General features: G+C 45.3%; 3 protein-coding genes across 3 annotated transcripts; 1 reads left to right on the forward strand and 2 right to left on the reverse strand.

Annotated features, from left to right (window-relative positions):
- Positions 1-8,937: 8,937 nt before the first annotated feature.
- On the forward strand, positions 8,938-9,510 carry LOC119432618 (uncharacterized). The gene has a single exon (XM_037699778.2). The coding sequence runs from the start codon at positions 9,022-9,024 to the stop codon at positions 9,361-9,363; it is 342 nt and encodes a 113-aa protein (XP_037555706.1). The 5' UTR covers positions 8,938-9,021; the 3' UTR covers positions 9,364-9,510.
- A 5,010-nt stretch (positions 9,511-14,520) lies between these two features.
- On the reverse strand, positions 14,521-72,248 carry LOC119433282 (protein zyg-11 homolog B-like). The gene is made up of 18 exons (XM_037700430.2): positions 71,184-72,248; positions 65,798-65,999; positions 60,244-60,414; positions 59,211-59,513; positions 58,286-58,552; positions 55,264-55,372; positions 52,598-52,738; positions 48,907-49,083; positions 47,707-47,760; positions 46,532-46,642; positions 44,366-44,507; positions 41,927-41,997; positions 39,806-39,853; positions 35,001-35,068; positions 32,903-33,032; positions 31,569-31,621; positions 27,466-27,563; positions 14,521-24,997 (listed from the first exon to the last, which is right to left on the reverse strand). The coding sequence occupies exons 2-18, from the start codon at positions 65,902-65,904 to the stop codon at positions 24,819-24,821; spliced, it is 2,229 nt and encodes a 742-aa protein (XP_037556358.1). The 5' UTR covers positions 65,905-65,999; positions 71,184-72,248; the 3' UTR covers positions 14,521-24,818.
- A 117-nt stretch (positions 72,249-72,365) lies between these two features.
- Positions 72,366-98,381, reverse strand: LOC119433306 (hippocampus abundant transcript 1 protein). The gene is made up of 10 exons (XM_037700451.2): positions 97,783-98,381; positions 96,121-96,216; positions 91,117-91,179; positions 89,491-89,955; positions 88,720-88,833; positions 85,333-85,404; positions 84,294-84,406; positions 84,067-84,164; positions 80,263-80,426; positions 72,366-75,399 (listed from the first exon to the last, which is right to left on the reverse strand). The coding sequence occupies exons 1-10, from the start codon at positions 97,876-97,878 to the stop codon at positions 75,130-75,132; spliced, it is 1,551 nt and encodes a 516-aa protein (XP_037556379.1). The 5' UTR covers positions 97,879-98,381; the 3' UTR covers positions 72,366-75,129.
- Between the last annotated feature and the right edge of the window lie 45,798 nt (positions 98,382-144,179).

Raw genomic sequence — 144,179 nt, forward strand, 5'->3', positions numbered from 1 at the left:
AACCAGCAAAAAGCACATGTATTATGCACACTAATAGAAAGCACACTAATAGAAAAGCAAGTTTTCACAGCTGATTTCAATTGTTTTACAGACTGAAAATACACTTCATCGCAACTGCTTTATAAAGGGTACGTAAAAACCCCGGCATCTTCTTCCATAGTGTATATATATATATATATATATATATATATATATATATATATATATATATAGTCTTGGTGCGCTCATGGTCGTTTCGTGAACTTGGTTTGTACCAAACTTAGCACAGTATGACAAGAGTGTATGACGAACGTAAGTGATAGGTCATGACATGAATGTCACGACAAGCGCGTGTCATGTAGGTCAAGAAACAGCCGCCTACGTCGTGATGCTCTCATTGTCATTTTGTCAACTCGGTAGGTACCAAAACTGACATAGTATGACATGAGTTAAAGGGGAAATGAGACATCCACCTAATCGTCGCAGTTGCTACAAAGGAAACCAATACGGCTTCCTCTAAAGAAAAGTATCGCAGTTGAAGAAAAATTCGTCCTGGTCTGGGACTCGAACCCAGGACCACCCCCTTTCCGAGGCAGCTCTTATACCATCTGAGCTAACCAGGCGGCTAGCAGATGGCAAGGCGAAGTCGAACTTGTCAACAACTCGAAGCAAAGGCGAGTGTTTGACGTAATAGTTCAGCGGAAAGCCGCTAGGTGGAGAGAAGTAAAAAGGGAAAATGAGGCATCCACACAATCGTAGCAATTGCTACGATTAGGTGGATGTCTCATTTTCCATTTAATTACTTATCTCCACCTAGCGGCTTTCCGCTGAACTATTACGTCAGCATGACAAGAGTGTATGACGAACAAATGATAGGTCATGACGCGAATGTCATGACAAGTGTGTGACGTAGGTCATGAAACAGCCGCGTACGTCTTGGTGCCCTCAAGGTCGTTTCGTGAACTTGGTAGGCTCCCCGCATACTGCTTCGCATAACATATCGATTCCCACAGGGCATGGGATCTGCCGGCTTTCTGGTTTTTTTTTTTTCTTTTGGCTCTTAAACTTCCAGAATTCACTGTTTACCACGCAGACAAATACAGCTGTATCATTGCGCCTGATGGTGCACGCTTTCAAAGCAATTCAAAGCAGCGTAGAACGTTACCTATCCAGCGGATGCAGGCGACGCAGCACCCGCAGACACTGCCTTCGGTACTAAGGCGTCCATGGCAGTCTTCGGCTTTGATCTGCGGACACTTGAGGCTCTCGCAGTAGTTGGGTGGACAGACGAAGGCGCAAGCAGCTGACACGAGTAGTATAGCCCCGAACAGTTTCAGCATCATGTTGCTGACTTGGGGTCTGAGTCGGTGATGCTGCAACGACGCAAAATGAGTTCCAATAAGATAAGTGCGCGGTGGGCCTGCGGCTTGACCTGCTTGGCGATAAAGTCAACGAAGTGGAGGCGGCACTGCGTATGCAAGCGCGCCGTAATGAATCCCACGTGACCGCACATACATTAGACAGTTTTAGTTACACGTACGTGGAGACTTCACGTACGCAAACGTGAACAGTCTACGTCCCTTACGTGCACGCCATCTGAAACGCTTTTAGCTACACGTACGCGACGCACCACGTAGCTACATCTATCGGGAAATATGAAGACTGCGGTAGCCAATTCAATTCAAGATGAGTATTTCAGCCAAGCCAGCGATGTGCATTGATGCGTGCCGGTCATCGTCTCCGCAATGCCCGGAAGTGTGTTGTGCAAGCGTTATCTGCTGTCATCGTTGACATGGAATGAAATAGATGACCAGTCATCCTGTCGCCGTGTTTCCATGCAAGCCATCTGAGCGTGCTCAGCACGCTATCGCTTGTTCGTGGTTTCGCGAAACCCCCGCGCGAATCTGTCTACGTGCGCAAGAAACGCACGCAAAAAAATCGAATCTCACGTACGTCCGTGAGACCAGCACGCGGCCGCTACGTTCTGCGCATGCGCACTGCTTACACGTAGAAGCTCTACGTACGCAAAGCCTCTACGTGCGTGTAACTAAAACTGTCTATTGACTCTCCTTCTTTGGCACACAAATGGTTCTTCGTGCTATTGATGCAAACGCAGAGGTTTCTTTCTTGAACTTGAATTTATTGAACTTTATAAGTTCAATAAATTCAAGTATTGTATATGAAATAAGACACACCCGCCGTGGCATAGCTTTGTGGCTATGGCGCGTTGCTCTGCTAAGCTCGAGGTAGCGGTCTCTGCCGCGCGACGGCCGTATTTCCATGAGAGCTAAATGCAAAAAAGAAAAAAAAAAGGCCCATGTACAGATGCACGTAACAAACCCCAGGAGGTCAAAATCAATCCAAAGTCCCCTACTACAGCGTCCCTCAGTGGTGTTGGCATATAAAGCACCAACATTAACGTTTTCAAGTAATACACACAACCACTCACCTAAGTTTGTTGTGACACTGCTCTTTCTGACAAAGCGGTCGTTTGCCAACTGGCCGATGTAGCTTCACAGACCACTCTTATATGTGTTATGCCGTCGAGAGAGATACGAGCAGCCCGCGAACGCTGACGAACCCGTCAACACAGTCCAAGATAAACCGCTAAATAGAACAGTATCTTTGGCACCTGGCCACTTAAAGTTAGCAGTTAGTGGCAATTAATGCGGCATTCAATTCCTCTGAGTGACACATGGATGTCGAAACATACTGCTGCGGTCAATTGTATCGTCCGTGAGGCGGCCATTATCCAGGCTATAGGGTGCTTATCGCGATGCCTTTTTTTTTTTTTTTTTATGCGAAACGTGTCCGGCTGTTCCGCGTTATCGGGTGCATGGTATGCAGCGTCACACTATATATATGCACACGTGTTCCCAGCCGTGAGCGCGTGCGCGATTTTTTTGGCGACGTTCAGCGAAAGCAAACCTCAAGGTTGCTGGCGAAGGTATGTTTCGAAAGGCTCTGAAAAGCCCCTATTTTCAATGACAACTTCTCGGGTTTTATTTACGTGCCGAAACCACTATCTGATTACGAGGCACGCCGTTGTGGGGGGACGCCGGATTAATATTGACCACCAGGGGATATTTAACGTGCCCACAATGCACGGGACACGGGGTGTTTTCTGCATTTCGCCACCATCGAAATGCGGCCGCCGCGGCCGGGATTCGATCCCGCGACGTCGTGCTTAGCAGCGAAACACAACAGCCGCTAAGCCAGCGCGGCAGGTCACCGTAACAATCGGTTCTTCCGTAACCTGCAGGGCAGCGTTTTCACAGCGAACCAGTTAGCCTCTAGTTGGTCGGGATTTTTCGCGCCGGCGTGCTCACACAAAAACGTGGGCCCATCCCGGAGACAGTGCAAAGAAGCGGGAAGCGCACGGCTCCTCCAAGACACGTCACATGACGTCATCGTGTGACGTAACGTCTGACGTGACGACGTCATTAGGCGGTATCCTCACGTGACGATGCTGTTATCACGTAACGTTTGACGTGATGCTGTCATCACGCGACCTTTGTTGTGATGACGTTACCCCTTGATCAGGTGGGTTTCGGTACCATCGGTTGTTAACGGTGGATTTTTCGCTTCATGGGCCATATGATGCTTTCATATTTATAGAGAATACCTCCCTCAGCAGTTGTAGCGGTGGTTTTCCATAGCTTCGCTCGACATCCACTTTCCCTAGGCAGGGATGGCGAGTCAATTTTTTTTTCTTTACCAAAGTCTGAAAAACCGTGGGTTTACGAACTTCCATGTTCGTATGGCTCTAGCCTTATACTCTGAATGTCTGAACGGGGTCCAAACGTTAGCTCTTCTGATATTTTATAGGGTTGTTGAAAACCAGCAAATATACGCACTATACTGTTTCGTTTATGCGGCAATGTTCTTTTGTTGCAAGAATATCGAAAGCATCCGGTCGATAAACCCGACAAGACGTGCGCAATGCAGTAATCTCCGATACCCCGGTACTCCAGCGTAAGTAATGTTATTTTTCTTTCGATTTTGCGCGGGCTTATCTGTCAGCAACAAAGGGCTCCTTTTATTGGGAACACGAGTGCAATGTTGTAAGCGCAGGCTGATAGACAATATTTTCTCTGTGACTGCCTCGAAGCCAATGAACTTGACGCAGAATGTGATAAACAAGGCCGTTTCTCGTGGTAACGTTTCAAGTCCCGAACTTGCATGTGGGCTCTTAGACCCGCCTCCGGCCTAATTACGATGCTCTGAAATCTTGGTACACAATCGTTCTTGCGTTGGTAGCCCGTCGTAATAAGGCTACGGTGTTCGCGAATCGCATCGAAGAGCGATGGTCTCGTAATAAGCCGCATAACAAATAATAAGCCGCGGAAACAAATAATAAGCTTCACTTGATAAAGCCACAGTTAGGTTTCTGGCCCTCTGCATCGAAAACACGGCGAACTGATGTCCTATTCTGTCGTCTCAGAATAGGACATACATATGGTACTCACAACTTTCTATTGAGTGGTAATGATCCTCCAACCTGTGGTAGATGTGGCGAGAGGAACACCGTCCTCCACGTCCTCTTGGAGTGTCGGGAAGCCGAAAGAGAAAGAAAGAAACATTTTCCGCTAGCATATCGCTATTGTATCCCTCTCCATCCTGCTATGTTTCTCGGTAAAGAACCACTTTTTGACACCAACGCAGTCCTCGCATTCTTGAAAGATGTTGTGCTACATGTTATTAGCCCAATAAGTTCATAGCGCATCCTCTCTCGACAGGATGTTGCTGTGATAGTTTTTATAGCACATGCCTCCAGGCCCTTGTGTTTCAAGAGCTCTGTTTAGGCACTTGTGCTTCTGGCTAATTTCGCATCTTTAATATTTTGTAAGTCGTATCATTCCTTCGCAATGCATTGTTCATGTCCATAGTACACATAATTAGTCATTGCCATAATCTTATTACGTATAGATCTTACGCACTTTACAGCGACTGTTTTTAGGCCCATTTACAGCCATGTCACATCTAATGTTCATATAGTCCACTATTCATGCACCACTAACAAGCCATTACCATCGTCTTGGCGCTCTTTGGCCACATCTGGCCCTTGCGCCAATAAACCACAATAATCATCATCATCACTCCAGTGAGGAGTAGCAGGCTAGAGACACCATCTCCTCCCTTCTCTTCATTAAAATCTACTCCTCCAGACAAAGCTTTTCGTGTTTAGGTAGCCCAAGACTGACCGTCCTCTTTAAATGTTCAAAAACACTTAAAAGCGTGGCATACGGTGTCTTCGGACATTCTCATGAAAAGCTTTGACGTTACAAGCATATCTAACGCCGTGAGTGGCACGAAGGATGACGTCATCTACGAGCTGCGCTGGCGAACCAATCACAAGCTGCGGCGACCGTGTTTAGGACTAGACGGACATCAATAACGTGGCGTGCATGCGTGTTACGAAAAATTCAGCAGACTCGACTGGAGTTCATGTGTACGTAATGCGAAGCATTCGCGATTTGTAGTACAGTTGTTTTAATAATGTAAATGTTGTGTAAGCGAGCGGTTATGTGGAGATTATATACTGTAGTGTTTATATTTATAAAAAATGAGACATAATGTTGTTTTTAATGGAAATATGTAAGATTGATAGCAAGCGGCACGCCCAGCGGCACATACCCAATGCACATACCCAGTCGGTCCTGTGGCACATAATTTTAGACTGCGCTACCACCGAGATCGGCCCACAGCGAGATACAATGCCCTCCAAAAAAAATGCACTGGCTCTCCCGCAATCGAGAGTAGTTGTAAGCATGAAATGGCTAACATATGGCGTCTTTTGCAGCCTGTGGTGCCGCCGCCTTCAACCGCTTTTCTTCTTCCAACAGTGCAGCTCGCTCAGCGTCTGTCGCTACCTTTTCTTGTCGCGGACCGCGCTCACGACTCACGGACCACTGGCGTTCAAAAGAGCCCCAGGAAACCCCATCTCAGCGCCAAGAGATGACATGTACGGTGCCCTCTATCTGCCTCTTGAACGCCGCTATTGGAAATGACAAATAAAACTTCAGCATATATACTAGAAGAGACAGCTTGAATGATATTGTGAACAAACAGTAGGAAGAAATAGGAGCAATATTTTTTGTAACATGTTTTGGAAGTAACTAACGTATGTAATGCGGTCCTGCACAAAGGGTTGGGGGACAGAGTCCGCATTTTCGTAACTTTTGACTGGTTGCCCGGATAAATCTCGGTTTGTTCTCGTCTAAGTGCCCACATGATCTCGTTTGATTGCACAGATAACGGCTCTGGCTTTTGGCTCAAGGTGACTTGAAGGTCGCCGACAACGGGAGCTAAAAGAATTTCATGCTGTGGGAAATGCCGGCCGGCCGCGCTCATTCCGGGCGCGCCCAAGGGCGCCCAGCCGCAGCTCGCGCGTCCGTTGTCTTCTTCGTCTACAGTTGGCTCTAATGCCGCTGATCATGTCGGCGTTCCCACACTGCCACTCCCTCTGCGAAGGCGTTGACGGCACTGGCCCACGTTGGCTGGCAGCGACGGCATGACACCCCTACCGGCGGGTGAACCTTATAGACTGCTAATGCACCGAACGAGGATCGGCGGAGCCGGCAACGTCCGAGTCACCAAGGTCTTCCAGGAACCCGCAGGCCCTAAACCTGGCTGGTTTCCAGGACGGACTCCTCACGAAGATTGGGCAGACCAGGTGGTGCAGCCTCGGAGTTAAGTCTTGCAGGAACCTAAAGGCCCTAAACCGTCCCCTGACGCACACTTGGTATGGTTTTCCTCTCACCTCGTTCTGACGAGTGCACGCAGCAGGTCGCCGGAAGAAGCCGCCACCCGCTCAATGCCTTGCCACCACAGAGACCACACCGCACTGCAGCACGCAGGTCACAGGAGGGGAAGATGGCAGATGATTCCGATCGTCGCTCTAACGGTGCCGAGGGCCGCTACCATTGGCAACTGGCCTCGAGCTCCCGAAATCTCATCGGAACGCTGGACACCGCTCACCACGTCCTCTCGAGCAGTCTGTGTAGAACCACGCACTGCAGTGCCGAGGGACAGAGCCGCTCTTGAGGTGGTGTCGGCGCCATCGCGCTCATGACGTCACCTGCGCCGGCGGTGCCCTTCTCGAACGGCCGCGCCGGGAGCTGCAGCAGCGCGTAGGAGACCACGCCGTCATCAGGTCCCTCGCCAGGCTCGATGACGGCGACGGAGGAGGAGCCGGCGGAAGCGCTCGTCATCGAACATCAGAGGTGCACAGCTCGCACCGCGGAAATGGTCACGCACCAGGCCGGGATAGCTAGGAGTCGCTACTGGCCGTGGAACGGGCGCCGTCAGTCTTCCCCACGACCATGGACCATCCCGGAACGCAGCGGCAGCCCCACCTTCCGGACGCCAATGTGGGAAACGGCTCGGTCCCGCAGTCCACGCCCGCAGGCTCCAGTCTCGGGTCGTTCTGCGCCGCGAGTGCCCGCCCGCGCGGCTGCGGCGGGGGCAGAGTCCGCCCTCCCTGTATTTTCGCGGTACAGGTGTAAGATCGCGTTGATGCGAGCGCCGGCACGAAGCTCAATTTGCTAGCTGCTGCTGTCGCGCTGACTCACTCCAGCGTTTTGACACCAAGTTTCCGCGGTCATCGAGTGAATGTTTGATTGTGCGCGCGTGGCACCATGCTTGTTAATTTAGTTAATGGGCCTATGTTTACAAGTTTATACAGCCGATAAAACTAATATCCTTCCTTACTTTGTATAGCTGTCCACTAATTTGCTATCGCAATCGATGCTTCGCCTTTCGGGCGAAAGTGCGAGTTTTTTTTTTTTTACTTTGCAATGCGAGTGACAGCGAAGTGTGCATAAGGTACTTTTGTTGGCAAATTACAATGTTCGCTTGCTCTCTCTCTCTCTTAAAATATTGTATTAGAACACTTTTGGGATAACCAATTCAAACTGCCTTCGTTCATTATGTCTATGTTCCTCACTGTTTGATACGTCATGGCAAGCGTATCTACCATTATTACGTCCATCTTTTATTTAGGCGGGACAGAGAGAGAAATAGAGTATGATTTATTTATATATTCACGTAAGTATGTATATATTACAAAAACTATTGATTTTAATCTAATGGAAGCACACAGTTTCCGCCTGACACGTTCACTGGGAGTGCGTCTTCGTCGGCCTCAGCTTCCGCAGAAACGACAAACCCACTACACAGTCAAGTGTTATAGTCGTGGCAACATGATGGCTAGCTCACCTATTCGGGGCAGTGGGCAAGAGGAAGGAAACTGAGCATCGTTCATGTATGACATGCACGTAATGCGTTTTCTGACGCAAATTAATGTCATTAAAGGAACATACATTTTTACTCTTCATTTTTATTGCGTTAAATTAAGTTTCTAAACCTGTACGCCCTATGGAAAATATACTGGCAAGCCTCAGAACGCCCTGAATAATAAAGCCAGTTTCGGCTTCGTTACCCCGCAGGTCATTGTGTCATAACGTCATGACATAGGAGGTGGTCACGTGAGAACAGTATACATTGCGACGTTTTGATACTCTCTCCGGTTCCCACGGTCCTCTTATTGCTGCTATTTCGTCGTGAGGGCGCCGATGTGGCAGCATAGCCGACGACAGAGCGAGCCGGAGCGTGAAACCATCGCCCTGCTCCCGCGTGACCACATCCTAGATCATGACGTCACGACAAAGTAGAAATGAAACCGAAACTGGCTGCAGATTAAACTATTTAGGGCGCTAAATTTGAGACTCGCAGGTATAGTTTCTTCCGAAGTTCCAAAGAACGCTAAAGAAATAAGGAGCTGAAAGCATTATCTCAGTACGCCTTTAACTTTACTTTTACCTTCGCAAAAAAATTAGACGCCAGGTGACGAACGCTGTTTAGGCGCGTTCGTGCTTCGTGTTAAGCGTGCTGAGAAGAACGAAAACAGCAAGACCCGTGTGATCGAGGAGCAAGCAAACTGTTGTCTTACGTCAAGTTAGGCAGCTTTGCATTCCACCACCGCGGCTGCAGGGGGCAACAGTTGTTGACTGCATCTTCGCAAGGCAAGCGGCGCGCAACATGGCAGCGTCCAGCAGTAGTGGGAACGGTGGTGTCGCAGCGACGGCTCCGTCGCCCAGCGAAATTGAAACGCTGGAGGGTCGTATTGTGGCCATTCGGCGGAAGCTGCGCATCGTTTATCGGCAGATTGTGTTCCTCAGCCACGAAATCCGCGACCTGAAGCGCCTGTACAAGCGTGCCGAGCACAACGACAACTGCGCTTTTCGCCACAACATCCGCATGAGGATGTCCATTGCGAGTGGCATAAAGACGATGTACTGCTACTACGCCAGGACCAGACTGGACGAGCTGGTACGCTTCACGAGTCAGAAGAACGCGCTCGAGAGCCAGCGACAACTCTGATGGCGATAAGTGCATGGATGGCACGGTTTAAATTTATCGCGGACGTTCCGTAAAGTGCTACCACGGACGCTACATGGTGCTACAGTGCTCGGCTCGGAAGCCGTCGTGCCGACTTCCCGGCCTATGTTTGTTCAGGCGTGCTGTTTCTTTTTTACAACGAAGCTGTTAAGGGCTCCTTCGATGGTCGCGTCCGGCAATAGAAAAAAACAAAAAACTGTCAGCACTTCCACTGGGGTGGAGATGGAAGACGAAGCTGGTCTTCCATAATTGGTTATCTGAACTATTAAAGAATGAGAAATATATATGATCCGGTGGTTTTCATTTATTTGGTGACCACAGGGACCATGGCCTTATGGTCGCTACGGTTCACCGCCATAAGGCCGTTTCATGTGGCGCGATTGGGGCGATAAAAATCGTTCTGTCGCGCACGTCGCAGAGCGATTTTCGCTGGCAGCTTTCACGTGCGTCTTTGACCGCGCGATTTCCGCCCAGCGACGTCCAAGGTTGCTCCCTGCTCACGAAGTATCCATGCCTTCATCGTTAAATAAAGACAGCATGGAAACTAGTCAAATATTACAATTTCATATATTTAAAAAAAATAGAATTGTACACAATTTTTCTGCCTTTAAAAGCTTTGATACTCTCCTCCGCTGAGCTTCCAACACGCGGTAAAACAGGAAAGCACCTATTTCGACTGCGCTTGCTGTTACGTCACGTTGCTCCTCCGACATCGCGCTGATCGCTGCGACTCAGCGACGGAATTACCAACATGTTGGAATCCCGTCGCGGAGAGCCCGCGACGTCGCGACGGTCGCTGAGCGACGGAATTAGCTGTCTCTGTGTGGAAATCGTGGTGTAAGGCAAAGGTTGGCACATTCTTCATAAACACGTCACTAACGCCGCGCGCGTTCGGTGCGAACGCGGGCAAAACGCCGCCGCCGTCGACAACACTTCTGCGCCTTGCTGGTGCTGCTCCCCTCCCTCCCATCCCCCCCACGGTCATTCGCGCGACGGAAGTCGCGTTTGCTCTCCGCCGTGCGTTCGCTCCCCGTGAAAGCGCGCGTCCCTCGCCCTCGCGCGCTTTTCACTCGGACGTAAGTCGCGTTTGCTCTCCGCCGTGCGTTCGCTCCCCGTGAAAGCGCGCGTCCTTCGCCCTCGCGCGCTTTAACTCGCACATACAGCATACGGCCAATGAGAGTTTCCTTTCTATTGCCGGACGTGACCATCGAAGAGTGAGCCTTTAACCAGCCTGCACACAGTGCGGGGCAGACGAAACGCTGGAGCACCTCCTATGTTTCTGCCCCGCACTCAACCAACACCGAGCCACCAGCACGGACCTGCTCTTTCCAGCCCGCAGTTCCAGCAGGGTATTCAAGGTCGTACTCTGCTACCTTGCGGATTCGATGCTGGCTGACCGACTGTAAAGGCACCCTGCCCGAGACGATAACGACTACCCTCTCCCTCCCCTTCTTTCACTTTTCCTACTTTCTATCCCGCTTTCCCCACCCCTTAGATGCTGAGCTGTGCTCCCTATAAGGGCTGCAGAAACATGCATCTTTTCTCTTTTCCTCAGCCTCTACTACTACATACTACCTTTAACAGCTTCGCTGTAAAAAACTCTCATTGGCCGTATGCTGTATGTGCGAGTGAAAGCGCGCGAGGGCGAGGGACGCGCGCTTTCACGGGGAGCGAACGCACAGGGGAGAGCAAACGCGACTTCCAAGTGGAAGGGGAACGGTGGACGAGGAGGGCATCGAGGTACCCTAGACTGTACGTGTGTGTGCCCGCTTCTTCTTCTCTTCCCTTCCTTTCAACATCTTTATCTCCTTTTTCCCCTTCCCCTGACGCTGCGCCGTGCTCCCTATTGGGCAGCAGAAATAAGCGTTACTTTCTTCTTCAATAAAATCACTACTACTACTCTCCCACTGCGGCGCATGCGCGCAACCCTGCCGGCCTCTGCCGATCTCTCTGCGCTCTCGCCCGCCTCTCCCCTCAGTGTCGACAACGGCGTTTAGCCGTTCCGTCAGGTAGCCAGCGTTTTGACAGCGGTTGTGTGCGGTCACACAGACAACGCGCACAAGTGCTGTCGACGGCGGCGGCGTTTTGCCCGCGTTCGCACCGAACGCGCGCGGCGTTGGTGACATGTTTATGAAGAACGTGCCAACCCTTGCCTACACCCTATGACGGTGTACCGTAGCGACCATACGGCCATCGTCCCTGTGGTCACTAAATAGATGAAAACCACCGGATCATATATATTTCTCATTCTTCAATAGTTCAAATAACCAATTACACCATCAAATCTTAATAGTCATAATTAGATATACATAATTCCCACCATAGTACACCTTCGCTTGTCTTTTACCTCCACCCCAGTGGAGATAGAACGTACCTGGAGATAGAACGTACCTGACGAAACGTCAGGTACCTGCTAAGCGCAGAGGCAATGCGGCGACTTGGAACTCAAGTGCGCGCCTGGCGATTTTCATGGGAGGCCGCGTCCGTGGGTGATTTTCGGGACCCTTGGCATGTTGGTTAGACGAGCCAGTACGGACCTTTATTACCAACAGCGATGCAGGTGCTGAGCGACCTGCAAGAATGAAGCTTCTGAAGGTGGCGTCTTTTAACACTACAACAGCGCACGTGGGCCTAGCGAAACGATCTTCTAGGAAGCGTGCGGCCCATGTGACTTGATATCACCCTGGCTAGTGCTTATGTTTGTGTGGTAGCTTAAGGTTATGTTTCATGTCTATTTGACCAAGCTTCTTTGTTGATTTGATGAGTAAGTGTTGTTTGCTTCACAGTTTGTTTGTTTTTTTCTTTGTTGCCATGGATTTCACTGTAAAAAAGTGTTCACTGGCCAACTTTCCCTTATTTTGCTTTTGCGGTTTCAACATTCTTTTAGATGAACACTTGTCCTTTTTGTGTTTGATGACTGTTCAACACCAGCGCTGTTGCAAGTTTCGCTTCTCATTTCAACCGTGCCATCAGTTTCTTGCTGTGCATTCCTCTTAAATATGGTGTTGGTTGGCCATTGTTCCCTCATTTTTTCACACTCCCAGATATTTATATTCATTCACTTAAGGTAATTTGCAATCCTGTATTAAGACACTATGATCTGCATTGGCATCAACCCTTACCACTTAGGTAGTGTATCATATACGATACACATTGAACAAGTCCTTCAAATTTCATAAAATAAAGACAAATAAAAATTTCTTATTCATGCAGAATGTGTGTCATGCCTAGCAATGATAGTCCTAGCTACTGCAACATTGAAAATCATTTTTGAGCAACTTTTTTCATGTATAGTGGCGGATCGTCGCACAACACGCAAAACTTCGAAAATAAACAGCTTATTTTCACAAACTCTACACTTGAAATCAGCACACAGAAAAATACTTCTGCCCCTGGATGCTGTTTGTCGGCCTACTGTAATGTTTAGAACGACGAAGATGTTTGGGTTGTTCTGTGACACAGGCATTAATTGCTGTATAATGCATGATACAGCACGCAGTTACGGGGGTTGTCTTGTGGAGGAGAGCAGATATTTGTTTCCTCACAGGAGAACAAATTTGGTGGGGAAATACTTTTTTTTCATGCTATACTGCTTTTTAACACCATTGTCGTGAATATATGAGAAAATGAAAATGCTGGCAGTGTTGCGATAAACACAGCCTGTTCCCTGCCTTGCTCCCAGAGCTAATGACAACTGCGAGAAAGAACTCACCGAGAAAGAGGATGAAAATAGTCTTCTGGTTTGCGTCAGTCTCTTAAAGACTACACAAAGCAAAAATTCACATTAAAGAAAGAGCTCTAGAGGTTCCGGCCTAGATATTGGGGATGCCAATTAATCAAGGATGACATCATCAAATTTTTATAGACCTTTATTTCTTGGAACTGTGAGAAATGCGTTCTATATTTTGCAGAAAATTGTACAAGTTTTTTTCAGTGGCTCAGATATTTTTCAGTTTTCCGCAATTCGAACACCTTCCTTTTTTGTATGATCAGTAAATATACCTGTAACTACACGGTGTTATCGTGATGTGCGACAACTTTCGTTTCTAAAATTGTGACTCTGCGCTTCTAAGAAAATTGGTTTGTTTGGGCATATGTGGCTTAAACAATAGCTTGTCTAATTTTTCACGAGAAAATAAATACTAATGCAGTGGAGGGTTAACAACCATGAGGCAGGCCACACACATAAACATGAATGTGCTGCCTTGGCAATCTGCAACTGTGAACAATGTACATTTAGTAAACTCCACCGAAGCTGTACAGAACCTTGCAGTTTGACCACTTTTATCATCTTACAGTGCGACTGTCAAACACTTGCTGAATTGCCATTTTGCCTTCCTTTCCCGACCTGCCATTACAGCATTGCCAGAGTTACTTTTTCGTTATAATTTTTCAAATTTCCTGTGCTACATTTCATCCCACACGCCCAACACTGAAGATTTTATATCCACTTGCAGAAAAAAAAGAAGGCTCTTTATTCAGACTTTGTTACTAACCATCTGAGTTGTTGCTTCAGGTTTGCTTCCTGCATTTAAATGTTAAATGTAAGTTTTTGCTTCATGCCGATTTGTGCAAAACACCTAACTTCGTTTCACACATACCATACAACATTACGAAAGCTAGAGACTTTTCTCATTGCCGCGGGTGGATCCAGGATAGCCCTTAGGGGGGGAGGGGGGGCTTGTGGCATCAAATAATCTTATCTATGTGAGGAAAGTTTGGATGCGCGCACACTCATAAACACGCATAAGTTTCGCTTCATGCCAATTCGTCCAAAACACTTTAACTCCGTTTCACACATACCATGCAACATTGCGAAAGCTACACACTTTTCCCATTGCCGTGGGTGGATCCAGTATAGCCCTTATAGCCCTTAGGGGGTTTTGGAAGATTTTGACCTAGATATTGGAAAAGGTCATTTTCTGGGTAAATAAATCACGCACGTCTAAATGACACACTCAGCATTGTTGAGGAAAGACTGGGGATTCTAAATCTCTAACAAACAAAAATATACTTTTTGTGAAATTTTGCCCTTCCCTTAAGCATGGAATGCTGCTAACTATATCATCAACATACATACCTTAGTCGCAGTTTGCCGTAGATCAAAATGAAGCACAGTTCAAAACAGACACGTGTAAATATGTATACATATAGATTTATATTATATATATATATATAGAAGTCTCTTCAAACAACAGCAACAGACTCTGCATCACCTGCTATGTCACAAAGCAAAAGAAACAACAAAGGGGAAAAAAGAAACAAACAGTCGCCAACAATCGACTGAGGGTTATCACAATGGTTTTTTTTTTCACAACAGCACAAACTTCACCAATCGCAGTCATTCGATATAACAAACACATCGAGGGTGAGACAGAAGGAAAGAACACCGGCGTTTTCATGCCCACTACTCTGGCACGTTCGTTTCGCCTCCCGGCCATGCGGACCAGTGCAACATTGTTACAACTCGGCCACACGAACGACAAAATATTCGTTTTTTTCACTCGCAGTGAAGGTTTTGTCATTTTGGTAACAGCCACGAACATTGCGGCAATTGTTGATGCAGGAGGAACCTGGCTGCCAGCAAACCACACGTGAGCACTTGACCAAAGCAGTCGCATCCCAAAAGCACGTCAAAAGTGTCATCTGTCGCAACCCAAGTGGCATACACCTGTGGCTGTCTGCCACGTGCAACTGTGCTTACTGTGCTGTCAGGAAGTTCTGCAGTGTGTGCTAACTAAACTGCAAATATCATTGTATTAACCACACAGCAACAACTTTTAAACATACCCAGGGGAATCAGTTAACATTTATATTTAGCACATACAAAAGGTGTTTAGGCGAACCGGTGATCTGTGACGTGATGCAGTGCAAAATATGGAATGCCACCTTTTCCGCACACTCTCTCACCATACTCAAGAAGTGGGGAATTTCAACACTCTTTGCTCGCTACGCTGACCTCTCGCCAGCTTTCTGGCCGTTTCAGCAATGAAATGACTGCACGAGCATTGCACTGTCACCGAAACACTGGGGGCAAGATTTCTGCATGTGAGTAGCACTACTAACAGGTAGCTGAGATGCTTGGAGGATACATATCCTCAACTTCAACTTAGCTTATCTTTTGTTAGAATGACAGAAAGGTGGTTTAACTGCGGAGCATGTCGCAGAACTCTTAGAAATGTACCAGACATTAAAATTAAACCTGTCAACTTAAACAGAGCCTTCAGTGTATCAAATGTGACATCACTGCTTGATAGTCGCCACAAACACGACAGCATCCAATTTCGATACAGCCATTTTCCATTGGTTAGACCTCGGCAAGATATTGAAGATTTGGCTGAATTGTATGAAGTTTCATTTAAAGGAGGTGTGAAAAAACATAGGCATCTCCCAGAATTTAATTAATACGGAGTGATTGAAGAATGGCTGAATTAACAAAAGCTCACTGCAACTGTCATCTTAATATCAACATCTATGTATTTGCCACCCTTCCTCCTGTTGGAAGTGAAATTAATGCAGTTTGCTATTATACTACAATATATAGGGCTGTGTTGCTGAATGGTACGCTAGGATCAGGATTTTTTTTTATAAGCCAGTACCATGCTCAAAAAAGAGATGAAAGGTGGTTAATGTTAACATGTTTCCTATGTAGTGTCCCTAGACAAAGAAACCTGCTTGAGGGAACTTTCCCCTCATATTTAAGGGGATTATCGTCTTTAGCTGTACATGAATAAACACATCAAACCACCCTTTATCAACTCTAAACAATTAATAATGACAGGTAGAACATTCAGCTATGACAAAACTACAAGCAGTTCACATAAAACTGTGAGCAAGTTCAGATCTTGACAGTGATCCGACAATGTAGTTCAGATCTCCGCTGCACACAGTGCTGTTTATTACATTTTTCTGTTTATCAAATCACCTGCCGCTTACGGTGCACGATGACAAATTTGCACCAGCGAGGCACAGACGCTATATGCCGTGGTGAAACTCCTGTACTTCGCGTGGCACGGTATTGGGTCAGCAGCATAATGTCAAACAAATTGACAAGTTTCTAACAATGGCCAGACAGCCCACAGCACATGCAGAAAGTCTCTTAAGCTTACACAGCTCCTGTGATTCCCAAAATTGCACAACACTTTTTAAGGTACATCAAGCCTGTTCAGTGGAAGAGAATGATTAACTTGTCATTCAATAGTCTATCTGAACTTTGTAAGCAGCCAAACCATTAGGAAGCAGCACGGGCCAACAGCCGTTGGCTGATAAATGGCCAATAATAATCCAGCTAAAGTGGCCAGTTATTTTCAATGCAGCAAATTGGGCTAATTGGTTGGGATTCAACTTTACACAGGATAACAGCGCTAAAAACAAGATGTGATAAAGGAGTCAGACACAAGAGCTTATGTGTCTCTCTTCTTTCTCATCCCATCTTTTCAGCACTATCACTTGCATTTAAAAATGAGTCAGTTATATCTCCACTTGGGTTGCAACAATTAGATGACAAGTAAATTAATTGAAACAGGCATCAAATGCTCATGCCCTTTACAAACACTGCTCACGCTAGGGACACATCAGGACGTCAAGCACACTCAAGTCTGCAATGGTTGCCGCACACTCGCTAGGACTAAAAACTGAAGTACTCCTTGGCAAGTGGCAGCTGAAAGGGATACGTCGGCTGCGAAAGAGTCAAACGAGAATCTGCCTGTCCGTTGGAGCTCACCTAACCAGTAACAACAGTCAGCAGCAGAAAATTCGGAGGCAACAACACAACACTCTGAAAGAATCATGATGTAATGACTGCATTACTAAAAGCAGTGAGCGAATAAATACACTTGAACGTGAACCCTAAATGTCACAGGGCAAATAGCATGACAGCCAATAACAACAAGACCAGTCCAAATGGTGCCGTCAACCCAGAGCGAAATTCAGGCTTTTAAAGCCGGTCTTGGCGCATAACACAACAAAAGGACAGTCGAACAAGACCTGCTGTACAAGCGCACAAGCTGAACACTTTTTCATGAACCAGGTTTTGAGCATAATTACAACATGAGGTAAACTCAAAGAACACATTTCAAGCACAACAGGCTACACGCACCAACTGCCAGTCCTCGCTTGTCATGCTGTAAACAGAAGAAGCTACACTGAAACTCCACATTATTGTAACTCTGTCTGGCAACCTGCACCATGACTGGAGCTCGGACATTTATCTGCAATGTGCATCATCGGGCGAGACACCGTGAAACCAGCAAATGTACTACTGTGCTGGCTCGGTGAAGCATCCTAACGTACAGTGTGCCAGCAAAACACACCACGAACAATGGCCATAACTGATCTCACTAACAGCTCGTTTTTAAGAGCGACATAACCAGCAAGTAAGCCATGTAAGGCTACATAAGGAAAGATGTGGCCGCAGGCCGTTTAACCAGCTATCCATACATGAGCAGCACACACACAATGCACAGCATGACCACTGGACTAACAAATTACTCGTGATATTCATAAGAATTTGCAAAGTAACCACTACTAGCATGTGCTGCTGAGGCTTGTGCCACACAGTAGACCTTTGTGGAAAAGGCAATGCCAGCTGTGGTGCCCACAAACACTATGAGGACTGGCTCACTGCAATTTTTTTTGTTCTGATGAGAGTTAGGCAGCAGTTCCAGCATCCCAACAAAGGCTGCTTTCTGAACCAGCGTACCTGCAGCCGCCAACCGTGACACGACGGTGACAATGAAGCCTACAGCACAAGTGATAAGATCAAGCCGTGCTGTGATGGGTGTCACACTTGAAAATCGCAACAAGAATGTGCGAGCACTCTCGGTACTCTTCGGTTTGGATGCCACGTCAAATCAATACCAAGCCTCTTCGTACAGGTCAGGCTTACAGTACATGCAATACTTACTATATGCACTGGTGGGCAAGTCTGGACTTAAGAAAGGGTGGCTCAATTTTTGCAATACAGTTATGCCGCCGAGTGCTGCTCGTACCACGTGGGGCATTAACTTGCTCGCAACTGGCTGTATGCAATGTCAATGTCCAGCCTAATGCAGCCAAAAAGCCACAAGTCAGACTACAGGTGTTGCTCAACCGTGATATTAAACTGTGTCAACGGGCAGCTCTGCACGTGCCCTTGTGTTAAAACGGTATTCAAGCACAGGCAATGTAGTTTCCGTCGTAAAAGGGTACAGCGATAGTACACATGCAAAATATAATTTTGCTTTGACATTATAGTGCCTGCATCGCCACTATGTGCAGTTGTGCTTAACTATCAGTAACCAGGCAAGCTCGAACGAGTCTCATGCTGTACTCACATACAAAGATGCAACTAGTTGTGTGATACAACTTCCTGCCGAGCAGAGCAGACACAAGTGCAGTGCTTGTCCTAGATTACAGCAGTGGCAACACAGCAGCATGTTGGGGCTCAAGCCTGCTTTCATAGTGGTGTAGCAATCGGGCACTGACCTCGAGCAGCACTTATCGCACTTCTTGAATGGCTTTCTTTTTGCAAGGGGAAAACAACAAAGTAACCCGCACAACAGTCAAACTTCTTGTACTCCACGCATGGCGGCTGCAAGGGAAGCAAATGACGAATCACTGTCCCCCAAGATTCCCAGAACGAATTTCGGTGGCGGTTAAAGGCACATGCTACGTTCCAAAGAGGTCTACTAGACACACAAGGTTTATATTCTTACTGCTCTCTCACAAGAGTAACCAGCTACAGGCTGCAATGTAGATACAGAAGTGAACAAAAAGATATGTTGCAGTTTTTCTACAAAAGTTGTTATCTAAGTTCGAAAAGCTATCAGTTGATACTTTTTTCAATAATGACCTATGGAATGCGCATTTTTTGTCTACTACTTTCTTTTGTTGCGATGGCCAGCAACAGCGTTCCAAAACTTTAAATCCTTTAACTATTTCAAAACTCTTTTACAGCTTGTAGGGACAATAGACATGATACAATAAGCGCTCAAATTTTGTATCAAGACACCAGTCAGTCTTTTTATGCCAACAGATGCACTGATTAGTTCACAATTCAATTTGTTATACATAATTTTCTCACAACTCAATGGTATCCTGCACTGTGCACCCCACAGGCAGTGAGCATTAGCTTCTAGGGGATAAATCCACAAAACACAGCCCTATGTACTTTGATCTATTTGCGTACACACGCCATTCGCCATTCAAATACAAACCTGCCACCAAGCTTCCAACAAACTTTCAGTAACAAATCCTTGCTCGAGCTCACTAACTGCATTAGTCAACAAATAGCCAATCACATTGGCCATTAGAACCGTTGTCCTAAGCGCCAAACAGCCACAAATTCCAACTTAACACTGTGTAATTATGGAAACCTAACCTGTCATTAAGCATACCAGTTACCAGTGCCAACAGTGAAGATTCACAATTTCAAAAATACGAGGGTCAAGTGATTGTCTCCAGAGATGTTAGAGGGGACACAAGGACGGCTATACACAAAAAACCTTGTACTAATTAATGATGAAAGCCGCTAAACACTTAACAAGACGCCCAGCAAGCTATCCGCATTACATCATCATGGACTACAGTCAGTCGCAGAGTTTTGCGCATTGCTCCAGTAAATTAAACCAACAATATGAAACCATATTATGAAACCTCATAATTGGCTCCAGACTACACAGCGTACATCTAACTAGTTGACCCCAACATCCCATCCTTTTCAGTAATTATCTATCCCAAATTGGTTTAGACACCAAGCATGGGTGCAATTTAAAATGTGCTTCCCAATCGTTACATCTGTGCCTCTGGAGAAGCCGCAGCTTTCAACAATAAAACAACTGATACGTAAGTCCATTCAGCTTAAAATTAAACTTACTTAAATGTGGGCAACATATGGCCCACCTTAACAGCAGAGTTTCGTTTGAACATAGGCATCACATTAAGACGGGACACCTACAACAACTTGCGGATGTTGGCTACCTTAGAAACGCATCTTGCCTTCCTTCCCTGCCCCTCAAACAAAACTGGTTAACAAAATCATTCGCTTTGCAATCCTGTTAATAGCATTCTTAAATTACCGTAAAACACATTATGGTAACTCTTTTTTTACGACGGTTGTCTTTGAACAGTGATGCCGCAGAGAAGAGCCCAGACACCACGATGTGCACCGCGGAACTCGAAGCGAAAAGTTGGCACGTTTTCAATACAACGCTCGTTTAAACGTCCACACAAGTGTGGATGTAGCAGTTAATTATTAACTAAAACATAGCCATTTCATTCTATCTCGGCTAATTTCAGTCTTGAAGCCCATACATGGCAGCAAGCTGGGAACTCTGCTGAAAAGCATTCTTTTTTCCTTTACACCGCTCAAAAGCATGGACTATACTTCTGAAAAGAGCTCCCCAAGTTTAGCACAGGTAACATTTCTAAAAACGTTTGTTCAGCCGCTCTTTCATAGATAAGCGGCAAACTACTAATGCTGCTTTTGCTCTCCCTATTACATTTTTCCTGGATGTTCTAAGCTCATTATGCAGAACCTAACCAAAGTCATTCAGCCACAGACAATGTCTGCCTTGTTACATGCACTAGGAACCCACAAGGTCGCTACAACGTAACGTAGCCTTGGCTTAAAACATTCAGTGATTTTGTAAGCATGTGTGTTGCCTTGACAGTTCCTTACAAACATTAGATAACAGGAAATTGAGCTAGTTCGTGTCTGCTGATCTTGTAATGTACCAAGTACAACTGACAACTTAGAAGGAGACAATGCAGTCCTTGCCTGATGTGTCCTTTCACGGTTGTCGGTTGTGTTCAGTGCATTGCAAGATGACGATTAGATATTGCGTGCCAGAGCTGACCAGACGCGTACGACCGCAAATTGGTTTACAGCTTGATATGAGAGCCCCGATGATTACTATAACAACTGAAGTGTTGGCCTAACTCGGTCAGAACTTTACATGTGGTTCGAATTTGCAGGTAATGCTGTAGAAGCTACTATCACAGAAATCTGTGGCAAGTAGTAGCCGCAGAAATCGTAGGGTTTCGTACTAAAATTACAAGAGGCAAATCTGCCGCTACTGTACGCACATGGCGATGTTACAGCACTTCATTCAGCGTGGTAATGAGTGGCAGTACGTACAGTGAAACGTCGTTATAATGTAGCTGCATCCAACACAATAAAAAATTCTTTATATCCAATATTCATTATAACCATGTGTTCGTTATATGTCGACACAAGCGCGATAAACTTCAGATTCACCTTGTTACATCTGTGTTTGTTATATCTAGGTTCAACTGTACATGGATTTGTCTAAACCTTTGTCTCTTTGGCTTCCAACAACCTTCTGGTATCTTGTATTGTCAGCTAAAATTTTCTATATGGCAATGATTAGCTTCATTTACCCGCTAACTTCTACCATGGTACTGTTTTCAGAGCTTTACAACTAAACCACTGTCACTGCCCAAAAATCATCCGGACCTACTGACACAATCAGAAGTGTCGAGACCTATTTATGCAGTCAAAACTACACCACAGAATGAAATAGTTGTCAAGGTAAATTACTTCGCTGCTCTAAAGAACTGTTGGGTGACTAACGCCCAAAACAGCTGAACAACAAAGAACAATAAAGGAAATGGCTGCGGCTTGCTCTCTCAACGGAGCTGAGCTGAATCGTAAAACATCCTTCTAGTCCCCATCACTCCCACAGTGGCTAAAGTGACTGCAGCGTGAAATTTTTCTTCAGTAATTTTAGTAGAAAGCTTTATAATAGGAATCAATAATTTCTTGCGCTTCTTAGTGATCCTCTATTAGGTTAACTTTTTCACATTACAACTAAAATGTATAGAGCTGCTGTTACCTTAAATCACGTATTGTTTGTGTATTTTCAGCTTCCGGTACGTTATGCATTATATTTTGGTTGCAAACAAAGGTAGCTTGAGAAGCATCTAGCCTCCAGCACTTTCCACATCATCATCTCGTCAATATGAGCATGTAACGAATGTATGCTTAGCACTTTCACGTCGGATGTGACTTCGTCATAACGAAGTTATCACTGTACCAAATATTTTACAGGCTACCACGAAATACAAGGCCGTTCACCTTGCAAGTCAAAAGAGGCGCAGTGAGAAAATCCTGCTGACATAGAAGCTATCTTTGACAATAGACAACTGTTTCAGTCTTTTTCTAAAAAACCCACAAATCTAACTCTGGCAAAGAAAATAACCAGAGAGACTACTTTTGGGATATTTTGAACCCACACGCAAGTATTTCAAAAAAGAATCATAACATTCATATGACGCGCAGTGCCAGATACAACTTGGTAGTTATTGATTTCCCTGCTACTTTGTAACCTTCACAAACAACTTCTGTCCTCTGATTGTATAATATTTCCTCTCTCTCTTCACCCCCCCCCCCCCTTTTTCGTGAAATGCCCTCTGGGCCTTTAGCGTATTGAAATAAATGAATAGCACTCTCGATAAAAACAAAACGAAAGTCCTCATTTAAAACCTGCACAAGTACCCGCATGTACAATGATATTCAAATCTCCATAAGAATGACTTAGCGCAACGACCTCTCTGTTCTAAGCATGGTGCCACTCCACAGCAATGCGTATCATTGTATGTTACAATAAACCTGCACTACAAGTTAAAATCCATACATAAGCTGGGGCCCCAGTTGACTACATAAAACTTTCACTGACTAAAACTTTGAATTTCTGGAGCATGCTTTGAACTCGCAAATACAGTGCTAAACATGTTTATTCTTGGGCAATGGGTCCGCAGAAAAACTCAAGATGCAAAGGAATACGCGAATGCAAGCAGCACTCTCAACTCAAGCTTAATCAAAAAGGGACAGGATATGTAGCAACATGTGGTTATGCAAAGTGATGTTACCTATTCAAAAACAACTTATTTTCCGTGCAAAGCAAGTGATAGATCACTCATGCAGTTATATTTTATCTTTTTGTGACTGTTTACCAATGTTCCATCAGGCTCAAGTTTTAATCAAGCATCGTGACCAGACGGCACAAGAGATGGCACAGTCGCAAAGAAAACAAAAAATGCATCAGTCATCCATCACTTGCATTGTGTGAAAGGTTTTCTTTTTTCAATGGACAACATCCCTTTGGATGACCACGTGTTGTAAATATACTGTTGGGTTTTGATTAAAGCATGAGTTGCGAGTGGCACTTGTATTCACTGCGCCTTCCTTTCCGTCTCGTGGTTTTCTGCGGACACCATTACACAAGAACAGATCCATACACAAACTAGCCCAACATTCTGTACGGCTGCCAACGTTTCCACTCGTGCCACGTCGGTCCAAGTTCACTTTTCCAGCGTGTCTTTTTTTTTTTCCCCCCTTTCAAATTGCCACATTTCAACTTCCCGACCAAGCTTCTACTTCAGGTGTAAGGGCCATCTCGAAACAATGTCTTCGCGCACACTCGTTTAGGCCAACTCCGACCAGGCTTCAAACACACAGTCAGGCACAACAACACACATGCTGGTTTCTGCGGGTACGTGCCCACCACGAATGCGCACTTTGCGAGGCTACACTAGCAAACTGCAATCACTCTCTCCGTCGCTGACCGCCTCACGCTAAGTGCTCTGAAAAATGAACTAATGACTCACTCATGGGGAATGTAGTAATGGCATGGGACCACTCAGCGGGAGAACACTACGAACACTGTGACGCGGTTACTTATCGCACGGAAAAACAACAACAGAACAAGAACCGAAAACAACTGCGTGAGTTTCAGGACTTCACTTTTTGAATGCGCCGCTCATGGCATAACTCTTTCGTAAGCCAAGCAGTAAAAGACTGGCAGTCAAAAGAGGGCAACGGTCACACGACCCTGAAGTCAAGGGGCTGACGGCCGCCATCTTGATGATCACGGCGGAAGCGGGGCACACCATCGATGGTGCCTAGACTTCCCGATTTGATCACGTGATGCCCAACTCAGCCTACAGAATTACTGTGAGAGTGCCAAGTCAATGACCAACAAATGCATCGACCTACATTGAAAGTACACGAGGACCGAGAGACTCAAAGTTAGCAGGACTGGGCCAGAAGTTGCTGCCCTTTTGGTCTTTAGGGACACGGTCGCACAAAACTGCCAATGACCATACTGGCGGGCATGAGTTATCGGGCGACCGGCAGCCCCCAGACTGGCATTCACCAGATTGCACAATACACACGACCACAGCTACAGAAGCTATGAGACGCCAGACCGACACACACTGGAGAAACCGCAGTGACCGAACGTCTGCCACCAGAAAGTCTAAAAGACAGTCAGTGTTCAAAAGACTGCGACAGTCTCAGGTTGAATAAAACAGGCGCGCCTTGGCGCCACGGGGGCGAAATTAACGAAGTGACCTAGATGTGGGATGACACTCCCAGTGCGGGCGCCGCTGTCATTGAAAGATGTCTGGTAGCGTTGTGGTGGCTCCGGTTGCGGTCATGGCAGCCGCTGCCGCCTGCGCCCTGCAGCTGCCGCAAGCTTCTCTTGGCTCTGCACAACGGCCACTATGTTCTGACAGATGCTAGCAACGGCTGGGTTGGTGTCTGGGTTGTCCAGCATGCCTTGGAGCACGTCGATGCCTCCTTCCTCCCGCAGCATGGTGCAGTAGCGCTTGGCTGTGAAAAGGATCAAGGTGCTCATCAACATGCAGCAGCAGACGGAACTCTTGGTAGGCAAAAACAAAAAAGAAGAAGAAATACGTGCTTCAAACCTGCACAAGTGCTCGCACGTACAATAACAGCCATAAAAACGACCTTGCTCAACTATTGACACAGAGAAAAGTTACGCGCAATTGCGAAGACGTTGGATCGTTCCCCACCTGCGGCCAGTTGTTTTTTCATCCATTTTCATTTCCATTAATTCATCGTTTCTTTGATTAAATTAGTAAGTACAAGTAATTTCCCCTGTGAAGTCCTTGGTGTCATTGTTTGTTGGCTGCTTATGATACAATGTACTGTGTGTATCATGTACATGAGAAATCAAAATATAGTTGAAAGTTCAGTGCTGGTGTGTGTCACCTTCTCATCTAGTCCTTTGTATTTCCAAGCTGCAAGACATTCCCACTACTCAAAACTGCCTAGCTCACAAATATGCCATGACGTGACCATAGGTTTGACAAAACGGAAAACACACAAACACACAAGACAGGTGTGGCTACATCGCATTGAAGTTTCCCAACCAGCTCGCTCTGATGTGATGGATTTTGATGTAGGCTAATTGGGTGTAGTTAAATGGGCCGATAACTGCCAAGAACATGTCGAGAAGATTTTGATGGAAATAAACAGAGCATGACTTATAGAATCGAGTATGCTGTTCACAGTTTAAGTAGGAACTGTAATTTTAAATTACCAGAAAAAGTCACGAAAAATGGTACGTCGCACCAGTTTGCGGTGAAACCTTGGTACTAGAGTTGCATGCTGAACATGTAATAACAGATTATTGCACGTTAAGTCAGCTGTTATTAAGTGCACCACATGTATTGTATGAAATTACAGTCTTTACGCTATATAGGCCTTTGCGCTTTATTCTACACCCATTATGACCTAAAAAAAGTTAATGCTAACAAAAGGTGCAGCCTGCGCAGCACCGAGGGGAACGGCAGATCCGTGGCGAGCCATGGTGTCCCTCATGGCATGGCGGTGCACATGACTGCTTTTGTGTGCATGGGAGTTGCGATTGAGCACCCCGAGTTCTGTGGTCTCCCTGTGAGATGCAAAATGATATTGACTAATTGTGCTGTGAATGGGTGCCATTATTAAATTACTGTAAATTACTGCCAACTGCCATCATGCCAACTACCATCATACTACCATCATGCTATCATACCAACTGTCATCATGCCAGAAGTGACGGAAGCATTACTACCAAGCATAGCTGCCAACCTGTGAACTTATTTAAATTCATGGAAATCACGTGGACGCGACAGCGAGAGGGTGGTGGGGTGGAGGGAGGGTAACAGAAAGGTTTTTAGGCTTGTGGTGAGTGCACATGATTTGTGGGATACATACCCACTTTATTAACGATAATTCAATGTAGGAGCAGCAAACGTGGAACAGCACAAGATTGACAATTCCAACATTGTTTTACAGAGAAGCTGTTAAGGGCTCAAGTCTCCGATGGTCGTGTCCGCGTGTAGAAAAAACTCATCGGCTCGAGCACTTTTTAGATCATAGTGACTTTTTCACAGACTTTGCTGTTGCTGATGTTGCCTGAAACTTCGTATGAATAAACTTGCTTCAAGCAAGTACCCCACTGGCATCGTTTCAGCATCAGAAGGCATTCAAAAGAAGGTCTGGAGAACGGACAAGCAAAGGGTTTTTTTTTTTTTTTTTGCATACAGAACCCGTTTTTAGTAATACTTGATACAAAATTCGCAAGACAAGCCGGGATTCGTAACCTTTACGAAAAACTTGAAGGTGGCAAGTATGGAATAACTATCCTAGGAGCACGGGGAAGGCAATATTGTCCTCTTCTAAGCCATATAACAGACAGTACAAAGCTGAATGAAAATTACGGACACCTCTGAAAAGTGCAAATAAGGCTCTATCTTAGCTTCAAGAAGTGGTGTTTCCAACCCTTTAACCCTTCGACTGCCACACTTTTTCCCCACTGCTCCTCGGCCCTCACCAGGTTTGCTTTCGCGTGTTGGTTCGGTGGAGGTTTCATGCAACATAGAAGCTGGTGCTTCAGTTGTTGCATTTTTCCCAATTCAGAATTTATCAACAGTTCATAAATCTCTTCGTATGTCAAAGTGCGGATGAACCTGCCACACAGGCTAGCCATGGCTGCCCTGTCGAGAAAGAGCGACAGAGCGCCGAGACATTTACTTTACCTGCAGTCAGAAACGTAACTAAAAAAAAAAGTTTTTTTTGCTTTGTTTAGATGGCCTCTCCATAGATGGTACAGCAGGCGCACAGTTTCTTTTTTTTTTGCACAAGTTGCTTCTGAAGAGGCTCAAAGTGTGCTGAAAACACAAAACGAGAGTGGCAGGGTTTGGGCGAGGGTGGGCGCTCTAGTCATTGGAAAAAAGATAGTGAAAGGGTTAAAGTAGGCAGAACAAGAGGAGGCAAAAGCGTGCACGTACGGTTCTTGGAGCAGACATGGTGCATGGCCCAGACCGCCCACAGCTGCACCTCGTACGCAGTGTAGCAGCGCAGCAATGGGAAGAACGGGTTGAACGACCTGCAACCACGAGAGAAAGAGAGCCATCGATGTCACACACATTTGCTTCACTGGTACTATCAGGCAACCCACCACAGGTGCAAGTGCGATGCGCAGCCCGTTTAGAGCAGAAGGCACGTGAGAATGTAGACCATCAGTGCAGCCACAAAAACTCCCCACCAGAAAAAAATATGGAAACAGTGTAAAGAGAGACAGAGACATGTGAAGAAGGTGACCAGACAAATGCCAGTCTCACAACCAGCAACTGGCTTTGCATCATTTTTTACACTGGTTTTCTATATTCAGTAGGACTGGGCGCCAATAAAAAATATTACCCAATTAATCGAAATTGTACAATTTATTAATTAACCAATTAGCCAGACTTTCAAATTTACATATACGAAAGATTAGAAAAGATGAAAACTGGTGGTTTATGCATATAAGTGCCACCAATCTATAGCCGTCTTTGACATGTCAGCAACTCTTTGTGTCAGTGGTCATGTCAATCATATTTCACAAGTTCGGCTGCGGTGGCGTGAGCCGTCTTAGTCTTAATCAGGGATGGAACTGGAGAGGTTCAAAGCAGCATGCTTCTGGTTACTCCATTTCAGATACCAATGAAAAAAAAAAAAAAAAAATATTTTCCAGTGCGAGCACATTGACGGTTCTGGTTTTGTGCGCTGTACTGCACAATTGCTCAGGCGCTGTATTTAAAGGCACTCTTCTTAGTTCGAACTCCATTTCATTCGAAGAAATTTTTGGTCCCCTTGGAGTTCGAATTCTACTGTATTAGTGCATATCCAATCTCATATGCAATACGTACAGAGGAGCATTAAGCCGAATGAGATTAAAATGCGCTATTCAGTGGGACCACAAGCTGACCCGGTAGACACTCACAGAATTGTGGAAAAAGACAGAATCAAACATGATTCCGACTCTCCTGAGCTTGCTCAGACAAGATTCAGGCACCCAAGGCCTATCCAGGCACAAGGATAGAACAGAATTTACAGTGAGTCGACTCATGAGTGAGGTGGATGATCTACGGCCACACACAAAGTACTGTGCAGCAACTGTAATAATGTCTACATAGTTGAAACCAGAAAGAGCCCACTAGTGATTGAAGGAACACCAGCGAAAAGACCAGAATATCCAGACAAATCTGATTGCCAACCACACGAATGCACCTAATCACTGCCTAGAAAGGTTGATTGATTGATTGATTGGTTGACTGACTGATTAGTTGATTTATTCATTGATTGACTGATTGATCGGTCGAGTGTTTGGGTTTAACGCCCAAATGCAACACTGGGCGCCAGAGACGCCATAGAGGAGGGCTACACATGAATGGTTACCACCTGGAGTTCTTTAATGTGCACCCAAATGCAGGAGGTACATAAATGTCCTTGCATTTCATCCCCATCGCAATGCAGCTGCAGTGGCCAGGAATCGATCCCACAACCCTGTGCTTGGTAGAGGAATGCCATGCCCATAACCACTGCAGCAGGTCTGTCAACATTGAGTTACATGTCCGTCATCACAGAAGAAATGTACCGCAGGACTCGCCTTTTCCTGGAATCCTCTTAATTCAATCAGTTCCCTGTAAGCTTAACAGGGTCATGGTAAATACTAAGCCGTTGGTCTACTGGTGCTGACTGTACGTCGCAACGGCTCTTTGAATGTCTCATGTGCTGAAGGTTCGAAAATGTAACCGTCAAGTTTGACTTTGCTGGTGACTGCAGTTTCACTTCTCTGGTACCATGTACTTCTACCAGGGTCACAAAGTTTCCTACAAAAATTACTAGAAAGAACTCTAGACCCAGTGTCCACATGAGCTGAAATTATTGTGGTTCAGTCATCGTGGCAATGATGGCTAGTGCATGGATTTGCCTAAAACTTCATCCTTCCGGTTTCAGACAGCTTAGTGACTTTGCAAATTGATCATTTCTAACAAAATATTGCGTTACAACTGCAACAGTTTATCATTATTATGCATATGCGCAGAAGCTTATTGCCTTTACAGGCCCTTAAAAGTATTTGATTGGAGCTTTAGAAATATAAACCGTAGTAAATGACACAAGAACTTCTACGTACAGCACACACAGCGTACACCGTACATACTGCGTGCCGATCATGCGTGACCCAACTTTTCCAAGACTCCACTTTAGCATCACAAGAACATCTGAAGCCCCAAGCATGAAGATTAGACAAATCCATGTACAGTAGACTTCCATTATTTGGACTACAGTTAATTCGATTCCAACCGAAGGTCCTGGCCGGCGCCCACGCATTTCTATGGGCTGAAATGTTTGTCATTTCGGCCCTAAAATTGGCATTGGCCAGATAATTCGAACCTGACCAGTTCGCACGCACATGACTGACCAATATGGTGACACCGATAATGACCCCTTTAGTGGCAGTGTCTGTCTCAGCGGAGCTCAGGCGCAGTGACTGCGTTGAACACGTCATCTCCCGTCGAAGACGCCCATTTTTGGCCTGCACTAGAAAGGCTTTCAAGCAATAACGGTAGCTCACAATGTCTGATTACAGTATTTCATAATCAGCCTATATTTATGTCCACTGCAGGACGAAGTCCTCTCCCTGCCATCTCCAATTACCCCTGTTATGCGCTAGCTGAATCCAACTTGCGCCTGCAAATTTCCTAACTTCATCACCCCACCTAGTTTTCTGCTGTCCTCGACTGCACTTGCCCTTCTCTTGTTATCCATTCTGACACTCTAATGGTACTCCTGTTATTCATCCTATGCATTACATGGCCTGCCCAGCTCCATTTTTTTTCTCTTAATGTCAATTAGAATATCGGCTATCCCCGTTTGCTCTCTGATCCACACCGCTCTCTGCCCGTCTCTCAACATTAGGCCTAACATTTTTCGTTCCACCGCTCTTTATGCGGTTCTTAACTTGTTCTCGAGCTTCTTTGTTAACCTCAAAGTTTCTGCTCCATATTTTAGCACCGGTAGAACGCAATGATTGTACACTTTTCTTTTCAACGACAGTGGTAAGCTTCCAGTAAGGATTTGCCAATGCCTGCCGTATGCACTCCAACCCAATTTTATTCTTCTATAAATTTCCTCCAGTAAGGATTTGGCAATGCCTGCCGTATGCACTCCAACCCAATTTTATTCTTCTATAAATTTCCTTCTCATGACCAGGGTCCCCTGTGAGTAACTGACCTAGATAAAAGTACTCCTTTACAGACTCTAGAGGCTGACTGGCGATCCTGAATCTTGATTACAGTATTTACCTGATTCTAAAGGGCGCTTTTCATTTTCCAATGAAATTGGGCTGAAAATTGCCAGTGCGGTGCAATCAGATACGAAACCAAAACCACCTTCGCGACCTTTACCGCATAACATGGCTATGTTGCGGCGAAGCTGCCTTTAAAATCGTGCAGCAAAACTGACTTTAGGAAACCGGCCGCCGTTCTAAAAAATCGGGTGCACGGTAGATTTCTACTTTGGTTAGGAGTTTTAAGGTAATTTTTACGCTAGTTTTCTGCTTTCGACACAGACAGTTGATGCACATTTGATTCGGAGGCATGTTGAATGAATCAGCGGTGTGTTTTGCCGTTTTTTTCTGCATCTTGTTTAATTCGACCTGCCAGATAATTTGATTAATTTCATTGGTCCCGCCAGGGTCGGATTAACGGAAGTCGACTGTATTACTAACCATAATTCCCGTAAAAGCTGAACAATCACAGCAACAGAGTTCCCGCTAGAATTTTTTGTAAAAAACCATACTGTTTGCTGTTTCTTAAAATGTTTTGTACACAGGACAGATGCATGCTGCTAATGATAATGTACTTTGCTAAAATGTGAAATGTGCTCAGCTGCTGAACTGCAGAGGGGCTAGGAATCTTTATCAAGCTCTGTAGAAGAGCTTTTTACTTCCTGGCCCTCCACTCTTTAAAGTAGAAAATAAGCTGATCGAAACCAGGCGGAGTTCAATCAAAACACTTGACTATGGGCTCTGTTATCTCAAATCGGGCAGGAGCCATTGGCTGCTCACCTGTAAGCCACCATTTCAGTGTCTGGACTCTTCCAGCTTTGAACCACTTCACCCTGCAAAGAACCGCATCTAGTTGAATCCTGCTCAAAAGCCATGCACTGACAGAATGAACAAATAAACATTGCAGAGAAGGGTTCGTTGCAGCTTTTACAAGGAAAAAGTGATTTCAAGGACTTTCAAGGCTCTGACAAAGGATTTTCAAGGATTAAAGCACTGTGATGATTGACAGTTTGAAAAGAAAACAGTAATGTGCGAATATTTTAATTTCCGAATCGTAGTTTCGAATACCGTGCTATTCGATATTCACTGCTAAAAATTTAATATTCAACTTTTTAGAGTGTAATAATCGTTTCCTATTTTCTGCTTTGCCACGATACAGTTGTGTTATGCGATGAAGCCTATCTGCCGTGCACTGAAGCATACCAATCGCAGAAAGGGGCGCTGTAACGAGACGTAGTGTGCGTTCTTTATACACATGTGTATGCGCCGTCTCTGGTCACAGTACCAACAACAAGCCGTCTAATAAGTGTAACCGAGATGTCTAATCGCGCTTCCGTGCTTTGGTGCTTCATGTGCGCCCTCTTTTTAACTTGACCAGGTTCGAAGCGTTTGTTGTAACCTTACGGCAATTTAAAAAAATAAACATTTCTTATATCTGGAAACAGTTTCAAAAGGCAGGGTCATTATAACCGATAGATCGTTACGTCTGGGATCGTTATAAGTGGGTACGATTGTATACACCAACCTAGAGATGCGGATAGTAAAAAATAAGAAAAATGAAGAAATAAAAATTAAAGAAAAAAAAAATTCCATCCCCCCCGCCTCCTCCTACTTCTTTCTGAGCCCTTAAAAAATTGGCCAGCATTTCCAGCCCCACAAAATTTTCTAAAAAAAAGGGGTATGAAAAGGTGAAACCCGAACTATGGCAGTTGAACTGACCCTTGTTCGAACAAAGGAGTCCAATCATGTCGCTATTTGTTTATATTTAACTTTTTTAAGTGAGTGTTTCGAAACGTTTACACTGCTTTTGCAGAAAATGGCAGGTTGGCTTAAAGTGGCGTTTATCTTCAAGCAAATAAAATATATTGACAGTTTGCTCATAGCATTTGTTTGTCTGCATTGCATACAGAGTCCCCCCCCCTTCTACAAATGATTGTAGACAACAGTGTGAACCTAGTTTATTTTCAATTTCCCAGCAAAAAAAAAATAAAAAGAAAAAACAGTTTTTCTCAGGCCATTCTAAATTTACAGGAATGTTGCATGTTTAGAAAGTACTCTTTTAATCTGCAAAAAGAAATGGTCATGACCGAGCCATACAGTGGAGCCACACTCACTAGTTCCTTGAGCATATCCTTCAGGCTGACGCATTCAACATTCCAGTGCTCAGGCCCGTCGCTTGCCAGGTGGGCCACGATGCCGGCTGCAAAGTAGCTTACGTCTATCTGGCTCGAGTGCAGCAAGTTCCTGCATTGTTGCATGATGATGATGAAAAGGCAATTACGGCCATAAAGTACGAAAAGCAATGGTGATTGGTAAGCTCAAGGTAACAATAATAAACAAGCAGATGATCAGTGTAATTAACATGGAATGAAAACGCTTGTCTATAGTGCCATGTTAAAATGCCCTGTACGTTGAAGAGGACCAGAAAGCAAACCAGGTTAACATCAGTCAGGAACTATTTAAATCAATTATATTCTTGCCTCCAGTTTTCAAAAGAACTGAGCATAATATTAGAGTGCTCTATCATCACGAATGTTGAAAACCTCCCATGAAGTGTGTTTTGAATACCACAAGTTGACATGAAAATCCAGGATGCACCCACAACACAATGTTACAACTTTATCCCTGTGTTTAGGCAAAGAAAAGCAGTTTTTACCTTATCACACACAAAGGAGACAGTTACTTCATCCATGTACATGGACATGCTGTTTTTAGCTTCTGACAGTGGTATTTAAATAAAAAAATAAATCTTTCTCTTTAGTAATGTACCAGACAGCAACAACAACTTGCGTGAAACGTGATCATGTCCCTGAGCTGACCTCAGGTCTCAAGATATTATTCTGAACACACCTGGGAAAGATAGTTGAGAAATACATGTTCCCTTGTTTGAAAGTACATTCCCTTCAGGCAGGCTTTGTTTCCGCCAAGTTTCAATGCCTAGCTTAGTATCTTTGCAGTTTTTGTGTGTGTCTATTATGCAGAACAAGCAAAAAAAAAAAAATTTGAGTACAACAGAGAACTAACTCCCTCCTTCCAAACCGCATTCGCCACATTCTCTAAAAGTTATTAGTACAATCGACTCACACTAATTTGACTTTTCCCTTAATACAAGAGGACTGAAAATTCCTGGAGAGAGACTATACATTGCTATGGAAGAAAAACTTATTTAGTTCGAACTCAAAAGCATTCCACTTCAGTTAATTTGATCCCCACCAACCACAACAGCACCCCTCGAGTGCCCCTTTGTTTTTTGTCTTGTCACACCAAGCTGGTGTATACCGTACTTTCCGGTGTATAAGACGCAGTTTTTTCTCTGAATTTTTCGTCGGTGCGTCTTATAGAACGGTGCGACTTATGTACGTTTTGTTTTCCCGAGAAAACTGCCGTCAAAATCAGATTCGATGTTACGGCCAGGCGAAGCGCGCTGGTTGACGTAATTGCTACGTGTTCTGTGCGCGCTATCGAGGTGCCGGGTTCTCGTGATCGAGTTCCCGAGCGCCGTGCGAGAAGGATGGAGCAGCAATGCAAGTGGCCGACCCCAAATTCGTCGCAACTGCAGATTGCTGTCAAGATACGGGGAGCGCCGCTGCACAAACTATGCAGTTGCTACCGGAGTACAAATCGCCGCCCCCTCCCTCCCCCCCTCCCACGCTGCCTTCCCGCTTTCCTCCCTTGTGCGCGATTCGGCTCACTGTCGGACGCTTTCACTCGCACATACAGCGTATGGTGCGAGGGGACGATGTTATCGCCCTTGGACTTTATACAGAACATTGCGGCAACCACGACAGCAGAAACGCGCCTGGAGCAGAAATATATGGCACCCATACGCTTGCGCGTTACCTGCGTTCACTGAAAGAAACGTCACAATTTTTTTTTTTTTAAGCGCTTACCTAAGGCAGAGGTGCGTCTTATACACCGGTGCGACTTACATACGTTTTTTTCCCAAAAAGCTGCCGTTTTGAGGGGGACTTATAGACCGGAAAATACGGTAAATATGTCAACGCTCTTCGTCTCAACGCTGGTTGAGTTGCGCTTCAAGAGCAAGAAACAGACATTACAGTCTACTTCAAGCGATAAAAAGAAAGATTTGAATTCGGCCATTTGTCAACTCGGCCTTTCGAATATTCCGACCAAACCTTGCGGTACCGCAAGGTTCAAGTAAACGAGAGTCAACTGTAAACGTTAAAACAACAGCAACAAGTAGTCACTCACCGCAAGATGCGCATGAGGTTGTCCTTCATGAGGTCACTCCGCAAGCTGGGCACCTCAGCGATGTTGTTCTGGGGGAATCAATGAGTTCACACACTCAACGGTCGGCCACAGAATTAGCATCCGCGGCCAACAATAAAATATCCCCTTTTCCATACAACTGATGCAGCGTTTCTGCTTGTTCACCATAGCATATGAAGTCGACCGACAGACAGCACAAACAGGCATCAGTGTTGTGTTAAAAGGACCACTGTTGATCAACAAGGGTTGAACAAGGAATGTCACTGGCTACAGCAACATTCCTTGCTCAACCCCTGTTGATCACTTCAAGCATCCATTTTCCTGTCAACTTTTGTGCCCTCTGTGTAGGTACTGCCGCTCAAAGATGTCAAGGTACATAGTCAGAAATCATACAGTGTAATACAACAAATTAGGGCTGCACAACTGATCATATTGCTTTAATTGCGATTGAGACTCTGCATAGAACTTGTTGAAGTATCCGTCCGACAGCATTCGTGGCACTGTGCGCAGATAGCGAGCTTGGCACCAGCGGCAGAAACGCTCGGACTGATTATGCCAACCCATCCGGTGCACCAAAACGTTCTAAATCACACGAAAGTGATAGTACATCTCCGAAAGTTACTGGTTGAAAATACCGCTCGAGATCATAGTCTAGCACAAAATGAACCACCAGCAACCTTCACGATGATGTGCTCCGTCTTCATTTTGTGATAGCAATGACACTGCATCTGGTGGCTCTGACGGTAGGCTATTGCCAATGCTGCGAATGCAGTTTTGGTTTCCTATCCGATTGTAACATGCAGGCAATATTCGGACCCATTTTTTTTCTGACAAAGAGGTGTGCGTTAGATTCGAGTAAAGGTGGTAGGTCGAAGCGTAGTGTATGTAGATAGGTGACCTTTGCGCTGAGAGAACTGCAACATTGTAACTCAACCTGTCTTTCCCTTTCTTGCTATTGAGCACCTCAACTGACAAGTCACTGTTTCAAATAAGTTCATGAGCAAGTGAAACATGGGACTCCAGTGCAGACTTTTACCTCATTTTGTTCATGTGACCACAGCCACTTAATCACAATTAAATAATGAATGAATGAATGAATGAATGAATGAATTACTGAATTAATGAATGAATGAATGAACCTTTATTTGAAACAGTGACTTGTCAGTCGAGGTGCTCAATGGCAAGAAAGGGAAAGACACGTTGAGTTACAATGTTGCAGTCCTCTCAGGGCAAAAGTTACCTATCTGCACTATTGCACCAGATGCCTTGGCATAATTAGCCCCAGCATTTCTGCCGCTGTGCCAAGCTCGCCATCTGCACACATTGCCAGGAACGCTGTCAGACGCATACTTGTTATATGCAGAGTCGCGTGAAACTGATAACATTATCTATAAAAGTGATCGATCGAGAATACCACCCCTGTGGGCTTGGTATCTGTGGCCAATGAAGCACAAATGGCAATGAGGACGCGATGCACCATTTTCATTATGGAAGCTCATATAAAAACAAAATTATTTCTGTGAAGGCAGGTTCTGCACGTCTCATTATTTCCATCACCATCGTGGGGGGCATGCTACATTTTTCATTTACGAATTGGTGGCATGTTGGATTCAGGTTTTATTTTCTTACTTTAGGCCACGAAAGCAGGGTGCACCTTAGAATCAGGCAAATATGGTATTTCAGCTAGCACAGGGGAAATCCGGTCTCTGCAGCCCCTGCTAGTGCGTTGGCATTATGAGTGCCGGCGATGCATTGAGAACACTTGCACTTCTCATGGTGGGAATGTCAGAGAATGTTGACAAGCTTTTTTGTTTTCACAAGTGGACTTGTGATTTATTTATGTATTTTTCTTTTGCCTCAGAGACCCCTAGCTAGGGGGTATTACATGAAGGGTAGCGAGTTTTGATATGCTTGATACTTCCACTTATGCAAAGTGCTGTTGACATAATATTAAAGGCAACCATATAAATTTGTAGCAAGGTTTATTTTTGCTTCAAAGTTCATGTGTGTAACTCACTACTTCTCATTCCTTAGCTTACGTACATAAATTAACAGATTCAATTAATAGATCAATTATTCCCTTCGGAGGTCCCGATCCGTCAGGTTAAAATTCTCAGTCAATGCCCAGCCCTACTAATACCCGTGTCACACGGGCACCCACAAACTCCTTTAGTATAAGGGAGCTCGAAACTTCCTAAGGGAGTTCGACCTCAAGGAAGTTGTGGCCGTGTCACACGGCCAATAACAAGTTTTCATAAGAAGTCGCCAGAGGCGCTATCAGCGGCGTTTGATGTTTGTAGAATTACAAAAATGTAACTTCTAGTTACGCTCGTAGCTATTATGATTAACGCTCCTTCCATAAAAAACACAATTTATTATATTTGATGCGAAAAACATACACCTCGCTAAAAATCAAAGTGCACTCGCTAAACATAGCAGTGCTGACAGCGACGCTAGCCACCATGTGCTTCTCTGTGTTTCCTTTGCGGCATGGCGAGTATGCTGATTTGCACTTGAACGTTTATTTATTTCAACAGAACTGTTTTGAAAAACACTCGACATTATTTTAATGCAAAAATAATTAAATTCTCAGCTTTACAACAACAAGCCTGGGCACGAGAGTACTCCCTTCAGCCGCTGAGGGAGATCGCCGATCTCCCTTGACCAAAAGCTCTGTTAAACTCCCTAAGTGGAAGGGCGACCGTGTGACATCGCATGCATCTCCCTCAACATAAAGACGAGGGAGTTAAAAGGAGTTTGCGGATGCCCGTCTGACAGGGGTATAAGAATACTAGAGAATAATCTTTTACTAGTGTCTGTGTGCACTACTAGAGTGGCTTTTCAGCCGTAACTGCAATGATGGGCCACTTGTGGATTTGCCTAAACTTCACCCTCAATATACAATGATAAAGAAAAAATCACAGTTTCGCCTAACAGGAGAAGCATTGATTGTGATAGCAAATTAGTAGACAGCTATGAGAAGTAAGGTTAGTCATTTTATCAGCTGCATAAATTGCTGTAAACATTCGCTTACTAACTAAATTAGGAAGCACATTGTCACATGTGCACGGGCAAACACGAACACATTTCACTCGATGACCACCGTGGACACTTGCTGCCTAAGAACACTGGGGTGAATTCCCCTTCGGGCTGCCTCTCACTTCAACACGAACTAGTCTCGCGAGAGCACAGAGCAGACGAAGGCATGAGCTATATCCGGCCGGCTAGCTCTCGAACCCAGTGCAGATTGCCTCCACCCAGTGCAGATTGCACTAACCTGTCCCCTCGCCACCCCCCTCCTTGCACAAATTAAAAGACGGCGTGCACCCTCCCCACCTACCTCCCTTGCGAGCGCAAGACACCTGCCGCATCAAGCCACCATACTTCTCGACTTGCCCTCGCAAGCTTTTGCTCGTACATACAGCATACGGCATGCGGCCGTGATGTTATCGTATAAAGAACATCACACCAACGCCGACAATGATGGCGGAAATTCGCCTGGAGTGTCCATATAGCTGCAGTCGCAATAATAATAAGGGGATACGAGAAGTTCAATTTTTTTTTATTTATAACCATGTGAAAAGAATTGGCTTCATAGTTTTTCTTCATATGGCTCCAACTAACAAAAATTCAGTTCCTCGGATACCCTGATTATTCTTGCTAAGTTTTAAGTATACCAAGCATTGTTCGATTGCTCAACACATTGACTGTTTATTAATGAAGATTCACTGACTTTGTCCTGCAAGGATGTTGTGAACAGACACTTCGCTCTACAGAGTCACAGCAAGAATGATCTGTGCCACATACAGAAACGCATATGAAGCTCATTCAAGAAACATTCGTGTAACTCCAGCTGAAATGTTGGTTGCCATTATACGTTGTCCGCAAGCAGGCGTTGCTGCGGCAAAGAAGGTGCAAATAATCAACAGGTCCAAAAAAGGCTGGCAGTTCCGCACAAAGGGCAAAGCATTGACAGCAATAGCGAGGTCTTGCATCACGCTTGAACTCCTCAGACTGTGTCTTAAATATACGGGTGTACGACATGTTGGTGCGACGCAATACGCAGGGCAACTCCTCCTGGGCCAAAGGAACGGAACCCTGGCAACTATCAGGCATCTCACAATGCTGGTGGGGCGAATGCTGGTGGGGCGAGTGCCGCCAGTGGTGTCACAGGTGCAGCCTCAACAGTGCACGAGATGAGAGCAACGAGAAACCATCCGTGTTAGTGGCCGATAAAATATAGGATAACATTTGCTCAACGTTTACTGCTCAGACCCGAGCATAGATGCAGCAGCTCAGCAGGAACTCTAGTACGCCTATAATGTGCATGTGAATACATGCTTATGCCAGCAGCAGAAGGTAGAATGCTGCCCTTGCTCTGCCCCCGAGGCGATTGAGCATAGCGTTGATGGTGCGTCCACTTCGCTTCGTCATTTTTGCAGCCAAACGCACTTTGCGTCTGTGGAGACCATCTAACACTTCGCGTTAAGAGCCACGCCTGCGTCGTCGGCAAACAGCACGAGAACGACAACGCTGACTGCATAAACACACCTTGTGCATCCATACAATTGCTGTCGCAATAACGTAATGCTCTGAAAAATGAGCCACCAACTGTATTCATATTCTTTTAAAATCAGCATTGTCTTTATCTAGACGCAAATGGAATATAGCAAAGTTGTTGGTCTCAATACGAAAATTGTAAACAAGCTCTAAATATCGTCCATCTTAGATAAAATCGGAAAAGTTGTTGGCATTATGCTCAAAACAAGCCATAACATGTGACTTACCACAAGACCAAGGACCTTGGTTTCAACAGCACTTTCCCCAAGGAACAGCTAGAAAAAATAAGACGGGGGGGGGATGCACTTATTGCCAGCCTCTCTCTCATCGAGCACATGTGTATTCACCGTACGGTGATAATGGCTGATCAAGTTTAAAAGAAAATTCTGCCCTTAATGATGTACCAACATGCAGGGTAAAGAATCCAAGTAAATTGAGTAGTTACACGAGGCAGGGTCCCCACTTAATGCAAGCATTAAGCTGGACCTCGTTAGAGAACAAAAGAAACCTGTGATCGCCCCACAAAAAGGGAAGAAAAGAAACCATGTGTAGGTTCTGGAGGTGCTTGAAACAATGCCGGGCAAGAGCAAACAACTAGCAATGTTGAGATGCTAATGCATGCAGCAAACTTGGCAAAAGCGCCACAATGGAGTGCGTGCAATTCACAAGCTTGAAGTTTACTGGATGCATCCTGCTCAATGTTGCCAATTGCTGGCTCCCACGGGCTGCAACCATGAAGGTCAGTGCATATTTGTTGGTTTTATGAGCCAGCCAACAACGTAAAATATGCTGACTAAGGCTTTTGATGCAGAGGCTCCCCTACTAAGTCCTAAAATTGCAACACCCAGATCCAAATCCAATGGTGTGGCCATTGACTCCTTACCAGAAATGCGGCTGCGCGAAGTACAGCTGCCGATGTTTGACTTGGAAAAAAAAAAATTTCTACAGGTCTGCACATACTGCTAGTAGGCGTACTTCATGAACTGCGCCACCTGACAGTAACTTTTCTGAAGAATTTTGAAAGTGCCATCTTAAGCTGACACTGATATCTTCATGGAGGCTGCTCAAGTCTACATAAGATCATGAACGTAAACAGCATTAGAAACTTAACGATGACTCTCTGTTGTTTTCCATGGCACCCATCTGCTCTACCAAGGTTCATTTCAACCTTAAAAAAAAATTTTAAGCTTTAGCGGACACTCTTTAGGGGGCCCTAATCAGTCAGTATGAACAGTTGCTGGCACAAGTTCGGAAACTATGGCATCAGCAAAAATTTAAATTTCTTTTAGCGCAGCTCCCACAATGTGGAATTGCTCCAATATATTGAATTGGTTGAACACACACACGTGCGCTGTGCCACTGATTTTAGCCGGCATGTGCAGGCTGCAATTAATTTTTTTTTTTTTTTTGCAGCCCCACTGGTCTCCGAACTTTTGCTCATGACTGTACATAAAGTCTTGCAAAGCAATGTTCCTGCAATGCCCCACCTCAATTCATTCTCTCGTTGGTCTGTAGCGATTGTTTGGAAATCGCTCACAGGCTGAATGTACAAGCACAGACAAGCTTTGAAGAGCTGGCTTTGCCACATATACATGTAGCATGAGCAAGTGCAAAGTTTGCAAACCCAGATCGGAGTAGGTAAAACAAGACAATACAAGACACATCCAACTTTTGCATGAACTGCGTAAAAAGGCAAATAGGAAGTGTGAATGGTTGTATCATAAGTCCCGTATCTTTTTCCGGAGCCAATAATTTTTCTCTATTAAAAGCCTAACTTCACCAGATTTGTTGCATCCTTAGATTCATTAAAGGTGTACTGCAGCAAAACAGATCAAGAATTTTCAGTCCTTCAGTGACAGGAACGTCAAATATGGGAACATCAAATATTTCATGCTCAGCATACTTTGAAAACACGCATTCAGCCCCTTGAAATCTATGCCCGATGTGAAACACTGTCAGAAACAATGAAAGAAGTGAACCCACTACGTGATGGCATAATTAAAACGACAGCAATCACCCAAACATCTACCTTTAGAAAAACAGCTTGCACATATTAGGTATTCATATTTGCAGGAAAGATCTCAAGATGTATGCAACACAATTTAAGCATTATTGTTTTCGACCAGTGCTATTGCATTTGATTTACAATATGCATAGTGCCTGGAGAGAATATCTCGTCTGTATGCTACAAATAATCGTTACGCCTTCTTCCTACAAAAAAAAAATCAGGTCAAGAGCTGCACAGAAAGTGCTTGCTCAGATTTCATTTTTAGATTCCTACTCACACAGCTTGCAAAGCTGTCAGTACAAATCAAGTGCATGACAGGTACTGATCCAGTACCACTCACCTCGAGAACGTTCAAGAAAAGTTCCATGCCTCCCTTGGACAGAAACACGGAGCATGTCTTGGGCGACTCATCTGCACATTCCAGACCGGCAACACTCGAGACAGGACTTATAATTTACAAATACTGTCTGCCCTGCATAGAGCTTTTGCCAAGAGTAGATAATAATGCATGTATAACAACAATGACAGTAGCACCAAGGAACATAACTCAAAATTAGATGTTGATGACTAGTTGGATAGCAAATGCATGTATCACATAAGCTGATAGCTAAACCAAGAAAATCAATGAAAGCAGCCTTAAGACCACAAGAACAAAAAAAAAAAAAGAAACAATGACAGCAGCACTAAGAAACAATTCATAATGGTTTATCTGATTGTTCCATACAATTTACATTTACAAGCTGTATTTTCCTTTTACAAATCGGGGGCATGTTACATTCAGGTGCACTTATAATTTCTTACTTTAAACCCACGGAAATTGGGTGCGCATTAGACTTGGAGGTGTGTTAGAATCGAGTAAATATGGTAACCACAGTAAACCCTTGAACTATCAGTCGTCCAGCTTCTTTTCTGGCCGTGGTTTCACAGCCCCTGTGTTTTTCACCTCTTAGCCAGAAAAGTTCTTGTGCCCGAACTCCGCATATCTCGAAATCTTGACTACCAGCAAAAAGGCAAAGGGTGAAGCGTGAATGCCACATCACTCATGAGCGTCTGCTAAAGGCTTGACGATTGCGTTCTTCCGTAAAGATTTCCAAAGGTAAACCGTCCGGAATTTATTACTATGCAGAAAGTAGCAGTGTCACCTTTGTTACATGCCTGAAAATGGTTACGCTCGGATGACTTGCTTCAAATATACCATAAGGGTCAATCGTCTTGACTCTGCGCCAAGCACGCTGTCTTGGCACAGGGTCAGTAACGCTGTTGCCCGTAGATGCCGTCTCCAGGGCCGATACACGGAAATGTGTCCAAGAATATTACTAGTTACTTGTTAATGGGGGTTTACTTACAAATAAGCGTAAAACCACCTTAAACACCATGTTTTGAGCTAATGATTAAAGAAGGCTCTCACAGCAACAGCATTGAATGCAGTCCCATTAGAACACAAATTAGAAACAGCATGGCTTAATAGAGCAGAAATTCACGTTTGTCGTAATTTTTGTGGCTGAATGTATATTCTTGATGAGAGCAGTTTGAGCATTTTGGTACATGACCACGGAGTAATGGCGCAAAAATGAGACAAGAACTCCCCTCCTCTGTTCTTGGGCCATTTTTACGCTAATACTCTGTAGTACTTACTAAAAGCCATAACAGTAGCGTTAACACAACAGACACAAGAAAGGCATTGGGACGAACGCCATGACATAGTGTTCACACTTTTCTTGCAGCCGTCACTTTAAGGCTACAATTAGTGCTTTAAGTATGGACCGACTAACCCAGGAACATGTACTACACTGTAACCTCTTGTATAGTAGACTTCAATTCGACTCCTGTTAATCTGACTCTAGTTAATTCGATCCCAACCAAAGGTCCTGGTCAACTCCCCAACTTCCGTTATTTTGGTATCAAAATGGGCGTTCGCTGGATAATTCGAACTTGACTGGTCAGCTTCGATGCAATATAGCCATAATATGCAGTGAAGCATACCAAGGATAAAATGGGGCTACTGTCATGGGACAAAGTACACGTTTCTTAATTATACAGGCGTTCACGCACCATCTCGAGTCACAGTAGGAGAATCTAGAAGCCTAATAAGCATACTGGCAGCCATTCAGGGCTGTTTCTGACGTTGCTGTGGCAATTTGAGCCCTCCTTTCGCCTGCCACTTGTGTCTTGTATATGAGACAATTAACGGGGCCCCCGTATGATTTCCTTCATTATACGTGCGCGCACGCGCCATGCACCGAGAAGCAGAGAAAAACAATCTGTGTTTTGGGAAAGCTAGCGAAAAGGCAGGCGGTAAGATGAAAACACGGCAAAAGTCACGGGGCCGTTTAAATCCATCAAAAGAGCAGGGCTCTTTCTAAAACTCAAGGCTTTCCAGTAAACTTATTAGGCATCTCGGTGCTCGTACAGTGACCGGAGATGGCGCATGTGCATGTGTAAATTAAGGAACATGTGCTATGTCACATAACAGTGGCACCTTTTCCTCCGCTTAGTGTGCTTCACTGCACGACACAATTGTATTGCGACTAAGCTAACTTTTAAGGCAAATGCTGTCAAGTGAATCAATGGCATGTTTCGGCGTTTTTTCAGCCTTTTGTTTAATTCGACCCACCAGATAATTAAACCAGTTTCGTCAGTCCTGTCCGGACCGAGTTAACGAAAGTCGACTGCAATAGCATTTGCGCTCTCAACTGAGACCAGGTGCCATCAATTCAAGCGACAAGTGGCTACAACCTTAGAAATGAAAAATGGGAATGCCTCTCATTGCAATCCTCACCTGTCAGGTTCCAAAGGGCGCTGAGCGTGAACTTCATCATGATGTCCACTTCGCCAGCGTACAGCTTGCTTTTGACAATTCGCAGCAGGCGTTCCATGTACTCCGGCTTGGCACCCAGGGATGATGTCTCCGAGGTTGAGATCTGCAAAAAGGTGGCACAGAGCGTCTCACCTCTGACGTGCATGCTGCTAGCAGCCAACTTTAACCTCCTGCAGACGAGTTGTGGCTCACTAATTTTCATTACAGGCAAGGACGTGTGGTTTAGTCATGCTGGCTAAATCCAAGAATTACCTCCTACAAACGTGGCATCTGTAAGCTGATCTAAGAGCTTATCATTATTAAATACATTTTCCCGTAGTGTCACATGGGTCACAATTTGAGATGAATGTTGCGTGCTAGTTCACGCCAAATATTCCTCACAAGCAAACACGCTTGGTCCTGTATCAGGTGAAATTCTGTTGCACGGCCCCGGCTACAAGCACCAACTTTTGGTCGTCCTTGTTCAAAAACGTTGGTTATTACGAGCAAAACCTTTTCCCGATTGCAACTTTGTTATATAGACGTTTCACTGCATGCACACCGTGATGCTTCAGGCACAATTGCCCAGCATACCACTGCTGCTAGCCGTCCAGCATTTGTTTCGGCAGAGGGATTTGGTACGTCCACAGCATAACTGAGCAGACTCGGTTTAAAAGATTTAAAACGCATGTAATGAATTAAAAGAACATAACTTCGCGAAAGCTTGACAGACCAATAATCCAGTCTCTAACAATACGTGGTCTCCCATCTGCATTTAAAATTGCCTTCCGCCTTTCCTACAGAACAAAACTTTACCGTGAAGATTCGTTACACAAAGCTTTATTTCAATATTCCTTTTAGAGAAAAGCAGTTCCTGTTCGACGTTCTATATAAACATTTTTCTTCACCAATTTTAGGCTTGTCAACTAATTAGCATGTCTATTGCACTACACCAAAAAATTTATTATTGCGATAGCAATTATATGGACACTTCAACAGGATTTCTGCCGTCGGCGTCGCCGTGAGGTTCCGTATAGATAAAATCTTCACCGCGCGCCGTATGCCCCAGCGGAAGCGTGCGGGGACACGCGCTATCACGGAGAGCGAACGCACTCAATCTTCCACGCGCAAGCAAGGAAGCGGAAAGCCAGCGCCAGAGGGAGCAGGGGGTGGGGGGGGCACTTCTCTGCCAACAACCGCGATCGTCGCTCGTCCGCACAGTCTCTTATCTCTCCCACGCGCAAGCAAGGAAGCGGGAAGCCAGCGCCGGAGGGAGCGGGGGGGGCACTTCTACTCTGCCAACAACCGCGCTCGTCGCTCGAACCGCACCGTCTCTTATGTCCACACGGCTCTGACCTTTATGGACTGTGCATTTGCCGCTCAGTTTCTGTTGAAGCGATAGACCGCACGTACCTTCGCCCGCTGCGGCGTTTGCGCTTGCTGCCAGCGTTTTGACAGTCGTTGTCTGCAGTCATTCAGTGTGATCTATCCATGTTTGTTTGTGCGCGCTCACACCACGCTTGTTCATTCAGTTAGTAATAGTCGGGCCACATTTTCCAACGCACGCTACACATGCAATGCTGCCCGGATCGGCAGTGCAGCACTACAGGTGTGTCCCTTCACACGCGCTGCCCACGGGAAGCGCTTCTCATCAACACCACGGTTTCACACGCGCCTTCTCGTGGTCATCGAGTCTCTCTTCATGTCGGTCTACTTACGCCGCAGCACACCTGCTTACTTAATCAGCTCATGTTTACTACAATTCATATTGCTATACCAAAGCCGCTCACCTTACTTCGTATGACATTGCTGTGTTGCTATCGCATTCATTGCTTCGCCCTTAGGGCGAAACTGTGACATTTTTATTCAAATCACGTTTAACGCATATGCAAAGAGAACTTCCTTTTTTATTGCATCATCCACCTTCAACAAACTGATTTAGTGTTTCTGTTCAGTGTCCTTGCAAGTGCAAATGTGCAACGTTATAAGTGGCATTCTTCTGGACCACCTGCCCTAAAAGATGTTTGCAGTAGAAACGAACAAAATTGTCAAAGTTCATTATGTTCAACAGAGTGAACTGCAGCATTCTACAGAGTATGTGTTGGTGACAAAACAAGCTTGTCACTAACATGGATGTACCACACTCACCTTGGCAGCAAGGATAGAGCAGATGGCAACTGACATCCGGTTCATGGATGGGTCGTCAAAGGCCAGCAGCGAGTCCATCACAAGTCGAGCGCAGTGGTACCGATCAAACGTCTACCCTCCCACAGGGACAAAGCAAGAATAAATGCCATTGCATTATTTTATTAGTGTATGGGTGTATATTAGTCACCAAGTTCAAACAGTTGAACCATACAGCTTCTGACAACGCTACATAGAAGGAAATTTGGCACAACCGTCTATGCCAGTTTATTAAAGGAGCTGTGATCCACATTATCGAATTTTTCTTGTGTAGAAAATATACCGCATGCTTTTCATAAATAAAAGAAAATGACACCTAGCAAGCAAGAAGGTTGGGAAATGTTTACAAGACATTTCAATTCGACAACTAAGTTGGTCTAAGAACACTGGACCTTGCTCGAGGGTGCAGGATCAAATCCCGGCTGTGACGACCACAATTCAATGGGGGCAAAATGCAAAAACGCCCACGTACCTGCATTGGGTGCATGTTTAAGAAGCCCAGGTCATCAAAATTTATCTGGACTAGCACACTACAGTGTGCCTCATAATTTGGGGTTATCGCACGTAAAACTCCAGAATTTGATTTCCTTGACTAGGGACCCGGCTTCACTGAGATTTTGTTAACAAAATTTAATTTATCTCTAATCTGTTTATAATTTTTACGCTTAAGGCTTCAGACATTCGTGTAGCTTTCATCATTAAGCCTTACCTTTCTAAATTTCCAAATAGTCATAGTTTTCTCAGCAAGGCAACGGGCAAGTCTCTGAGCACAAGCATAATCATTCTGAATTGTTGCATTTATAACACCAACATTTTATTCAAAATGGCAAACAATGCATACTCACAAAGCCATTATGAAACCATAAGGAAGAAGTTTAGGCAAATCCATGTATACCAACCGCCATTCCCATGGTAGCTGAACCACCATATTAGTAGCTCCATCTAGTAACTTTTGCAGGAAACTCTACAACCTATTGTTCTTGAACAGGCACCTAAATTTAAGTGCACAGGCATTTTTTCATTTTACCCGCACAGGTGTGGCTGCCAGAGTCGGGAATAGAACCCGCAGCCTCGTGATTAGAAGTAGAATGCCGCGGCGGGTGACACCAAAGTTTCGGAACGTGAAAGTGAGTACGCACCACATCCTGAAGGATCCGGTCGCTGCACAAAGTGAGCAGCGTGTTCTTCTGGAGCTGATGAAGCAAGAAGACAAAAGTGTTAGCAACCATCATGATGTTACACAGCTCGCATTGTCATGCATACATTGCCTAACTTTTTTTGCCGGTGATCGTTTTCCAGCGGACTGTCATTCATCATCATCAGCCTATATTTATGTCCACTGCAGGACGAAGGCTGTGATCTCCAATTATCCCTGTCTTGCACTAGGTGATTCCAACTTGTCATTGTCACCAAGTTAATGCTCGGCGCAGAACCCAACATCTGTTATTAGAAATTTCTTGAATGTTGTACGCTCTCGAATGTACACAAGCACCAGCGTTTATTCTGAAACTTACGGTGAGACATCTATAAATGGCAAACCAATTCAAACCATAAGATTTAGGTTCTATGACTGACGACTGTCGTTGCCATTATCATTGTGAATTGAGTGCATGGCTTGCATTTCTGGGCACATGTTCGCCCAATAATGCCAGATAATATTTATAAGTGAAAATTTTATCAGTGTTTGGTGTTTCATCTTAAGTACAATGTGACAATATACACTATGGCTCCGAAGAGGCTGGGTTACCCTCTCCGTTTGCAGTACCAAACACAAAGCGTTGCCTAAATAGGAACCCCAGGTTTAGAAAGCTCATCCAGCTAAACCACTAGCTGATCTCCGCTCAAATTTTGCACAGAGGCAACATTTTGCAGACGGTTCAAATGTTTAATTGTTGCTCAAGCATTGAACCTGCAACCTCATGCTTAGCAGTACAATCACATAGCTAATGAGCTACAGCGACAGGTCTTGCAGTCTGTTCAGTTTAACACAACTAGTTCATTTGTGAGCATTACTTGCTTGTTTTGTTCACAAAAAAGCTGAAATGTGCCACAACATCACAAGAATTATGTCACTTTCGTTTTGATGGAATGGTGGCATTATGTGTCACCACTATGGTGAAACGACGCCACATCACAAAAATTATGTCGCTTTCGTTTTGATGGAATGGTGGCATTATCTGTGACTACTATGGTGAAACGAGGATGGCTCAAGTGAGCGACATAGTCATGTTAGAAGACTGTCGTCAAGCACAGCAGCACCTCCCATAAAAATGGGGCACAGCTGCTACTACAAGAAGCTGCCAGCCATGCACCGGTCCTTATCACATCCTGCCACACACCTGCTGGTTCCGGGGGAAGTTCTCCATGGCGCTGAGGGTGAGATCAACGATCTGCCGGAGCCACCGCGGGTGGACCTTCTGCCCCAGAGTACCCTTGGACAGGTTGTAGAGGCAGGCTGTGGCAGCCATCTGGATGGCCAGGACACGCGGGTGCTCCGCCATGCCTGGCAGGATCAGCTGAAACACAACGATCGCCCCTCATTGATCCACTCATCCATGTGAGAGAACCTCTGACACTCATCAGCATGTAGCTAATACAATGGAGCTCCACTGATACGTTTCTCGCTGCTACATCGCATCCTTGTGGTCCTCACTTAAAGCCCACCGACTCCTATGTATTATGTTCCCATTTGATACATCGCCATTTTGTGATGTTCCCACAGCTTACGTCGTTTTTGAACATGGCCATAAACAAAATTTTGCGGTGCAGAGCCAAATTCACTCGCACGTTGCTACAAAGACGACAAATGTATACTCGCGATTAATGCTGCCAAGCTCCGCCTGTGGCCCCACCCCAATATGGTGGAAGTACGCGATCATCAGTCCCTTATAAGAGTGTCTCGATGCAATTGTGGTTTTTGCCAGTTTCCTAATGTTATAGCTTCACCGTAATACAGCCACGTAATGCAGTGAAGCATATGCAAAATTCAGCACTCGTACTGTGACTGGAGACAGACACAGTATGTGTGTTGAGAAGCTGATAGCTGTACTGAACGCGATTTAGAGCAGTTTCTGGTGTTAATGTAGCGATTTGGGGCCTTCCTCACTCTAAGATTTTCAAGGTTCTTAGTTTTTCTTTTAAGTTTCTTTTTCCCTTTTCTGTTCTTTTTTTTTCGTTGCTTTCTTTCTTTTCTTTTTCTGCTGTCCCTTGAAAAACTTGTCAACAAGGTTCTACTGTATATGGTTATAACAAATATCAGATATAATGAAGGTATGTCTGTGTCGGGTGCGACTTTGTTGTAACAAGATTTAACCGATTTAAAGATTTTCTCCAGATATTAACAGATTTTCAATGCTACTCTAATGGAACCTATGCACGAGACAGTAGCAACACAGTTAATAAAGAGAAAAGATGATACATTTGATTCGGCTGAACAAGGTTACGTAGGAAAGCAAGTGGGGCAGCGGTTCTTCAGACACTGTTCCTCTACTGAGAAATGTTCAAGCCAGATGTACTCCACAGGAATGCTAATTAGCGTGCACGAGCTCACAGAATCAGCGTAGTGACATAGACCAAGGGAGAACTTTAGGTACTAAAGCCCTCCTCAAAAGCAGTTGCCAATGCACGCATACAACCACAGGTTGCCGCAATGGCTACATATACACTAGAACCTCGTTCATACGCTTTAGAAAAAAAGCACAACAAGAACACACTAACCGTGAAACCCTACAGTCCGAAGTCACAATAAAGTTGCAGTTTTGTCCGAAAAGCGAAGCATTGATTGCGATTAGCAAATTATTAAGGCAGCTCCACACAGTAAGGTTAGTTGTTTTAGACCGCACTCAGTCGCGCATTGTGCAACCGCGGCCGGAGTAGAAGCAGAGACGTGCTACCCTAGCGGCGGGCGGCTACTGTTCTCGATCGCACGTCTCGCACGTTTTCTTGTTTACATGGGATCTAGCGTCCTGAAAATGTATCATATTATCACAGTTTGGCGATGTATTAAGCGTTGGTGCCGAAAGATTGTGCTTTCCGAGAATGCATGAACCAGGTAAAAAAGAAGCGTGACTGTATCACGTCATTTCTCGGGTTCTCGATCGTAAACGTTCGCGCAGGGAAATCGTATGTTACACGATCGTATCAACAAGGTTCTACTCTACCTGCCAAGCAGTGAACATTACAATATGTAAAATCCAATGGAGAGGGAGAAAGAATACAACACCCTAGAGGGAGGGTGGAGTAGCCCACATTTTTTTTTTTAAGCTTACACTGAGCACAAGACTTCTTCTTTTTCTTTTGTTTTTGTGGGTTACATTTGCATTTTATGAACAATAACTTATCTTTGGATGTACTACACAAGCGGGAGCAAACTTGGAACAGCACAAACTGAGAAACAACACACTGTTTTTAGAGCGCAGCTCTTAGGCGGCCCGTTCCTGCGGCGAGCATGCGCAGCGAAGGATGAAAGAGCGAATGCAGAGTGCAGCGGGGGATGAAAGATGCTAGGAGGAAAGTCGGGGAGGAGGGTATGGTGAAAGCGTTACAAGAAAAGCGTAGTACGGCGACGATGGCTACAAGATGGCGCCAGAGTAGCACGCGTCGTCTGCGAGGTCTGTCTGCGGCAGCTGCTGTGAACTGCACACACGCGTCACTCGCGCGCTGCCTCTCATGATCTCCAGATTAACCAGGCAGTCGCGCCACGCTTCGCTTCGTTTGCTACGTGCCGCATGAGAAATTGTCCGCGCCAGCCAATATATCGCGAAATGCAAACACATAAAGAGCTGCATTCAAATTTCGCACTAGGGAGTATCGTAATCGTCATTGAATTTTTTAGATCACAGTGGCTCTTTAGCAACTTTGCTGTCGACTTCCCCCGCTTCAGGAACTAGTCTGTGTAATCCTGCTCGAAACAAGTACACCTCTGGCATATTTTCACCATCAGAAGACTTCCAAGAGGAGGATTCGAGACTGACAAGCAAAATGTCCTCGCTAAGAGAATTTATTTTTTGGAAATATTACTACAACATTAGCAAAATTGTAAAACGAGCCCAAATTCATAAACGTCATGCAAAATTTGGGAGGGCTGGCAGGCATGTTTATGGAAGATTGGATTTGCAAAAATGAATTCCCAATAGCCTGGGCACATAGCCTCTAATTTTAAGTTTCAATCTGCAGTTGTTTTTGCGACCTACACAGTGGTCTATTAGGTTAGAAGTGTTAAGCCTTAAGAAATCAGAAATTCACATTTGTTGCGGAACCTATGCCCCTGTAAATATGTGTGTAAATGTGTGTGTTTGTGCAAGCATCTATTTATCGATTCTTCTTTGTGGGGTTTTATGTGCCAAAACCAGTTCTGATTATGAGGCACACCGTAGTGGAGGGCTCCAGATTAATTTTGACCACCTGGGGTTCTTTAACATGCACTACAACGCAAGCACACGAGCATTTTTGCATTTACCCTCAATCGAAATGCGGCTGCCGCGGCCGGGATTCGATCCCACGATCTCGTGCTCAGCAGCGCAACGCCTTAGCTGACTAAGCCACCACGGCGGGTACCTATTTATCGATGTGTGCATTTATGTATGCATGCAACATGATAGACGGAACTCCCTTCTAAGTAGCATCCTCACTACACTGCTAACCAAAAGCCACCAGTGGGGTTCGTACAGAACATTTGACTCAAAATTCAAGGACAATTCAGGGATTGCAAGGATGCTAAAGATCAAAATTCAAGGAGGGGGAAACAAACGTTATCCGTACACATACGCTAGAAAAAAGTGAAACTTGTGCCTGCAAATTTTCTCATTTCATCACACCACCATATGGGGATCATATGGGACATGCCCAATACGATACTGGGAACATATGAATTTTTGTGTGGGCCCTGGGAACATATGAATTTTTGTGTGGGACCCCATATGGGATTATTGGACGTGGAGAGCCTATTGTTCTTTTTCGATAGGGCTGCATTCCACAAAACTATGGGAAAGGGCGAGCACTGCAGGTTCCAATTCAGGAGCGTCGCCTCACCTTGATGACGTCGACCCGTGGCTGTGAGTAAGTTAACGTGTACTGGTAGAGGTAGTAGAGTGACTTCTGTACATAGTACGGCCGATCGGGGTACCTTCGGAGGGCTTCCAGGATCTGCCGCTCATCGGCGCAGCCGGTTATCTGTGTGGGAGAGAAGCAAGGAGCATCTATGGCAGGAGACCCACAGCAAAATTTTGGGGCCAGCAATTCGCCATTGGCACCTTGGTTGCACAATCAAGGCTGACACAAATTTCAAAGCAGTGCGAAAATTCATGAGGCTCTCCACTTGAGTTCACAATGATACAATGTCAGCAATTCCAGTCACGCATTCTAATAGTGCATGGCCCTGTACAACGACAAGCTTGCCAGATTTGCAAACATTTCTCAATTATTCAAGAACTATTGGAAAAGTATTCAATATTTGATTCTATTTGTTCTCAATGCAGTCACAAGAATTACTATTTGCCCACTCCTACTCATCGATAGCAAGTCATGGTCTTCTTAAGCAGGAAATAAATAACAGTGCAGGCAGAGCATAGAACAAAGCTTCGCTGTAAGCTTCAGGTGCCTGCAGCTCAAATGTTAAGGCATCACTTTGAAAAACTACGAAAAACTTCCTTGATGGAGTCTTCTAGCCACTAGATAAGCAGACAAACAGAGCAACAGTCTCAGCCAAACGTGTCTTACAGCAAATTTAACACAGGTCATAGGATGTGCCTATCTTTGTGGAAAGTTAGACAACAAAGGAAAACACACCACCACACTGCAAGCCAACCATCAAAGAGAGCACCATATTTCCCGGTGTATAAGTCCCATCTTTGCGTAAGATGCACCTACTGTAACTTGGTCGGCATGACGAAACGCAATTATACACACTTGTACACTCATCGCGAAATGCCCTCCGAAACCATTTCAGTGCATTGTGGTATAAGATGCACCAACTTAAAATTTTAGGAAAGAACCATGAATTAGACACTAGAAAATACAGTACATGGAGTGAAACACACCCAACAGGTCATCACTGAGCAAACATGATGTAGTGAGGTGACACGACGGATATGCAGTAGACTGCTGGTCAGTGGTGGGCTGCTCTCACATTTCACTTCCTTCTGCGTGCATTATCTACCAGTTCGCCAAGCTGCTCCTGCTCAATAGTCAGACAACATATGAATGTGCTAAGCTCCATGGCACACACTCTAACAGCATTGCACCTCGCTCAGTTCACAACCAGTCAAACCCCTGCGGCACCCACATCATCAACCTGATAGGTCAAGTTGTCACAACACACAACCCATGAGATGTTACAACTATTTACAACCTGCAGAACGACCCAGTAACCCCTTCCATGCCATACTGTTACCTGAATTCTGACCAAATACAGCAGACTTCCCTGAATTCAACTCCGGTTAATATGATCCTGGCTAAAGGTCTCGGCTGGCGCTCTTGCATTTCTATGGGCCCAAACTTTCGTTCTTTCGATCCTAAAATTCACCTTTGCCGGATAATTCAAACTTGACCATTCAGCATGCATGACCAGTCAGCCTGAAGCCTATGGTGACCTCAATAGTGGCCCCTTAAGTGGCAGCGTCTGTCTCGGTGGAGCTTAGGGACAGTACATCCGCTGAACAATCATCACCTTTCGTCGAAAATGCCTATTTTAGGCCTGCCCTAGGAAGATTTTCAAGCAATGAGCGGAGCTCACAATGTCTGATTATTGCACTTACCCAATTCTAATGTGCCCCCCTTTTTTTTTTCTTTTTCAGGAAAGATGAGCCAAAAATTGCCTACGCAGTGCAATCAGACACCAAACTAAAGCCGCCTTAGCAATGTTCGTATGCATTAATGCATAACACAAATGTATTGCAGTGAAGCTGATTTAAAAATTATTGCAGCGAAGCTGACTTTAGGAAACTGGCCACCATTGTGCAACATATATTAGGCCCTTGTCCATCTTTCTTGGTAAAATATTATCACGTTGGATTTCTACTTTGTTTAGAAGCTTTAATGTCATTTCTACATTCGTTTTTCTACTTTAGACACACAGAAAGTAGGCACCCATTTGATTCGGGGGCGTGTTAGAATCGAGCAAATGCTGACAAATGAATCAGTGGTGCTTTGGCGTTTTTCCTGCATCTTGTTTAATTCGACCTACCCATTAATTCAATCAATTTCATCGGTCCCATCAGGGTCAAATTTATTGCTACAGAATCTTTTACGAAAAGCAATGTAAACAATACTTAATAACCGCTTATTTGCACAAAATCTTGAACCTTTATTTTTTATAAAAAACAAAATTTTATTAATGTGCTACGACTCTAAAAGAAGCCACCTCTGGTGGTTGATGCCAGTGGGCATCTTTTAGAGTTGTGGCACATCCAGAAAACATCTGGGAAACATCAACCACTTGTCGGAAACTCTTCCTGCCGTCTACTTCAAAGGACTGCGCAAGGTCTCTGCATGCCTGTCGTTGAACCACCAAAAATGCATATAAGCACTGCTATGCCTTTTGCCAACTCGCCCCTGAAGGAGTTCTGCACTGCTACGCCTTGATTTGGTTCATAAATACAGGTATCACAGTGAGTTATTTAGGGCACTCTGGAGCTTGCCATTATTTTTCTAGGGCTCAGAGTCTCTTGGCCTTCATTCGCGGGCCGGTCCCTACTTACCACAAGGTCAGAACGTGCGGGGAGTTCTCGAGTGAAGAAATCGTCAAAGCAGGCATCCGTCTGCACTAGGCCCAGGAAGGTCATCTTTGGGTGGGCCTCCAGGAAATTCCTGCACACCGTGTAACAGAGGTTTGCAACCAGAAGCACTCCAGGCACCTCCCAGCATGTGGAGCAAGACAGTTTTTTCCAACAAACCTTGACCTACCCTGGCGGCTCAGTGCCTAAGGTGTTCTGCTGAACAAGGTTGCGGGTTTGCTTCCCAGCTGCGGCAGCTGGATTCTGATGGGGCCGGAATGCAAAAATGCTTGTGCACGATATCGGGAAGAGTGCAGCTGTGCAGGACAACTTGATACAGTGTAGACCGCTTATAACGTAAGTCGCCGGAGCCGTGAATATCTGCGCTATAGGCGGTAGCGCACTATAACCAAAACAATGATTTTCAAGCCCTGCACGTACGCGAAACATGTAGACCAAGCAGCCGCGCGTATCCGAGAATTGAAACGTGCGACTGGGAGTTTTGCATCCATCTAAATTTACGAACGTTGAAAAGTTAATGTCCAAGTACCCACGATCTTTGCATGAAGCAGACAAAGTAATAATTTTTTTTTAAATGTCTCAGTTTCACCCGAAAGGTGAAGCATCAATTGCGATAGCAAATTAGTAGAGAGCTATAAGAAGGAGGGATAGTTTTATCGGCTGCATAATCTTGACACATTCGCTTACTAACTGAATTAACAAGTTGGTGTCAATGCACACAAGCAAACATGAATATAACCGCAGACAACCACTGTCAAAACGCGGGCGTGGGAAAACGCAGCCGCCACAGCGAGCAAAGGTTCGTGCGATCTATCGCTTCAACGGAAACTGAGCGGCATACAAAGCACAGCACAGCACGAAGCACAGCGCGAAGCACAGCGCATACAAAGGTCAGAGCCGTGTGGAGATCACTTTCAAGATAAGATGCGTGCGACAACACCGACAGCCGGAACAGGTGTGAACACATTTGTTGGCAGAGTAGAAGCCGCCCCCCCCCCCCCTCCCTCCCTTCTGTGCTGCTTTCTTCTCGCTTTGCTCCTTTGGCGTGGGAGATTGCGTCGCCAGTTCCCCTTGTGCCCGCTTGCAAGATACGCAGCACAGCGTCGCCCCCCCTCCCTCCCTCCCATACCTCCACGGCCTTCGCGATGGAAGTCGCGTTTGCTCTCCGCTGTGCGTTCACTCTCCGCGCGCTTTCATTCGCATATACGGCACACTTCCAGTTTTTTTGTTGGGTCTTCGAGAGTGTTCGGCTGAAGAGTGTAAGTGATAATACAGCACATTGGGGAATTAGCAAACTGCAGACTTGACGTCTCAGAAATCCACAATGAACTCCGTAGCAGAGTGCTCTGGATTAACTTCGACCACGTGGAGTTCTTTGCCGTGCCCCCAAAGCATAGTACTTGAGTATTTTCACATTCTACCCTTGTCAGAATGAAGCCACCATGACTGGAAATTCAAGCCCACAACCTCGTGTACAAAAGCAACCATAGCTACTGGATTGCAATACTACCAGCTTGGAATGTATTTTTGCAAGTAAATATCCCCGCACCTCCAGCCAGCACGTCCACCAAAATGTTACGGGGAAAGAGATTTAAAATATATTTACAGGGATATTTACAATGCGGCCACTGGCATACAAAACATACAAGATGGCAACACCAATCCGTGCGCCATCAGAGAGCGTCGTCGTCTTCCGTACTGTCTTCAGCTTTGTCTCGAGCAGCGCTTGGCAACAATATGCTCCCCTTACTGTGTGGGAAACAGAAACCATCTCCTTAACGCTCGACCAGTCCATAAAAACATTTCCTGTGTTCTGGTAACCATTTTATGAAGTTAGTATTCACCTCTATGGGCTCCTGCAGGCGATCAATGGCTCACTATGGATCCCTACCATCTGAATTGTGATGCCGAAACTATAGCAATGCTGGTAGCAGCAGCTTGTGGCATTGCTGCCTTCATGCTGTGCAGCTTTGTTCTTTGCCACAGCATGCAGAATGAACTGCTCAGGTATGTTTTTCTCTGAGAGAAAGTTGCAGCCTGTCCGTAAACGTATTACCGTTTATGAAGTACTGGGTTACCAGAGCCATGGACATGTTTCTGCCCAGAAACACGTTCCCGTGACCAGTGGCGACAACGCACCACCTGCACTCATCGCCAGAACTTATGCGGCATACTGGAAGGGCAAAGGTGTACAAATAATGTGCGACTTGACGTAGCCTTACATCCACAGGCTTTAGCTGTAATATATGAAGTACAGTCGAACCTTGACAATTCGAATTCAAAGAGGCCCAAAAATTTGTTCGAATTAAACTGAGTGCCACTAAAAGGAAGGTCAGTGAATTCGGAAGAATTCTTTGCAGCGCTGCTGTTAGGTGGCGCGTGACTAAACCAACACAAGTGACAAGTTTCAGAAGTGTGGCTTCACGGAAGTGTGGCACATCCTGCAGTGAAGGCAAAATGTTATAGGCAGAATTTGCATATAACCTGCGCCCGAACTTTACTGCTGGAATTTTAAACATTTTGGTGCAGGCTATACACGCCAAAATACAGTACATGCAATGAGAGACAGGAGCAACAGCCATCGCGTGGTCGCACTGCCACATCGGCAGCCCCACCGCCCAAGTTGGCGCACTGCTGAGATCACGGTCGGTGGCGCAGTATGTTCAAATTAACCATTGCAAACGCTTACACATTCAAATTACAGGGCCTTTTTGCACACTGAAATACACATCATTTTGACAGGACCACAGCATCATTTCGAATAAACTGGAAGTTCGAATTAGGCAGGTTCAGTATAACGAGATTTCACTATAATTATTCCGTAGAGGGAATTGCAGATCAGAAACAACTGCACTGCAAAACGCATGGAGTAAGACTTGTGTGAGTATCTTCCACAGCATTTGCTGCTAAGCGTGAAATGAAGTGTAACAATGACATGTCAAGAGTAGCCTCGCTGCACACTGTGTGCAGGAAGAGGGAACTGCACCTGAGAGCTTCGACGGTGAGTCCGTCCTTGCCGGACAAGTCCAGCGAGACCAGGTGTGGGAAACGGCGGGGGTCACGCAGCAGCCACGAGACGTCGTGCCGCAGCGGGTGCAGCAAGTCGAGCGGGTGGTCACGGTCGTCAGACACATCCAGGTGCTGCAGCCGCTGCAGCTGGCACAGCACCGCCTCCTCACCACCGCAGCTCTTCAGGTTGTACATGCTAAGCGACCGCAGGCGATCACGGCAGCGAAGAAGGGGTGAGATGTCCCTGTCAACGAAGCAAATTTTAAAAATAAGTTGTGGGGCATTAACCCCGCCTATTCTTGGAGGTCCCGCTGAGAAGCCACACTTGTTCTCAACATTCTGGGTTATGCGTCGCTTTCGGCAAGTGGCAATCATGGCATATATAAAATTTTTTTCCCCGATTTAGTATCCAAGAAGCCTTTAATCTGCACCTTTAATTAGCCTTTAATCTGCTACCAACAAAGCACATTACATGCATAGTTTTTAATTCCACCCCCATCAAAATGTGGGCACCACGCTTGGGAGTCGAACCCACAACCTCATGCTGAGCAGCAGAATGCCAAAGACACTGCTGCAGCGGGTCCCTGTTGGCAAAACACGTTTTTCTTTGCGGCCACTTAACCAAAAATCAGGCAATGTCTAAACAAGACGTATATTCACAGGAAGCTGCGGCCAAGCAAGAAACATTGCTGGAGCCGTTGTTTCAACAAGGGGACTTGTCTGACGTTGACTTCTTGATCAGGTGAACTGGCTGTTGTACTTTCCAGTGCAATGCAAAATTCTAGCTTGTCAGTCGACCATGTTATGGACTCTTTTAACACCTTGATATAGGCAGGTCAACAATATCAGCACGAACTAAGTTGTATGAACAAAGTTGCACAATCAAAGGAGGTGGCACCCACTTGATGCGCGTGCCCGAGATGTCGAGCGCCTCGAGGAGGGGCAAGTCCTGGGCCACAATGTCAAGGCCGTGACGGTTGAACTCGGTGCCACTGACGTTGAGGGAGGTGAGTCCGCGCAGCTTGGACAGCGCCACCACGACACAGAACTTGGAGCTGGTGAAGGCCGTGCGCGCCACGTTGAGCAGGCGCAGATGGGCCAGCGACCAGTCGCCCAAGCAGCCGATCAGGTCGTTGACCGTCACACGGCTCAGGCCGGTGGCCTCCAGCTCCGTCAGCTTGTGCGAGCGCAGCACTCGTAGACCCCTGCAGTGTCCACCACAACCAGAAGATAAGTGAGCAACCATGCTGAGTTGACTTTGCCTCCCCAACCCATCAAAATTGGCAAGGCCCGAAATCCCGCCAGAAATTCGGCCAATGGGGGAAGCCCGTTCACCTTCCCATGGGCGGGATGAGAGCCGAGTGACAGTGTTTTATGACCCGCTGCCATCCCGTCCAGGCAGGGAGGCCAGGGAGCTCTCGGAAACGCAATGTAAAGGAACGACGTCTCAAAACTACTGCAAGCACTCGAAACCCCACACTGTGCAATGAAATGTTTCATAATAAGACCGTTCACATAATAAGTTGGTTCACAATGGTTCACATAATAAGAATGTGAACCATTGGTTCACAGAATAAGAGAATGCTCACTAATATTTTCCCAAGCTATGTCTTACTCCCACGGACAGGCACTCAAAACATTGCTGGGCACAGTTTCCTGTGGAAACAAGTCTGCTTCGTCCCATAATTATCCATGACAGACACACATCACAACAGCCTTTCCTTTGAGTTTCACATTGCAGCACCACTCTTACTCTTGCCAGGTGTGTATAGCACTTCATCTATACTATACTGAAACCGATGTCAGAGTCGTCGTTGAAGTTTCCTTGGTAGACTTGGTAGGTACGATCCTCTATTCTGGCAAAATGAGGTTTGCTTTCTAAAAGTGGAACACAGTGCAAAACATGATCAAACAAGAGTGTATAACATGACTCACTTGGTGGTGACGTTGGCAGCATTGTGTATGCGCACCCTCTGTAGACGGGTAGAGCGCGCGTCGAACAGTGTCAGGATGCTGTCGTTGAGCAGGCCGCGCACGCTGAGCGTCTCGAGCACCTGCTGTGACACCTCCCGGTGGAAGAACACGTCCGGGTCGCGGAACGAGTACCTGCAGCCATCAGCAAATCCAAGCACCTGACTCACCAAGCTGTTACTGATATTCAACCTAAAGCCCACAAGCGATGCCTAGTGAATGTGCATGATCCTACTACACAGGGTCGCATTCATTGGAGGCAAAAGTGGATGGAGATTACCCTAGATTCTAGCGACTCAGCCCTTACTCACCCCTAGTGCACACTGTAGTCATGAGAATCTTTCTCCTTCACAGACACATGCCAGGACCCCTGGGGCCTTTTCTTTTCACACCATCTGAGACTGAATGTTCGTTCAGTGTTGGCTGTGGGTGTCATCAGAGTTAAAGGGGCCCTGAACCACTTATCGAAGTTGAGAAATGCCATTTGAAGTTAAAATAGACTATTTCAGAAATATTTTGCAGCAAAAGGTACTTCAATGCATTCAGAAGAAGGGGAGTTATTGGCAATCATTGGCCTATGGTCCCCTTCCCAGTGCTCCCGCTCCTTTTTCAATTCCCTGCACTGCAAGGGCTACGGTGGAGCGGGATATGCCCACAACGCTCTGCTTCCTGAATTACTGCTTACTGCTTACTGCTGAGTACTGCTTACTGAACCGCTAATTCTGGTTTGACACCTCAGACACGCCAAACTTGGCGGCTATCCCTCAACATACGATAGAGTTCATGGTCTCTCATGCCTTTGCTGTGCTACAGTGTACTAGATGGCTATGCACGGATTTCTCGCACCGAGTGGCAAGTAGCACATTTCCTTTCCCGCTTATCTCTATGGCAATCACACAATTTCCAAGGATCAAACGAAGTGTCGTTCTTATGTTTGCTCATAATGAGCTTCAACCATGATGGTGACAAACCTCGAAGGTGTGCAATTCAGGAAGCAGACAACCTGTTTCAGTTGGATGTTGGTGCTCGGGCAGGCTCTCCATGCACCTGGAGCGACATTGCCCAGAGAGACCACTCAGAACCCACGGTTGTCCTCAGCAAGTTGCAGTGAGCTCAGCAAGTGGGCGTGTCGCGGCAGCTGTGTTATTTACATTATGTAGCACACACGGCAACATGGAACTGTAGTGCGTGTGCTATGTGCATGACAGAGCTGCAGTGCACGCTCGCGCTCGTGTGCTCCAGTCTGCCGTGCTAAATGGTGCGGATCAGCTTTGTCCTGCACCAGCTTGAGTGATGAATAGTCATCATCATCACCAGCCTATATAGTCCACTGCAGGACGAAGGCCTCTCCCGGTGATCTCTAATTACCCCTGTCTTGAGTTAGCTGATTCCAACTTGCACCTGCAAATTTCTTAACTTTATCCCCCCACCTAGTTTCTGCGGTCCTCGTGACTGCGCCTCCCTTCTCTTTGTATCCATTGTGTATAACCTGTCTTGAAGTTACACAATGTCAATTATGGTCAACTCTAATGGTCCACCGGTTATCCATCCCACGCATTACATGGCCTGCCCAGCTCCATTTTTTCTCTTAATGTCAACTAGAATATCGGCTATCCCCGTTTGCTCTCTGATCCACACCGCTCTCTTCCTCTCTCTTAACGCTAGGCCTAACATTTTTCGTTCCATGGCTCTTTGTGTGGTGGTTAACTTGTTCTCGAGATTTTGTTAACCTCCAAGTTTCTGCGCCATATGTTAGCACCGGTAGAATGCAATAATTGTACACTTTTCTTTTCAATGACAGTGGTAAGCTCCCAGCCAGAATTTGGCAATGCCTGCCGTATGCACTCCAACCCAATTTTATTCTTCTGTAAATTTCCTTCTCGTGATTAGAATCCCCTGTGAGTAATTGACCTAGATAAATGTACTCCTTTACAGACTCTAGAGGCTGACTGGCGATCCTGAATTCTTGTTCCCTTGCCAGGCCTATTGAACATTATCTTTGTCTTCTGTATATTCATCTTCAACTCCACTCTTACACTTTCTCGATTAAGGTCCTCGATCATTTGTTGTAATTCGTCTCCATTGTTGCTGAATAGGACAATGTCATCTGCAAACCAAAGATTGCCGAGATATTCGCCGTTGATCCTCACTCCTAAGCCTTCCCAGTCTAGGAGCTTGAATACTTCTTCTAAGCGTGCAGTGAATAGCATAGGAGGGATTGTGTCTCCTTGCCTGACCCCTTTCTCGATACGTAACTTTCTACTTTTCTTGTGGAGAACTAAGGTAGCTGTGGAAACCTTGTAGATATTTGCGAAGATATTCAAGTATGTCTCCTGTACTTCTTGATTACGCAATGCCTCTATGACTGCTGGTATCTCTACTGAATCAAATGCCTTTTCATAATCTATCTTCTTCTTTCTGGAGTTTTACGTGCCAAAACCAGTTCTGATTATGAGGCACGCCGTAGTGGAGGGCTCCGGATTAATTTTGACCACCTGGGGTTCTTTAACGTGCACTACAACGCAAGCACACGGGCGTTTTTGCATTTCGCCTCCAGCGAAATGCGGCCGCCGAGGCTTTTCATAATCTATGAAAGCCATATAGAGAGGTTGATTGTACTCCGCAGATTTCTCGATTACCTGATGGATGACATGGGTATGATCCATCGTAGAATATCGCTTCCTGAAGCCAGCCTGTTCTCTTGGTTGGCTGAAGTTAAGTGTTGCCCTGATTCTATTGAAAATTATCTTGGTGAATATTTTATACAATACTGAAAGCGGATAGCAGTCATATCCAAACAGTGCATTTAGAAGTGCTGTCAATAGATCAATACAAAGCAATGTCTATCAAGGTCTCTAGCCAGAAGCTGCCAGAAGTGAGCATGCGCTGGCAAGCATATGTGTGGTCTGACCTTAGGTTTCACGTGGTTTGAGGCTAGTTGCATGTTGAAAACTAATTGAAATTAATGAGACCCAACGGCTACGACACCAATGAGCAGTGTGGCCAAAGTTTAGTTCCTACACGGGTTGCCGTGGTCGCCCGTGAGCAGATGACAGTCGGCTTCTTCCGGAAGTAGAAGCGCACATTTTTGCTGACTTCAACCTGTTTAGTAAACTGCATCAATAAATATACACAGTAACAAGCACACTGATCCAAACACCATTTTTGATTCATGTCAGCTATCGGCCAAAGGCAGCAAGAAGCTATGGGAATTTGCCTGCTGACGTCAAGGGGCAGAGCCGAAAGTGTGAGAAGGCCTCTGTTGAAAGAGAGTGCTTGAGAAAAAAGTGACCTCGCGCTCCGCTTGTGAGCGCCGCGCAGAACATAAAATTTGGCTGAAATACTCACAACAGCGTAGGCTATCCCCAGAATGTGTTTTTTTTTTCATCACGCCCCAGGGGTGGTTCAGGGCCCCTTTAAGTGTAATGTACACCATTGCTTTGCGAGCCTGGGCACTAGAGTGTTTCTCGAGGCACAATGCTTACTCCCTGTAAGCGGCCGACTACATGCTACATTACAGTGTGCAACTGCCAGTTCACAGGCGGTGACAGCTGACATGGCCCTGCGACTAACTAAGCTGAAACCTGCCTTAGTTGGTACTCCTCTACACCCCGTAAAGAGACCACAATCTCCATCACTGACTTCCTGTGTGCACTCACAGAAGGTTTCATTGAAGGAAACAGCCATGTGATAAGTGTGCAGCCCAATGTTATGTTCAGTTCCTTCGTCGAAGATACTTAACGCACAATTCATACGGAAGGAAAGAAGGTGACAGGACAGAGTGTTCAGTAAGACAGATGCACAAGCATCTCCTGGTCGATCTTCATTTTGTTATGCCAATGCAACATACTGCGAAAAATAGTGCAAACAAAGGAAGAAAGCAAGTGAAGAGACTGTCTAATTTTTCTTAATTACTTTTACATGGGATTTGTTGTTATAAACCTCACACTAACTAGCCTGCCAAGAAGTTCTATGAACAACATAATGTAGCCACATGAAAGCTAAGGCATCATGGTGCTCTAGCAGAAGCCGCTGTAAATAACATCATCTTCTACAAAGTAAGTGCTTCTGTGGACATGAGCATATACTAATCTGCATCATACTATGTGATGGCTCCTACAGCTGCGCTGCCAAGATTCCTGCGTAATACGACAGTTGCGCAGCACTGCAGCCACTAGCATAAGGGAGTGCATGAGAAACCTGTATAAGTTCATGATTTCAGAGTCACCTCTTTGGGCCTGCGACTGGCCAGAGACTACAAGAAGAAACAAGAGCAACTGTGTGAGGCCTCATGAGATGGCTGTGCAAGACAGGTTTGCACACGTCAGTGCACCAACAAATCAAGTGCCTGTGATCAAGTTTATGCTCACAAAGCTTTTAAGTACAGTATTACCCGCTTCATTGTCCCCGCTGATTTTTTGATACCCTGTTTCATAATTTGTGGGCAACTCTGTAGAAGCTACGATAGTAATGGCATCATAGAAGTCTTCGAGCGTTTCACAGTGCACTTGTTTTGATCTTAGCCACTTTCTACAGAATAACTACTTCATATTGTCACAGCTATACAGCTTCTCGACGTAAGCTTACGTCAAATCAAGCAATATTTGTATACCTTTATGAAGACAGTGGGCAAGATGCTATGTTTTGATTATACAGCTTCATACAATAAATACTAGAGGGAGCTGCGGCGCTAGTGTCTGTGGTAGCTGAAAGCAGGGCAGTTGAGCCAGCGTGTGAACAATGGTTAGTACATGGATTTGCCTAAACTACATCCTTCTGGCTTCAAATGGCTTCGTGACTTTGTAAGCTCATCCTTTTCAACAAATTACTGCATTATAAATAATTAAATGAACATTACTAAAACTTTCCGACGGCGAGATTCGAACATGGGACCTCTAGCATAGAAAGCCGATAATGAAATCCTTACGCCACGGACATATGCATCGACGGGCTGCATAGAACACCCTTATGAATTTCTGGCGGGCAAGCCAGCGCATTGATAAAACTTTCAACACGTAGCGGGCCGCTCCCACGTGGGTACGTTTGCCCTGTTTCGATTCGGCCTTGACAGGCTGAACCCCTGCAATTAGTAGCGATTAAAGTCTTCTTCATTCAGAAAAAGTATAGATTGCTTTGAAATTTAGGACAACAGAGGCAGATAAAGCATAATAAACAAAGCCGCAAGCACATCCAAAGCCACGAGCACTGGCCACAGAAACATGTCACTTTGCTCATCCGGTGGTCAGAAGGTTCAGACCTGGAATGCTTTCCATGTAATAAATATGTGGTACTTTGCAACATAAGCATGAGATTCAATGTTACATTGCACTACATGACCCATACCTACATCTTGTCTTTTATATGGGACACCAGATTTTTGGGTCACGAATGCAGGCAGTGAGAGAAGTTTCTTTACCCTCTGTAACATTGCCTCCCATGTATAAAACATAGTTCTAAGTTCTTGCGTCTTTCCAATGCAAAGAAGAAGAAATGCAGGTTACCGGCATTGCACACTCACCGCACCGCCTGCTGCTGTTCATCTGTCTGGACCTCACATATGGCATCGATGTTATCACAGATGAAGTCGATGCAGCATTCTTGCAGGGATGCTGGAGAGTCGTACATGCTGGCTTCAGGTGCTCAGGCCTTTAAAAGAATCATCGCTCTCTTTGGGGCCTCCCTCAACGGGCTCCAGTAAGCAGCAAGCCACTCCGTCCCCACTGTTGTTAGAGAAACAGGCAAAAGAAATGTCATGCCTTCAGCATCACGTTCACTATGTGTTGCGACAGTGGTAGTTAGACACCAAAAGACTAACCCTTTATTGTGTCAACTTGCGTACAAATTATTTTTTTTTAAAGGCAGTTCAGCATATGTAGCAATAAATAATGACAGCATAGATGGCAGTCACTGAATGGAATGTCATGGTTTACAAGTGTCCTGTGAGGACATTGTACACTCTGGCTGATTCAGCTGATTGACTGACTTCTACTGAAATTCTGCTAAAGTGTCACGAACAGTACATACAATGACCTGCACTTCTATCTTGTAAAATTGTTTCTAGGATTCTGCGCTTGCTGCTGCTTTGCTTTTGCTCAAATTTTGCAGAAGTGTCACATTTTAAGGGCCAAATGATTCAATAACACTATAATGCTTGTCATTGTTACATGCCTGAATTGTCAAGAACAACGTGAGAAGTTGCCTTTATCTGCACCCCTCGCAATGATAAGTGGTATCAAAAAAAAATAAAAAATTGCCGCTGTGACATCGCCACGATTTTCGGCACCTGTAGTATGGTAAAGCATGACCTTTGATATTGGTTTCCTTTACTCTGAGGCATGAGTCAAAGTACTGAGTTACAAGTACGCTCACTCACACTCATTTCACTGTCGTGAGCGACGAAGGAGCAACGAAAGTATGAGCATGGTTGAGTACTGGTGAGCATGAGTGTGATTGAGTGCCGATGAGTGTGAGTGGACTTGAGTCTAAGTGAGTGAACTTCCTGAAAAAAAAAATGTTGATTGTTGCCGATCTATTCTCCAAGGGAGCCGTTGCAGCGGGGCATGATGTGGGCACCACAACAAGCACAGAGGAAAACAACCCTTTTTTTGACAAACTAAAGCAAGTATCGGTGGAAAACATTGTGTTGAATGATTTGGACCATAAAGTGTGATCTTGCTGCAAAATTTTTAGTGAAACCAAAGCAGCAGCAAGTGCAAAATCTCTTTTTACAATTCTTGAAATAAAGACACATGTCAATGTATGTAAACATACATTAAAGTTGCATAAGGTTTCGCATAGTATGCTAGAGTGTGGTGACACATGCTGACCCCACGATTTGATTTATTTTCAAGCTGCGTTACACAAAGTTATTATATCATAAAGTTCAGCAACTTTGTTGGTTACATGCCCGAGATACATCTTCACCATTTTCAGCGACCAAAGGTGGCGATTTCATCCTCAGAGAGGCAATGCCCATCAGCCTCCTGACAAAAGGATTGTGCTGAGCAAACATCATGCGCAAGATAAAACTATCGAGCTCACCGACGTCACACGTGCAAGTCAGAATTGTGTGTGGCCTCCACTCATAGCCGTGCCCAGTATTCCATTTCTGATAAGATGTGACCAAGTGTATACCAGGTTTTTTTAAAGACGATAGTCTTTCTTGGGGAACTTAAACGCTGAAAATTTGGTCTGTCTGTCTGTCTGTCTGTCTGTTTGTCTGTCTGTCACCCGATTCAGCCCCCCGGCCAAAGTTGGACCACTTGCTTACCGCCCACACTACTTAAACTGGTACGGCTGTTCATACTTGTGAACGTTATCGATCACAAAGTAAATATTACGCATATCTGAGGCGCAACATCACTAGGTAAGTATTAGGAGGTGTGTTCCTTTAATATTTTTTTTTTTAATTCAAACGGTCTTATTAAAACTTACCTGCAGCAAATGCCACAATCTGCGACGTCCACTGAATTACTTGAAGGGGCAGACAATACTTGGACGATAAACCGCAATGTGATGTCAGCTAATTCACAGTTTCACTTAAATGGCTATTTAGTCATTGACTTTAAGACAAGCACATCAAATTGTGGTATAAAGGCCAAGAAGTAATGACGGCATAGCCACTGGGCCGAAATCCTGTGCATAGCCCAAGTTACCGAGCTATAGGTCCTCCAATTCTGTGGCAAAACGCATTTAGGTTACAGTAAACACCAATCATAACCGTAAAAAAAATTTTCTGCTGATCAGTGTTAACTGGAACATCAGTGTATTTCACCACAGGTCTCGAAGTACCAGAGTAATGCTAAATCGATGTGCCTTCATTAGTGCTTGGCTTCTATTTTGCAATTAGGATAGCTGCCTTAAAAAGAACAACTAAAAAAAAAGTAATAAGTGACGCTTGTTAGCTGACCAGCATATCACGGTTTATCTTGCAAGCAATGTATGCCTCTTCAAGTAATTAGGCTGATGAGACAGATTGCGGTATCTAACATGGGCGTGATTCAATAAGTCTATTTTCATGGGCATCCATAGAAAACTCTCTATGAGGGAGGGCGGGGGCGCAACATATCTAAGCCAATTAGTGATTGCCAGACAGAAATGAAAGGGTATATTGTGAAAGATAAGTAAGCAAATCAAATAACGACGTTTTCAGTGCTTCTTCAAAAAAAGTAAACAATAACCATTTTTGTTTCTGCGTCATGGCGCATTTTATCGACAAAACAACAACAAAATTACTAGTAGCACTGCCACCCTCACATTGCTTTCACTCTAATAGCCAATGAAACTTTGTTTAATAAAACAGAAGTGACCAAGCGAGTGGGTATTTCATGCTTCAGACGATGACAAATAGTCTGAAGGCAAGCAAGCAAAGCCTTTCGTCATTGTGGCATTGAGCAAGGAAGCACAATAAAGTGCATGCCAGCGGTGGCGTTGTCACAGCCCAAACACAAAATTAATGTCTCTGGATTAGGCAATAGAGAACTCCAGAAGACTAGGGTGTAAAATTAAATTCTGGGGCCTCACGTGCCAGAACCACCATCTGATTTTGAGGCCTGCCGCAGTGGGTGGACTCCAGGTTAATTCTGACCACCTGGGGGTTCTCTAATGTGCACCTCGACCTAAGTACAACGTGAGCGTTTTTGCATTTTGACCCCATTGAAATGCAACTGCCACAGCCGGGAAGGAACTTGCAACTTTGAGCTCAGCAGTGCGACGCAGAGCTGCCAAGCTACCGTGGCGAGCGCAGGCGAGGCGTGAATGATAGCATGCACGCACAGTGAAATAATTTTAGAATGCATTGGCTTATATCTCGATACTTGGCCAGGCATGAGCGTATCTCGTCCCATTTGTTTCTGGAAGTTATCTGACATATCTATGCAAAGGGTAAAAGTAAAAACTGAACTCTTGCGCTAGGTGCTACGTGTGCACAGTGCCTGCTTCAGTCAACTGCAGGTGCAGTTCACCAGAACATCTTCGTGGGCTAGTCTAGCAGTTGAGCTTAATGTTTGCGTCGTATGAGAAAGCATACACTGGTGCACTTCATAATCAACTTACAGAAACAGAAGGAACACAATCCAGGAAGGATATCTCAGAGCTGCCCAGTAATACTGAGGTGTCCCTTGCACAGGTGCTTCCTCCTTTCATAATCTGATAAGCCTCTATTATCGTGCATCCTTGGATGTCGACAGCAAGATCTCCTTCGCCAAGTTTACCTCCAGTTTGTGGATTTCCTCAGGACTGGTGTGGTTATCATGCTACAAAAGTTCTACGTGAAAGTTGGGACATCTACAAGATAAACTGCACACCAGTCACCATTATCAACTAACTGCTCCGTACCGATTTGCAGAAAACTTTACACATCAACTAGCCACGCCACTTGGCATTTCCGCAACACCTAGCCTTGCCAAGCACCTGTGGCTGTCCTCACGGCCTAACGAGCCTTTCTCCTACAGCTGTTGGGCTCCAAGAGCCATGGGCACTTTCAGGCCATGAACGGCTGCAAAATGTTTTCCCTTGAAACCGTTTGTTTACTATTTACACTGGAATATGCGACAACAGCTGCTCGGCCACTTTTGTCTAAAAAAAAAATTAAAGCTCCTTCATAAAAAGGCCTAAATGCGTTTTTGATTCGAGCTTTTCGCGATAAATTACAGTGCTCTCTTCCGTCAGTAGGACGAGGTCAATCACTTTCGGTTATCTTTCGTGACGTAACGCAAAGCGTTCGCCGGAGCATCGCGTCACTGCAGACGTGACACACAGGCAGCTGATCCTTTTAGCTTTATTCTATTCTGCCTTCCCTGCAGCGACCACATACCGCAGCAACGCGAGAGCGGGACCGGACCTTTGTGGGCTTCGTCGTTACAAAATCGCACGCTGAGTCACGTGGCGTACGCGACAACAAACGCTCGATGGCCCTGCGGTGCGCCATACAAAAGCAAAACCGCGGCGGCCGCGAACGTGAAACTGCGGCCTTGCTCGCGTTTAGCGAGCGTTCGACAAATGTTCGGCTAGTTCTGCACAAGGCAGCATCAGGAGGTCGACCTTCAAAAGGGAAAGCAGCAACCAGAACGCAGGATATGTTGCCGTTTTTTTTTTTTTTTTTTTTTTTCGCCAGACCCTGCGAATACGTGCCTACGGCCTACGTACCATACTGCGCGTTTCTAAGCCATCAGCGAGCCGTCATCAGCGTCTGTCCACACGACTAAACTCAGCAACATTTCACGCTCAAGAAATCATGCAAAACTCATACGCGCACACAGGGTATGACGGTGATCGAGCCGACCGTCAGCAACGTAACGTCAGGAGAGAGGCTGACGTTTCAAGTCCTAATGCCCTCCGAAAGAGGGTTTTTAACCTCGCATATATTAACATTACGTATGGCACCGCAGTATCACTCCCGAAGCGGATATCGGGTGATTTCAAGGCACTGTGGGCGCAAAAGCAATATCGCGGTGCCGTGCTTTCATCAACCATACGCGTAGTAACATCATACATGTTCCTTCTCGATGCCACCGACTTGTCGCGCCAAGCCAGCGGGGATATAAAGACAGACGCAAACACCTGCACGAAGGGAAGAAAAAAAAAAAAAAAGAAAGAAACCGTGCTGCGCGCGACTCCTTCACCCCCCTTCTCGAAAGAGAGGCAAGGACGTGGTGAAATCTGGACCGAATTAACAGCGCGCAGGGTAAAAAAAAAGGGGGGCGATCGTGACCTCGCAACGGCCAGAGCCGATGACATGCGAGACGGCGGCGAGCGCGTTTTCGGAATACAGTCGTAGGTGAGCGTCTGGAACCCGGGTTTAGGGACCCGGAGGCGTCTGCATCGCTCCGCATAAGCTAACACAAAGCCCGCAAGCAGTTTCAGATCGCTCGCTGCGTAAAGATATACGCCGAGCCAGTTCGTACCTTCCTTCCTCGCAGACCCGACCGCTCAGTGGTTTCGCTGCGCTGTTGGTGGCGAGAATAACGAACGCTCTGGTAGCCGAGTATCCCCCATAGCGTAGCCGAAGTCGGCGGATGCTCTTCCGAATCTCCGGAGGCGACGATCTCGAGCGGTGGCTGCTGCTGTGTCGCCGCTGTCCAGCGAGTGTCCTACGGGGCGGCTGGGGCTTCGAGCCGATCGTCGTCGGCTGCCTGGCTGGATTGAAAAAAGAAAAGAGCGGCTGCGGACGCACGCTGGTCCTCTTCTTCGGCTTTCTTCCTGGAGCCCAGCCAGCGCACGAGCCTGCGGAGTTTTCACACGGGGTCGCGAAAGTGCCGCGATAAAAACATCACAAAACCGAAACCTTTTCCCCCCGTGGCATACTAGGCCCGACGAGTTAATGGAAAAACGTTTTTACGAAATGCGCCGCTAGGGTCGCCACATATTGGCGCAGTTTAAAGCCCCTATATGTAGGGGCTTTAGCGCAGTTGGCGGGTGGAATAGATGAAACGGGTGAAACCAGGCGCTGGTGAAACATTTACCGCGACATAATCACGCGTTGGGCCGACTAGTCTTCGCTTCAATGTTGAGTTCCTTCGTAAAGGCTAGACCACACGTATGCTTGCGGACGCGTGCAAGCTCGCGTCTGTGCGCCGACGCATGCGCAGACGGTGCGGCACGCGTCAAAACGCGGCCCAATCACGCCACTCATGGGCGTTTGCTAAGCTTGTTGCGCTCTTCAGCAGTTGTTTCGGTTTAAAGTGCTTTAATTCGCATCTTCCGTACCTTTACGAAAATTCAAGCGCATTTTCTGAAATCATGTGTGCGGTAATTTGGGCAAACAAACATTGAACCAATAAGAAACGGATGCGCGATCAAAATTCGCGGACGCGCCGCGATAGAAGTAAATCGTCCCAAATAAGGCAGCGGTGCGTTTGCCCTTAATTATACCTTCCGGATAATTCGATTGTTTCTGAAAGTCCCATCACCGCTGAATTAATGGAAGCAAGAATGGATTAATAAAGAACGCATGACTATTTACCCAGTCTTACCAGCGTCCCGGTGGAATGCTTTTTTTTTTTTTTTTTTGCCATCACAGAATATATTTTTAGCCCTTCTCTTACATTTTTTTTTTAAACAGTAATTTCATCATGAGAGCCGCGCAATCCACTGGCAAATTCGTTTATTAGAGTCCTGTACATTCGGTGCATACAGCCATGCTATAATCTTTAATGGCCAAGGTGACAAGTGCCTACTTGACAGATCAGAAGAAGTAACATGGAAGCCAGCAGACCAGTACAGCTTGCACAATTCCAAGGACACCAAAGCACTACAGCATTCAAACCTAAACTGCATCTTTCATGTCTTTGGTTTCACTTCCAATCACCGATGCCGCACAGCTCACAAAGCAGAAGTTCTCGTAGCAGACGCAATACAAAACACACTGCTGGTTGCCGGTGCGACACAAGCTACTGTACGGTGAAAAAAAAAAAAAATGCCCCTGAGCCGTGAAACAACAGTCAGGTTTTGCTGCATTGGCATTGTCGAAGTCCACGGAAATGGCAGTACCCAGCCTAGAAAAAAAAAAAATCTGGTCTCCTTCGGCACCCAACTTTCGAAAAACGGAACATACGGTGGGTGGTCTGTTTGAAGACAACGCATGGTGTTGCCAAATCCTCGGCACGCTGTAGTCGCTGCCACTTGACGAATTTCATAGGTGGGTGGGGTTCGAGAGCCCGTCACACTTCTAAAGTCAAGATCAATGTTTTATACGAGTCCAGCGTGGCAAATACCAACTCGTCGCGTGGCACACTTGTCTTGCGCAGACGACGGTTTGACCACCGTAAGTGCAGGCAGTGGCATCAGCAAACTTTGTACATGTGGCACCAATGGAAGGTTAGGAAACAAATACGGCGAAAAACAGCGAGACAAAACTTCACAATCGGGTATTCTCAGCCACACTTACGTCTGCATGGACTGGCCACAGTCAAGTGCGCATCACTGGGGACACATGCCACATTCCTAAGTGCGACACGGCACAATGTTGGCATGAGGCAAAATTGAGGACAAGTGTGACAACTGCATGAGGGAAAAAAAAAAAAGCTGCAAGTGTCAGTTGCAGAAGGCAATGACCACACGAAAACACTGTGCCACAGTCTCATGATGCACCCCTCTATCTTGACTAGCAAATGCAGGTTGCCACACAAAGTTGGTTTAGCTGGATAGCAATGCCACCTAATGAAAAAAAAAAAAAGCAAGAAATAGGTATACATTTCAATAACAACGAACATTAATTGACACCAGCTGAGACACCAGAAATGCGCCTCTTGCCAGTGTGCAACATAAAAGGCTGATTCTCTTCCCACTCATACCTTCTTGTAATGGTAAGGACTGCCCAAAAGGAAACCGACACCGTTTACATTATCCGGGGACAAGATAGCACGTAACTTGAGACTGCAAAGTGTAGAATGCCACAAGAAAACTCTTCACACATTGCATACTTATGACGACAGATAACAAGAGCAAGAAGGAATGAATATTTTATAAGATCTGCAGCAGAAAAATGTGGAGAGAAGATAACAATACTGTTTGTGTTCCAAACAAACATTCCATCCTCCATTGATATCATAACCTTGCTAAACATCCAACAAAAACAATCCACAGATGTCCTTCACAGTTCAAAAGTAAGATTGTAACAGTTTGTTCTTCTGCTAAATGATACCGACTTAGAAATAGAAAAATAGAATTAGAAAGAACAGAAAGCATTTGACGGCTAGCTTTCTTTATTCTTGCTAGGGACAGCTGAAAACCTGAGCCGACGATGGTGAAGTTAAAACAAGACAATTTTGAAAATGATATTGTCAATAGAAATTTCTAGCAATAGTATTCTATAGAAATGAGGTCAGCTAGGGTGTCTGGCGATGCTCCTTCAGTTCGGAAAATCATTAACATGGTTGGTTTTAATCTGCGTCCAAAATGCAACATCTTATATGAGTGCAATACAGCACAACCGGAGCCCTCCACACGCTGGAGGCGACGCACAGACGTCGGAATTGTGGCACCGGTGTCAGGCAGTGGACAAGCCTACACTGAGCTAGAGACACGCACAACCAGATGTGGTCCACTCTCACACAAAAGCATGGTTGCGTCACCAAGGCAATCTTCCAAAATGATGCGCTCACCGCCGATATCAATGGCCAGTTCGGTGGGGCTAAATGCCCGACGGAGTTGCACACTTTCTGTGGTCGTGACCCTGCTGACGCAACAATGAACAGGAGGCTGCTTAGCTCAAATCCGCAAGGTCGCACCTCTCAGAAATCGTCGAACACAGCGATAACAAAGCAACAACCGTATCATATGTTGCGCACTGTCTTGCGTGGTATTTCAATGCTTCACAGTGCTGGAGACAGCACGAGGCAAGGCCTGTCACAGTCACACCAGCCATGGCGGAAGGACAAGTGACAATCACAATGGTGTAGCCGTGCGACAAGGATTTTTCCACTTATGACCGCACACAGTCTTGCTGTTCAACCCAGCTGCATCATACATGGGCAGGTCAAGGGGCCAAAGACTTTGCAGTAGCCGTCACTGCAATGGCACCTAGCCACCCGTCGTGTGATGGGACGGGACTTCCACACTGGAGGCAAACAGAACATAGCAGCGGCAATGATCGGAACGGCCATGGTACTCGCCACAACAGCATCTTGCCCCTACGTACCAGAAGAAAACAGAGAATGGTGGGCACAAGTGCGCAAGTAACGTGAGTGCAACTCCGACAGCGCAAGCGTGATGAAACAGTGGTCCCCAAACCACGCCGGTGACCGTTACAGCCACCGAGCGCGCAGCCCTTGCTGGTCACAGTTCGGCAACATCATTCAGCTCCGGCAGCGGTGACCATGACGCTTTCGAGAAGTGGCATGAGGAGGCCGACTATAACGGGTCGGTGTCGTGCATCAATGGCAACGTTCCGCAGTCACCGCCGCGCTTGTGAACAACGTCATGGTGAAAGAGCTCCAAGCCCCCCACACGGACAGATTGATGTGTTGCCCGCGAGCTGCTCACGCTTCGTGATGAGCCACTGGCAGTTGAAGTGGACATTGACGTGGCAACGGGTCCCGAGTTGTCGGGGATGAATGCCGCCACCAGCAATGCCAGCATTACCAGCAGGGCACCGAAAACAAAAGGTGGTCCAGGAACAAACTGCGAGGAAAGGAAGACAAGCACAACACGAGGTTAGAGGCAAGAATTCTGCGCAAGGCACGTGCTATCGTGTTCAATGTGAGCTGCAACACGCGATCCGTGGCTGCAGCGATGCTCTTGTGCAAAAAGTGGAGAGGGCTCAGCCATTCCAGCAAGGCGCATAACCCTGTACTTTCTGTCGTCACCTTTCTTTGTGAAGCGATAATACAGTCGAATCTCGTTAATTCGAACACATTTAATTCGAAGTTCAGGTTTATTCGAACTGACGCTGTGGTCCCGTCAAAGTTATGTGCACTTCAATAAGCGAAAACGCTCGGTAATTCGAATGCAAAAGCATTTGCGACGGTTAATTCGAACATACCGCGGACCGACAATGCTCTCAGCAGCGCGCCAAATAACGCGGCGGCGCCTCCAACCGGCATTGCTCCAACACCGCCATAGAGCAAAAGCTTAGGAGGCGGCGGAGGCCCAGTCCGGCCAACGAAACTGCCCACACCGGCAAACGCTCGCTTCCCGATAACGGCAGAAAACGAAACTTCAGGGAGCGGGCTAATCTGCGCTGGCCAGCTGTACCGGCGGCGGGCGCGCACGGAGACAGTCGAAGGGGAGGGAGCTGCAAGGGAGCTGAGAGAGAGGGCGAGGGGAGTCACCAAAGCAGCGGAGTTGACGAGGCCAAATCCGCTTCCCTGCAGCCCTCCTCCCTCACCTTCGACGGTCTCCGCGCGCACCCGTCGCCATTGGGCGCCGTCCGCTACCTGAAGTTTCGTTTGTTGCCGTTATCGGGGAGCGAGCGTTTGCCGGCGTGGGCAGTTGCGCGCCGCGATATTTCACGACTCGCACCATTCGTGCATGGTGCTATGGTGCTCGAATACTTCAAAAATACGTCTTTTCTTTACTTCGAACTTCTTTTAATTCGAACAAATTTCCGGGCCCATTCGAGTTCGAATTATCGTGATTCGACTGTACAATACAAAGCGATGTTTCGGTGCACTACGGTCGGGTATTTTTTGGTTTCGGAGATGAATCTAGTTCGTTATACCCTTTGGCAGGATAATTTCACTTCATTAAAAACAAGGTTTTAAATACACAGATCTCTATGGGGAGTTCAAGTTCAATTTGCTTCGTTATATCCATTATTTCATTATACCCCACTGCGTTATAACAATGCGAGTGTCATGCGGTCTTTTCCGACTCCTGTTTATTTTCCCATAGAACTCAATGTATGGGTGTACCACTTATAGTGCCACCATGCGAGACAAAATACGGGTTATAATGTGGCAGCCGGAAAATTCTGGAGACAAGGCAGCGAGCGCGCTTCTCAACGAGGTGCGCCTATTGAGGGGAGAGCCATGAGCGCTGATGCGGAGGAGGGGGATAACTTGCGGAGCGAGCGAACCAACAAGGAACAGACGAAAAATATTCACCGACGATTACGATACTCCCCAATGCGAGATTTGAGCACAGTTCTATACGTGTTTTGATACGTCTTTCATCCCCCGCTGCACTCCGCATTCGCTCTTTCATCCTTCGCTGCACTCGTTCGTTCGGTTACGCCGACACCGCCGCAGGAACGGCCGCTTAAGAGCTGTGCTCTAAAATGTGCAACGCCAGCGTGCTGGTTCAGCGGGCGCGTGGGGTTACCTAGGTGACAGAGAATCCTTGTGCTCCTGTCGCCTTGTCAGCAGTGCGCGGTCCCCACCTAACACATGAGCATTGTCACTCTTGAACTGGGAGACTGCAGCAAACTCAAAGCCGCGCCCCTCGAGGCGTCATTCTTCTTACATCACCCAGCAGCGGGCAACCAGTGCACAGCGGCTATGTGCTCTTTGCTGTTGCATCGCACTGGCTTCCCGAGCTACGGTTGTGCTGTATAAGATGTTGCATTTTGGACGCGGATTAACACCAACCATGTTAATGATTATCCGAACTGAAGGAGCATCGCCAGACACCTTAGCTGACCTCATGTCTATAGAATATTGCTATAAATACAGTGAAAGCCTTAACAAATGTCAATTTGTGCTACTTGCATCATGCACAGTTTTTTGGGACCTATATAACAGATATCAAATCTAGGGGAAATTGAGTTGGCGGGGGGGTCGTTTTCATGCACTCTGATAGCCAAAATTCGTCGTCCCACAGTTCCACAGGTAATAGCCTTTTTCCAGATCCAAAAGCTGATATGGCTTATACGGAGAGTTCGCTTCAATTTCCCAATTACTGTGAACCCGCTGGAAATAATAGTGTAAAAGTTCATTAATGAATTTTTGTTAACTAGGACTAACTATCTTGTATCACCTGTCACCCTGTGGTCACCACCACTGATGGCATGTCTCAAAAGAAACCGTCCTTCTCATTCAAAACGGCTATTTTTAAATATTATTTAAGGTCTTCGTAGAAACACCCGATAGTGCGGTACCGCTTATAGTGCAGAAATTCACAACTTTGGCGACTTACGTTATAAGTGGTCTATGTTGTATTCTCTTTCGTTTTGTGATGGACCAATAGCTGCTCAGCTTGGGTTCTTTACCACGCTCGTAAATCTACATGCGCAAGCGTTTTTGTATGCTGCCCCAAATAATATGCAGCATCTGTGGCCAGATATTGAACCTGCGACTTCAACCTCAGTACGCCATAGGCACTCAGCCACTGCTGCAGGTGGTAGTCACCACAGGCATATTTACCGGGAGCACAGGGGGATCCTTGCCCCCCCCCCCCCCCCCCCTTGGTCAAAAGGGTGATGGGGGGGGGGGGGGGGGCAAGGGTCTCCCCTGCGCTCCAGTAAATATGTCTATGGTGACTACCACAAAAGTGTGTGTGTGGGGGGGGGGGGCAATGCATGCCATTTTGCTTCATAACTTTTGAAAACGGGCACATTCGGCTTCAAGCTGTAAAGTCCAAGAAAACTACAGCTGAAGCGCTCAATTTTTTTTCTTGATAGAGTGGCCACGTAAGTAATACTTTTCGTTACTACGTATCCACTGCTTGGTCAGTGACGATTGTCTTTTGTGCCTCATCGGGATGCACTGTAGCGGACAACGCTAGGGGGGATTTGTCATACAAGTTTACATTGCGGAGAAGGCGTGATGCTGGGCAGTTCCCGCCTTACTTGACAAATGTCCGTTTGCGCTACTTGCATCATGCCCAGTTTTTTGGGACTGCTATAACAGATATCAAATCTAGCGGAAATTAAGTTGGGAAGGGGAGGGGGGGACCATGGTAAATGTTATGGCGAAGTTACATGTGTTGATGAATTGATGGCTTTCAAAAAATTCCTAACAAGAAGTGCTCAAAAGCATTACATGCCGGTAAGGTTATAAAGGGAACAGTTATATACGGGCAACTTTTTAAGGCATGCGATATAATTACAGGAAACTGAAACATTTATTGCAGCTGCTCAAAACAGCGATGAAAATTGGGTCGTAATTCTCTAAGGTTGCGCACATCTACTGTCTTTTTTTTTTTTTTTTTTTTGTGAATACTGCAAGTCATTTATGTTGATTGTAGTCAATACCTAAACTAGTGATGCATTTATGCTGCAGACCATAACACCAGATACAATTCCTTGCTTAATTATTAAATTTGCTTGTAGCAAATATGCATTTTAAATGTGTGCTGTACTGCTGATACTGGACCTCTGTGAGGCCCTCATTGCCTTTTGACCCTGCATCATCTTGACATTTTATATGTTGCAAGAAATAAATGCAAATTCAAATAATTTTTTGGGCCCCCATGGTTCACCATGTGTGATTGATAAATAGGTCTATGTCTGTTACATATAAAAATAACTGACACATTACCAGGCTCTTTCACTGAGAGAGAAAGGTCAGATCGTTTGCGGTGTGCCCCCTCAACTCGAGAAATAGTTGGTACGTCACTGGTAGTCACAAAATGGCAAGCAGGAACCCACTCCTTACAGTGAAAGCCCGATAATTTAAAATCTCCTAATTCAAAGTCACGGATAATTCAAACTGTCCTGCTGGTCCCAGCAAAGTCCTATGTACTTGAATCGAGAAAAACTACCATGAGTTCGAACTCCAAAAACCACGGAACAGTTATTTTTAACAAAATCTCTCCCTCTCATGCACCGCGTTTCGGACAAACACGAGCCAAAGGCGAAGGTTCGATGCATCGCTAGGTGCCGTATTGTCGCGTGCTGTAAAAATGACGAGGAAAGACGCGCGGAAGCCGAGGCCGAACCAGAGCAAGCACGCTCACCTACGCCTCCACCCCTCCTCATAGCATCCGCTTGATCCCATTACGGTGCGCTCACCTGTACTCCCCTCCTAGGGCGCGCTATATCACGTCACCTCCAACATTGGGCATGCAGAAGTACGGCGCGCGTCAAGCCCTTATCCTTCTCGGCTCACCCTCACACGTTTTCCCTCGCACCTACAACTAACAGCACACGAGGCGCTGTCTTATCGCACTTCGACTTTATACAGAACCTAGGCTTCGTCTGTCTTTTGGCACATGTCGGGCGCTCATGGAGGAAAGCTAAAGCTTTTTCAATGCAAGCCGCAGTGATGGTGTTCGTTTTGCGTGGTGTAACACACAAATGATTGGGCACTATATTTACAGGAGCTCTCCTTAGCTCGAACCCCATTTTATTCGAATAAATTTCCGGTGCCCTTGGAGTTCGAATTAATGAGACTATACTGTAGAAATCTTTCCTGGAATGCTCACAGCTGCACTCTCCACATGTGGAGCATGTATTGCTCGCCAAGCTCGAGGGGTGTTTCAGGCGGCCCCTTTCCCATTTGAAGTGTTATAATAAAAATGCACTGTTCCTGCACGTTGATGCTAAGCCAGAGGCCCGGACTGTTTTATAAAAGTTTTGTCATCTTCCACAGGAATGCCACTCACCCTGAGCTCATTGGGCACCATAGATCCATTGGAGAGGGGCGGGGCAGTCATGGGAGGCGCCTCATTCAAGTCCACGTGGAAGAGGTAGAAGATGAAGCCAAACATGGCAGGCCCCAGACCGTTGCAGAGGCCACGCATGCCCGTGATCATGCCTTGCACCAGACCTGCACATGAGCAGCACCACACAGCACCACCGGTCAACACCACAATCAGAAGTGGCGATGGCTTTTGGACAAGCGCAAGCCAGGGCGAAAGCGTATTCTCGGTCAATCACTCTTGGGTATACTACTATCACTTCCGAAATATTTAGCGTGACTCGGTTCCAGATGCGTCGGCACCTACGGGCATGCAGCGTTCCCTCGCACCGTGCCAGCCAAATGGTTTTAGCACAGTGCCAGGAATGGTGTTGCTCGTAGACGGCAACGTGTACAGCGCCGAGTCACAGGAAATCTCAGGAAAGTGATGGCATCCCTGCAAGTGATTGACTGACGACACTGGCTGACGTTCAGTGGTGAATAGGTCTGCTACGCCTTTCATGTAATATGGACTTTATATTGCGACATAAAACTATGAGACTTTGTTACATCGAATTAGATTACACATATCTATACCTTTCTTTCATATTTCTAACACAATTTTTCGGTCAGAAATGCGAGCAGTTAGACAAGCCTCACTTGATTTCGTAATGTTGCATGATATGTATGAAATGGAGCATATGATATAACGCAAGTATTTTTATATCAAATGTGATTTCCTCTAATAACCAGACTTGTACATGGTGCAGAAAGAAAGTTACCAATCACAATTACTTTCAAAAATGTAATTTATCACAGTTACCATTTACTGCCCCCTGAATGTAAGTCAAGAATTAGTAAAAAGTAACCGATTACTTTAACACTTTCCTGTCCGCGCCTATTCCTCAACAGCCTGCTATCGATGGTTGCAAATTTATATTTTGCCACTTTCCGAGTGCTCTTGGACAGCTAACGCCATCTATTGGGTTATTTAGGAACTATTTACTGTCACTTTTCGGTTTCCTTTTTACGCCGCGTTCAGATTTCTAAAGCGCCTCCAGAGAAGGAAGGGTGGTCGGCCTGATGAGCGCTCATAGTTTCCAAGATGGCGTCAGCGGCACTGCTCCTTCCTGGAAGAGTCTTATTTCTACCGATTCTGATGCATCTGAGCGCAAGTTACCGGACTTCGGAAGCAGCACTAACACAAAAGACAACTCAGGCTCATCAAATTTCAGAGTGGAGCTTTACTTTCCTCACCGAACTATTACAAAGCTGCTTTGTGCCAATATAAAGATAACCTGCATGTTCAAAAGGTCACAGTTCTTATGTGCAGACTGTTAACATCCTTCGGTCAGGATCACTTGGTGGTGGCCATGCAGGGAATTAAGTTTTGTGCGAAAAGACGGCTGGGAGACAACCTCGGCATCGTGCCGGGCTCGTCCAGTAGGGCTAACGTTTTCTTATATATTTCAAGGAATTCATTACACAGAAAGCTGATATTTGCTGCAATATTGCACAGGTCCTTTGCATTCAAAATGAATATTCTGATTTTTTTTTTTCTGTGTGTAGCAGCAATGATGTCGTGCAACTTCCTTTTTTTTTTACAATATTTTTGTTCATCCATTTTTTCCAAATTCCTTAAATAGACATATTGTTTGGGCTATTACCATCGGAAAGGGAATATCTTCCTCTTCAATGTGACACTACACACTTAAGCATCAAGCATGCTCTGCGATAGGAAAAAAACGTGCTCACTAGACTTCTGAAAAACTGCTGTTTTTCTCACAGGCAAGTAAGTGTTAACATTCCTCTCTATATTGCACAAATACGGTAACTAGAAATAGCTGGCCTGGCTCTTTCAATGCATCTTCTGCAGCCCTTCACACATTCTTTATTTTCACTGACAATTGCTTTTCAAAATTCTCTTCGGTAATCTTCCCTCATTTTTTTGTGAAGACACCTGCAGCGACATTGAAAACTCTATCAATGTGCGTGCTGGAGAGAAGGGCTGTGTTGTAACGTACAAACACTTTGCGTACAAAATTATGGTTACTCAATCCCGCGGTGCTTGGGTCTGGGTCCTCCATGAAGCACAGCACTTCATTGTTGCTGGCGCTAGAGTGGGTGCAAAATAGGGCCAGTGAGAAACTGAAAAATCTTTCATATGTGATTTCCTCACATCAAATGACCATTGCTATCAAGCCATAAAAGCACCTTTTCAATTTCTCTGCTGATATCTGGTGGACCTCCATGTGACGCTCTTCCCTGGTTAGCCATTTAGATTTACACGAGTAATTGTAATGGACGCCAGCAAACGTTTGCGTTCTTTGAAAAGGCGGCCAAATCTCTAATGTAACTAAATATAAAAGTGCACATTTTAAGCCATAAAAATACCATTTGTGCATTAATACCTTAGGAATACCATATTTACTCGAATCTAGGCCGGCCCCGATTCTAAGCTGACCACTAACAGTTCGAAGCCAGAAGATTAAAAAAATATTACCTCGAATGTAGGCCAAACAAAAAAGTGAGGACAGCATTCACAAAATGAAATCAGCATTTATGAATATGAACATGCCGAGCTCATTCTATGTAATCATCGCTGCTACGTTGCTATCTTCCTCATCGTTGTCATCTTGAAACAGTGCACTATCTTCAGTCCCATCCAGCGCGTTAGAGATGCTGCACTTTTTCAAGGATGAAACATCCTCGATGCGGCGCACGCAAAAAACATATCCCATTGACCCCTTCCCTGACGGACGTCTTTCTCATCGATGCTGAAGTCCCTTCCGGCTTGAACGTTTCATGATGCCTCTGCAGCTAGCACAACTTTTCGCTTGAATGTGTCACTACAGTGGCATCGCCTGTTTGGTGCGTTTTCGATAATGCCGTGCCTCATGCCGATATGACACAGGTCAAAATAGTGATCACTCGTGTACTTCAGATGGCTACTGGTGCAGCTAGTAGCGGCTGCAATACTGACTTTTCTATGTGGCACTAGCTATGCACCATATTTATCAATTTCAATTAAAACTGGCACAGTTTTTTTTTTAATCCTCGAATCTAAGACGACCCTAGAGTTTTGTATATGATTATTTGAAAAAAAGTTGCCGGCCTAGATTCGAATAAATACGGTGCGTGTATATGAGTCATGCATGCATCAGAATGATACAAACATGCATTTAACAACCAGAAGCTTCTGTCAATATCAGAGAAGTCATAGAGTGCACTAAACAAAGAAGAATTGAGCAACAGGTCATACCGCATATGAAGGTTGCTAAAAGTGCTTCCAAGAGAGAGAGAGAGAGGAAAATTTATTAATTAAAAAAATCTGAGAGGTTGGACCAAGAGAGGCAAAAATCGGCAAATCTGCCAGTTCAGTTGATCGAGGCGTAGCTGCAGAACGCTGATTGTGGTAAGGAGGTAAGCCACGTACATGTTTTCAGCCCTTGTGACACTGTACTTCCTGCCAAATTTAAGTGTTCAAAGTTGTGTCGCCTGTTATAGCATGTTTCGTCAAAAGTGTTAACTGGTTGCGTGTACTAATTGGCTATTAAAAAAAGTAATTCAATTACAGTGAGCATTACCGAGTAAGAACAAAAGTAACTGTTATATTACAAGAAAACTTATTTGATTATAAGTAATTAGTATTTACACGTAATTCGTTATGTACGTCTGGTTATAGCAAGGTTAGACTGTGTATGCCAAGATTTGGAAGACACTCCAAGTGTCCCAATACGTAGATGTTCGTTTGGGCTGTTAAGGTTAGCGCTGAGACACAATCACGCACCCTGCTTGTCCGCCTCCGCATGCGTTGACACAAAGGAACTGATGGCCGGGTAGGAGATGCTCGCCACGGCAGCTAGGCCGCCCGCCGACCACATCATCCTGGGGCGAGAGAAGCACAACAGGACCGTCAGGCAAACCACCAAACTCGCGCAGACGACAGTGGCGCCAGATTTCCCCTCTAAGGCAACGTTGCAAGAAAACTCGAATGAGCAAGGGTGCAGTACTCACCAGCGCTGCGAGCCGAATCCGTACCACACGAGCTGCAGCATTTCAAAGAGCAGCCCCACCATGATTGTGTGCTTGCTGCCCACTGTCTTCATCAGCAGTGTCAGCACCATTGTCTGCAGACAGGGCAGCAACAAGTCCATGCAAGAACGCCTCGCAGACACATCGCGCACGGAGACACCACATTACGGACAATGCAATCCCCACCCCATACCAGGCAAGTCCCCCCCCCCCCCCCAGTACTTGAACCACTATGGCTAAGTGAAAGTTCTTGAAACTTGCTTGACTCAGACTTTGGCTCCTTTAGAATACACTGTAGTCAGATGGCTACAGATGGCTATCCATGTTCATGGATAAAATATTAACTAGGCCCAAGGAGACAACTTCAAGGTGGTGTTGGCAACCATCTCTTTCGTTCTTGCATCTTTTTGTGCCTACCAAGCCTCTTCTACCAGTCAAAGTGGGCTTTTTGTTAGGCTGTGGCTAAAGGTACGTCCGATGTCTCCTACCAATTGTTTTCACAGGTACATTAAACAGATCTGGCACGGTTTCTTGGAAGTACGTCCTATGGTTGTTGTTGGTATTGCCCTGTTTCACTTGAAGATATGTCGGGCATAAGCACGTTATAAATAGGTGTTTTCCTCACGCCAGCGCTTATTCTGTGTGTGATGCGGTGCAGAGTGCCTGTTTCAGCGCAGCTCCCACATATCGGTGTGTTTGTCATTGCTCTAACAACTGCCGCAGCTGTTGCCACAGCATTGACACAGCAAGAAAGACACATTCCCATACTGTGCCGCTCGACGGGATACTATGACAATGTGTGCTTATCGCAAATAACGCAATGATGCAATAGCACTCGGCTACCGATCCATTCAAGTTATTGGTGAAAGTCCATTTGTGTTGCAGCATTTCGCAATGCATCAAGAGCAGTTAAAAATTGAGGCTTTAGGAGTCAAAGACATCACGGTGCATTTAGGTGAGTTAAACAGACTGTAGGTCATTTTGAAGATGTTGGTGAAGAACAAAGGCGCTGGCAACCCACCTGTGCAATGACTGAGAGGAGGCCCACAACGGCGATGAACAGTGCAACTTCCTCCGCCGAGAATCCCATCACCTGTTGATGAGCGGAGGGGAAGGTCTTTTTAGCAAACGGATATGAGGCAAGCACTTTTGACACACAACAAGCACTTTTGACACACACAGACCAAAGGTCTAATAACATGTTGCAAGCTGCATCATGAACTATTGGTCAATAAACGGCGTTCAATCTGGAGCAATTGCCTGAAATCTTACACTGTGCGCTTGGACTTAACATGCATATACGATGGTGTGTACCTCGGTTGACCAACTTGATTCTTTCCATGACTCTGGTCAAACCCAATTGGTTGTGAACCAAAGCAGCGTTCCCCAGAAAGAAGAAGGTACAGTAAATCCTCTCTATAACAAAGTTGAATTGGGAGTCACAATAACTTCATTACATCTGTTACTTCGTTATAACCATTGTCAGTCCCTCGCAGCCGATAACCCCCGATGACAGCAGGTAGTGGTGGTGTTGTGGTGAGTTACCAATGGGTAAGCCAAAGCCAGTGCAAAAGCTCTAGCAAAATGCAAAGGAGCACAAGAGATTGCTTTCTGCCATGTATTTGTCAGCAAGAAATTTTTCAAATGCCGCTGTCAACGCTAATCTACCTTCACCGTTTTTGTGTGGCCAGAAGAAGCAGTGCAACCGGTCTTATCAGCACTTCGTACATGCCTCCAATTTTTTACAATGCTACTCGATTCTAAACGAGAATACAGAAACATTTTTTTACACTGGCATCCAGCGGAAGCCTCGCAAAAGTAAAAATTAACGAGACTTGCAGTGGTCCACCAGCACATTCGCAAAACATGAAAGCTGAGCAACTGTGAAGAGGCCGTATTTTTTAATGGTTCATTTCATTTTCGATTTCTATCATTTGTTGTAGCGAGTGGCCAATTCTGCTGATGATAATGGCATGGCTTTGTCTGAGTCAACAACAAAGGCTGAACACAGAAGGAAAAATTAAATATACCGTTATCAAATACGAGTGCCAAAACACAATAAACCCCTGACTGTGTGTGCGAGTGATCTATAGTGGCTGCGGTTACACTGGTGTCACATGGGCACAATCAGGATTTAATTTATTGATTGTGATTGGGCAATTTGTGCAAGCTGCAGAAGGGAGCCAATCACGATTGAGAAGTTCTATCCCAATTGGGCTCAATCGCATTTGAAAGTGCCCCTAGTAACTGGGGTACTAGACATGTATGCATCAAAGCATCCTCCATGTACTGTAAACTATGCTGCAAGCCACGACCACGCACTCTGCTGTTCACGTTTAACCTTCGACCAAGGCGTAGCAGGTTGTGTTAGGGTGTGGACTACTTTGACCCCCCATTTTCAAATTCCCAAATGTTTCCAGGTTTTCCCAGAATTTCATTTTTGAAAATTCCCTGGCAGGTCTATGCCAGTGGCAGTTCAGGTGCAAAGATAAAATTGTGCTTCCCAGCATGCCAGATTACTACACCAGCCCATAATTTTTTACAACTAGTACTACCAGTAAGTGGTAAATCAGGTGGGATGTACTATGAGATTTGGCCGAATCATGTGCTTCCCAGTTATACCAACCATCTGGCCATGCTTGCACTTACAAAACAATCGCATGGGTTAAGTTGAAAACTTTGTTTCCTTCTAGCATACCACTAGCTTTGCCATAACCACTGTCTAACCACAAAGATCCCATTGCAGTCCTTGACTTTGGGACCATTGTCTATACTCTCTGTAATGGATTGATTATTCGTTGAAAGAATAATAAACTGAAACTGCTGGCAACAATTTTTCTGGTTCAATGCAAGTAGTGTGAAATACCAGTTCTTTTAATGAATTTTTTGGAACTCACAAATTCCCTGGAAATTCCTGGTTTTCCTTAATGGTAGATAATGATAACATGTGTGCTTATAAAGCGCATGAGAGTGTGAGAGTTGGCGGAGTTGGTAGAGTGCAGATGTGGCCGCCGAATCGTTGCCAGGAGGTGTCAGACAGCTGGCAGTAGTTTTGATCTGCTACGTCAGACGAGTTACTAGCACTATTTTTGTTTATTTTTATTTTCGGACCTGCCAACCTTGAAACTTAAAAAACACTGGTTGTAGTCAGAATAATACAAAGCTCTAATGAAACATACTGAAGACCATTTCGTTACTCAAGAAGTTGCCTGTTTATTTAATATTCGCGAGCAATGTTCCCCTAGCGATGATACTAACAGGCACTCTGCTCTGTAAAGTTGCAGCTAAAATGATCTGCACCACAGATGTTTATGAAGAAAGGAAAAAAATTGCTATCTATGCTGTAGGAGCAAGTTAAAAAGGCTACAAACTGTTGCAGACATTTATTGCACACTCCCGGTACGCGTCTGGCCATTGCTGCAACTGTAACGACAATATCTTTGAAAAATTCCAGCATGCCACAGTAGTTTCCACTTCCAGCCAACTAGAACGTTTCACTATCGTATGCAGAATCCACTCGTGTCCCACTGATAGCAAAATATATCACAAGCACTCGAAGAAAAAATGGCGGCGGATGTAGTCGTTATTGAAAACTATAGAAGAAGAAGAGATTTAGAACACGTGAGACAAGGGCTCGCGCTAGCCATCTTGCGCAGTTCGGTGAATAAACCGCATCCGATGGACGTCAGTCTCTGTCTTCAACAGTCGTTTCTGAATGGCAGGTAATCGGAACCGGCTAGGTGCCGTTTCGATAGGGCATGCCGCCGCATTTCGCTCTTTAAATGACGCTTTTGAGATAAACTTGCAGTTAGATGAGCAAAAAGTGCCACAAGCAAGAATGAAGGTACTGAAAACCTTATTTTCGGACCAAAATGGTGTTGAATCGTAATTGCCGTGCCAGCTACAGCATCGTTAAATTTTGAGCGTTTTGAAGGGCGAGCACACACATAATGAACCACTGATACAACGACCGCTTTTCGCGGAACTAGCGAGTTCGTTATAAACGGGGTCGACTGTACATTGGTTTCATAAGTTGGTGTTGCTGCTGCGCGGGTAGGTACGTACGATCGACTGGTCCGAACAATCAAGCTATGAAAAGTCGCTCAATAATTGTACACTAGGCTACCGCTCTTTTACCCTAGGCTTGTAAACGAAAAAACTTAAAATTAATGGTGTCAGTACATCAATTTTAAACTCTAAAAACTGGGCATTTCACGGTACATTCTAAAAGTTGGTAGGTCTTAAATCTAGAAAAAACATGGGAAGATTCAGTCTTTAGGAAAGTTGTGTATCCAAATTTTGGAGAAAATGGCACAATATGATTGGGTCATCTTCCAACACTGAATCGCATAGGCAAGAATGAATGCCATTCACAAATCAATGGTAAAAAAAAAGCCAAATGACTGACCAGGCGCAGGTAGACGAAGAAACAGGAGTACTGGCCAGCCTCGGGAAGGTACGACAGGAAGACGGTGACGCAGAGCATCAGGATCATCGGGTCCTTGCCTACTTTGCGCAGTGCCTGCATTGTAACACAACATGGAAGGGAGGGGGGGGGGGGGGTAGAATTAGGAAAGAAAGGTAAATTCCATCGACTGTTGGAAGTACACTTTTGAGTCGGGGATAGTTTTTACAAATACTGCTGAGAATTGATGAGGTTTACAACATTCAAGCACGAAGTTTGCGCCTGTTTTTCTGCATAAAAAGTAGATAATGCAGTTTTGTAAACTGCATTGGTTCAGACCTCTGAAGCAGACAAATGTGATGTACGAGCTTAAATATTACATTATATTGTTACAATATTTACGAGGGTTCTGCGAAAACCCTTATCACAAGTTAGTGATATACTCAGGGTGTCTAAAAAAATTTATTTTCTCAATATTCGCCATTCTTTCCGGGTTTTCCCCAAGTTTGGCAGCGAAAATTCCCTTACTAAAGAAGCATCAAAGCACAACAACTGATTCAACACGGTCTTTCTCACAATTTCAGAAAAATTTGGCAATCTCAACAAGAAACAGGGGGCACTTCAGTTCCAAGCATCAACTATACTAAAATCTGGCTACAACGAAATTTCGGACCACATAAAATGGGTAGTTTGAGACACTGTAGCCCTTAGGGTACATGGAAAAAAGCCTCTGGGCACAGCTGGGCCCAATCGTTACAAGAGGCATGCACTCACCGAGAAGGGGTCAGCCTGTTCCCAAGAGATGGGCGAACTCCATGAACCCACGGGTCGGAGCTTCTCCGGCAGGCTCTCGGGGACCGCGACCAGGATGAAGAGCACGTCCAGTAGTGCAATGGCCGACGCCAGGGCAGCTACCAGGGCATCCGAATACTGCCGCGCCAGGTAGGCACCCAGCGCGGGGCTCGTGACCAGACTGGCGGCAAACGTGGCCGAGACGAGACCGTACGCCGCACTGCGGTCCTGCTCGTCTGTCACGTCTGCCACGTAGGCGAACACCACCGAAAAGGTGACCGCAAACACGCCCGACATGGAGATCATGGCAAAGTACCACCAGGTGTTGATGCGCATCAGCGGGATGGGCGCACATGTGAAGAACACCGTGACCAGCAGGAAGAACTTGCGGCCCCAGACGTCCGACAGGGCACCCACCAGGGGAGCGCTGAGGAACGACAGGAAGCCCTGAAAATGGAAGAGGTGGTGCCGGGTCGGTTAGAGGGACACTCAGTTTAGACCGATGTATTGCCACTAGGGGTCACAAACCGGCAAAGATGTTAGGACAGGCCCACATGCCCTTGAGGATTTGTGTCATCTCGTAATCTAATCGTTAATCCCTCGTAAGTGCCGTGCCCGAGTTATCTCGTCCGGGTGTTTGTACACACTCCTCGCCGTGCCCGAGTTAAGTTGTGCAACAATTTCGGCTCACTCCCTGCCTCTTTTAAAAATAATCTGCCATCTTGAAACTAAGGGTACTGGTCATGACATCCATACACAACTCAGTTAAATGAAATGTCACGGCAGCTTCTATTTGTACGGAAAGCTTATGAGGCAGCGTTGCTTGGATGGCGCACGTCTATCAAATTCTGGCATGGCTCACCAGCGCAAGAAGCCCAGGCAGTTTTTGAGTGATGCCTAAATTAGAGAACTTCGCTTGAACTGTCATTTGCAGGACTCCGTTCATAAAAAAAAGAAAATACATTCGACTTATTTCTGATATGCTATTACCCTAATTAAAATCATTATAAGAATTTTTGTTTTACTATGTATTATGCTCAAGCAATTTTGTGAAGTTGTCAGAAAAGTATGGGCAATGAATATAATTTAAGCTTAATTTAGGTCTGCTGACATGTCACTTCCAACATAAATTGAACTTGATTCATCTTGGAAGAAATTTCCCGGCACACGGGAGAGGGAAACGCCCGGAACACCCGGTGAGCAGATTTTGGCAGGGTGTGCAGGGGATTTTGCCTTCATGGTGTCAAACAATGGGGTTCACAGCTTACTTCTGCAGCATAAAGTAACACAAACAAAATAAAAACAAAAGAGAGAATAACCTGACAACTTCGCATGTGCACCAGCCTGCGTGCCTTTTAGTTGCACTAAATAAGGGCCTGTATATTCACAAAACTTCAATTGCACAAGAGTAATCTCTCAATGACTGGCAGTCGGCTACCAGCCATTCATGATAGCAATCAGATCAAGAACGAGACAAATGCCACGGCAACGGTCAATTGCGGACGATGCCTATGCAAGAGAAGTTTCGTAATTTCAAGCCCAGCTTCATCTTGGAAACCAGAATGAAGTTTCAAGAGGTGGTGAGAGGGTGGGTGTGCAAGAACTCACCTTGATTCCCATAATGAGGCCATTCATAAGGAAGGTGTGATTTGGGAATGTTTCGTTTAAGACCTGAAAAAGAAAGGAAAATATTTCAAGCAGGAATAATTGTGATTTCGAAAGTATTCCACAAGTGACACTTTCAGCATATAAGTTTATCATACCACAGGGTTATTCATAGAAAGAGAAAGGTAAGGGGGGGGATTGTAACCTGTGTGTAACAAATCTTTTATTGCGATAGCAAGTATATGGTGACCCCAAGCGAATTTTTGCTGTTGTTGTCGCCATGGGGCAACGCATATATTTAGGTATATGTATGCTATATAGTTATCCATGCCATATATGCGAGCCGAAACATCAGTTTAAAAATTCACCTTGGTCGGCGTCTGTTTACTGTTTTCGCCATATGCGGGCTATATTGCTACATTATTCAATCACTAAAGTTGCTCATACCAGGTCGTACGTTCTTGACTCAATTATGGCTCAGAATTTTGAGAATGGCAGCCCACAAACAAATGTCATGAAACATAGCATTCACAGCACATGCCTTTTATCTCAGACTATTAAATATTAAATATACAAAACAATATGAGTGCTCAAACCTAAAGTGATGTAATTTTACTGGCACGGATCTTTATGGGCAGGCAGCGCAGTGGTCCCTGTACAATGTCATTACAGGCACTACACGACGTGTTAAAGCTTTTAAGAGTGCCAGAAATTTCGGTGTGCCCGCGTATGTCATGTCCATATTAGTCGGACCTGCATAAGTTAGAACAATGTCCGAGAAATTCAAGTGCAACGCTAAACCCTGCACCGCAGGTCAGTTTTTCGACGTTCGGGCAAAACTGCCAATATTTTAGTACAAACAAAAACTACAAATTTCCCTGCCGCATAATATTTTGTTGAATCGGCATCTTTACATTTTCACCCAGTGATTACCGACGATGAGTCACCGATAAATCATTCATTTACTTATGCAGAAAACGAACATCAAGTGGCAAGAAAAAAAAAGTTCTACTGAAGGTCCAAATTCAATCTTTGTGAGCAATCTGCGACACCTGTGATGCTGCTCCCACAACACAAGATGTGACTGGTGCCAAGAATGCCGACGCTGAGCAGCAACAAAAACAAAAATTTATGCAGATCCCACGCAGTAAGAGAATTAATGTTGTGTAAAGCACTTGGCTGGTGATCTAGCCTTGTTTGGGGATGCACACTAAAGTGTCACCAAGCAATGTATCCATGCAAGGTGAGCAAATGTGTGTACAATGAGAGCATGCATGATCTGACAATAGCAATGACATGACAACCGATTTATTGTACGCTGGCAAAGAGACATTACAGCCTGCTCTGTTATTAGTACCTGGTGGGCCTGGTGAGCTGGGACAACCCCAAAGTGCAATGCACGAAGTACCCCGAAATAATAGCTCCCAGAGGAAAGCGTGGGAGAAACTGGTGCACACTTGCTTTTATACGCATAATGTTGCAGTACAACGTGACGCACATGCCAGCTATCTCAAAAGCGTTGGCCTGCATTAGGGAAGGCGTTGCAAGGTTGTTATTTGGTGATGCCATGCATATGCCTGTGGTTTGATGGTTAGAGCAACAGGCTATTGCACTGGGAGACCCTTGTTCAAACCACAGCATCAAACCAATAACTGCTAATTTTTTTCTAAGGTAACTATTCATTTGAAGAGGCCCCAAACGAGGCAAGGCAGGAACCTACCTACCGCAAAATTGTCGGGAAAGAATCAAAGGATGTCTTAAGAGCAACAACTGCGCAAAGGTTCTGGTGCACCAGTGGGTGCTGCACCTGGTGTCTGCCTATACATACTGGTGGCTGTGGGCACAAAAGTGGCCTGGCTCCACAGGTACACTCTCAAAATCTGACCTTGCTGTCCAGGCTGGTGCACCCAATGGTCGATGGCACCTGAAAATGACTAATTGTACTCACAGTTACAACCGAGTCGCTCTCCCTTTTGTTCACACGGGGAGCCCGTGCAGCCCTTTAGAAGGACCCTACAGGGGGATTTCAAATGAACGCTAAAGAGAGAACCAAGTTTAGCTGTATTAGTAAATTACCATTCTACAGCACCAATATAGCCACTCTTACTGTGAGAGAAGCCTTGACAAGAGTGTGCAAAAATGAACAATGGCTGACCGTGCCACTCTGATGCTCTTACACCAATTTGCCATGACCTCGTAGATTTTAATGAGACATAAGATAGCTTTAGCGTGTCCAGCATTCTGGTAAATGCAAGCGGATTGCCGGGTTAGAGGAGGTGTAAAAGTGAGTGGCCAGAGCGGCCAGATAGGTGGCACAGAGCTCCACCAAACACAGAGCTGATATTGCACTAACCGAGTGCATTCTGCTTCGCTGCGCATGTAAATTTTCGGCAGCGGCGCAATCATGAACATGTTGCATTTTTAAATGCTTTTTTATTTTCAACAGGTGCACTTGAGGAATACGAACACCTCCTTATGAGGCACTGCGGTTAAGTGAAACGTCACAACATGCCGCTACCAGCATCCGGTGTCACACGGACGCTCTTGCGTATACCAGAATAACAAACTAAAGCTCTCTATAACTAGGCCAGTTAACTTTTTTATCTGCAAAGATGGACTGCATCGCATTCAAGAGGAGCCACAGACTGAACTTAGCAAGTTTGAATAACTTTTACTATGTAACAATAGTCCAAATCTGAGAACATACTCAGAAATCGATGACATCCCACTGATGCACTAGTACTTGGGGTTCTGGCACTAAATTAAACAAAAAAATAATAATAAAAGCTTAGCCCTCTTTTTCTCTTATAGTAATAAGCCACTTACCGTAAAATGAGCAAAAATCTAGTATCGAAAGAATACTACGTCAGTCTAAACTGATTAGGTGTGTCCCTTCAAGTTCAAGTTGACAGGCAAATTACGCTTCTTGAATACCAAAAGAAGCTCAGTTTTACCTAGAGTTCAGTTTTGGTAAATCATAAAAGACATGTGAAAGATGAATGGCAATGCTGCCTTGCAAGTTCCTGCATCAGATACCCGTGACACATCATGGATTTTGACAGCAGCTGCTTCGCACTAGTTAAGAGGGACACTAAAGAGAAATACTTGATCAGTTTAGAGTGGCAAAGTATTCTTTTGAAACTATTTTCCTTAGCTTTAGAGTAATAGGTTGATTATTAGAAGAAGGAAGTCAAAGTTCAATCTTTCAAATTCCTTGCCAAAACTTCAGCGCCGATACGTCAATCTGACCTCACGGATTTCAGAGCAGTATTATCTTGCATTTGGGCTGCTGCGAATCGGTAAGACTTATCCAATCCTGCTAACTTTCAATCTCCGACTGTTTTAGAATATACAGTAGCCCATTTTTTACCGACAGCAAATTAACTAGGCCCGAGCAGGGACCGTCAGAATCCGTGGCGTCACGACAAGCTGGTGCGGCAATGTCCATGCAGCAGACGTGGAATGTCCTTTCAACCGCAGGTGTCATGTATGTGACATTAGGAGCAGGCAACCGGACATATATACATTACCTATATATACATATTCTATATATATTATCTTCTGGCATCAAGCCTCCCGAAGTGGAGGCCCTCATTATGCAATAAATGATTACTGGGGATTGAGGGGCTAATTTCTTTTTCTTTTCTTTTTTCTTCTTTTTGTGACAACCGTATTTCGACAGCTCCGTTGAATCTGTGAAGTGACACTGACATACTGGCACTGCAGTTCGGGAACGAAATTCGTGAAAGCCAACTTTGGTTTTTATTTTCTGCCAACAATATATTTTTCCGGTCAATCTGAGTTGAAATAACATTTTCACAGACCCCTTAACCAGTATGCCATTTTTTCTTTTTACTTTAAACAATCTTATTAAAAATCACATGGAGAATATTGCTCATTTCAGTCTGTACAGGTGGATTACCTGAAGAAGCCGACACTACCTGATTGATAAATTGCAATGTCCAGGTGGCTAATTGAACAGACTTACTCTTCAAGCAAATATTTAAAGAATCGCATGGAGCATATTGCACAATTCAGTCTGTGCAGGTGGATTAGCTGGAGAGATAGACACTGCTCGCAAAACAGGTAACTGCTTGCATCCAGGTAACTAATTAAAAACATTCACTAATTACCTTTTTATCTTTAACTTTAGGACACATGTTGCAACGCGAAATTAAAGACAAGCAGTAGCAAATCTTTCAAAATGTTATTTTCATTTATTTCATGATAAGAGCTTGATCCCAAGAAGAGAAAATAATTGCCAAACTTTCACTTTTTTAAATTTCGCACCGAAACCCAAGCACCTGTATGTCATTGTGACGTCACAAATTTCACGGTGTTTCCTCGTACTATTTGGGCCGCTGTGGCGCAGTCAATGTTTTCGATATGATGCAATGTAGTCTATTTCAATTGATAAACAATTAACGAGGGAAGATCATAGCGAACTGGTGTGGAAATTTCAAGGCTGCAGTGCCACCTACCTTTAGTTTTCATGCCTCTTTTGGTTTAGCAATCCTCCTTTCACAGCTAGAGTGGCTTTTTTTTTGGCATTTTAGAAGTGTAATTAATACAGCTGAACTTATTTCTCGCTTTAGTGTTCCTTTAATGGATAGGTATTTTGGTATTTAATGGATAGGTATGAGAGGAGCTCACACGAACTACAATTCACCTTTGACTGCACTAAAAAGCCAGCAATAGACACACTGACAGCAACTGGTGCGAGCATGCTTCTAAATTCAACTGTCTATGGCAGCAAGCTTCAAACGTATTCAGTACCTCTCATGGAGCTATTTATAACAGCTTTGGCAAGGCACAGTGTGTGGCCAGAAGACCATGCAAAAGCAGTTTGGTGATTGATACAGCTGACTGGTGGTGCTCAGAGATCAACAAAGAGACATCTTGTGGCTGGGGAAGCCTCAAAACTGCTCCCATTCCTTCGGTAGCTCCCAGACGATGAAACACAGAGGGCTTGATTGAACCAGACGTGGTATCACGGATACAACTCACCGTGATCATAGGTGTGGTCAGGAGGCCCCAGGCAAAGAACTCGAGGAAGATGACCACTACTGCATGGTAGACGCTTGGCTCGCCAAACCCCGATGTCTGCACAGGACACAGGTGCAAAGCTTTCAGTCATCAGGAAAGGGCAATCGTGGAACGCCCGCACCTTGCTGAAGCAAGCAGAGTAAGCTGGTACAGATCGTTTATACTATCCTAGTGCACAGAAATGTTGTTTCACAAGGGTTGTCTGTCATCAAGCATGTTTTATTGCATAGATTTTTATTAGTATAATTATTAGAGAAAAAAAAAGACATAATTGAACATTTTGAGGTACAGATATGTGCATTCAACTGCTCACAGAAAAGCTCGCGGTTAGTAATTGAAACCACGGTATCTAAGAGATCATTCCAAAGTGTGATGGCTAGTGGCAAAACCAGAGTCAAAAGCATTTGTTCTACCACATATACGTTTGAAACTGAGACGATTATGAAGACACCTGGATGTATGTAATGGTGTTTCAAGCGCCAATGGTGCTGACATGTATGATATGGATGTATTTGTGAATGAAACATAGAAGAGCAACCAACCAATGAATTCTGCACAGAGGCATACAAGATACACATAAACATCACCCAAATAAACGTACACAAATTTATGTTGACAAGAAAGAGTGCAAACAGCTGCATGCAACGTACACGTAACTGTTACCCAAATATATGCCAGCCCATATTCCTTTATTAATATAATTCTACTCCCAGCATATGGTCAAGTGGATTGGATGGATAAGCAATTAACGATTGCCTTCTTCTGGTGCTTTGACTCAAACACTTCCGTAAATCTTGACAGCAATGCAGGCATGTGGCTCTGTAACGAAGCACACAGCCTGTTATGAGCTCTTGGGCAACAAGCACAACATGTGACATGACCTAAAATAGTTGCTCGCTGGCGGGATCGCAAATGCATCACATACTGCCTCGTCTTTCTCACGAACTGCCAGCTGCAGCGTTAAGCGTCAGCAGACAGCTCTGCGATCCAAACCCACCTGCGCCCCATTTTTTCTGCGATTTCTTTATATCTTCTATCAGCGCTGCTGTAACTGCTAGGCGAACATCTGCTACGAAAAGGCAAGACCTTTAACTGCGTGTCCTAGGGAGGTTTCTCCTCCGTGACGTACGAAGCAAAGGCGATTGTACTTCGAAAAGAAACCTAAACACGGAAATCTAAACACGGGCACACTAATTGAACGCGAGGTTGGCGGACGTTTAGGGCTACACGAATTGCACCTTAAGAGCACACTAGTCGATTCAGTCCTCGACTGTAATAACTTCGATCAAACCTACTCAATGCACACCGAGCGTTGCTGCACGACATTCTCAAGCCCATATGACTTCACACGGGCGATTCCATCGCATTCGTAGCTTAGGTTAGGCTCATGCGGATGGAATTCAACGAGAACGGAAACTGCCCCAGCGTCAGGGGCACAAGAAACGAATGGGAGTGGTGTCGCTTCCACATATCTCGACTAAATTGCTGACGACGCGTTGGTGGACAAGCGCGCAGAAGGAGACGAACCGGTCGTCTGAAGAAAGCCCGACATTCGGAAACGGAAACGAAACGACCGTTCGGTATCACAGCGGCGATAAGCGATAACACATGCGCCAGACTTACGATGAAGCCATCCTTCATGATGGACTTGCGACTTCGGATGATCATGGTCGCAACTTTGCGGGACACTTTGGCAGGCATGACGAGCGCTCGGTTCATGGGGAACTCCGTCGGGAGATTCACCGGGCCCCGAAGAGCCGCGGACCGCACTTTGGAAAAGAATTAACGGCAAGCCACTGGCTGTCCTTGTCGCTATGACGCGAAGACGAGACGACGCGCGCCGACGCCGCAAGCAGCTCTTCTTTGCCGTTCGCTGCGTGGTGCTGGCGTTGGGGGGTTCCCTTCGGTTCAGAGCAGTAGGCCTAAAACGCTCCGTTCGAGTCGGCAGTTTCGGCGATCTTCCCGTCGGTCCGATGACGAAGACATGGCTAGTTGCTACGGTCAACGAGTCCGCAAGTTCACAAACTGTCGATTGTCGCACTTTTCGGGCGAGCGCAGGAACCTCGGTTGAATGCAGTTCTAACATGTTTCCGATGATGTCCGAGTTTTCTTTTTTTGGGTAGAGGGGCACCTGGAGAAAGTAGGTCACCTGTTGAGGTGGTGAACGAGAGGGCCGATCGCGACGACGATGTTTACGACTCCAGCAGCAACGAATGATCTCATAGAGGCGCTGCTAACGTGTCTCGAAACTGAGCTTCTACAAACGGACGCTTCAACGTGTTTGGCGCTCAAATAGCACTAAGTAGTGGTTTCGGTTTCGCTTTTCTTTAAATTAATGTTTTGAAAGGCATTATAGTCAGTATTTTCGAGCGTCAGTTCAGAAAAAGGAGGGCTCATGTCTCTATAATGTAACTGTCTGCCAGTATACAATCACTGCAATGTATTTAGGGTAGGCCTAACCACTGTCCAGTGGAGCACGCGGCGGGGGCCATTTTGCTTCCAAGCCACCACTGTCGCATCGTTCGGAGCGATTCGCTCGTGGAATACGTTTTAATCGCTTTAGTGCGAGCTCACTGATGTTTTATTGCGATATAGATTACACGGACGCTCGAGGCACATCCGCCGCTGTCGTCGTGTTGTCACGGCATCGACGCGCATCCCGGCCCGCGCGAAGAATTACAAGATGAACTCCAGATAACGCGACAGGGTGCGACGACGTTTGGCTGCAAAAACAAGGAAACCAAGTTGGCGCACTGACATGCTCCAGTTAATCGACTCTGCAGCGGAGCCAGGGCAGCTTTCTGCCTCCTACTGCTGGCATGTAGCTTAATTGTGCGCACAAACAGTATAGCGTACCTGATTGCTGCGCATTTCAACTAAAAAATACGGTCTCATTTCATCCAGCAGAGAGCCTATACACGAGCGCGACGGACTATGTGGGTTCCCTAGGTTTTAAATAATGCCTCCTTGGTTCCCATAAATAAAACCTCCTTGGCCCTGAGGCGCGACGCCTAGCAGCGCCAGTACTGCCCATTAGCTGTAGTTGCGGCGCTCCACATAACGCCAGCTTTGTCAGACGCCTAATAGATGCCAGGGCGCTGTTTGTGGTACGCAGTAGCACTTGCCTCACGCCCCCCGCGTATTCTTAACGTTTGAGAAGCTTCAGCCAACGTTTGCCTCAGCACGAAATGCTCAACATTGTTCTCGTTTTAAATGCATCGCCTTTCGGGCGAAAAACTGCTCATTTTTTCTTCCTTTTTTTTTGTTCTTTTAAAAGCGAAGCTTTGTGAACCCCACGGGGTTTCGTGACCGTGGGGGCTGCAGCCTGGCTGTTCCCGTGCCGATTAGACCAACCAATCACAGCGGAGAACGCGCGCCGCTGGGTTCCTTGCACCACCACCAAGTGGCGCTCACCGGCCTCCGCGCATCCGCGGCGCCGGCCGCGCGGGGTAAAGAAAAATAACCAGAAAGCTCGCCTTCGCGCGGCAGCGGCGGCGGCATTGCATTAACCTCTCTACAACGCCTGAATAAAGCTTTCCGCGTCACTTTGCGCGGACATTCAATCAACAGAAACTCTTGTTTTGACTCTTAATGCACTCACACAAAGCTTCGCTGTATATAGATTCCAACTCGTTGGGTCTGCTGCATTTTCTCTTAGTTCGTTCTTTCTTTTTTTCCCAACAGTGATTCACGCGACAACTTACTGTTTCACAGCAAAGCTGTTAAATTTTATTATTATTATTATTTCTTAAGTTTGTCCAACGGCATAAACGATTAAATATATCGATCACTTCATCGGGTGAGGAGGAAAGAGCGCGCGGCGAGCCTTTCCTCCTCTCAGGCCTCTGCGAGCCAGCGTTGCGCTGCTTGAATGTGTTGCCGTCGCGTGCTGCGGAACGATTTGAAGATGTTTTCGGTCGCTCTCCGTGAAATTTACGCGATGTCAGTTCATACGAGGTCGTCGAAGTAACTGCGTATCTTCTCGGCGCAGCAGTAACTCCGCAGTATGCGGAAATTTCTCTTGGCTGAGCAAACATACGATATGCATCATCAGCCGCGGTGTTTGTATGTGTTCTGAACTATTTCGGCTGTTTCGGTTTTCGTTCGATAAAGAGAACTGGCGTTTTTGAATTGCCAGCGAGAATTATAAAATATTCTCTCTGTCTGAGCGCTTGGCGTGGGAACTAAAGCATATGAGTGCTCGTGTACGGCCAACCGAATGCAATCCCGAACAATCTAGGGGCCAATCGTTATATATATATATATATATATATATATATATATATATATATATATATATATATATATATATATATATATATATATATATATATATATATATTATTTATTTAAAAGGAAGAAGAAGCGTTTGCGTCAGCCACCGGCACCGTTCTCACGCATTCCAAGTATTGCAGACTTGAAATGACTATGCTGTGTCTACATTAGTCTCCTGTATGTTGCCGATGGCGTTGCTCCACACCGCGACCACTGCGGTTAGTAAACTAGCGTGATGCATATAAGCTTCGTGTTTCGGCATTGCCTTTTTGTCCTGTAAAGCAGTAATATGCAAAGGGGATCACATGAAAGGAATCCGACTACTATTTATGCGGATACAATTTTCGCAAAACGGGTGAGTGCGCCTTCGAGGGTGGAACGAACACGAGCGAAAGAAAATTGTTTTCATCCTCTTTCGCAAGAAAAAGAAAAAGAACACCAGCTAACTCCGCATTAAGACATCGTATGGTCATGACACATGCTTATATCAACAAACGAGGTAGTCGCGCAATGTATCTATATACAGATAACCGTTTGAGCGCTTGTCAAAGTAAATGTTAGCATAACTTATTACGCAGCAGAACGGTACCCGCGCTGTTAGGATCGTCATATGACTCGTAACTACGAATTGCTGCTAAAAAGAGCTTACATTTACAGTGAGACTGCTGCAGTAAGGTCACATTTGTAAAACGAATGTTCAGAAATACACCACTGATCTCTGAGGCTGATTGTAGGCTCGAACACGCACGCACGTATCACAATATGTGCTGCGTCCGCCCCAACGCCAGAACAAACTCCGGCCATGCCGACTTAAATCACTTCAGTACGTCCCACAAAACAGTTTCCTACAATGAAGACGCCACGTCATACAAAAAAAAGACCGCGCGAGCGTGGCAACTACCAGGAACTGCTGCCGAGCAGACAACACGGAGCTGTCGGCCAAGCCAGCATGCCGACTGCCAATAGATGGCACCAGTGCATATGCAATATGGCGGCGCCCATGAAAAAAAAAATTGTTCCGCGACGGTTTTTGTGCGGTGAAGGCCGGCGTGCGACGTCATGCCTGGTAACAAGTGTCAGTCAAAGAATGAACAGCCAGCAACGCAACCTGCGTCGGAATCCAGATTTTTTTAAAACTAATTATCAATGATTAAAAAAACTAAAAGGTGTCGCGTTTACGTGACTTGAATAGACATCTTTGCCTTTCTTAATTTTGTTTTAGCCAGTAATCTATCCATTCTGATTCCCACGTCGCTGCACGTCGGAGGTCATCGTTTGCACGGCTACGATTACCTTTATCGATGACCTTCATCGAACACTGATGGCATCTCAAGCATAGAGTGTGATCAATCAAAGGTACATTAGAAGACATTTTCTCGAAGGAAGAAGCATTGTTTGCGCTCCTTATTCGTCGTAATTTGGGCTATAGTTGGTTCAACGTCGACATGCTGAGAAAACAGTGCAGTCGACAGGACAACGTTCGGGAAGACATCACCGGCGCTGATTATACCACGTGAATGCTTTACAGCGAAGCTGTATATGACTCGGATCCCGGGATTTCTTCGTCTCCGGCAACTGGAACAGTCGACAGAAAGCCATGAATTGAAGCGAAAAGTGTCTATCGCCATTGTAATTACCCATGCAAGACACACCCCAGTATTCTTTTTAATGAAGAAAAGCACAAAACAAGTGTCAAAACCATATGGTAGATGATGCGTTTCCCGGTAAGGATTTCGGTTGCATAAGCTGCAGTTGCCCGGAAGCGGCAACTGTAGCATACAAAGCAGAGAGTGACGTCACTACACATTCGTATGTAAAAGAGCAACCCGCCTAGCAATTGATTTCATTTGTGTTGTGATAGCGCTATGGAAATTCCACGCATAGTTAGGACTCCCGAAGAGCAGCGTGAACACGATGAGCGGCTACGGGAACAGCAACGTCAGTATGCACAACGGCGTCCAGCTCAGGCTAGGCAGGACGCAGCGGTTCCTGCGCAAAGCACAGGCCGTGTATAGATTTAACTTTAGCTAAGAATCTCTCTAAAGTAGCAACAGAAAACCTCAGCGTTTACCACAGCGATCACAAAGCATTTATCAATATCGTTTCAAAGAAATAACGTTTCGGTACAATGCATTTGTCTTGCTGCTAATCATTTCATGTAGTGCATTGCTCAATCGTTCAAGGCTACGTCACATTGGTCTACCGGATCAGGTGATACCACAGCTTCGCTGGCCAGCCCCCTTCACAGCGTGGCCCAATTTTTGAGGAACGGACATACTATATGCAAGAAAAACGCGGAAAGCACGAAAAATAGTCAACGTCACTAAAAATGTTGTCGCAGTTTCACCTGAAAGGCGAAGCATCAATTGCGATAGCAAATTTGTAGAGAGCTATACGGAGTAATGATATTAGCTTTATCAGCTGTATAAATTGGACATGCAGCAGCACCGGCAACACGCAGAACTGTTGTCGACGCCGTCGGCGTTTTGCCCGCGTTCGCTCAAAATGCGTGCGGCGTTGGTGACTGTTGCCGGAGCCTCTGATATAAATAGGCACTTGGTGCCGCAGCTAAACGTCGCCTCCCTTCCCTCCCCCCTCCCCCACGGCCTCTAGCGCGTCGGAAGAAGGCGTGTTTGCTCTACATATATGGTGATTGTAAAGGAGGAAAGAGACGCCTACTTCTGCAGCCCTTAAGGGAGCACGGCGCAGAACGCACGTTTGTTCTCCGCCGTGCGTTCACTCCCCGTGAAAGCGCGCGTCCCCCGCGCCCTTTCACTCGCACATACAGCGTTCGGCGCGCGGCGACGATTTCATCTCCATTGACGTCATACGGAACCTCACGGCGACGGCGACGCCGACGGCACAATCTGCTTTGAGTGTCCATATAATTGCTATCGCAATAAAAAAGGCGAGAGAGAGGAGAGATAGATTTTATTGATGCCAGTAATCACAGGGGCGGACGCAGTCTCCCTCCGCCGAGATCCCCTAGGTCTCAGCGGCTTCCTCGGCTAGCTGGACGGCCCAGACCTGGCCGTGCCGGTCTGAGCTGAGCAGCAGGGTCTCCCACTGCTGCCGGTTTTGAATTTTGCGGCCCTCGAAAGCAGCCGCCTTCGAGCATGTCCATAGAATATGCGGCAGATCCGCCCTATCCTTAGATAATTTACATTGATCACAATTGCCCCGGATAAAACCTGCTACAGGCCACCGGGTAAGCATACATGTTTGTTTGCACGAGGCGCCAGACCACCGCCTGCTTCTTGCTTAGCTCGCGATGATCTGGTGTGTACCAGGCCCTTCCCAGCCGAGAGTAATCGGCGATTTCATTGTAGCTGACCATCCGGTCTCCTCTCGTTCCCGGTTGCATCTGGAACGGGAGAGAGATAAAGAAAGAAGACAGAAAGCTACATCTCATCATCATCATCACCATCATTATCATCATCATCATCATCATCATCATCATCATCATCATCTGCCTATATATATATTTTAAGTCCACTGCAGGACGAAGGCCTCTCCCTGCGATCTCCAATTACCCCTGTCTTGCGCTAGCGTATTCCAACTTGCGCCTGCAAGTTTCCTGACTTCATCACCCCATCTGGTTTTCTGCCGACCTCGACTGCGCTTCCCTTCTCTTGGTATCCATTCTGTAACCATAATGGTGCATCAGTTATCCATCCTACGCATTACATGGCCTGCCCAGCTCCATTTCTTCCGCTTAATATCAACTAGAATATCGGCTATCCCCGTTTGTTCTCTGATCCACACCGCTCTCTTCCTGCCCCTTAACGTTAGTCCTAAGATTTTTCGTTCCATTGCTCTTTGTGCGGTCCTTAACTTGTTCTCGAGCTTCTTTGTTAACCTCCAAGTTTCTGCCCCATATGTCAGAACCGGTAGAACGCAATGATTATAGACTTTTCTTTTCAGCGACAGTGGTAAGCTCCCAGTCAGGATTTGGCAATGCCTGCCGTATGCACTCCAACCCAATTTAATTCTTCTGTGAATTTCTTTCTCATCTTTCACGCTCGGAAAAACACATTTATGTAGCAAGTATTGAGCAACAGAAAGCTGTATCGGGAGTTTTTCATGTTGCTCTACAATCTTCTCATTGACACTTTCATAATCAGGACAGTAGTTCTCGAGTTAGATAATTAATTACAATTAGCTAATTAAATCGCAGTAACGAAAAAATTACTGGCGGCTACTCCACTGCACTGGAAACAATACGCACTAGGTTTGCTTCGCGTAACGCCGTTCGTCTTTTTTTTTTTTTAATTGTGCTGCGTGATAGCTGGGACACCCTGTATATATGAACATAAATAACATTGTCCGACGTGCAGTGCTGAGAAGGAAATCACTCTGGCAATCAACGCGAGCTGATAAGCAAGCATGTACGAAGATAAAGCTAGTTCACGATAAGCTCTAGGTGAACTGTGTTGTTTACACGTGGGACACACTGTTGGACAGTCGAAGAAAGGCGGCGACGTACCCGGGGAACTACTGATCGTCACAATGACTGACGTCAGAGCGACCACTAAATGCGGATTGTAAACCTAAATGTAAGGAACATTATTAATTAGCAACAACAATTTTAATACATGACTTTACAGTTGGCTACGTGAAGATGTACGCCACGATGAAGCCTCTCCGAATTCTTACAACGTATCACGTAAAGACTGGAAAACAAGCGGGTGTGTTGTGGCGCCCTTAATTAAGAAATCTATAAAATACGAATCTCTGCTCTCCATTGACGGACACGAAAGCGTCTGGTGTAAACCATTTCTTCTGCAACATTAATGCTCTAATAGTTGGTGTCATTTATAGATCTTCAGGTAGTGCTAGGGATTCCATCGAAAAACTTGATCATCTCACAACAATGAATAACATCAGAAGTAGGATAATACTTACCGGAGATCATAATCTGCCGGGTATAGATTGGGATGCAAGAATTCCATATTTTTCAGATGGGACATCAGCTGATTGCAGGCTCGAGACAATGGCAAAGCATGGCATATTTCAGGTGGTCAACAACCCCATACGCGAGTGCAAGAACAATCCCAAACAATACTAGATTTATCATTCTTATCAGATAAGATATTTGAGTACACTATTGTCATAGAGGATGGAGTTTCGGATCGTAACATTGTAACCGCTAGCGTAAAGTTAAGAACATACAATTGGCGACACTGTCAATCGTAGCTGTGCCCAGCTTCAAGCAAGCTGACGACACATCAATCCTAAACCACCTGGAATATATGCCCTTGACAGGTTTCACGTAGAAGATAACGTTGATAACACGTGGGCGCACTTTTAGCCTGTCGTTGCGACCTACCTTTCGTGGTATGTGCCGCAAATAACAAAACGCATTGAAAAATTTGGAGGACGCTTAAGCATTCAAATAGCATTCAAAGATCGTTGGCTGCTTATTAGGCTTCCCGGCAACTGAATTATGTTTTCTCGTATATTCAAATTACAATCTGACGCTATCACGTCGGTATAGGTTGTGGCTAAGTCGTACTTTACGATTTTCTGGCGGATTTTACTTTGAGAAATTCAATTTTGTTCACTAACGCCTTGCGACACGCGGAGGGCCTGCACGGTCGGGGTGGTTCGGGGTGATTATTTCCGCAAACGACGCCGGCGCGCCCGCGCCCACGCTGACGCCGGATTTTCTGCGACACAGGGCCTTTAACGCTATCGCGTTAAAACATAACCCATGGGTACACTGTACCCATGGGTCACCAGAAATATTATCCACTTGAAGGGGCGCCTAAGGCGATCACGCTAAAAAAACGAAAAAAGAAAAAAAAAATCCCAGTGAACGCTGCAGTAGTTGCAATTCTTAGTGAGCAGGCTCGTCTTGATTTGAATAAAGCCTAGATCACCTTTATTCTCAAATGCTCTTCTCAATTACGTGCGAAATGCGCCGCAGAGTCTTTGGAGGTATCTATAAAGCGCATAATCCACTGTTAAAACAGTATTAGTCAACGAGAGCACATGCGCATTGGGCCTTCTCTAATTGCCGAATCATTTAATAATTCTTTTACCTCAGTGTTTGCTTCCAGTGTAATTGCATCCTCAAATAAAACGCCGCAACATGTGGATCAGGGCAATGTAATCATTTCAAAGGAGGGCGTGATTGCTTTGTTACTGGCGTTGGACGTCACCAAAACTCCCGGTCCTGATATGACGCCGAATGAATTTTTGATGAGGTATTGCGAATGGGTATCGGAATGCTTCGTCAAAATATTTACCACGTCGTTTGAAAAGTGTACCTTGCCGAGTGATTGGTTAATGGCAAGAGTCGTGCCAGTACCTAAAACAGGAAGCAAACTAGATGTGCAGAATCATCGTCTGATTTCCGTAACTTGTGCTGTATGCAAACATACTGGAACATATAATAATAGCTAATCAACTAAGTGAGTAAATAAAAAGCAACAACCTTTCCTGCAGTAAAGAGCATGGGTTAAGCAAACTTTTGTCGACAATAACACAGTGATTAGAAACAATTCATAGTTTTCGTTCCGCCATCAACACCAAAGAGGAAATTCTGCCTTGATGAAAGGCTTGCCTTATTGGGAAATCAGTGTCATTAGCGAGGGTAAGGTCGGCTGTTCCCATTTCTTCTTCCAGATAAGATGCCTCTAGCAGAGTTCTTTTCGTAGCCCCAGTGTTGGTGATGGGCGCTTACGTCACTAGCTATAAGAACTCTGTCTCGTGAGAAGAGAAAGCGCAGTTTTCTCGTCCGTTTAAAATGGCCCCATGTGCGTCGACCGCGGTCTCTGATGCAAACACATGCTTCCATTTGTCGTCCCACTTTGCTGCCAACGGCCGTGCTACGTCTTGATACTTGTCGCGATATTCGGCAGCATCGATCTATACGTGTGTGACACGTGATTGCGCACCATGACAACTACTTGCGCTAGTATATTATTCTGCGGTATGTGTGACACCTCAATAGGCCCTTTTTGATCTCTATGGTCGGTTGGAATCAGGCTCCCTTTCCACATGCCCGCCTACAATAGGGACACGGCGGCATTACCGCCGCAAGAAATGCTTCCAAAGATTTCACCGAATGAAGACGTGCATACTTACTAATGCGAAAGCATTATATGTCCCATGAGGCAGAAAAGCCGGCGTTGTAGGCAAAAAGTGGTATCAAAAATCATCATCATCAGTGACGTCATCGGTGTCTTGTATGACGTCAGTAGTAATACAGAATTAAAGTTAGAACAAGTTAGAGTAAGGTGACTTAAGGTGGAGTAAAGCGGATTAAGGTGAAGTAATGCGAATGAAGCTGAATTAAAGTGGATTAAGGTGAGTTAAAGTGGATTAAGGTGGATTAAGGTTGGTACAAAATAGAGCGAGGCGGATTAAGGTTGGCACAAATTAGAGCGAGACGGATTAAGGTAAAGTTGGGAAGGACATGTGACAATGTATGACGTCACGTATCATGGATGCAACCAATTAGAGAAGTCGTAATGCTTTCGCATTCAAATCACGTAAGGATACTTGAGTGACTGTCGTTTTTTTTTTTTTCACACAGAACCTTTCTCTGCTAGAAACTGTGGTCCTATAGCTCCGCGTTCTTAGCAGTCATCCACTGGGAGATGCGCACAGTATACCGTCCCTTTTACCCCCTCCAAAAAAACAGGCCCTTGTGCCAGCCGTGTTCTTGTTCTTGCTCCTTCGTGTAATGACGCAACCCACTCTGGGGGATCATCCATCAATCGGACGGTGAAAAGACTTGTTGTGAAAAAACGATTATTATTACTTTTTATGAAAATAGGTGAAATGAAAACACTTGCATTTGCGAAATAAAATGTCAACTGTTGCAGAGATGAAGGCTACAATTCTAATAAACATATACATTCATTTATTCATCTTCGTTTTCTTCATTCATACCGCCTCTTAGCCTATTAGGTGCCATGCGGCGACGCTGTATGTGACAGAGACACCTCATAAAAGAAGGACTGTCACAGGAACGTTTACGTTGCCTTGGAAAACTTCATTCTGGGATTTCGCTGCCTATACCTTTATTGTCACTTTGTTTTCTTTCTCGTTACTTGTCATTCATTCGAGTTAACCCTAGCGGGTACGTCCCAACCTCCTTGGTATGTGCCACCGTTCCTGAAGTCATCGTCATCATCAACACTAGGAGCTCGTCGCCATTTGCAAGCATAATCTGCGCTCCCGTTCAAGACTTCCAAAGTCAGGTAAGCGCTGTCACGAAATGAGCTTACTCTTTCTACTGCGAAGCACGAAGCCCACGTCAAAGCTCGCTTTGACTGAGGCACTTAGCATATGGCGGTATTTTAAAGTAAACTAAAGCTAAATCGACCTGGCCATTTAGGACTTGTCATGTAGCCGGCATCTGTTATCCAAACGCGATGTAATTTTGTGTCTTTAAATAAAGTGTGCGATTTATTTAGGGAGCGCCTAGTCTGCCGGCAGCCGGGAGAAATGTGCTTTCGAAATTCTCCCGGAATTCAAATCTCATTGGTTATGTTACTTTAGTTAGATTAGGTTAGGTATAAGGCCGGCACTTGTGACTTCCGAGTTTAATTTTGCCGGCACTTCTGACGTCACTCCGTCAGCCAATGAGATTCGACTGCCGCGAGAATTGCGAAAACATATTTCTCCCGGCTGCCGGCAGACTAGCTACTCCCGTTGAATTACCTTCTTCGGCGTTACGTCGACCGGTGGCGCCATCGCTTGCAATTGGAAAGCTCCAGATTTTCAACAGCGGAGTTGTTTAAGCCGAGCGTTAGTCCGTAACATGCGAACAGAAAATGTGGGCCGATCCTGGCGGTAGTGCAGAAAGGGTCCAAGCGCAATCAACTAGCGAAGCTGAGCCTGGCTAAGTCTATAGCTAAGCATGGTTGGGACTACTTAAGCTTAGTCAGTCATCGATAGCCAATCAATGGCCAATCAATAGCTAATTGATAATCGATCAAAAATCAATTAATTCCGGAAAATGCTGGGGATGGCTTGGTAGTGCTTAGCATATAGCCCAAATATGTGACCAATACTTTGCGATAGCCAATCGATAGGCAATCAATAGCTAATCAATAATCGATCAATAATCAATAAATTCCGGAAATGCTGGGGATGACTTGGTAGTGCTTAGCCTAGCACCAAAAGCCAGGACTAGATAGGTGCCCATCAGCTCCGCTGTCTCTTAATCATTGCGCCTCCCAGTGCAAGCTACGCTCATTTTTTAAGCCAAGCTTTCTTAGCGAACTCTTCGTGACTTTGCTGACCGTAGCTCCTGTCTTGCCGAATAGTTCATCACAGGACCACGCGCGTATAACAATATACCAACAGGTAAATAGTGGGGTTTTACATCGCCAACCACCTGTAGGCTCCCCGGGTTAGATCTCGTACACATACACAAGTGCCCACTGAGAATGTGGACGTGTGAACAGCTGCCGCTGTGTAGAGTAACGCACGCGTAATGCGGAGGGTTCGGCTACCACCGGCGGCAAGTTGTTTTACCGTCCGCCCACTTTAATTTCCCTTTTACCTTCCTAAGTTCTTCATTATTCGCACGCTTAAATTAAAAACAAGTAATTTCCCCTGTGCTTTCCCTGGCTTCATTGCCTGTTAGCGTCATGTTGTTAAACCCATATACATGTCTTCGCATTGAGAATAATGATGACCAACATCTGGGGAAACCTAAGCACTTCTTATGGGTTGTAAATGCGAAAGCAATAATGTAGGGAGCCTACATGCAACGCTGTTTTATAATGCCCATTTGAACGCCGCTGAGCGGTCCTTCGAGTTATTAACTCAAGCGAGCACGTTGAGACGCTTCGCCAACGCCTCCTAGATAGCACAAAACCGGTGCACTTCGGTTCGTGACGTCATGGTACCTTGCCCGACTGCCATAGAATCTAACGGGGACGCTCCCGAGTAAGCCGTGGTGATTTTGATGTCACCGCCTTCGTCACGCCGGCTTTTTGCAGCGGTAACGTTTGTCCAAGTTGCATGACGTCATCAAGCAGAGTGCACAGGCCTGCGCTTGGGGCGTTTTGATTCGGCCTTACCGAGGCGCGCTTAGAACGCAGGCGAGAGCTTGTGCGGACAAGGAACGCGCGGATAACACAGTCTTCCGAGAGCGAGAGCGAGGATGACGTGGCGTTGAGGCAGTGCCCTCTCCCCTCACGCAACACCTGGCGCGCTAACGGTGAAGCAGGTGTTTCCTTTCGCCCCCTCTGCTTCGTCGAGGCGCGATCGTGACGTGGCGTCGCAGCCAGTGGGAAATTAGGTGCCGTTTCTCGCTTGTCCAGACGATGTACCCGGGCTCTTTCGATCAATGGGCCAATTTGACGCCTTCGCACCAAACCTTTAACAGAATACACACACTTGATACATGGCGGCAACAGGCTGCGGGACATGGCGCCAATGTGGCGACTGTTGCTGCTTTGTGGTCCAGTATAACGAAAATCGTAATATAATATACGAAGAGACGTTAATACAAGGCGACGCGCGTGACGAAACGCCAGCCTTAGGAAAGCATGAGAAAAAAGCAGTTCCCGGTCGTTTTCTTACACGTGCTCTAATTCTGAGATCAAAAAAAAAACATTTTACTCCGTTTATACCTGTTCCATTAAAACACTTCACTCAAGCCGAAAAATTCTCCTGAAAAGAGTGTTTCGATTTCATCGCATGGAAAACTGGTTTCACGCCCTTATGTGTATACGAGCACTCGATACAATATATACTAGCGAATGTGTACACTATGAACACTTTCGATTAGTTTCTCAATATCAGGGGTAAGGAATGAAAGTGTGTATTTGGAATCAAATTATTCACTAATATACTGAAAAGTAATACAATAAATAAGTTATTCAGATTCCGCTCGCACTAACGGCCAATCCCGTAATTTTCATTCCAGCCTATTGGCACACCGGTGAAGCAAGGTTAGTCCCAACTGTTCATTCTAGTGTTCATTCTATATTAGAACCGTCTATTCGACGTGGATGTATGTTTAACTGATAACATCTATTTTTTTCTGAACAGCAAAGATGGCAGGTTACGGTGAGTATGTAAAGGGTATTTCGCTCCTTGCCGAGCGCCTGTCTTTATTTAAACACATTGTAAGCACATCATCATCATCATCATCATCATCATCATCAGCATCATCATCATCATCAGCAGAAGCATCATCATCATCATCCTATTTTTATGTCCACTGCAGGACGAAGGCCTCTCCCTGTGATCTCCAATTACCCCTGTCTTGCGCTAGCTGTTTCGAACTTGCGCCTACAAATTTCCTAACTTCATCACCCCACCTAGTTTTCTGCCGTCACCGACTGCGCTTCTCGTCTCTTGGTATCCATTCTGTAACTCTAATGGTCCACCGGTTATCCACCCTACGCAATACATGGCCTGCCCAGCTCCATTTCTTTATCAGAATATCGGTTATCCCCGTTTGCTCTCTGATCCTGACCGCTCTCTTCCTGTCTCTTAACGTTACGCCTAACATTTTTCGTTACATCGCTGTTTGTGCGGTCCTTAACTTGCTCTCGAGCTTCTTTGTTAACTTCCAAGCTTCTGCCCCATATGTTACGTAGCATCAGTAGAATGCAATGATCGTATACTTTTCTTTTCAACAATAGTGGCAAGCTCCCAGTCAGGATTTGGTAATACCTGCAGTATGCACTCCAACCCATTTTTTATTATTTTGTAAATTTCCTTCTTATGATCATAGTTCCCTGTGAGTAATTGACCTTGATAAACGTACTCCTGCACTGGCGATCAGGAATTCTTGTTGCCTTGCCAGGCTATTGAACATTATCTTTGTATTCTCCATATTAATCTTCAACCCCACTCTTACACTTTCGCGGTTAAGGTGCTCATTAATTTGTTGTAATTCGTCCCCATTATTGCTGAATAGGACAATGTCATCTGCAAACCAAAAGTTGCTGAGATATTCGCCGTTGATCCTCACTCTAAGCCTTCCCAGTCAAATAGCTTGAATACTTCTAAGCGTGGAGTGAACAGCATTGCAGAGATAGCGTCTCCTTGCCTGACCCCTTTCTTGATAAGCAACTTTCTACTTTTAATGCGGAGAACCACAGTAGTGTGGAACCTTTGTAGATATTTCCCAAGGTATTCACGTATGCCTCCTGTACTCCTTGATTATGCAATACCTCCATGATTGCTGATATATCTACTGAATAAAATGTATGTTCATAATATATGAAAGCCATATAAAGAGGTTCACTGTAATCCGCTGATTGCTGAATTACTTGATTGACGACGTGGACGTGATACACTGTAGAATATCCTTTTCTAAAGCCATCCTGTTCTCTTGGTTGAGTGAAGTGTTGCCCTGTGGCTATCAGAAATTATCTTGGTGAATATTTTTACTGAAAGCAAGCTAATGGGCCTATAATTCTTCAGTTCTTTAACGTCTCCCTTCTTATGGATTAGTATAATGTTGACATTTTTCCAGCTCTCTTAAGACTTAGAGATTAAGACTTAGAGATTGACTCCAACCAAATAAGGAAATTTTACTAGCCCGACGTTCTCTCGTACACTTGAAGTCGTGAGGCACTGCGCATAAAGGACCGCAAGCTTTTCAAGCATAACATATCCCCTGTATTTGATTAAATCCATTGTTATTCTATCTTCTCCTGGCACTTTTGCACGGGACTTGTCTTGCAAGGCCCTTCTAAGTTAATCGCTAGTTATAGTCATCGCTAGTGTGAGTGAATATAGATGAGTGAATATAGGTGAGTGAATATAGGTGAGTGAATAGGTGAGTGAATGTTCGAAATTTCAAATACGAATGGAATAGTCTTTGCTATTCGATTCGTACATGATTGGCGAAATGACTGTTCGGAGTCGTCGAATATTCGTTTGTTCGAATGAAGACCGTTTAAAATGGAGATCCGTCCTACTTCGCTCTGCTACACAAAAATCGCAGTCGTTGCACACAATAACTTGCTCGTGAACGAATGCATGGAACAGCTAGGGTGTCCACCCAGTTGACGTGTTCATTTTGTCTGCTGCTAAAGTGCTGATTGGCTGAGGAGCCTGTATGCTTCTGACGCGTACCACAGCCCAGCCAATAAGAACTACAGCAACAGACGAAATGGACATGTCCACTACGTGGACACTTACAGAATACCCCCCCCCCCCCCTAGTTCAAGTCTGCACAATGATGTCAAATGATTAAAAATTAATATTTGTCTTACCTAGACTACGATTTTGTCGCCTCGATATAGGCGACGCAATTCACTATGCGGCTAATATTCATTGGAAACAATGTATACGTGCTGTAGTACTATGCCTGTAGCTTCTTCAACGAACGCAACAACTCCCTGTATGCATGTGCATGGTGACGTGTTGTACCATTTTTCTTCGTTTTTTTTTTTTTTTTTTTTTTGGGGGGGGGGGGGGGGGGGGTTCGTTACAATCGTAGTCGTGTAGCACGAGATACGATAACCCTTGGAAGCAGCCGTCGCTCAAGCCTTTTTCCGTGTTGCCTTAGGGTTCAGCCCAGCGCGATTCATAAGAAAAGCAAGGATAACCCGGGGAAGTAGCTTTTGCAGAGAGCGTGCATAATGGAATCGACAACTGAGGATTGTTGTAACAAGAGGTTAAATGATTACGAGGCGCCATATTTTGGGGGATCCAGGTTAACCAAAAAGGGTTTAAAAATTGTGTTTATTAACATAGTTCCGGCTTCCCCAGGCGTTCCTACGCATGCACCCAAAGTACGGTGCGCTTTGGTTGTAAACGAAGCGCCGAGGCTAGGGAAACGAACCCGCGGCCTAGCGCTCAGCGGCAAATAGCCACGTCCACTGAGCCATTCCATCTCCGATCAAATAAGTTTGATGTGTCGGATAAGAGTTAAACACGTACGTTTCGGGCGTTAAATTTTAAACATTGGCTATTGCTGAATTGAACGAATAAATAAATCGTAGTGACAGCGTTGGGCACGCCCGTGAACAAAAGGTGTTCTGAAGAATCTGCTCATTACATTAGTGTGCAGAAACACTTGACCAAACGTGGCGATCTAATTTATAACATTTGTTGTTTGCGCGCAGGGAGGAGAGAAACCCTGGGAGGATGGGGGACGACTTACGGTAAGTAAATGTCATTTTAACGCGAAAGCGTTACGAGCCCCGTGTCGCAAAAAAAAAAAAAAGAGCCGGTGTCGGCGTCCGGCGTGCGGCGCCGACCGTCTTGTGAGCGAAAAATCATTCCGAACCACGCATACCGAACCACGATGATCCTCCGCGCGGCGCAAGGCGTTAGTGAACGAAAATTGAATTTCTCAAAGTAAAATGCGTCCGGAAAATCGTAAAGTACGACTTGAACACAACCTAAAGACGTGATAGCGTCGGTCTGTAATTTGAATACGCGAGAAAACATAATTATGTTACGCGGAAACTGGAACACAAGCCCATTTTCCAGCGTTTTCTACCATTCATAGAGCGGCGCGCCCCGCTCGGTTCCTTGCAACACCATCCAGGTGGCGCTCGCCTCTGCGCAACCGCGGCAGCGGCGCGCGGAGGCCGAAGGTGGAGAAAAAAATGCTGCAGTTGCCGGGAAGCGTGACAAGCAGGCAGGAATCTTTGAATGCTATCGCGTTCCACTCTTAAAGGCGAAGCTTAAGCGTCCTCCAAATTTTTGCTTCTGTGGCGCTTATCTTTGCGTGGACTCAGTGGTAATCAAATGAACATTCAACATTTGCAATATACGCTCTTTTCGTTACCGCTTTCCTTCTAGCATGTCACAGTTTTGTTATGCGACTACTGTAACAATTCTCGGTGCGTAACAAATGAAACTGCACCACAAATGCCCGGTAGGGTCCCACGCTCCAAGTAGCTCCATTGATATTGTCTGGTGTTAGCAGCAGTGGCTACTTCGATTCTTAAAGGGCCCCCAAACATCTGTGACACACTAAGCTCGAAAGCGAACTTTTCGCTGAAATTTCGCTGTTTCCGTTGTTGTTTGCTACAGGGTGTTCATTTTTAAGTTTTACGGAATGTTTAAAAATCGCCTGTGGCAGGTAGCATAATTCTGCTCGTTGTGCTGGGTTATTGGAAGAGGCGGACATTAGTAGCAGAAGAAATCGGAACACATATTCAACTAATAAACAAAAATTGACTAATAAACTTCTGAGGTAATCACTTTACGACACATATTACAATTTACGAATTGTAGCCGGTGTCTCATCCACTTGAACTAAATTTCCAGGATGACCCCAGTTTCGAGATAATATTTCCCAAAGTGTGGGACGAAATACGTGGGCGTTCCAGTTACTTCTGTGCTTCAATGTATAAAACAGCAGTTTGGTAGAAAAGTAAGTGGAACAACAGTGCATTTTTACGGCGAGTTTGATGGCGCATATCTCCAAACTGGTGTCATTTTCGAAATACATTCCAAGTGGATACGCCTGGGAAACTCACCGGCTACACTTCGTAAATTGGAATATGTGTCGTAAAGTAATTACCCGAGAAGCTAATTAGTGAATTTTGTTATTAGTTCAATGAGTGTTTCGATTTGTCGTGACACTGTATAATGACCGCCTCATCGAATTACCCAGCTCATTGATAAGAATTATGCTACCTGCCACAGGCGATTTCTAAAAATTCCGTAAAACTTAAAAATTAGCACCCTGTATGTAAACGTGCCCCTTTGTGCGTATTACCTGTTTTTTTTTCTGTACATTGAGCTGCGTCTGATATTAAATTTGAATGCATACTAAGTTTCTATTCCTTCGGTTACTTTACAATATCTGATTTATTCGGCACTGTATATATCTGCTGATACTTGAATTCGCCTATACTGTACTGTTTCTTGTTCTTTTTTCTATATTCATATATTTTGCCCATCCTGATTGGGCCTTCTTTTAGGTCTGGAATATTGTATAAGTAAAAAAAAATAAGGCACGCTATCGAACCAGGATCCGACAAAAATTTGCTTATCAAATTACCCAGAAAAATATTTGCAATGAACCTCTAACGTGAGGTGACTCAGGATGTGGATTTAAACTATGGCCGTTATTCTTTGTGCAGGGGGGACGACCTCTTACGGTAAGTATAAATTGTATCTCGCTGCATGACGAGCAGCTGTCCTTGAATGGGGTGTATATCCACACAAATAATGAACTCTTAACGAACTCTTGCCATAGCAGCAGTAGTATAGTTTCAGAAGTTGGCATTTTTACACCAATCACTGTGAAACAAGTGAATTCGCAGAACGTAAGTATGTTTGGTTTAGCACCGTATTAAAAGAGGTATTGACATTTCATTTTTTTGACTACTCATTTTTTAGCGTGAAACGAAGGTCGTACACGTCTAAACCCTAGAAAAAATGCTGACAAGCCTATTTTTTACAAAAAAAAAAGCTTTAAAAGCTTTAAAAACGTTTAGAGCCAGTTTTGGTTTCATTTCCCAAGATAATACTGTGTCGTGACGTCACGACACGGTCGTCACGTGGTCAGTGTGATCACACGGGATCACGTGGGAGCAGTACATTACGACGCTTTGACGATCGCTCCGACTCGCTCGGTCGCTTCCTATGCTGGTACTCGTTGTAAGGGCCGATGTAACAACACAGCAGATGAATTAGCAAACCTGGCAATGACCTGCAAGGTCTCGTAATGTCTCGCAAAACCTCGCGATGTCCTGATCCTACGTGACTACCTTCAGCGTCAGGACGTTACGACAAAGTCGAGTTGAAACGGAAACTAGTTGTAGGAAAGCTATTATATATTAAGTTATTCAGGGCGCTGTCAAAATGACAGTATCTTTTCGGTGGTTTAGAGGAGGTCCAGGAGCTTCATGTAACGCAACAAAATGAAGATTCAAAAATATCATGTCAGTAGTCCTATAAGCTCCTAATAATAAGAGTTATAGGTATGGCGTGCATAAAAAATAAGCAAACGTTTCTGTAAGCACCAAGATTGACCGTACACTTGGTGCAGAGTTCTGAGAAAAATAGGCTGAGGCATCTATGTTGACGACGGTTGACGACGGAGTTGTTTCGACATGCGGTTGCATCTATGGGGAGGGGGGGGGGGGGAGGGATGGAGCAGCCTGTCTTTCAGACGTGGAGCATTTCGAGGAAACTGCGCGCTCATGTTAACACATGCTTCGAAACGCACGCCTGGCTTTATTTTCTGACGTGCGGTCCACAAATATGTGGTGACAGTAGCGCCAAAGGGTGTGTAGCGAAGGCTACATTCTCAAAAAGAAGGAAAAAAAAAAACAGACACTTCTGTGGGGGTGTTTCTCTGGTCGGCACATACATGATTTCGTTTCACAATGCTTCCAAGTTTTCCGTCCAGTATATACGCAGGAGATTTATCATCATCATCATCATCATCATCAGCCTATATTTATGTCCCCTGACGGACGAAGGTCTCTCGCTGCGATCTCCAATTACCCCCGTCTTGCGCTAGCTGATTCCAGCTTGCGCCAGCAAATTTCCTAACTTCATCACCCCACCTAGTTTTCTGCCGTCCTCTACAGCGCTTCCCTTCTCTTTGTATCCAAGCGTCTCATTAGAGGCCTAAATACAGGACCGATCTTTAAAAAAATATTCTATATATGCTAAAGGCTAGCCATGTGTACTAGTTGAAACTTATGCGCTGGATTAAACGAAATTCGCCTGCGTGTCTCCAAACCTCACCGGAAACATACACATTACTCAATCATAAAACAGAAAAAAAAAAAACAAAGCTAAGGTCCAACTTTGGTAAACATTGTGTACAGTATCAAACACCCGCATTGTTAAATAGCCGAAACAACCTCAATAATACCAGTGTTGTTTGTACAAATGGTGCTTTCAAATCTGCTTTATAAAACATAATATTGAGTTTGTGTAATCCGCTTTTTTCTTGTCATTGTTGTAGTTATTGATGTTTTATTTTTGCATACATAGTTTGCGTATCTATATATATATATATATATATATATATATATATATATATATATTGTCTATAATCTCTATAGTGTTGCGTAGTAAACTGTATTTTTATTATTTTTAGTGTACTTGCTTGTTGATTTTTGATCACCATGCGATTATTACATGCTTCTGCTCGTCGACCTGAGTGTCGAACTGCGTTAGGAGCAGAGGCCTTCGTCCGGCTGTATAGCCTTTAGCTTCTGCTCCCGCTCCTGTAAATAAACAGGACAAATAAACTGAAACTGAAATTGAAAAGAAAAAAAATGCGTCTATTAGGTCGAAAGAAATGCATTTCCAAAATATTTCGTGAGAAAAAAAATTGTGTCTGAGCGCCATTTGAATTCACCCTTAATAGCGAAACATGATGTGAAAAAAAAAATTGACAATAAACTGAAGCTCAATTCAAAAGAAGCGGGAATTCCATTTGAATAACTTTGAAAGGTTGTGCTTTACTGTGAATTCTCTTTTGTAGGCCCCAATTTTATTTAGGAGCTCACAGAACAAGACCCCAATAATTGCTCGCATGCATGCGAATGGGTATTTATACGTGGCATCGAAATTTCTGCCTCGTCTTGTTGTGCGGCTTTTTCTAGTTGATATATTTACTTAAGGTCGCACAAATTAATTATATGCGTACAAAAAACTCATCATCCATGCAGGTTACACAGGCACAACCACCAGTAAGTATTTGTCAACAGCGTTTATTCCACTGGTGTCCTACTTTTTTTTTCTTTTTTTTTTGCCAGCCAGTACTTTATGTTGAAAGCCACCAAACTTGCAAGCTTTCCATGGAATCGACATCTCCTGTGCAGAAGTATCCAAACATGTAATCTGTAATGAGACATAACTCGTTCACCCTCTGTATGAAAATTTTGCACATGCTTCATTATGAACACCTTTTCTTGTCAATCGCAACCATTTCTTTCTACACATATCAACTGTAATGGTAATGGAATGGAGAGGTATATTTGCACATTGTTGCGAACGAACCCGAAGTTATAAGTGCACCACTTGAATCTATTATATGTGAAGATAGCGAAAAAGTGAAAGCCATCAAATCTTCGTGAACTTTGTCGCACAAAAAAAAGAAAGAAAAAAAAGAAAAAAATCTTTTGGCATTTGTAGCCCGTTTTTTGCATTCAGGCTAACGTGTTACGAACACTGGAGGACTGGAAATCAAGCGTAGATCGGCAGGCGTGAGTTGGTGTTGAACAATAGACGGATGCATGTTGGTACGTCCCTGAGGCTTCTCGCGTATGATGGCACAGATTTTAGCACGAAGATCAGCATCGTCAAGCAGCAGAGAGGTGCGTATGACGCGGCAGGGGGCCAGCATCACGTGACAGAAGCTCTTCACGTAGGCCTAGGCAAGGTGACGCTATAACCACAGCAAGACGAGGGATCCCGGACGCAAGCGGACCCCCCGGTGTCGGCGGTCATAAAGGCATTCTTGAGTATTAGGCCTGTAAGCGATCATGGGGGACTAACTGCAGGGTGGGCAAGAGCATCACGAGCGTATAGGCGGTGGATTAGCGTGCATGAGATTGGAGCGTTGTGCAGCCTGCCTAGTAAGTATATCATCTGTATATAGCTTAGCGCCGTAACATCTTTGGTGGAGGTGCCGGGTAAGCTCGCTCAACTCCGGAGCGGATGGCAGAGCGGTTGGCGGAGCGGACGGCGGAGCGGACGGCGCGTTACTGCCACCGCGATGACCAAGCGACCCAGTGTGCTGTGCAAGGCCCGTCGTTCTTTTGCACCCTCGTGATCCTGTGGCATTCAACACCACATACGGCGCGAACACGTCGATGACTGCCTGGCTACGTATGAGCGCGTCGGCAGCAACAGCAAGTGGGGACCCAACGCTTTATATCAGCGTCGTCTTCTATTTGCGGGACATTGTGCGGCTTTGGTTCGAGACGCTTGAGCAAGATTTAAAAAGTTTGGACGTTTTTTTAAAGAAAGCTTACGCAATTTGTTTGGGAAATTAGCCTACTGCATAACAACTAGAGGCGAAAAAAGAACTCGCGCCCAGACACCCATAAAGCCGTGCAACTTCTATATCTAGGACGCGTTGGCTCTTTGACGCAAAGTCTACAAAGACATTCCTGAAGCCATAGAGTTTCCTACAATTATTACAGGGAACTCCGACACTGCTATCGTTCAGCCGCCATGGGAATGATGGGCAGTACTTGGATTTGTCTGATCTTCGTGCTTGGGGCTGCAGACGACGTTCTTGTGGCTTCGTTTATTACGCTTTATCAGGGCCTAAATTGGCCCAAATTTCGAAGGACTTTATACTTTTTTTAATGCACAAGGTAATAAGACTCTGCAAGCACGTATAATCGCTGCTGATTGCAGTGGAATTCCGCTTGTCCATGCGTCCGTGGCGTGATCGTTTCAATATTGGGCTTCTGTGCTAGAGGTCCATGGGTTCGAATCCTGCTGTCGGACAATTTTAATAATGTTCGTTTAATTATGTATCACGCCATACTTTCTTAAAAAGAATCACTTTCCAAAGTCAAGAGGCCATTTAAAGCCAGAAGGACGAAGTTTAGGCAAATCCATGTACTACAACGGCCGTGGTACTACCCGTGGTACTACCCATGGTACTACCCATCATTCCCATACTGGCTGAACTGCCCTGCTTACAGCTCCCATAGACACTGGCGCCGCAGTTCCTCCTAGTGATTATTTATGAAACTCTATAAGCGGACAACTCTATAAGCGGACAAAGTCGGGCAGCCGACGACGCCTTTAATCATTTGTCACTGCGCAAGATTTGGAATGAATGTCGTTTTGAAAACTCAGCGTATCGCACGCCGCTTCGACCAACTTCCCAATAGGACTTGCAAGTCATCATGGGGAGATTTATTTACCCTCGCTATCAACCATCAGCTAAAGGAAACGTCACCAGGATTCTCCGTCGAGAACTCGACGCCGTGGCACCCGCTGCTCGTCACGACAATATGCAAGAAAAGCAACCTGGCACTCGCTATAGCCCACTAATTCAGGCCGTGGTCCGCCAATAGGTCGCGAATATGGGCATCTTATACCAGTGTTTCCCTAACGGTAATCGTGCTGCCAATTTGGTAGTCCCGGTCGTCGCTGCTGCTACACGAAACCCATGCACAACTTTCGTGTCACGCTCTCATCATCAAGGCAAGTTGCACAACGCTTCAGCGATGATAAGCTTAGTGCGCGCCCCCCTGGAGATAGCCACACCGTCGTCATCGTCGTCGTAACAATCACCGACCACTGAATCATAAGCCTGTCGCAAATCAAAACCGCCTGACAATATGCAATCGAACCCGGACATATCGAATCTGAAGGGTATCACAAAAAAAGTTCGATACATACGTAATTCGATACATAAAATGAAGAATTTTATACAGATCTTTTCAAGGGGATTTTACTGCTGTTCGTTATACACAATAATTCGTTATATGCGGCTTCGATATATCCGGGTTCGACTGTATCAAGAAAACAAATCTTTACTCCTATTCCGTTCGTAGTAGTGGTACATCACGTAATTCACATCGTACTCCATTGAGCACACCAGCAAAGAAAGGGCAGTAGAAAATCGGCTCATCGTGTTCCTGGTCGAGTAAAGAGACTTGTTCGAAAAATATTCGACCTTAATAGATGGTGATTGAGGACGGTGATCTGAAGTGTGTCCGTTTTTCTTTGTGCAGCTGGGGAAACCTCCAGTAAGTAAATGACATTTTGCTGCTTGACTTTGAAGGCGTTTTATACAAAGGAAGAACGAAGTTTTGCAATCGAAGTTATTGAGCAGTTCCAACAGTTAAATAGTTAGCATTTTTCTATAGGTCGTCGTAAAAACAAGTGAAAGAACGTGTGTCTGTCTTAGCTACGTATTTCAGGAGTCCTATAACGAAAAATTAGTCCGATCTTTTTGTTCCAATCTTCAGACGTCAAACATACGTAACCGCCGACGCAAGCATCGGGCGGTGGCCATGCCAATGAAACGCTCCCCTCGTTTACAAGAGGTCACTTTTGTTTGCTTTAAAAGCGAATAGCATTGTCTACCTTGACAGGTTTTTCTCATCTGATTGGCTGACAAGAAGAGAGGAGCACGCAGAAGTGGAGAGGGTATCGGTGGAGCCGAGCTTGCGCAGTGAAAGTAGATAACCGGATGAGGAGGGTATACAGTGCCGGCGTCGGCGATTGGCCCGCTTTTCCTTGATTCTATTTCGTGGCTGGTAAAAAAATCGCCGGGTCGTGCAACGGAAACGTAAACATGCCGCTAAAACGGATCCTCGGCAAAACCCTTTGTACACTTAAACGCCACTTCTGCACCCTTACATGCCAGCTCCAACGAAATTCTAGTTTGGATAAATTTGTTTTGAATAAGTAGTATATACCACTAATCTTGACAAAGCCTTATGACCGGTAATTGCGTAGTTTTCTTGTTAGCAACCTGTAACCAGCACTTAAGCAGACGATACGTGCACCTGGTGGTTGTCGCTATGACGCACATCCCAGCACGCCGCCTCCGAGAGGTTTCAGCGCACTGCAGGCGTCGCCTCATCTCGGAGGTCACGCTAAGGAGCCGCGTTCTCGAGGTCATGCGTCACTTCCGGCGACTGCTGATGGCGGCGTTTTTTTTTTTTTTTTTCAATTCCGGTATCAAAAACGGCTATATTTGCGAGCTTTTCATGACGCTATCACTCGCATTTCAAACGTCAAATATTGCACGGTGGCTCTTCTTTTTCTACACTATATATATCCTAAGCTACCGGCTTTTTACGCGGTCCAAAATTTCGCGTCAGTTGGCCTTTAAGATTACAAGAATGCTTACTGTGTACTTATTCATTTACGCGACTCTCCGCTATGCTTCGTTGATTGTCGCAAGCGATCAAGCCTCGTGAAAGTCAGACGACGACTGCATACTTTATGCGTGCGCTTGCATGACAGTTCCGAAACCATGTTACTTCTTATGGATATGTGTGATCTACGCATATTTTTTCCGGAAACCTTGTATGCTGTTTTGTTCGCTCCTTTTCCTTTTTTTCCCCTTTCTTTTATGACCCGGGCGTAGGTCTCGGAAGGTCGAGTGAAGGCCGATCAGCGACTTATTATACGTTTTGCTGCATTACAGTTGAAGAATTAGGTTTGAAATGTATTATCGACGTACAATTTAATTCTCGATGACTAACATATGCCTTTTCTTGTGCGTCTTTTTTTAAGTGTACGGAAGAACGGGTAAGTCGCCAGCATCGAATTCCCTGTGGCATAGAAAGTAAATGACATGAAAAGGTAAAAGAAATGTCTCCAAATGAAGAAACTGTTCAAATGGAATTGTATATATTATTTTGCTTCAGCAGCGAAGGGCGAATTGCACATGTGCGTTCGAATGAGCATACTTGAGTAAGTGCGTTTTTTTTTTTTTTTTTTCTACGGATGACAAGGAAATTGCGTAATCCCTCACTTCCATACTTTTATAGGAGTATACGTATATACAATTTTCACTGTGTTCTGTGCGCTGCATCTGCGTAACGCTAACTTAAATCTTGCAAAAGTTTCGCCAACAACGCTTGTCTTAAACTAGAAATTGGATATATGTTGATTGGAATCGGAAATGTGACCCCCCCCCTCCCTCTTTTTTTTCCCTTTACGATAAGTTACCGGGAGTGACAATAAAAATATTCTGAAAATACAACAAGACGAAACGAGCATATTCTTCCGAGGAAACACTGAGAACAGCAACGCAAAAACCAGGGCAGCGCAAACGCCGTCGATGAAGCTAATTCCCAGGAATTACGGACATATAGAGGCGCTCGAGGCGCCTTCTGTCGGCTGGCGTCCGTAAGTGTTGCAAGCGTTGAAGTTAAATATCAAATCTCTCCAAAATTAAAAACGCAGTTATCAATTCGAATTTGAATGGTATGCGCATACAAAAAAAAATCTTCGGAAAGTTTGAGTTCTGGTGCAATGAAACTCCTTAGTTTACTGAGCACTTTGGTTGTTTCACCGGGACCCATAATTAAAATGCCAATTAAACGCTGCAACGTTCGCTGTTTTTTTTAATCAAATCATGAGTGGCGTCGAACCACTGATGATTTGATTAAGAAAGCAGCGGGAGTTCGTTTATATAGACCTGTTCGCTATTTACAAACATGGACCGTGGGCGACTTCCGGTTTTGCCCATCGAGGAAGCCCGCTAAATTTAGCGGGCAAGATAAAGCGATAACGAGTAGCAATAGTGCGAGTTCAAGTAGAAGCCCGCATATTTGAACGCCCTATTGCTATTCGTTATAGCTTTATCTTGCCACACACGCACACACACACGCACACACACACATATATGTATATATACAGGGTGTTTCAGTGAACACTTTAAAAATTCTTAAAGGTTGCCTGTGGCAGATAGTCCAATTCTAGTTAATGAGCTGGTCTACGCGAAGAGGCGGACATTACTTGCACAAAAAATTGAAATGCATCATCGACTAATTACCAAAAATTACTAATTAAGTTTTTAACTAATTACCTAATGGCCCACATTGCAATTTACAAATTCTAGCCGTGGAGTTCGCAAGGCGGATCCACTTGGAATGAATTCTCAGGATGACACCGATTTCGAGATAATATTAATTCCCGAACTTTGTGGAGAAATGAATTGGCGTTCCAGTTGCTTTCTTAACAAAACGGCGTTTTATGCATTGAAGCACGAAAGGTAATTAGTTAGAAACTGAATTAGTGATTTTTGTTAATTATAGTCGTTTAAGCGTTTCAATTTTTTGTGCAAGTAATGTCCGCCTCTTCGTGTAGACCAGCTCATGAGCTAGAATTGTGCTGTCTGCCACGGGCAACCTTTAAAAATATTGGAAAGTGTTCGCTGAAATACCCTGTATGTATGGGATGATTACGGGCCTTTGGGGGGAGCTTCTTTCTTCCAGGTTGTGACTTTCCTTTCGAGGGACCGTCTTGCTTCTTCATGTAGTACTTCTATATCAGCGCGTACTTAAAAGAAAACGAAATTCAAACATTTCGCTGATGTTTTCAATGTAACGATAGATGAGTGAGTGTGTACTTCGTGACCAGAGGGCAATCGTTCGTGAGCGTTGCTCTAGAGAAAATCTCGCTGTCACCGAGGCATGTGAAAGCTTTATCATTTATTATTAGGCCATAGAGTCAGCTTAGTGTTAATAAACACCGCATTCATTCATAATTTGTTATTATTTATTTACTTAGACGTACTGTGGACCAACACTTCGCTCCAAGCAGGAGGGGCAAGAAAAAAAAAATAAACGCGCTAAGCGAATGAAACATAAGAACAGTTAAATGCATATAACACCAAACACCGGAATAAATAATTCAAAAGTTTTCCCGCAATGTAAAAAAAATAAATAAAGGCAGCGTAAATCAACAGCTTTCAACAAAAATTGCCAAGCAATGCGCGTGGCAGAAGCGACTTCTTCTCTATCTATCTATCTATCTATCTATCTATCTATCTATCTATCTATCTATCTATCTATCTATCTATCTATCTATCTATCTATCTATCTATCTATCTATCTATCTATCTATCTATCTATCTATCTATCTATCTATCTATCTATCTATCTATCTATCTATCTATCTATCTATCTATCTATCTATCTCGCTACGCTCCACGTGTAACAGTTTGTCTTGAAACTATTTGTCCTGTAAATGCAAAACTCACTGCAGATGTTTCGAACGATATTCACATGGCCGTAAGATATATTTGAATATATGCATTTATTTTTCAGTTCGCCCTCCGTTCCTGCCAAGTAAGTTCAACATCTTCTGTGACTGCTGTGTAGTGAACGCTCCCTAATAACGTCATCGCCAAAAAATATCAGTTGTTTAATCCCGAGCATACTTCATTATTGCTTGTTCGTTTTATTTGCTTTTCGTTGAATCCTGGCCGTTTAAGGACCTTTCTTAACTTAAAGGGACGCTGAAACGATTTTGTACAAACCTGAGTGAGTCGTTAGAGTAGGTCCTTCTGATCATTAACTGGCGCATCTAAGCGCTCCCCGTAAAGCGTGTAATTTATTATAAGGTTTTAAAAAGGTACATCGCTGCCGATCGCAGCACGCCAGTCGGCTGAGTTTTGTGCCCAAGTGACGCGATTTACCACTAACACGTCACTGGGCCAGCTATCTGATCGGCTGCCCGGGGCGCGTCATCGATAATTTTTCCGACATTATGGTGAACAAATGTTGTTCGTAATAGTTTAAATGTTAGGTAATTTGTTTCAATAAAAAGAAAGTCACAGAAAGAGAACGCACAGGGACATGTATCACTACACTAAAAGCACTTCCGGCCCACAGCAAGTGTCGTCTGCTTGCTGTTACAACGTGCTCCGAGTTGACGAGAGCTGCGCGGTCAGTGTTGGTCTCGTTCTTTCTGTTAGCGAGCAGCCATGGTTCGCCCTTGTTGCGTTGTGGGCTGCAAACGTAGCGATCGGCGGCATGTCAAGCTGCGACATCGTGCCCCGCTGCAAGGCAGCAGACGAGCGGAGCGGCTGCAGTGCATTGGACTGTCGGTATCCAAACCAGCGCCACCATGTACGCGTTTGCGGCCGTCACTTCACGCCGAAGGATTACTACCACAATAGAGTTTAGCGTATCCGGTATTCGGCTAAGCGCAAGTGTGCTGGTCGTTTTACGGATGAACGGAGGCGCAAACGTGAACTGATTGCACGGTGCAACCACCCTGGCGGCACAAAGCTAAACCAAACACAGAGCTAATATAGCAGTAACCAAGTTTTTTCTACCTTGCTGCTGGCTCAAATCTTCGGCAGGAGCGTAATCTTGAACATGTTGTCGTTTTATATGTTGAAAATGTTTTACACGTGCTTACAGCAATATTATCTCTGTTTTGGCTGGTTAAGCTCTGCGCCACCAGATGGCTGGACCATGCATGCCGATCTAGGGTGAGGCCGCTCACGTACATCACAGCAGTATGGAGGGGCTTTAGTTTACGCCACTGCCTATCCGTCAAAACACCCAGCTCGCCTGTGGTTACCGGAATAACGGACGAGCTCGGCGCTGCGACAGCACGCTCGCAACACCACTCTGCTTGATAGCTCTCGCTGGGGTCGACGGCCAGGCGGCTAGCGGAGAAGTTGGTTCGAGAGCCTTCGCGCGCTGGCTCCAAGACAACCGGAAGTAGACGACATGACTTCGGAACATGACGTAGAGCCAGCGAAGGCGGAGCTTAACCCCGATCACTCGGCGAACGAATCGAGGAGGAAATGCATGGCTAGGGTACAGTGTACTAGAATAGCTAGGCAGGAGGGTAACTTGTAATCGTCCGTAGCTTCACTTAAATTGTGACGCGAATGTTTTACTGTAGCTGTACCCTACGCGTCTACAAAATTTGTCCGAACCGTTTCAGGGACCCTTTATGAAGGTGGAGGTATCATGGCCGCCATCTTGCGTGTAGTTCAGATACTCCCACCAGGCGACGCCACTCAGTCATGTTGTCAATCAAATATTTGGACTGCAGGAAATATAGAAAATTGTCAATCAAATATTTGGACTGCAGAATTGGGGTGCAAACCAAGAAACAGCGGCTAAGAAAAGAGGTTAAAGAAACAGAGAGGGGTGTGTGGAAAACAGGGATGCAGACGAAATCAGCACTGGGAAGATACAGAACTTTCAAGCAAGAAATTTCCAAAGAAAGTATCTATGATAATTCTAGGGGAAGCTCTTTGTTGTTTGAAGCCAGGACGGGAGTATTGCAGACTAAGATGTACCGAGTCAAGTACCAAGGTATAGACACGTTGTGCGGTGCGTGTGGAGAAGAAGAGGAAACGGCTGAACACCTCATACTTTTCTGCAAAGGACTTAACCCTACAGTGCAAAGCAACGGGGCTGAGTTTTTCAAATCGTTTGGGTTTAGGGACAGTGGAGGCAAAATAGACTTTAAGCGGGTAGAAATACCCAAACGGAGGTTATCTGATTGGTCGCTAAAATCAAGGCAGGGGTGAAATTTCACCCTCCACACAGTACAAAATATTTTAATAGCCACGGCTAGGTGGCGTGCGCCACCGCCCGATTTAAAGGGTCCAGCATCATTCATGGAAAAATCGAAAAAAAAATCTGCTCTTCGCTGTCGCAGCATGCCCCGGCCTGTCCTGTTGCGACGCTGCGACAGCTGATCTGCAGTAGTTGAGGAACAGGACGCGCGCATACTCACAAGTGAATTTTATTGGGTGAAAGACGACATATATGCAATGAACAAAAAAGACGTCGTCATGCTCAGTGGCCATCCTAAAAACGCTGCCGTCACATTCTTGCGTCCAGAAATTGCACCTCACAATCAGCAAGTATCACGGAAGGATCGCTCACACATACACGGTTTTTTTTAGGGGCGAAACACCTTAGGGCCGAGCCTTGTTCCTCCCTCTTCGTCCGTCGTCCGTAGCTCTGGTTTGCATGGAGACCGCTAGGGGCGCTGCGGTGCACAAGGGCATTCGTTCCCTACGCACGCTCTCTTTCTCGTTCCCGACGCGCGCTCTCTTTCTCTCTCGTCCGTAGCTCTGGTTTGCATGGAGTCCTCTAGGGGCACTGCGGTGCACAAGGGCGTTCGTTCCCGACGCGTGCTCTCTTCTCTCTTCAGCCATGGATGATAACGGTCGCTTCTGATAAAGGCGCGCCCGCTAGGGATGAAAAGGCGATAGTGGCGGCTCAACTGCAAGCGGAGTCGAGGGCTCACAAAGCTGCTGCAGCACGACGACGCAGACAACAAGCGGACCCGGAGTCTAGGGCGCGGGAAGCTGCAGCAAAACGGCAACGCCGGCAAGCGGACCCGGAGCTGAGGGCTCGCGAAGCTCGTGCTTGAACCGAGCTGCTTGAACCGAGCATCGGCGCCACCAACCTCAGGTAGAGAACGCTTCCGGCGTTTTGCCGCCGCTTCCTGCGCTCTCGCCGCCTCTGGGTCCGCTTGCCGGCGTCGGGGGATTCACGGTTAACCGAATGATCCCCCGGTGCTTCGCCCACTCATCATCATTCACTTCGTGGATATGCGGTGACATTTTATTATATACGCCTCGAACTTTTTTGTTCATCGTACATATGTCATCTTTCACCCAATAAAATTCAGTTGTGAGTCTGCGCGCGCACTGATGTCCACTTATACTGCTGCTGTGCGTGTTTTTATAGCGCAGTATCCCCCGTTTACAAGTTGTGCGATACATTTACGGTAACGGCGGTGAAGGGATGTCCCCTTCACCCACATAACAACAATTCATCATCACCAAAAATGCATGAAGAGCTGAAGGAAGATGAGCAGACGCTATCCCCACAAAGGTCGAGGTAAGCGGGCGACGCAGCCCGAAAGCGCCCCACTCTCTGTCGATGGCCTGTCGATCATTCAACCGGCGTCGCGCAGAACACAGTACCCTGCCACACACATCGCACCTTACCGCGTGGGGAAAGCAAGTTTTCAGATATCGTCGTACGAGCCTGCAAAATAGGAGGAGGCGAGGGCAATTTACAATTCTCCTTAATTGGCACAATATCCTAACCTGCTGCCTATAGCTTGCATGCACTCATGATGTACCGCGCACAGCGCTATGCAAAAACGCCCATGTGTTTGCGTTGTAGTGCACGTTAAAGAACCCCAGGTGGTAAAAAATTAATCCGGAGCCCTCCACTACGGCTTGCCTCATAATCAGAACCGGTTTTGGCACGTAAAACCCCAGAATCAATCAATCAATCAATCAATCAATCAATCAACCGTGCACAGCGCTTTCTTTCTTTTTTTTCTTTCTTTCATATTCTTCTCCCCGCAGGCACAAGTAAGTGAGCTCATGTAGGACTACATGGAAGGCATGGTTGCAGTCACGTGTGCTTGAAGGAATGTGGGGTAGGCGCGGTGACCAGACTGAGCCAAACACTCAAACCTGGAGAAAGAATTCCCTCCGCGTTTTGCCCGCTGTGTAGTGTTTAGTGGCGTCGCGTTTGACCAATGTTGGAACTGACGTGAAAGAGCTTGATTATCCTTTTGCACAGATGGCGCCACCACCAAAAATCGCCTGTGAGATTTATTATTTATTGAAAATCTTCTGTTTCAAGCACTGCTTAGTAAAACGTGTGAGTGCTAGTAATTACAAGACACTGCATGGCTCAAGTAATGTGCAACAATCGTTATGAATTAGCGTGTACATGAAAAAGAATGTCAACTTGCACGCAAATGGCCGGCAGAAAAAGATTCCCTAATCAACATAAGACAATTTTCTCTTGATAGAATCCGAGAGAAGGGCTTGCTGCTTGATTATTGAAAATTTCAAAGTTTCAGCTTGAATAGTTTTGTCCCTTCTTCGGTAATGTGTGACCAAGTATAGGCATAAATTGCCAATTTGAAGTAATAATAACTCGCCAACTGTTAATCAGAACACAAAACTTTGCTTGATGATAAGTACACTGTAGCCTAGAAAACCACTAAATATAGTTGTCCTGAGTGTAAAAGGAAGAAAGATATTCATTCATAAACTTTTATAGTTTTGCCCATTTTTTATTGGCGCCTATATAAATTTCTAATTAATTTACACGCAATTTCTCTTTATATTATACATTTAATTTAAGGGCACAACAAATTCCATTTTGTTATGTTAAACAGTTTTGCCGGAAACGCAGTACAACGGAGGCTAGTATACAGCAAGAACGCCGTTTTTTGCTCCCACTGTTTTGATTGCCGTCAGGTAACGCTTCAGGCTAGGCGATAATACTAGATGTCATTATAAAGCGGAGAAATTAAGCTTTCTAATGCAATAAATTTCACATTCGTCCAATGAGCGCCGGACAGTGCGTCCGCAAACAATGACTAAAATGCCGAGCGCGTGCCGCCGGAGGAGGTTTGGGAACAGGCGCTACGTCACGCTCTCTGAGCCTTTACGCCGGTCCCCCATGCAAATAAGTACGGTTGTCTAAATAAAAATGAATGAATGAATGAATGAATGAATGAATGAATGAATGAATGAATGAATGAATGAATGAATGAATGAATGAATGAATGAACAACGCCCATCATCCTGCATTCTCTGTTGTGAAGCAACGACTTGGGTCTCCGATTAAGTTTTTTGGTTTAACGTGCCGAAGCAACTTAAAGGATAGGAAAGAGACCGTAGGCTGAAGTGGGAAGCTCGGGGTTGTACCTGCTCCCAAAGCACGGGGGCGTTTTTACATTCCTCTCCCATTGAAATGCGGAACGCCGAGGCGGCGAATCGAAAATCCACAGCGGTGGGTGAGTTTTCACATATGGAGGCCATATATAGCTTTCGTCACCTGACGCAAGAGACGCTTGCTACCACCCCAAGGTGTCATCTTTTAGTAACGCACCACCACTCGATGCATAGTTTGAACGGAGTCATACCGGAACGCTGCATGGGCCACTGAAGTCCAGACGGGAAGTTCAGTGACGAGACATCCGCACGCTTTTTCCAGGCCCGATATACAGGCGTCTAGATGTACAAGATTGTGGTTTAGAATGGGTCATTTTGACTTTTATTCGACAAGTGCCGCACGGCAAATTAAACAGCGAAAACCGAAACACTGTGGTTTCTGTAGTTACTGCGTGATTGGAGCCAACCGCCGACCGTTGAGTTTATAATTCCGACATTTATAGGAGCCTTTTGGTGCGTTCGTCAATTGGTAAAGAAATTTAGTTCGGCCTAGTTTGTGTTTAACGCATGACATTTTGACCACTAATCAAGGACAAAGACAGAGAAACACGAAACGACGACACGGGCGGTAACTTTTGCAAATGGTTTATTCATGGAAACGCCTAGGAATATATAGACGAATATGACATGCGCATAACGCAGCACCAAGAACGCTCATCAGCCTAGCGGGGCAATCATTTATCAAAAAAAAAAATCTCTGATTCAAACAGCCTAATGGAGGTATCGCCAACGCAGCCTTGGCCTTTCTTCTTATATGATATGCCTCCATGAGCTCGCGTGCCGTCTGGTCCTGGCTTCTCCCCAGGATCTTTTTACCTTCTTGAAACGTAAGTTCACGTAGGGGCCGTCTTTGCAATGCGCAAGCAAATACGCCAATTCGTCTTTCTCAAACTTTTGTTTATGTTCCCTGGTCCGATCATTCAGGCCCCGCCCCGTCTGCCCTATGTAAGACTTGTCGCATGTCAGGGGGACTTCATACAGAACTCCGACATTGCATTTGACATACGACTGGACATGATTCTTGCCACAGCCTTGCCTTTTAGGTTCTCTGGAAGTGCGAGGGCAGAGCCGCGCCAGCTTAAAAGGCGCTGAAAAGACAAGGGGGACGCCATACCTGCCTGCTACCTTCCTTAGGTTGTGAGTGGCCGTATGAACATAAGGTACCACTTCAGGTCTTACGGTCATAGTGGTCGTTCTCACTCTTGCTTTACTCCTGGAACCTTTTACCTCCTGCAGGAGGGATTCCACCACTGACGTTACCATCGAGTCAGGGAAACCTGCCGTCTTAAATCTGAATCTCAAAAGCAAATCGTAGAAGAGGCTGTTGCTGGGCCCGTTGGTACATACTTGTAGAAACTATGGAACCAAGCCTTCAGGGCGCAAACACTAGGAGAGAAGTAGACGGACACACGCTGTGTAGTAGACGGACCCAGCATGTGTCCGTCTACTTCTCTCCTGGTGTTTGCGTCTTAAAGGCTGGGTTCCATCGTTTCTCAAAAGCAAGCTGCATCCTGTGCACGCACGATTTCCGCAGTGCCGATTCTAAACAGAGCATAGCAACTCCGTCGTGGGGTCACAGTAAGCGCGTGTATGCAAAATTCATCGTGCTAGTTGTGGCGGCAAGTTATAGACTGCTCAATGATTGGCTTCGCATATCATGCTTTGCCAGAAATACAAAATGACATGCAGAAAAGAATCTAAAGTCTACTAGACGTGTTACTCGTCAGTTGACGGAGTACTACTGGAACCACATGGTTGGTCATTTTCTTCGAGCATCGAACGGTAGAGTCAACCAGCCAGAGTCAAGCAAGTAAGCCGCTTGCGTTAGGCAACGCAAGTGGGCATCCCAGAGGACGTGACCACGTTGCTTACGAACGGGCCTTCTTTCTGGAGTTTTACAAGCCAACACAGTTCTGATTATGAGGCACGCCGTAGTCGAGGGCCCCGGATTAATGTCGACCACCTGGGGTTCCTTAACGTGCAGTACAACGCAAGCACACGGGCGTTTTTGCATTTCACCTCCATCGAAGTGCGGCCGCCGCGGCCGGGATTCGATCCCGCGACCTCGTGCTCAGCAGCTAACTCCTTAGCTAACTGAGCCACCGTGGCGGGTCGCTTGCGAAAGGACCGACATACAGCGTCGAGCATCAAGTTCCTGTCCATGAACTGGCTGCTTTGAACAGACGAGTGGCGAAGAAGACTCCGCAGGACGACCCATTACAGGTGCCTGTTGGAAGGTGTTGGCTGTCTTACCATGAGTGCCTCTAGGGCCGCCTTCCAATCGAACTGTATCCGCCATTCATAGGACTTTGAAATTGTGTAAAGATAGTGAGCTTGTGATTTTAGAAGCAGACAAGGAGGGGGGATTTGTAGTGCTCCCGAAGGGTATTTTTTGCGTTAAGGCCTCTGAGGCCTTGAACAAGAATTTTAAACCTATTAGAAATTCCGGAGCCAGTGTAAAGAGCAGAGTTGTAAGAATGTGCAAGTCCTTTAATCTGGATGGACTTGCTAGGGACATCAGTAGCACTTCGGGCACAGCGCCAAGTGTTTTCTTTACTGCGAAGACACAAGTCCGGCATCCCGTTCAGGACAATTGTTAGCGAGCGTGGAACGTGACAGGCTCCAGTTAGCCACTTCATTTTAGAGAGTTTGAGGACGCAATTTTTATAACCAACCCCTTTTTTACTAGAAGTTCTGACGATGTTGTTGACTTCCTAAGGGACAGCCAGGCCATAGGCCCAGTTTTTTCTCTAGATGCAGAAGACCTTTTTACTAACGATCTGTTTGTTGCGGTCAGGTTGTGCATTGAAGCAAATGGCATAATTCCCTTCCAGAACGCAGATGGCATCTCGGTAGAAGATTTTTTAAACGATTTTAGAAACTTATCTTAATTGCACTTTCATCAGTTTTGACAATAGACTCTTTCTGCAGAAACGTGGGATCTGCATCGGTTCATGCATTGCGCCGTTATTGTGCAACATTTTTTTTTTTTTTTTAGCTAAAATTGACACAGCGTTTGATGAGGCGTTTGGGGCTCGCGCGTTTTTAAACATTTTGAAAGTTTTTGGATGTGTGGATGTCTTTTAATTGTTTTTAACGAGCCAGGTACTTTAACTACTTGTGACAGCATTTTAACCATTTTAGACAACTCGGTAAAGGTCTTTCTTTTACTCCTGAACTTCCACTTGAGAATTCCCTGCGTTTTTTTAGACCTAAGCATTTACTTTGCGAAATGCTGCGCGTGCTGGCAGTATTTTCCTCGGGCACAAAAGGGCTTGGAGCCATATGACTTCTCCCTGTTAAAGATTGTAAAACGGGGAGTTGCTATGCTCCGCCTAGAATCGCCACTCCAGAAATCGTGCGTGCACAGTATGCAGCTTGTCTTTGACAGTCAGATTTCCCCGTCTTATATAAGACGGCAGGTTTCCCTGACTCGATGATAACGTCAGTGGTGGAATCCCTCCTGCAGGAGGTAATAAAAGGTTCCAGGAGTAAAGCAGAGGGTGAGGACGACCACTGTGACCGTAATGACCTGAAGCATGCGGTTTGCCGCTTGTGCTCCACATTCATTCTTTCGATCGGCAAACTTGCGCACCTCGGCATTGCTTGCAGCCACGACGGTGGCCGGCGAGGGCGTGCCGAGCGCGTTTGGCCGTTTGACTTCCGAACGAACGAGCGCAGTGCGGCCAAACCGGATGTGCGCGCCTGTCAATGGTGATGACTGGACGGCGCGCACTATATACCTTCACTCTGCTGTTCAAGTTTCATTTGACGCTGATAGTACATGCTTGCGGCTCTCGTATACATACGTTGGCACCATAGTTCCCTCTAGTAATTTTTGGCGGAAACTTTGTGGTCACAGGGAACGGAGCCAGCTGCAGTGTATACCTTGACTTCGCGACGTATATCCACCTTTCGACATCAGACATCGTGACGTGTCCACCAAAACTGCATGGTTCCTATAGAAACGGTTGAAACCTGACGCTCCTAATTATGCAAAGCTCAGATACAGATGTACACATGCTCCACCCCCCGCGGACAGCTTTTGCCTTCAAAGCTGGGAACGGTTGCCCACCGAAACTGACCTTCGCAGATGCTGTAGTACGAACGGCAGTAGGAAATTACGGTACGTCGGGCGATTGTATACCGTCAACCGCAAAAGCTTACAGGATGCGGTTTTCCCTGCAAATGTGAACTCCTGCACTGTTAAGGCATGACACTTCTAATTTAATGAATCACTGTGTAGGTGGTGAAGGCTACTACATACTGGAACATTTAAATCGAGGCTGTGTGACCACGCTTCGCGAGAATTCAGCTTCTTGGCAGATCCTGCGTCCCGTAAACGTTTGCGGTTGACGGTACAATCGTCAGACGTACCGTAATTACCTTCTGCCGTTCGTAGCGTCTGGAAAGGTCGACAACGTCTGGTAATTCATTACTACGGCGTTGTTCTCCTGAGCAAAGTGGATGTGGGTTATTTTGTATTCCGAGCCGCGGAGGCCGTAGTCCCGCTTCGGCGAGTAGCTGCAAACGTGCTTGCACCGAGCGTGAAGTGTTAAGTGCTTGACAAAATTTCGAGCCCCCATAACAGCTATTACTTTCGTTAGATTCACGTTGCTTTGGTACGTTGAACCCAATGAATGAATGATTGAATTAATTAATTAATTAACGAACGAATGAATGAACGAACGAACGAACGAACGAATGAATGAATGAATGAATGAATGAATGAATGAATGAATGAATGAATGAATGAATGAATTAACGTACGAATGAATGAAGAAACGAACGAACGAATATACAATTTGCTTGGTAATGTTGCCGCATGAAATGTCACTTGTGTAATCGCATCTTAAACTGCTGCTATACTTTTTATGTATTTTTTTATTGCGCGGGTCAGCAACAACCACCACGGCGGGTAAGTAAAGCTTACTCACGCTGCTCGATGTTCCGAAGCCCGTAGCTATTGGTGAAGCAAAAAAAAAAAAAAAAAGAACGGAGAATCTAGAAGCATATCTCAGTTATTATATAAGCATCAAACTTGAAATGCGGAAGCAGGCGTTTCAAGAGAGACTTCATCAATGACGCAGATAACAGAAGTGAGAGGAAAAAGAAATGCTCGTGATGTAAAAAGTTTTGTATACGTTTCTTAATATAAAGAAAGCTTAATTTACAAAAGGAAAAGCTTGCGCGCAGCCTAGAAGTACCACGGAGCTGACGAAGGAAGTGCATGCCGTTTTTTAAGTCACTTTATTTTTTTAATTAATTCTCACTGACGTTTATCTCAAGAGGCAAACAACGTACACAAGCAAAACCGATAGCTCAGGAGACACCTGATTATTTACTAGCCGAACAGAGCTCTAGAAACAGCACTGGTGGATAAGAAAGCCCCGATTATCATATACGGTGGCATGGAAAACTTGAAAGAAAGCATGGTCTACAACAAAATAAAGGTAACGAGCGAAAGTTAATGCAGTGAAGTGATAAGTAACAGACAGTGAACGTATGCATAACACAGCTGTATACAGCTGTATACTTGTGTTCGTTCACTGTACTATGCCCACTAGTTCTCAGTTCATGGAGCCGCGTGACCTGAGGCTGATCGACGGCGTGTTGCGACAGAACCTTCCTTTCAGTGATAGTGCGTGGAAATGAATGGAACGGAATAGGTGAGATGTTTTGCACGTAACGACTTCAAGAAAAGGCGGTGATCTCGACTTGGAGATTATAAGGCTGTGGGTTTCCGAAGGGAATTCGTCGTGCAGGGTCGGATGGTGGTCCAGATTGTGAAAGGTGAGCAAGCTTGCGACGACTACGATTGTCGAGGCAATTCGGCGCAAATTTAAGAGCAGTGAGGCTAGTGCAACGCGACTGCTATACAGCCACAGAGTAAAATAATTAAGCGTACGGCACGGTTTTGCGAGAATTCAATGTCACCGATAATGAAAGCGCGCTCGTGGTATCATACGGCACAGCGCGTTGGATATTGCGTTTGAGCAGCCCTGAGGAGCAGAAGCCAGAGGCAAGTATGAGGTTGATGTGGCGTTGCCATGGTAACCGGGGCTGCATGGAAGTGCAGTCTATAGTGTACTTGTGTGTGCTAGTAAGTTCATAATGCCTGGTTGTTTATTGTTCAAGTACCCTGTATGTGGGAAATGTGGTAAGTAGACAGCATAGTTCAGGTGTTAACCAATTTTAAGGCTTTATACGTACCCCAGGAAGCGCACGAATCATTCAATATGCCAAGAACTTTTCCCCAAAGTAGGCTTTCAGAGTCACAAGACATGTTACAGTAACAAAAAAAAATCTTCAGCGAATTAGTAATGTAATATGAAGTGTGCATTGCTTTGTGGTTTGAGAGGAGACATAATATTCGCGAGTCACTTGGAAATGGCTTATTTTACTCTTACATGGCACTTTGTCACCCGTGCGATCTTTCCACGTTTTAAGAATTTCTGAAAAACCGACTTGCGTCCTCGTAACCGGATCGCCATTTACAGTGCAGCGGGTTATAACTACTCGGCTCACTTTGGCGACCTAATGGGTGTCGAACTCAATACAGAGGTAGAAAATGGCGGGGAAATCTCGATTTAATTGTAATTGGTTTATTTTTTGTGCACGAGCTACGCCAGAGGAACGAAACAGCAGGCCAGTGCGACACATCAGGAGCGCTGACTGCTGAGTTAACTTGTCTTGCATTACAGTTGTCGTAAGTTAGCGCAAATTAATAACGGGCACAAAGAACAAAGCGCACAAGAAAGCACCCGTCCATGTCCACTTTGTTCTTTGTGTTCGTTATTGGTTTGCGCTAATTTACCATAATTACAGTGCTAGACACGGCCGGATTACTTGAAGCGCTAATACAAGTGCACGTGCGAAGGTTTACGGAAAAGGCGGACCGCCGAAATTGACTCCTGGAAGGAGCACAATGATGCGCACTGTAGACTGGAAGTCACAGTACATTTGCTTCGCAAGCTGCGGTATTTCAGCGGCTGAGGCGCTGTTCTCCATAGAATTAGATGGTCGCGGGTTCGTATACCGGTGTCCGTAAAATCCGATGTGCGTACACGGTTACAACCATTCTCGTTCTCGGATCTCGTCAGGTGCTCCGAAAGAATTTAGAGCCGCATACCACTCATTCTTGCAGCACTCGTGCACTCCAGAAAACTTTTTTTTTTCTTTTTCTTTCTTTCTTTCTTTTTTTTTTTTTTTTTTTTTGACGTGATCCGTTTCCAAGGCCACTTGCCTAATCACAATACTGAACTGCTTGTTTCTTTCACGCCAACCAGTCACGGGCGTTTTAATGCGAGCCGGTAAGTGACCCTCACTCACGTTTTTTCAACATTTCGAATTTGCTAGAGCGACAAGTGACGGTAAACGTGCGTTCAGCATGAAACATTCGAAGGCGAATTTGGTGGGCTGTTAACGTACGGTTGTCTCGTATGGTCACAGCCAGCTGCACAAGTTGAAGCGAGTTCATTTGCGTTGCGGCAGCGACTTTCGACTCATTGTCCGGAATAAAATGTCTCAGGTGTGCTTCCCAAGCTATCGGTAGATAGGATAATTACCGTCCGAAGAAGGCCGGTAATCCTCGAGATTCAATTCAAATGGATACGTCTTGAAAACTCATCGGCTACAATTCGTGAATTGCAACGTGTGCCGTAAAGTAATTAATTATTAAGTAAATTACTTTTTGTTAATTAATTGAATATCGTTTTCGATTTCTCGTGCCATTTCTATCCTTCTCTTCGAATAATCCAGCTCAAGGACAAGAACTACGCTGCCCGCCACAGGGGATTTTTTTTTAATCCGGCGAACGTTAAGATGATCAACCCCGTACATATATATGCACAGCAAAAAATATTCTGTCTGATCGCGTTCTTTTAAACTTCAGGAAGCAGTTGTAACTATGGCCGTCTGGTATTTGTATTAATTATTGAATTCTCGATTTTGCATGTTGTGATGCTTTATTGCAGTGTTAAATGAGCAAATGATTAAAGTAAAGAAAATTGTTATTGATTTTCTTTAAACAAACTTTCTTCGAATGAAAGTAAATGCAGTGCCAACCAGCTTTCTTCTAACGTGTATTAACAGAAACTAAAATTACATAGGATGTTAATAAAGTTTATAGAGAGTTGGAAGAGCTCTAAAGAAAGTAAGGAGGTATTTTTCATGGGTTAGGTGTAACAGCTATAACCTGTGCCTGCTGAGTAATGTAAATTTGTGCTGTCTTTTGCTCACCAGTAAGGTCTGCCATGCGTAAGTAAAAAAAAAAAAGTTCGTTTTTCTCACAGACTATGTGCATCCGCTGTTCAGTAGCTTTCATTTGATCTTTACAAATTTCAAAAGATAATTACCTGTTGCACAACGCAGCCACGTACATGGCTTCGATTACAGTCGAACCCGGCTATATCGAAACTCGAAGGGGATCGCCAAATACTTCGATGTGTCAGTAATTCAACATATAAAATAAAAATTTTACACACACATTTTCATAGGAATTTTACAGCTATTCGTTATACACAATAATTCGTTATATCCGGGTTCGATATATGCGGGTTTGACTGTATCTGAAGACGTGGACTGGACGTGGACATTCGGCCATTTCACTGGCTCATCGTATACGTTAAGCCCCATCAGCCATCAACACGTGCAGTTTACCTAAAGTCCCTAGATACTTTTTTTTTTTGCTTAAAATCTAGGGACTATAGGTTTACCTACCTCCAGCCCGAACATCTGCGGACCTGTCGACATTTTTTTTTTCTTGGCAAGGGATCAAGGAACATTTGGCGAAAAAGCCCGCGGAATAGCCAGTCGTCGGCACTACAGACCCTTTTTACGGCGATCCCGTGGGCGCCGCCATGTTTGATCACGTGGTGACGCGGCCACAACTTCCCTCAGCTGCCTCGGTTGCCTCCATGTTTTCAATGGACGTGTATGACGCCGTTGCGGCTTAGCAAACCTGTTTCCGGAGATATCGTGTACTATATATATATATATATATATATATATATATATATATATATATATATATATAACTGGGTGGACGACACGAAGCTTTGGTCACAGATTTAGAGGACTAGTAAGCACTTTCCTAGCTCATAACGCCTTGTCCGAACGGTGCGAGCAGCGTCTATATAGTGCTAGTACAAGTCGGGGGCTAGACATCTATTCCAAGCTGTCCAATATTTCCGTTTGTGATTTCATTCGGAACCAGTGTGCTTTGCTATTCGTTCTATATTTGGCTAACACATTGAAGCAGCGGCTTGTCACGTTTGTCACTGAGTAAGTTTTCTCGGTGTGGTCACCATCTGACTGTTCAATTTTCTTCCGAATCGCTCGCGGGTGTGCTAAACTGCGATAACTTGTTCTTGCTGCGCACAAGGCTTGGAAGGTAGATGTTTTGCATAGCTTGTAGTAAAGACGTATTATCGCTAGTAACTCGCTGATACTGTGTACCGTCACGAAACGTCCAGCTTCGAAAATTCGTATGTTGTCGGTGTAGTCGCCATGACTCTGGCCTCGGCACATTGATTCAAGTGTGCGTCCGTTCACCTGTGCTTGATACGTTGGCTATATAGTGGGCGTAAGCTTGCGTGTGCGTTGGGGTCGACGTGTGTAGATAACGATCGAGAGACTCACTGTACCAGGAAGCGGGGCTACTCTCTTTGTCACTGTGTAACGAGCGGTACTCACTCTTGCCGACGTTCTGGCGTCGAAGTCCTTTCTTCGGAGATCAGCGACATAACGCTGGCGGATGTGTGAATTATTTTATCCTCGAGGAAAACCGTACATATACCGAAAGGCCGTCAACACAGGCAGTCCTTATCTAGCAGCGGTCCGCGGACTTGGTCACACAGGTTCATTTCATTCATTAATATATGTCAGTCACTATTTTTGCAGCCAGCTATACTATTTTTACGTTCCGCGTTTCGCAGCATGAATGGAGCACAGTGCGTTCGCGAACACCAAGTTGCATTTCCGACAGCTGATCGCACTGTAGCGGGGAAGAAGCGGTAATTCTTTCGTACTCGTGCGCTTCCGCTGAGGCAACGTTCGGCGCGCCGCCGGAAGCGCCATCTCGTTTCTCTAACGTAAACTGCTCCGCGAAAAGGGTCTATAGCGTCGCAGCATCGCTCGAAAGAGCCTGCGTGACGACACGTCACAAACCTTTTACAGCGAATCTGTTAACCTCTAGTTGGTCGAAATCTTTCGCGGCGTGCTCACCCAAAAACCGGCCGCTGGAAAAGGGGTTTGAGTTTCCGCGTAAGAGAATTGTTTTCTCGTGTATTCGAGTTACAATCCGATGCTATCGTGTCTGTAGGTCGTGTGTAAGTCGTACGTTACGCATGTTTGTGGCGCAACCAACGTTTAAACATCAATTTAGGGGTCAATAAGACACTCGCGCTTGGCGGACCGCCTAGAAGAATGAGGATGTGCGCCACCTGTGGTGGTGGTGGTGCTTGTGTCACGTCGTCTAACGTCCGCACCAGCTTCGCCGTACATCCAATTTTTTTTTTTTTTAGATTTCGGTATCACGTGCTTGTGGCGCTTTGTTCTGAATACTCCAACATGGTCCAGGTTTCGGTTCGTTTACTCGCGTACGTAGTACACTCGCCTCTTCGCCAACGGCCGGCGGTCCAGCAGAGTTCACTTACACTCAAACTGCCAGCTTCAACGTTTCTGAACTGCGACTTCATATATTCATTCGCCCAACGGGCTTCGTCTGCGGTTGGGTGAATACAACATGAATGTGGGGGGTCAATCGGAATATGATGCAGCGCTAGGGATTCTGACTACCGGTGGATGCGATCTTTATCAGCCGTCTCTTGTCAGATAAAGCCATTTCACCTGCAACAAGAGCAAAAAAAAAAGGGGGGGGGGGGGGACCAAGCCGCATCTCCCGGGCAGTTTCCAAATCGGCGCATCAAATCCAAATCGGCCCACCAGCAAAATGATGAATCGATCCGAATGCTTTTTATTTCCCTGGGAACTATCGTAGCCAGAAATGCATCTTAACTTGAAGCCCATGTGCTTGACGTGGTCTATATATATATATATATATATATATATTAGGCTTCATTTCGTAGATCAAGTATATATATATATATATATATATATATATATATATATATATATATATTAGGCTTCATTTCGTAGACCAAGTCAAGCATGGGATTCAAGTTAAGATGAATTTCTGAATACGGGGGGTAAGACTGTTGTAAACTTTATGATTTGCACCTAATTTGTTGCCATATTAGGATGATGCTTACTCTGGCAAGACAGGTTCTATAGTGATCTATAAAATATCTATAGATTTAGCTTAACGTCGACTATCTGTACTACTGCGAAACCTTCTTAACGTCTTTAACTGTGGTTTAATTAAAACCCGACATGCACGGAAAGTTAAGTTAAATAGAGACACGAAAATGCGACAGCTTAGCACCTGCTCTGTTGGTGCGCGTGCGCTAAAGGGTCCAGCAAGCTACACATTGTTGAACTACTATTTCCCCGAAACGTGCGTTCATAGTGAAATATGATGTACCAATATGCTACAATGTTCCGCGTAAAATATATAATAAACTGTAATTACCGCACAGCATTCGCTATCCGTAACAAGCTCCCTAAAAACCACTGACGACCGTAAACTGTCATGAACACGTACGCGCTACATTAGCATGATATTCATCCCAAGCCTAGGAAGCGAAAAAACAAAAAGCACTTTCATTACTGTAAGTCGTATCCCCTGCAGCAGGACTGCGAATCATTTGCTGTTTTGTTTCTCTTTCTTTTCTTTTTTTAAGCTCCACAAGTACAAGCTGCAGTTGGTAAGCGGAATTTTATTTTTTACCTATATACCCATAAAGTGCTCTTACAACGCCTTTGGTAGTTTCCTTCGAACGAAGGTTATTGTATGCTGCATTCCTGCTCTAATTTATTACGAAGTTAGTATACGCTGCGGGCATTTGGCGCCTTTGGCTTGGTGTAGAAAATATTTTTTAATGCGTAAGTACGCATTTGGCGAGTACACCAGCAAAATCTGTCTGTCACGCGAAAAATGTACTGCCTTGTATCTGCACAAAAACGCGTAATTTGCGAAGACATTTAATCTTTATAATAGCGTAAATCTAGACGATTGGTAGCTTTATAACCCGCCGTGGTTGCTCAGTGGCTATGGTGTTGGGCTGCTGAGCACGAGGTCGCGGGATCGAATCCCGGCCACGGCGGCCACGAAATGCGAAAACACCCGTGTACTTAGATTTAGGTGCACGTTAAAGAACCCCAGGTGGTCCAAATTTCCGGAGTCCCCCACTACGGCGTGCCTCATAATCAGAACTGGTTTTGGCACGTAAAACCCCATAATGTTGGTAGCTTTATAAGCGAACAGAAGCAATTGAAACCAAAAGAGAGAGAGAAAAAAAAAGTCACAGGCCTGCGCGGCACACGCAGCACAGTCACAGCGTAAGCTGGCTGGAGCGGCTCAAGAGTAGCTCCAATTTGGGCACCACGCACAACAGGGCGATAGCGGTTACGCGGCGGCGGCGGCGGGGGCCACGGCGGACAACGACGCGAACCGAAACGGCTATTGGGATGAGCCTATAACAGCTTACGCTGTCAAAACTTGGAGGGTGCTTAA

The sequence above is a fragment of the Dermacentor silvarum genome, chromosome 11 (assembly GCF_013339745.2).
Source record: "Dermacentor silvarum isolate Dsil-2018 chromosome 11, BIME_Dsil_1.4, whole genome shotgun sequence".
Classification (NCBI taxonomy): Eukaryota; Metazoa; Arthropoda; class Arachnida; order Ixodida; family Ixodidae; genus Dermacentor; species Dermacentor silvarum.

Excerpts from the sequence above, each read along its gene's own strand:
- LOC119432618 (XM_037699778.2), top strand. The coding sequence starts at position 9,022 with ATGGCAGCGTCCAGCAGTAGTGGGAACGGTGGTGTCGCAGCGACGGCT.
- LOC119433282 (XM_037700430.2), bottom strand. The coding sequence starts at position 65,904 with ATGTACGACTCTCCAGCATCCCTGCAAGAATGCTGCATCGACTTCATC. Across the intron at positions 59,514-60,243 it reads GCTGCCAACGTCACCACCAA|GGGTCTACGAGTGCTGCGCT; the intron begins GTGAGTCATGTT and ends TGGACACTGCAG. Across the intron at positions 39,854-41,926 it reads TTTTCTTGAACGTTCTCGAG|CTGTTCCTTGGGGAAAGTGC; the intron begins GTGAGTGGTACT and ends TATTTTTTCTAG.
- LOC119433306 (XM_037700451.2), bottom strand. The coding sequence starts at position 97,878 with ATGAACCGAGCGCTCGTCATGCCTGCCAAAGTGTCCCGCAAAGTTGCG. Across the intron at positions 88,834-89,490 it reads AACAGGCTGACCCCTTCTCG|GCACTGCGCAAAGTAGGCAA; the intron begins GTGAGTGCATGC and ends GTTACAATGCAG. Across the intron at positions 85,405-88,719 it reads TCTTCGTCTACCTGCGCCTG|GTGATGGGATTCTCGGCGGA; the intron begins GTCAGTCATTTG and ends GCTCATCAACAG.